At 40.3% G+C, this 144,179-nt stretch overlaps 4 protein-coding genes across 8 annotated transcripts; all 4 read left to right on the top strand.

The window, feature by feature from the left end:
* The first annotated feature begins 41,008 nt into the window (after positions 1-41,008).
* LOC128421128 (palmitoyltransferase ZDHHC12-like) lies at positions 41,009-56,889 on the top strand. Its single transcript, XM_053403449.1, has 6 exons — positions 41,009-41,254; positions 47,026-47,122; positions 50,422-50,574; positions 51,300-51,472; positions 53,300-53,465; positions 56,667-56,889. The coding sequence occupies exons 1-6, from the start codon at positions 41,226-41,228 to the stop codon at positions 56,859-56,861; spliced, it is 813 nt and encodes a 270-aa protein (XP_053259424.1). The 5' UTR covers positions 41,009-41,225; the 3' UTR covers positions 56,862-56,889.
* A 7,531-nt stretch (positions 56,890-64,420) lies between these two features.
* On the top strand, positions 64,421-95,006 carry INTU (inturned planar cell polarity protein). Of its 5 annotated transcripts, none has more exons than XM_053403442.1 (16): positions 64,421-64,844; positions 72,899-73,485; positions 78,535-78,620; positions 79,563-79,766; positions 81,501-81,619; positions 82,046-82,135; positions 82,422-82,499; positions 83,890-84,079; positions 86,126-86,179; positions 87,781-87,843; positions 88,272-88,490; positions 88,836-89,291; positions 90,279-90,376; positions 91,593-91,782; positions 93,538-93,692; positions 94,048-95,006. In XM_053403442.1, the coding sequence occupies exons 1-16, from the start codon at positions 64,756-64,758 to the stop codon at positions 94,157-94,159; spliced, it is 2,790 nt and encodes a 929-aa protein (XP_053259417.1). In that variant the 5' UTR covers positions 64,421-64,755; the 3' UTR covers positions 94,160-95,006. The 5 variants fall into 5 exon arrangements, with proteins under 5 accessions (XP_053259417.1, XP_053259418.1, XP_053259419.1 ...); XM_053403441.1 differs by lacking the exon at positions 64,421-64,844 and adding an exon at positions 68,043-68,249; XM_053403443.1 differs by lacking the exons at positions 64,421-64,844; positions 82,046-82,135 and adding an exon at positions 68,042-68,249.
* A 947-nt stretch (positions 95,007-95,953) lies between these two features.
* SLC25A31 (solute carrier family 25 member 31) lies at positions 95,954-106,511 on the top strand. Its single transcript, XM_053403448.1, has 6 exons — positions 95,954-96,298; positions 99,518-99,645; positions 102,941-103,058; positions 103,470-103,624; positions 104,677-104,802; positions 106,141-106,511. The coding sequence occupies exons 1-6, from the start codon at positions 96,082-96,084 to the stop codon at positions 106,339-106,341; spliced, it is 945 nt and encodes a 314-aa protein (XP_053259423.1). The 5' UTR covers positions 95,954-96,081; the 3' UTR covers positions 106,342-106,511.
* Positions 106,512-115,904: 9,393 nt separating this feature from the next.
* HSPA4L (heat shock protein family A (Hsp70) member 4 like) lies at positions 115,905-143,517 on the top strand. Its single transcript, XM_053403447.1, has 19 exons — positions 115,905-116,011; positions 122,528-122,585; positions 122,706-122,846; positions 123,650-123,772; positions 125,951-126,050; positions 127,002-127,135; positions 128,837-129,081; positions 129,169-129,245; positions 129,965-130,116; positions 130,513-130,619; positions 131,598-131,731; positions 133,663-133,862; positions 136,108-136,209; positions 136,730-136,867; positions 137,164-137,289; positions 139,103-139,210; positions 140,726-140,845; positions 141,476-141,637; positions 142,459-143,517. Exons 1-19 carry the CDS (start codon positions 115,905-115,907, stop codon positions 142,639-142,641), a joined length of 2,517 nt encoding a protein of 838 aa, XP_053259422.1. The 3' UTR covers positions 142,642-143,517.
* The last annotated feature ends 662 nt before the right edge of the window (positions 143,518-144,179 follow it).

Here is a 144,179-nt window from a genome sequence, read left to right as displayed (position 1 = left end):
TGTTCAAGGCTTTGTCTCCACTGGGGCTGTGTACAGTACTATACCCTTGAAGCACATTTGAAGCACATTTTCTCTCTCCCTCAAAGAATTCTAGTTGTTATAGTTTGTCAAGGATTGCTGGGAACTGTAACTCTGTAAGGAGTTGAATTCTTTTAGCAGGGAACTGTGTTTCAATGTGCTTTATAAAGCCTAACACTATGAAGATGTAAGGAGCATAAATATATGTTTTTGTTATTCTGAATCAGAGCCCTGTGTCCGACATGGATGCTATTGTGAAATGTTGGTATGCCACACGCTGTTTTGTTTTGTTTTTTAATTGGAAGCTTATTTTTAAAGCAGATCCCAATATTTCCACTGCATCTTTCAATATTAAATTCATTACTTTAAATGTTAAACTCATGACACCTTTAAATGTTAAACTCATTGTTGTCATCGACAAAAACAAACCCAGCTCTCCATCTGCATGTGGTCCATTTGGAACTATTTCTGGATAAGGAGAATGATAATTTGGATATAATCCATTCTATCTTCTTTCAACCCTGGTATCATCCTTTCACTTTTGGGTCACAATACAAACAGAGGCACAATAACAAGGAGAAATGTACAAAATAAACATTTGTACGTGCATGTCAAGCCACCCTTTGAACGTGGAAAATGTTGTGGTACCAACCAGTGCCAACCTGAATAACTGCCCTGAAAAAATAAAATAAAGTAACAGCAGCAAATAAAAACCAAAAGAAGACCCAGAAGTTGGAAATCTTTTCCAGAATAAAATGAATTCAGCCTGCAACATGAAAAGTTGTGCAAGACATTTTATTTTGAGTTGTTGTTTTATTAAGGAGCATAGTTATGAGACGTAACTTGGGAGGGGGTTGCAAATAATGTCTGACAGGAGTATACAGAAATGGGGGCAGTGAATAGAATCACAGAATCATAGAACTGTAGAACTGGAAGGGACCCTAAGGATTCTCTAGTCCCACCACCTGCAATGTAGGAATAGGCAGTTGTCTCTTTTGGAGATTGAACCTGCATCCTTGGTGTTATCAGCACCATACTCTAACCAACTGAACTATAATAATCCAGGATGGTTCAGCCACAGTTGTGGGTTGCGATATAATTGCATAACTTAATTCTATGTAATTGCACAAACCAGCCAAACTTCTCCCCATGGTAATTATAATGAAGTAAGGAAAGTCTAAAGATGGAGTGATGAAAATTCCACTGACTGAGGGCATAGCTCATTGGTGGTAGACTAAATGGCTTTGTGAGCAGAAGTTCAATCCTTGGCATCTCCAGTTACATGGTCAGGTAGCAGGTGATGGAAGAGACCTCTGCCTGGGATCCAGGTAATACCAGTAAGAGTACACAATACTGGGATTGACAGAGAAATAATCTGACCAAGTATAAAGCAGCTTCCTTTGTGGATATAATCCAGATGTGTGCAATCATTGGTAGAAATTTAAAGAGGGGAACCGTATTCAAGAGCAAACAATCAGATGGTTGTTTTCAGCACAGAACCAAATGCTGTGAACTAGCGCTGCCCACCAACTACAGGAAAGCTAAATTACAGCACAGACATACCCCAAGTGGCACTAATTGCAAACATGTTTCTAAATAGCTCAGTAGTGCTTTTGCCAATAGCTAAGCCATTTCCTTTTGTTACACTTGTTCCTCTAATATTAAATATTTTCATGGAGTAAAGGGATTCTGTGTCTTGATAACAAGCTACAAGCACGATATCCAGAACTAATCTCCATATAAAACCCTAAATAAATAACAATTTCCAAAAGAGAAGACTATGCAGACTAAAAACTTTGTGCAGTATGTCGGACTGCAAGTTTAAAGGACAAGTCAAAGCAAGAAATCAGCACAGAAAGAGTTATATCTCCTTGTGATTTGTGCATGATTGAAATGCGAGTTAACGTTAAGCATCTGTTGTCCTAGAGATTTCTGAGCATTATTCTATCTTCAGTGATGGTGAGGCATTCTTAGTATCAGGAAAAGTATAGAGTTGAGCCAGTGGGAAGGATTGCTGACTCTGTTTTCTATAAACAATAGGGGGAACATGAATTGCTGCAGGCTCTGGTTTCTTTTCTGTCCTTTCATGCAACTCTACAGCTTTTCTCAAATAAATACACTGCCCGCTGCAGAAGAACAGCCAGTTGGCAGTGCTATTTTGAAACCTATCCACCAACTACCTTGTAATCATTTCAATCCAGCTGGAAAGATGGCTATTTCCTTTGGCTACTTCTGAAACGTGACCACTCATACAGCCCTTTAGGGCTCGTCTTGGAAGGCTCGAGCTGTGTCCCACTCTCTGAGGTTCTCCTAGGAGGCACAGCCCATAATTTGTTGAGCTAACTGGACCCCAGCAGGAGTTCGGAGCGGTACTGCCAGCTGAAAGCTAATTAGGGGTAGCTGAGACTGGCAAAGGACTTGACCCAAAGCCAGCACAGAGAGCTCTTGCAAAATAAAAGAATCCAAAATGAAGTAGACTGACTTGGTGATCCCCCAGTCTACAAACATCTGAGATTTTTTGTTTCCTCCACACTGTATTCTATTCTTAACTACCACTTGCTCATTTGCTTGAGATCAGAGGTGGGGAAACTACTGTCCTCCATATGTTGCTAGACAACAGCTTCCATCATCCTTGATCACTGACCATGCTAGCTGGAGCTGATGGGAACTGGAGTCCAACAGTGAAGAGCCACAGGTTCCCCACCCCTGCTTTAGCACAATGACTGTAAGACATGACTTTCTTCTTCTTGCACCCTCTGAGGTTATTTCCTTACCTACAAGGCTCACTGAAGTGCTTTCATTCCCATATGTAGCTCAATGTGTGGTGTATGGAGATTGCTGCACTAGTCTGTAAAAGAAGCAAGTCCTAGTGATTAGACTGAGTAGCTAGCTGGCTTTAGGGCTGCTTCCTTTACTAGGTGATGAGCTGTTGACTTAGTCTTACAGAGACTCCCAGCCTCTGCAAGGGTGGATGACTTGGTAGGTTGGTCCACCTCTGGAGGCCAGTGCCATACTACAAGGTCATAGATAGATAGATAGATAGATAGATAGATAGATAGATAGATAGATGATAGATAGATAGATAGATAGATAGATGATAGATGATAGAACGAAATAAATTGAGCTTCTATTCAGCTGCTTCCAAGCTTCTTCCCATCTCATTCAACGTGAGCTTTAAAATGCCTACCTTGTATATTTCACCTCTTTCTACCATGAACAGCTGCTGAGGCATAATTTATGTACTGCATTTCAGGTGTTCAGAAGTATTTCACTTAGTAATCTGTGCTGATCTCACTAGGCCCTGCTGGCCAAAAAACAGACAACTCACAGACAATATACGGGGAATTTCAACCCAGCGCAGTTAAAGTGGTTTAAATAACAAATATTCATCTGCTAGGCAGGAAAAGCATGGTCAGAAATTACTTGGGACACAATCAATACTAACAATGAAATATAGCAACTGCCTTCCCACTATGGCTTTGATGGGTGTGTGCTTGATTCCCTGTTGGTAGCATTTAAAATATTTCAGTGATGAAGTTACTTTACATCTGCAGCATATCACATTAAATTTGCGTTAATGTTAACATATCAGCTATCGTTTTAAATTACTGCCAAAATACACGTGGCATTTGAGTGGATGGACTTACAAACAAGTCAAGGCAAACAAGACTTTTAGAAAAATTCATTAGAAATATTAACAGTCAAGGTTAACAAAAGAGGCTTTTTGTTCTATTTTAAAAAAGCACCAATGTTTTTTCTCTCCTGACAGCTATATCTTTGGCAAATCTCTTCTTTAAGACAGAAGCTTTCCATGTTTGGTCTCAGTCTGGTAAGTTGCTTTGCCAAGTATGACATCTTCAAAGTAACCAATACACAGAATTATGGAAATGAGGTTATGATTCCAAGCACACTTACTTGTAAGTTACTACCATTGAACGTAAGTCACGGTGCCAAAATAACAGGCCAATCCTCCCCAACCACATGTGTTTCAGAGAGAAATGGTGTGTGCATGTGCATGTAAATGTGTTGAGTCAGTCAACACATGGTGCTAGAAATGCAAGCAAGAAGAAAAGCCATTTGTCTTCATCCTCCCTTCCCAATCCCCTGTTCTATCATAAAAAAGAAAAAGAATTCATATACATGACAAGTCCCATTAATATTCTTGATTGATTGAATTTATAAAATGCCTTCATCTAAAAATCACAATGCAAACAGTTGTTGGTGTTGTTTGATTTGTTAGTTGCTTTATCTGGCCCATGACAACCCAAGGCAACTTACAAACAGTTTAGAATCTAAGGAGTATCTGACTCAAGGTGAAATCCCTGTATATCAGTGTTTCTCCAGCAGTTGTTGGACTACAACTCCCATCATCCCTAGCTAGCAGGACCAGTGGTCAGGGATAATGGGAGTTGTAGTCCAACAACCACTGTAGACTAGATTATGCATTCCGAGCGATGGGGGTACGTTAGTAGACCAGCAGCCATCTTCATAAAACCAGCTTCTGCTGTGAGTGTGCCAGTGAACATATTGCTCACCATTTCTGTGGCACACTTCAAATGTCAGCACTGAACTGAAATTTATCATGTGATAGGACAGGAAAAAGACCCTTACAACTTTCCACTTGTTCTCAACACATTTGTTTGTGTTTCCAGACCATTTCTGGCTCATTTTCTTTTAATAGCTTATATATATATAAATATATGGAAATATATATGTATTTCCATCACTTGAACTCTGAAAACCTGAGTTTATCTTCAAAATACAAGAAAATATGTATTTTCTTCCTTTTCTGCTAAATAATTGCTTCCATATTTTTGGCTCCCTCTGGATGCAATGTCAAATTGTTATGATTATTAGCTGCTGAAAATAAGGAAAGTTTCTTTCCATTAAGCTTCCATGCGGATCCCACCAAATTAGAATAACTTCCTTTTTAATTAAGATTCATATGTACCATTTAACCACTTCATTCAATGAATGTATTTAAAAACAAACGCACACAGACACGAGATTAGCAATGCTACAAAAGACATCTGCTGAGCTTCCAAACACAGTTCTCACAAGAAAATCCGGCATGAATCTAAAAAACATACAAGTGAGAAACTGTCCCAAGAGATGTAAACATAAAGTAGCTGCTACCGCCATGATTCAAATTTTTCTTGTACGTGGAGTGGAAGAAAGTGTTATACGACTGAAACCACAGCTCAAATCCTATCAAAGTGCTACTATTGTTCCGCTGCCTCAGGAGAAAATAATTTCCTGGAACAGAGACTGAACACCGCATCGAGTTATGTAAATAGAACTTCCTGATCTTCAATATTTTTCTGCTTCAGTTTCATCTGTGTCTCTTATTAACATATACATCTTCCATGACTTTTTATAGCTGAAAGAGGCAATAGATGTAGCCCATGGGCCAAATCCAAGCCCAAGGCACTTCTGTGTGTTCAACAGGAGTGCCTTATAATCCAGGGAATCCCAGCTTCAGTTTTTTAAAGTACGTTTCGATTCGTGCTCTGTGTTTATCTAAAATGATTCCCATATGAATCTCTCTGAAACAATTTGAAGCACAGAGTTTGGACCTTTGCCACCAAGAAGCAACCAGTGCCATCCATTCGTAGCCCTTTCCTCTCTGTGCTGACATTTATTTCTTTTTAACCAGAAGCAATGGCAATGTAATGTCCCCTCCAACATTTCTCCAATGAAAATAGGGATGTCCCATTCCATAATGATAATTTTACTATTTATACCCCACACATCTGACTGGGTTGCTCCAGCCACTCTGGGCAGCTTCCAACATATATAAAAACATAATAAAACATTTTTTAAAAAAAATTAAACCCATCCCTATACAGGATTGCCTTTAATATGGCTTGGGCGTCAGATAACTCCATACCCTCCAACATTTCTCCACTGAAAATAGGACATCCTAAGGAAAATTGGGACATTCCAGGATCAAATCAGAAACCGGGATGGCTTCTCTAAATCAGGGACGTCCCTAGAAAATAAGGACACATGGAGGGTCTGTTCCCATGCATGTGCAGCATGTTAAATTGACTGCCACAAAAAACAACAACATGTACTGTACATAGAAGGGCCAGGAGCCAAAGACAAGCAGTGAGGAAAGCAGCCAGAGCACCAAATCTGTGCTATATCCTTTTCTAAATGTCCATACCTTCTATATACAACTTCATATATGGCCCCTATAATTTTGTAATAGTTTGGCAAATATTTTTTAAAAAATCAGAAGAAACTGGAAGACAAATATAGAATTTTTCAACACCCATAATTTCCATTCTGGTCCACTGCCTGGGCCCCCAAAATGAAACTAAAAATGGAATCCTAATGCAGATTTCACTCTTGACTAGCATTAGCTCCTGCCCTCAGATTGACTGCATTTCTGATGTAGCCCTTGGAGCACAAGAAGATGTTTTACATTCTGAGTCATATCCCCAACTGGCACAATTAAAAATTAGGTCAGTGTAGCAACACTTATTAGCATATAAAGGAAAAACGTACTATGGGGATTCTTGAATGCATAAATGCACATCTCCTTTGATGCAGAGAGAAAACCTTGGCTGTCGTCTCCACTACAGTATCTATCTCTCTCTCTCTCTCTCTCTCTCTCTCTCTCTCTCTCTTGCTGTCTAGCTGCCAACTGAGACGCATTCAGCAGTGTGTACCACTAATCACAGCAGGAGAAAAAGAGGCCACCTAACCTCTTAGATGGCAGCACGATAGCACAAGAATAGCCAGATAATTTATGACAAAGGGTTTGCTTCTCACTTGTTCGCTTGCTTGTAGGTACAGAACCACAGTAAGAGAGAAGCACAAAAACAAAGATGGAAACAAATGAGAGGAAAGCAGGGGAGGAATAAACTGACCATATACACTGAAAATTTATGGAAAAACAATTTCCTCTATGGGACAATAGTGAACCCCAGGTTGTACTGTGGCCAGATTTTTTTCCAAGCCATTGTTCCAAAAAAAAAAAAAAAAAGGTTCCGCACTGCTCCTGCATTCACAGACAACACTTTATATTTTCTCCTCAGCTACTCCATTTCCTCTGTGGGTATGTAGTTTTTATTATTCATGATTGCCACCTTTGCTCACTTTATGATGCATCATGTTTTTTGGGAAATTGTTCCCCAACTCACGGTTTGTTGGTGACGTACTATGTTCCCTACATGTGTTTTTTCCACTTGGAAAGTAAGCCATCCACCAGAAAAGATGGCTAAGTGATCTCCCACATTTGCTTTTGGAGGGACAGAAATAATTCCAATGGCGCCTTGCAGGGACGGCAGCTTGAGAAATGTCAGAAATGTCTCATTGCTTTCTAAGAGGAAACTAACAGAAAAGGATAAAATGGAGAGGAAGTCATTGTGGTTTTCCATTGTCCCCAAATGTTTATTTTTCTCCCGCACGGTGCATTTTTAAATTCACAGCTTAAATCTGTGGTCACAGCTGTAGTCACACACAAGGGCATGCACCAAGAATGAATGAATTTTCATCGTATCTTCTCTGCATAATCATGTTATGCTTAGGGCTGCCATGCGTTTAGGGTTTGTCTAAAAATAAAAAGCTCAACTACTTTAGGGGTGTCCTGGTTTTTACTATCTGAAATATGGCAACCGTAGTTATGCTAGTGTACTTTTGCCAGTTCTGTTCTGGCCATAAAGTTTGTGCAATTCTGCATAATCAAACAATAAATGTAGAATCTGTTATTGCATGGAATCCTGAAATCTCAGTGACAGCTACAAAAACAGCAGGTTTCTTCCCCTGTTGCAGAGGTGGGGAATATCTAGCCTCTGGGCTGGGTGTGGCCCTCCATGCCTCTCTGCCTGGCCCTTGGGACTTTCCAGGCCAGATCCCCTCCCTGATCATACTGGTTCAGCTGGACTGCTTCCCAGCCCAGGAGGCTGCAAATGGGACCCCAGTTCTCAGTTAAAGTTTACTTGAATGTCACAGTCTTCTCCAGTTTATGCCAGGGCTAGTTTAGCCTATGACGGTATGTCGGTCCTACGTATTGGATTTGGGGGCATACCAGTTTTTGTAATGAGCAGGTCCAAAGGAGGACAGCAAAGACTTCCGGGACGCCGCGGTCACAGACAAGGAGCGCAAGGCTGCTCTCCGGAGGGGTCTCGAACAACTTGGAGGTCCAGAGGGGTCACGAAGGCTCCGTGAACCCCGAAACCTCAGGAGGATTATTCTGAGGGGCAAACTCCCAGCGAAGCTGTGTGTGCTCGCCTGTGTTATTGTCGTTTAACAGGGCTGGAGCCGCAGCGTGAAAGGGAAGCAATAGACCCCATGTTGTGAAGCCTCAGGCTCCGTGTGAAAAGCGGCGGATCTCCAACAACAGCCGAAAAGCTGGGAAACTGCTACTAAGGATTGCACAGAAAACATCGAAAAAACAACGAAAAATATTCAAGTTAAAGTCAAAGGAAATTTAACGGAAGAACCCAGCTTAAAAGAAATATGTGGTGAAAGGAGAAGGAATCTACTGCTGGCGGTAAGAATAAAATGGAGTATAGCGACAGGCTGGGAGTGGAAAAGTATGAAGGCAAGAAAGTAGCCGCTAAGTGGGTGTGAAGGAAAGACCTCAGACATTAAGTAGAAAGAGTCGGAGGCAAAGTAACAGCGAAATCTCTTAATGGACTAGAAAGAAGGGAAAGAAATTCCTTTGTTGCATCGAGGTCGGAGATTACTATAGCAACGAACGGTGGGGGGTTTATAGTCGGTTCATCGTCTTTCTTTGTTTGTTTGCAACTTTCTTTGTCTGCAACTTCCTGGAGCGCAGCACTTAAGAACAGAACGCAATGCTTTATTTTAAGTTCTGGTGTTAAACATATTTGAATTAAGGATAGAGACCGGCACATACTTAACTTAATAAAAGGTTGGGAAAACTTGAGTGACAACAGAAGGACTGGAGAAGTGAAGAAGCCTCTGAGGAGACTGAGGAGAAAAAGTGAACTGTTTGGGAATACTTGCTTCGTCATCCTCCTCCCTCTGCTTCATCTCCATTTTCCCGTCTTAAAGAGACACACTCCAATTAACAAACAGTATACCCCCCCATAAGACTTTAAAGAATTAATCACGTGTCTTCATATATGCACCAGGCAAAATTCTTAGAACCTGGACGTTGAAGCGTTTCCACATCACCCCTTTCAATACCCTACTAAGCTACCTTCTGTAGTACTTGAGAGACGTTGGCATTGTCATTCACATACCTTGGGCTTCTAATTTGATTTTTTCTATTGGTATTTTGCTTTCTCTTATTGGTTACGATATTCCTGTTGGTGGGGGGATGGGCTATACCTTGTTGAAGAAATATAAGGAAAGCTGGCAGTAACGGGAGAAACTGAGAAAGCTAACAATCTGTGTGGGTGAACCAAAGAAGGAAGAATATAAAATATACAAAATATACAAAATGAAAAAGGGGGTGGGAACGCCGGCTGAAAGAAGGCCATCTAGACAAGAAGAGGGGAAGGAGGGGAAAGAAATTAAAGACTATGATAGTTTGATGGCCGAAATAAGGAAAGAATTTAAAAATAATGAACATTATATAGAGAAAAAACTATTAGAAGTACAAGACACTCTGGACAAGAAATTGGAAAGGGTGGTGGGTGAACTGACAGGAAAAGTTAAAGATATATCAGCAAAAACTAAGGTACTTGAGGATTCAATGAAAAGGGTGCAAAAAGATACGAAAGACAGTAAGAAGGAGGTGGACAGGATTAGAATAGAAATTAAAGAGATAGGAAAGATACAGGAAGAACTGCTGGACAACATGGCTATGACACAGATGAGACAAAGTCAGTCTAATCTGAAATTTAGAGGAATACCGGAGAATCTAAATGAAGACATTAGATCTATAATGGTCAAAGAGTTAGCAATCTGGTTAGATAAGAAGGAAGAAGAGATAAATTACTCTTTAGCAAATATTTTTCGGATAAGATCTAAATCGACTAAAGTTAAAGGGAAAAAATTGCCAGGGGATGTGATAGCCATGTTCAACTCGCTGGACATAAGAAATGAAATATTGAAACAGAACTACAGCAAAAGGTTATATATTGAAGGAAACTCAATTATTATATTTAAACAGATTCCTTTGAGATTTCTTAGAAGGAGAGATGCTTATAAAAAATTAGCTAGTCAGTTGAAGAAAAACGGGGTCCTATATAGATGGGAGTTTCCGGAAGGCATTTCATTCTATTTCAAGGAAAAAAGATTCAAACTGTCAACCACCTCAGAACTGGAAAAATTTGAAAGGAGATACGAGAAGGATTTCGGAAAGATAGTGGGAGGGGGAGGAGACGGAGGAGCGGCAGGGGGAGGGGACGAGGGGGAGGGGTCGGAAGAAGAAGAAAGAGGGGTAAACTTAACAGAAGAAAGAGAAGAAGTAGAGAAAGAAGACAAGGAAAAGTAGTTTGCACACAGATTTTGACAATTTATAAACACTTTATAATAGATGGCTTTAAAAATTCTGACTTGGAACGTGAATGGACTGAACAATAAAAATAAAAGGAATCAGATTGCTCACACGCTATTGAAAAAGAACCTTGACCTAATCTGTCTACAAGAGACTCATGTAATAAATAAACACAGGAGAATCTTGAGTAATAAGAGGTTAGGGATGGATTTTGTGACTGCCGATAAGGTTAAGAAAAGAGGTGTGGTATTATATATAAAAGAAAAATTTGATCCTGAGTTATTGTATAAAGATGATCAAGGGAGAGTGATTGTAGTACAGATGGTGTTTCAAGGAGAAAAAATAATCGTGGTTGGAATATATGCACCTAATGATAAAAAGTCAGCTTTTTTCCTTGAATTAGGTAATAAGTTAATGGAATGGATGGATCACAAAATGATATTAATGGGTGATTTCAATGGTGTGGTTTCACCGAAATTGGACAAGTCAACAAAAAAGGAAGAGACTAAGGAAGGGAAACTACCCCGATCCTTTTTCGAGCTAGTTAACAATATAGGATTAATTGACGCCTGGAGATTCAAAAACCCTACTACAAAACAGTATACGTTCTTCTCAAACTCCAAGCAGAGCTGGGGGAGAATAGATAGTATTTGGATATCGAAGGAATTGATGCAGAATTTAAGCAAATGCGAAATTCTAGCACAAACTATTTCTGATCACAATCCGGTATCTATGGAGATAAAAGGCAAAGATACTAGAATAGGTAGATGGAGAATGAATGAATTTTTATTCAACGACCAAAGAATAGTAACTAAAGCTAAGGAAACAATTGAAGAGTACTTCAAATGGAATTTAAATGGGGAAACAGCTCTAGAGGTAGTGTGGGATGCAGGAAAGGCAGTCATGAGAGGCTTCCTGATCCAGAAAAACAGTCAATTAAGAAAAGAAAAAGAGAAAAAGAAAGAGCAAATTCTAACTGAGATTATGGAAAATGAAAGAAAATTAACTATAAATCCCGGTGATGAGAACGTAAAACAAAACATAAAGATATTACAAGCCAAATTTTCAGTAATAATTAACCAGGAAATTGAATGGAAAATAAAAATGATGAAACAGAAAAATTTCGAATCAGCCAATAGGATAGGGAAATACTTGGCATGGCAAATAAGAGAAAGAAGGAAACAAAACATGATTAGCAAGATAAAGGATGGAGAAAGGATTGTAGAAGAACCAAAAGAAATAAAAAGGACTTTCCAGAAGTACTACAAAGAACTATACAAAAGAGGCAAAGAAACAGATCATGAAATAGACTGCTTTATGCAAGAACATCAGATGCCACAGATCTCAAAAGAAGAAAAAGAGTTACTAGACCAGACTATTACACAAGAAGAGATAAAAAGGGCTATAAAAAGGATGAAAATTGGAAAAGCGCCGGGGCCGGATGGCTTATCGGCTAAGTATTATAAGACATTAAGCGATCAAATATCCCCAATTCTATGCGAAGTGATGAATGGTATCTTAAAAGAGGGGAGGATCCCGAACACCTGGAAGGAAGCATATATTACTTTAATTCCTAAAAAAGAGGTCGATATGTTGGAGCTGAAGAATTATAGACCAATTTCGTTACTAAACAACGATTATAAGTTGTTCGCAGACGTAATGGCAGAAAGATTAAAAAAGGTATTAAATAATAGAATTCATAAAGATCAAACGGGCTTCCTTCCAGGGAGACAATTGAGGGACAATGTAAGAAATGTGATAAATATTATTGAATATCTGGATATGAGAATAGATAAGCAGGCCGCCCTGGTATTTATAGATGCCGAAAAGGCATTTGATAATGTTTCATGGGGGTTCATGAGGAAAAGCTTGGAAATGATGGGGATGGGAGAAAAATTTAGAAAAGGTATCGAAGCAATCTATCATGAACAAAAGGCAAAACTCATAATAAATAATACTATGTCAGAGTCTTTTGATATATTTAAAGGGACTAGGCAAGGTTGTCCTCTGTCTCCTTTATTATTTATAATAGTATTGGAAATATTCAATAAGAGATTAAGGGAAACAACAGAGATTAAAGGAGTCAGAGTAGGAAAGAAGGAACACAAAATAAAAGCTTTTGCCGATGATATTGTATTAACACTGGAAGACCCAAAACACAGTGTAAAAGAAGCTTTAAAAAAATTTGAAGAGTTTGGTGCAGTGTCAGGACTTAAGATCAATAAGAACAAAACTAAAATGTTGGTTAAAAATTTGACAAAGGAAGAAATGTTAGATTTAGAGCAAAGGACGGGACTTATGATAGCTAAGAAAGTGAAATACCTTGGAATGTGGATTACGGTAAAGAACATTAATCTCTATAAAGATAATTATGAGGTCACTTGGAGGAATATTAAGAAAGATCTTGAAATCTGGGGGAGAATGAGGCTATCTTTCTTGGGGAGGATAGCAGTGGTGAAAATGAATGTTCTCCCCAGAATGCTGTTTTTATTCCAAACTATACCCGTACTCAAAGGTTTAAGACAATGTAAAGAATGGCAGAGAGCCCTGGGGAAGTATGTTTGGCAGGGAAAAAGACCACGAATAAAAATGAAAATATTGGTTGATAGAAAGGAAAGAGGGGGCTTTGCTCTACCGGATTTGAGCATATATTATGAAGCGGCATGTCTACTATGGCTAAGAGATTGGATTAGACTGGAAAATAGAGATATATTGGATCTGGAGGGCTTCGATAATAGGTACGGGTGGCACTCGTACCTATGGTACGAAAAGGTGAAGGTGCACAAGGGCTTTCTAAATCACATTTTCAGGGGACCAATATTTCAGGTATGGGAGAGAAATAAAAACTTATTGGAAAGGAAGACCCCCTGGTGGATCTCACCAATAGAGGTGCTAACTATCAAGAAATCTAATATGGAAGAGAAAAATGCCACCTATGAAGATCTCATAAGTAAAACAGAACAAGGTATTAAACTTAGACCGTATGAAGAAATAAAAGACTCACTTACTGGTTGGTTGCAATACCACCAGGTGAATGATTTGCTAAAAGAAGACAAAAAGAAGGCAGGTTTTGAGGATAAAAAATCTAAGTTTAATGTGGAGGTTGTTGAAGGCAAGAGTAAAATACTGTCTAAAATATATGATATACTACTCGAGTGGTATACAAAAGACGAGGAGGTGAAGGAGGCAATGACCAAATGGGCGATAGATTTCGGGTATAATATTGAATTTGAAAGATGGCTGGAATTATGGAATAAAAATATAAAGTTTACAGCGTGTACGGCACTGAGGGAAAACGTATGGAAAATGATATATAGGTGGTACCATACACCGGTGAAATTGGCCAAAATGTATAGATTAAAGAACAAAAGTTGTTGGAAATGTGGTGAGGCGGAGGGCGATCTCTATCATCTATGGTGGTCATGCAATAAAGTGAAAGGTTTTTGGGAACTAATATATAATGAGCTTAAAAAAATTCTTAAATATACATTTCCCAAAAGACCCGAAGCCTTTTTGTTAGGAATTCTGGGTAAAGAAATCAAAAAAGAAGATAAGATAATATTTCTCTATGCCACTACAGCCGCAAGAATTATGTTGGCTCAAAACTGGAAAACGGAAGTTATACCTAATTTAAATGAATGGCAGCTTAAAATGGTAAATTATGCAGAGCTTGCCAGGATAACAGCAAGAATACGAGATCAAGATGAACAGGAATTTCATAAAAACTGGAACAAATATTGGAAATATATTGGAAATAATTTGTAGATGATATTAGCGGGGATGGAGTAACGCTAACAGCAGCTAATATATAAGTTTAAAAACAAAGTACATGATTATAGAATTTTTATTTGATACTTACCAAAAGGGTAGAGGGGAGTCCAAAGGTTTTTTGTTTGTTTGTTTAGGGAAGGGATATAATAAACTATGTAAATGAAAGATATGTACATATATTGTAAGATTTATTAGCATGTTTATTTGTGTACCTTACATTTATAAGAATCTGTTTATTTACAAAAATTTGAATAAAAATGTATTGAGAAAAAAAAAAAGGAGGACAGCAAATACAGCTTTGTCTTACCGTTTCATGACAAGCTGTACCTGACAAAATCCCTTTTTCTGCACAACTTAGCATTTCTTTGAAGGGAATAAAGTAAATAAAAATTCATTTAATCAAATGTTGAAGTTCAGATACTTTTTATAAAATGATCACAGAAACACAGAGCCTAGCAAAGCTTTCACAGAAAAAATCACCTCAGCTTAGTGGTAGAAACATGCTTTGCTGACAGGAGGTCTCAAATTTAGTCCCCAGCATCTGGAAGGTAACACAGCAGGTGCTGACAATGATGAAATTTGGTAATTTTAGAGTCTGGATTTGGTGGGCTTATGTTTGAATGGTGATGTGAATTTCTTCAGTAGCTTCAAAATGTTGCAAGCCATCCAACTGCATTTGGGGGCCCTCTGATGAATGGGGCCCTGTACCTTTGTCACCAAATCCTATGCCAGTGGCAGACCTTGGGATCTGATATTTCAGTGGCACCCTGTGCAATGTCAACATTTGGCATCCCCCACTTATCACTCTCCATTCCAAAGTATAGTTGCAGCATCCCTTGTGGTGCCTCCAAGTCTCCGTGCCAAGCACAATTGAACCAGCTGCGGTCCCATAAAATTACCTCTGCCCACCCTAACAATACCGCTGAGAAAGATCTCTTCCTAAAATGTTGGAAATCTGCTGCTAATCAGGGTAGTCAGTACTGAACTAGATAAAGTTGGTATAAGGATCTCTGCTAAGCACCATTCTCATAGTCCCTAACTTGAAACAAATAGTTCCTGTGGTCAGACCAGCTTTCAAACCGACCTCACTCTATACAGTGGTACCTCAGGTTAAGTACTTAATTCATTCCGGAGGTCCGTTCTTAACCTGAAACAGTACTTAACCTGAAGCACCACTTTAGCTAATGGGACCTCCTGCTGCCACTGCACAATTTCAGTTCTCATCCTGAAGCAAAGTTCTTAACCCGAGGTATTATTTCTGGGTTAGTGGAGTCTGTAACCTGAAGCGTATGTAACCCGAGGTACCACTGTATCTTTATTCCATTTTGCTTTGTTGGCATGATCATTTCTATTTAAACTAGGTCAGAATACAAGATCAAGCCCTTCATGGGTAAATGCAACTGTAGGATCATCAAAACTAAGACAAAAGTAGATGTATAGGACAGCATGACATGAGGAGGTAAGACTGTCACCTATTACAGTACTGGAAATGAAGTAGCAATAAGTTGTAACTGATACAATATGCTGCACTTACTCTGTTTCCAACATTTAACTCCAAAGGTCAGGATTTATTAAGGCTGTGGCGCCTTCCACACTAGCAAAGTTGGAGCAAGTGGAAAGTTACAGATATGTTGCTGCAAATTTGTTGCAAGCTTGAGCTGCTTGAGTGGTGTATTTTTTTAGTAATAATGATGAAGGAAGAACCGGCAGAGAAAGGAATATGGTTTTTACTTAGCCACACGGAATACTTCCAGCATGCAAGAACTGGATATGGAATACTGTTCAGAATCCACAGCTGGCCACAGGTGCCTTTCTTTTTGCAAAGAGAGACAATCTAGGTTTGTTGAGTGTTAAGCCACATGCGGTAACATTATAGGGCCTGGCAACTAGGGTGGAAAATGGTCAACTCAGCACTTGTAGATTTGTGCAAAACAACATTTTCTTATTCCTGGATCCTTCCATATATGGAGCCGCCTCCTCTTGTAAACTATCCCAGTCTTAATGGCAGATTTATCTTCACCATATATGAATACATGCAAAGAAGTGATAGATTTGCACACTGATCTCTTTAGCAAATTAAGCTGAGTGAAATGAATGTCCAGAAGTGTCCCCAACATTCATCACAGATCCTGCCATACCAGACTTATTTTATATATTAAAAAACCACAACCATCTGAGGTAGAGGTTCACCACTATGTGATTTCCCTCTGTCCCCCTCAAGATTTAGATCGTACGTGATTGTGTTTGCGCTGGACCATATATCAGAATATTCTTGAAAACAAAATTCTTGTGCCACATGAACACTGAGTGTAAATATGTGAGTATCCCCACCCCCGGCTCTCATAAGGCCTGTCCTGCACACTGTGAAACTCAAAACATTTACTCAGAAGTAAGGTCAACTGTGTTGAATGGGACTCACTGCCAAACAAGTACACATAGAATTCTAGTGTTAGGGTAGAATTAAGTTAAATCCAGACTTAGGGTGATAAAGCTATGGTTTCCCAGTAGTGATGTATGGAAGTGAGAGCTGGACCATAAAGAAGGCTGATCACCGAAGAATTGATGCTTTTGAATTATGGTGTTGGAGGAGACTCTTGAGAGTCCCATGGACTGCAAGAAGATCAAACCTATCCATTCTGAAGGAAATCAGCCCTGAGTGCTCACTGGAAGGACAGATCGTGAAGCTGAGGCTCCAATACTTTGGCCACCTCATGAGAAGACTCCCCGGAAAAGACCCTGATGTTGGGAAAGATGGAGGGCACAAGGAGAAGGGGACGACATAGGACGAGATGGTTGGATAGTGTTCTCGAAGCTACCAACATGAGTTTGACCAAACTGCGGGAGGCAGTGGAAGACAGGAGTGCCTGGCATGCTCTGGTCCATGGGGTCACGAAGAATCGGACACGACTAAATGACTAAACAACAACAAGACTTAGGGTAAAACCACTGAAATTAATGGGACTTTGTTAAATTATGCTGTAATCCTACCCTTTTTACCTGGGAATAAGGCTCACTGAATTCAACAGGACTTCTGAGTAGACATGTTTAGGATTGTTCTCTTACTAACTTGTGTCTCACTGATTTCAATAGTTCTGCTATAAGAATGACTAATGCCACATTCACATCCTATATCAAAAGCACTCTTTTGCCACTTTAATAGTCATGGATCCCCCCCAAAAAAAAAAAAATTCTGGCAACTGTAGTTTAAGAGTGCTGGGAGCCATAGTTCTGTGAGCAGCTCCTAATTCTTAGCACCCTTAACAAGCCACAGCTCCCAAGATTCTGAAAGTCATAACTAATAAAGTGTTATAAGAATATTTTAAATGTATAGTGTGGATATGGCCTAAATCCGTATCCAATCCCAGGTAGAGCTTTTATGCATAAGCTGCTTTTCTACACAATGTGGCAAACACAAGTTCAGATCTCTGGCGAAGGTGATATCTTGAAAATGGATAAGCCCTGGGCAAAAGAAGGGTTAAGCACACCTCCCTCCCACCTGACGCTTCTCCTTTTCAAACGACTTACTCCCCTGCTGCTTTGCAGCTGTTTGGCAAAAACTTTGGTTCCCAGACTTGCATTTCAGCTGAACGTCTTGTTGCACCCTCTGTTGGGTTTTATCTCTTAAGATCCTTAGGAAGAAATGTCTGAAATGCATGGAGGTACCGTAACTGCACTCTGCAAGTTTGACTCCGTGAAAGAAAGAAAAATCCTCTCCAAAAAAGAAAAAAAAGAAAATGAAAAGCCCTCTCACATCCAAATTTCTAGGCCAGATAGATTTGAGATGGAAAGAAGCCCAGATTTCTTACTGTGCTCGCAGACTAAATTGCACTAAATTATTTCATGCTTCACTACTACTGCATATTATCTGATGTCCTGTGAGTACTGGCCTATTATGCAGCACTGTGAACCCTGGTCTACCATGCTGAGCTTTCTTTGGGGCAGCATTCCAAGAACTGCAGCACAGGTTGGATAATTTATACTTCACTGCCAGAGGGGGAAATGGCACTAGGACATGCTTGTGCGCCAACTCCAGCTGGGCTCACACCTCTTAAACACTCTGAAAAGGGAATAGCGTTTCAAAGTGTCTTGCTGGAGGTTTTTGGTTTTTTTAATAGGGCACAGCCACCTCCTTCGTGAACATGGATCATTTCTGGCCCTTCACAGTGGGTCCTTTCGAATGGTGAACAAATCAGTTCTTGAGATCACATAACCCACACAGCTGTCTCTGCTTAACCGGTGGGCTGGTATGACCATATCCTGATCATGGACCCGGTTCAGAGGCTACCTCCCTCCCAGGACTTCAGCTGCCAGAATTTCACTGATTTTTATTTTTTTTAGGAGGTCAGAGGGCTGCTCATATTCCCTCTTCTGGGCCAAGCAGCTACAGACAGACAAGACTGATATACAGGCTTGATTTACATGCAAATTCACTCTGGCATCTACTCAAGTTTCACAAGCCTGATGCAGCAAACAGCAGTCTGTTCAGGGCACCTTAGGCTGGGAGCTTGCCGAGGCTTGGAAAGCCAGTCAGCCTATCCATGACAACCTCACAACACAACAGTCACTGGTAAGAGAAGTGCACATGCTCATTAGTTACAATAAAATTTAACATTTATATACCACTTTGAAGTGCTCACTGTGCATCACATCAGTTGTGTTGCTGTAATCACTTGCAATTAAATGCTGCAATCCATGGTATTATTCCTATATTTCAGATGCAGAGTAGGGGAATGGAGGAGGGTGGGGCAGTGCCTACAGTGAGTGTGGGCCAAATATAAATCAAGGTTTATTGGTAGATCATGGTGATTTTTAGTAGATTGTTAGGGGGAGAGAATATTTGAAACAGAATTATCTAACCCCTCCACCTGAGGACTTAATCCGACCTCCCCTCCCAAGCGATTTTTTCAGACCTCGCAAGACTTAACCAATTTTAACAGCATCACCACAACTAACTAACACTCTATCTATCTATCTATCTATCCATCTATCCATCTACACACAGAGGGGGGGAGGGGAGAGAGAGAGGCCGACCACTGGACAGGTCAAAGAGGTTTAAACCTATCTGCCCAACTCAGTGCCCAAATGGGAATGCAAACTATCCCATTCCCAGTCATCGCATTAATCATCTGATGGGCAGGGAGAGGGCCATAACCTACCATCTCAACTGGCCTTCAAAGATCAGCAGAAGTTAGTCCTGTGTATCTCATGTGTGTGGCATTTGTGCAAAAAATAATAATAAAGAGGGACATGTGTCAGGGAACTGCCATCTGAGGCGCAGGAGGTGAAAGGGCTCACGGAGGGTGAGAGAGACCATTCAGCTGAGGAGGGAACCAGCAGGGGGAGAAGTGGAGTTCCAAGGGAAAGTGAGTCGGAGGGAGGGCTCAGAGATACTTCAAGCGAGAACAGTGGGGAGGTTTCAGGACCTCCTATAGGGACACCCACTCCTCGCCGGAAACTGTCACGCCGAGAGTCCAGAAGACGCGTTTCCGTTAAGGAGCTTTTATGCTGGAAGAAGTTCCGTAAACGCCCACTGTCCGATTCAACGAGCGACTGATGGAGCCATGCTTAAGGAGCTCCGTCACAGACAGAGGTTTGTGGACTTAGCCAAACTCTGAGGGACTAGGATTTTACGCACAAGCAGCTCACCATCCCATCACAACATGCAATATAATGTTGCAGTGTGCCATGTTCCTGTTCACTGTTCCAGTTAGTCAGGTATACTCTGGGTTTAAGGTTCTTGTTCTGCTATACAGAGCACTGAATTATTCCATATCTGCCTTAAGGACTGCCTGAGCCCTGGTGCCCCAGCTCAGTCACTGAGATCAGAGAGGATGGAGTAGAGTATGAATGTTCAATTAACAGGTTGTCCAGAAGCAACTGCAGTGACAGATAAGGAAGAGAGAGACAGAAGTCAGGGCTTCTGTGATAACTAACACTTGAATTTATCCACAAAACCTTTTGTTTGCATCTCTATGCATAGTCTTTTTTCTGTTTAATGCCAAAGCATCTGCATTCTCCCTCCTTCTTAATCCATTTGCATTAAATCATTTCCTCAAAACTCACAAAAACCAATTTACCCTGTGACATCAACCAAATCTTTACATAGACATGGGACTCTGTGGTCTTGTCTTAAGGGGAAATTGATAACATTTCACAAACTGCAAAATAGCAGGAACCAACTGAAATTTGAAAGAGCAACAAAAACTAGAACCAAAATGGATTCCTGAATTCACTGTACAGAGAAAACTAGCTCATCAGTGAACTAGAGTCCTTCTGTGCGACATAGTAGCTTTCCTCCGCAAGTGGGTTTTCTACATGGACAACATCTTTAGATTAGATTACTACAATGCATTATATGTGGGGCTGCCTCTGAAGATGGATTGGGCCCTCTAACACACTAGGAGTCAGTGCAGCACCATATTAAACAGGATGAAACCCTGCCAATTTCCCTTACGAATACAGGCGCTTTTTATGAAGGTTGCCATAGCATTTGGACTAACACAGCTAGTTGGTAAGCTCTCTGAGGCCAGGCTGCTTTCTCTGTAATGCTCCTCTTTCTCCACAGCAGTTTTTTAAATTATGAAATCTTAATACTCTGTTAAATTGCTTAATAAAAAACCTAATTTATTAACTAGTGTTTTTTAAGCGTCAAGACTTTCACTGAAAGAAAAATATGAACCAGTGTTGGCTGAAGCCGGTGGAGTTTTCCATTTACTTGTATGAATAAACTAGAAATGTTGTATGCTTAACAATTTGAAAAAAGGAAATAATTTTTTAATTTAAAATGATTAATACATACAGAGCAAGGTAAAGAATGGAAAAGAAATGGTTTAAGCCATATGGTGGCTGGAAAAGTTATTTTAAAAGCCTTGGCCTCAAAGCTGCTTGATGACTGAAAACTACCTTTAATTCGCTATGCTATTTAATATTAAGCATCATGTAATTTGCTTTTAGAGTGTAAGGTTTTATATTCAAACCTCCCCCACATTAAAAAAAAAACATCCTTTTTCAATTGTAGAGAACAAATAGGATTCAGATCAACAGAGTTTTCTGCAGGCTGGAAGAGATTGCATGCTTGTTAAATACTTAAGAGGCCACTTCTCATGATAACCTTATCAGTCGCTGAGGCCCTTCTCAATGCACACAATGAATATTGTACTCAGACTCCTCCTGCGTTGCCATACTCACCTCCAAGCATACACAAGGTGGCTAAGCTCCCATTTTTCCAGGGGTTCCCATTACCTATGCACATGTGCTTGTATATATGGGAGCACATTGCAGACAAATATCAGGGAAGGTAGGTTTGTCACCATCCTCCCGTTTGTATGGAAAAGTGCCCTAATGACTTCAGTCTTCAGTCAAGGGACTCATGGCTTGATCAGTGCCTTCCTTGCAATAAGACCCAACAACCAGCAAAAATACAATACAATACAATCTTTATTACGGTCCAGAGACCCAACAAATCATTACAAAGCAATACACAATTCATACAGCCTACCTCCAGGTTAAACAAGCATTTTGTTCAGAATATAGGGATCATTTGTTGCAACCACCGATAAAAACTTTGCCACTGCTAATGTTCTAGCATTTGTCCAGTCTTCCAGTAGGAACCTGACATAGTGAGCCTCTGATTTTCCCAGGAAAGGTACCAGCAAGGGTAGTATCAGTTCAGCCCTGGCTTGCTCATATTCAGCAAAAATAGTATAAGAACATGAACATGGTATGCTCATATCTGCCATATGTGTATCTTACTTTGGAAACCCATCCCAATCAAAACCTGATTTCTTTTGCAGAACAAACATTTAGGGTACCTTCTTGCCTGGGCTGACTTTCAATGGCCATGGGCAGTTTTTGTCGTTGCTGTTGCTGTTATTTTGAGCAAATCGTTATTTGATTGTGAAGCTTCTTCAACAAAAATAATGCAGCTAGCTTTACCCAACCTCTTCCTTCAGTGGGTAACACAAAAACCAGGAGACAACAAACACATTTCTTAATTCTCTGAACATCCAAAAGATCGGTACCAAAAAGTACCTCTGGACTGGATTGAGATGGTAATGATGCACACGTGCTGTTCATCAAAAATCCTTTCCAGTTTTAAAAAGTCAGCTGGTGCTTATGGTTAAATTGCTGCTGTGGTACGAGTCTGTACTTCTTAGCAATTTCCCAAAGGTCAAGTCATGATAATACAAAAATAGAGTAAAGAAAATGATAAGAGAATAAGTACTGCTGTGTTTTATCAGAACAAGGCCCATTTAGTCCAGAATTCTGTCTCCAACAGTGGCCTCTGGGAAGGCTCACAAATTTGGGAATGGGTTAGGCTTGATGCAAAGAAGTTATTCTCTTCTAGCTATAATTGTATAACACACAACAATTAAGTTATAGCATGGAAAATTTGGCTTAACCCAGCAGTGGTCCTAGGTTTTGGATAGAAAGTTCTGATGTGTAATTATCTAATTTGCTCAAACAATTGCTTTCTGGAATAGAAGTAACTGACTTATCCAACTGCGTTCTGGCAAGGCCCAATGCCTTAGTCCACGATTGTTTAGAGTTGAGCCATTCTAATGTTTAGAAGCCCTGCAGAAAATATATTTATCATTCAATGATGGCTTCTGACATTGCTTCATTTTCTGCAAATCACAGTTGAGCTATGTATTCTGTTTAGAGTCACAGACTCCTATGTTTGGCTCTCTTTTGGATGATGTACTAGGAAAAGCCAGGTACCAGATCAGTACAGCTATGAATATGGTTGGTGATATTCTCTAACCCAGAACAAAAGCATCTCCTAGTGGGACAACTAGTGCTTTACCCCAACTCAGTTTACTTAGAAGTAAGTCCCACTTACTTCCTGGTTAGTGTGTAGACAGCTTTAGTGAAGGAAATCTGACTATTCAGGTGGAGCTAAAGCCCTCCAAACCTATCTCAAGACACCCAAGTACAAACCAAACAATATAGACTATGGGGTCAATAGCATCTTCTGGTTGCTTCATGCTTATCGTTTAAGCTGACATTAAACTATAAAGCAATGATTTGTGTGCTTTGCCTTCTGAGGTTGGAGGACACAGAGTTCCAGCTCATAAATGGTGTTCACATTGGGCACAAGGATGAACATGTGCACATTAAGGAACCTTTGTTAGTCGAGTCCATTAACTTCAATAGATCTAGTAGGGCTAGCATTGAATGCCACAATGATGTTGGAGTGATGGCAGCTACTCTTTATTACCAAAACATTGAATTTACAAGGAAGGAACTGCTGGTGAAAGAAGACAAATCTAGTAAATGGAATACATGAGATGCTAACTCATACCTCTTTTGAATCACCAGATCAGTCAGGAGAAGAAATAGTTATTTGGAATTCTCTTAGACTGAGAAGTTTCGCAGGAAGTATTTTCTCATTGCGTATCTTCTGGAAGCTCCACAGACTTTTAAGAACCTTGTCATATTTCCAGAACTTGTCTAAATTTCTCATTAAACTTCCCATTTAACTGAGTAATTCAAGTAGGGTTGAATTTTCATCTCCCTTATCTGGGAGTAAGAAAAGCCTGCAGTCAACAGTCCTCCTTGACTTTGAACAAATCTCTACTCAGCCTGGGATTCTACTCAATATTGTAAGAGCTCGGGGGACTGCTTATTTCACCAACCATATCACTGCATCCTATGCTTTGGTGTGAAGAGTCCTTCTCTTACATTATCCCAGTATTGAAAATTGATCCTCAGCCCCTTCTGGGGAAACTTAAAAGGAGTTTGTAATTTGGCTTTATTTTCTAAAAAGTCTTTCCAAGATTAAACTTGGCAAACATGCTCTTAGTTTTAGATACTTTTCACGTCTGTGGGTGCTTGCGTCATGCTTATACAATTGCACACAGAGAACCACTTGTGTCTCATTATACTGAGTGTACCACCATCTTAATGGAAGACATTCAACTGGATTCCATCTTATTTGTGTTTCAGGTTTGTTTATTTCGGTGCAGGTGGGACTGGGAGGAGGCCACAGCAATAAATCAGGTCAGGCTAGAGTCTACGCCTCACCTCTCAGCATGAGAGATAAAGCAGAAACACAGAGAGGGAGGTGTGGACTTGATGAGGAATCAGAAATATTAGAGAAGCAGAAGAGGGGAGAGAAGGTGGAGAGGAATTGTAAGAGCACATTTCATCCTGCTAGCACAATGAGCAGTTTGTTGGGACAAAGCTAAGTGGGTGGAGCCCTCTAAAGCAGCATCTGAAGAAAAATGAGAGCAGAAAGGGGATCAGGAGGGAGAAACCCTCACACTTTGAACAAATGAGAAGACAACAAGAAAGAGAAATATTGGAGTCAGGGGTTGGGACAAAAAGCCCTACTGGAGAACCTATAACAGGAGACTGGAACATAAGGGAAGTAGGGATAGGACACATCATAAAGGACAAGCCTATGGAAGGAGTCCAATGATGAGAAGTAAGTTTGCATTCTTGTAGCACTGGCCCCCACCCAGTATACTCTGAAGCAAGCATATGCTGGCACTTGGAGGATTCTTGTGGTGAGGGGTGATAAACACAGAGGCCTCATCCACAGTTCTGCTTGTCCCATGCCTAGAAAACATGGGTCTGAGTCCTTCCCCACTTGTCCCATGTTTTCTAGGCATGGGTGCAAGTAGTTTTGCCTCCCCCCCCAAAAAAAACCCTCCTGTTCTTTAGAGATAAAGCAAAACAAAGGAGAATCCACAGAATACCCGGTTGCCATTTGTTCCAAATCAGCACAAAATCACGGGTTTTCCTGGGGTGGGGTGGGAGAAGTCAGGGAAAAATGGAAGTGTGGATAAGCCCAGAGTGAATGCAACAGGGAGTTTTAGGCTCAAGCACCAGCACATCAACAGAAGATCACAAAAAGGCTTTGCAGGGTAGAAGCCATAATGCCACAGTAGCATCTGCATGGCTGCTACTTTGAAAATCATGTCCACTTAGAACATTGAGTTAAATGCGGCTTTGTCCCCCACAAGTGAATAGCACTGATTTCACTGGGTTTCCACAATTATGAATTATGAATGGTCTCATTCGTCCATTGACCACAATCCAATACAGAGCTAGGCACACTTCAGTCCCCTGTGCCATGAATTACCGCTCACAAATTCAGTTCAGAGAAAATTAAGAATCATTAACCATGCACTAAAATTATACAGGTTTCAATGAGGCTTAATCGCACTAACCTCTGGTTTATGACTCGTGTGTTTTAAAAAATCAAGTTGCGCAATGTACACTTTAATGCATGTGATCAAAAAGCTCAGAAAGCCTGTGAATGGAAATAGAATACAGATATCTGTTTGTGTGCTCTTCTTGTAAGACAATGTAAGTCTTCCTGGCAAGGCACAGAGTGTCCCCCAAAGATGAAGAAACTGAGAAGTGTAGGTCAAGGGAAGCTTAAAAAGCCAAGGGCTCAAAAGACACAATAGATGTGCGACAAAATTTATTTATTTTTAATGCTGGGCAGAAGTATTCAGTCCAGGATTGTTGTTTTTTTCAGCACTTTGGGGGATGAGGTGGCAAAAGCCTCTCCAAAGGTTGCACATTCACCCAGCATTCATCCTGATTTGTCTGCAAGTTAGCCATTGGATAACCCACAACTACCAATGCACTTTTCCATCACTTTCCTAACTGCAAGAAATCAGATTCTTTTTTAAAAAATAAAATAAAACATTTCATAAAGTGGCCTTGTTATGCTATGGTTACAGAGTGTTTTAATCTCAATTGCTCAAAATCATTTCCATTGGGCATTCTGGCTCATTTGCAAATGGCAGCAAGTCAGCTGCTTAGAGTGGTCACTTTTCTCAAAATTAAAAACAGGAAGGAAGAAACATCTAGCTCATCAAAGTGTAAGCTCCAACTATCACCCTGTGACTTCCACCACTTCTCTCTGCCCCCCACCCCAGATTAATACATTGTCATTTAACTGTCCAGCAAAAAAATCTGAACAGATGCTCAGTAAAGCTCGGATATAATCTAACCTCCTTGTAAGCTTTGTGCAAGCAAACCAGGTTGAGCACCCTATAAATAAGTCGTCTAGAAGAGCCTGATGTTGTAAAAAAGAAAAAGAAATGAATCATTATAACAGAGTTGTTTTCTTACGAAGGAAGGGGGGGAACCTTAGCTACCTCATCAAATGTAAATCTACTCACCACTTGAAAATATTGCCACTTTCACCCATCCTCTGAAAGTCACCAATATTATCTCCCCATCTTCATAGAAGTTAGTAATTCTCACAAGGGTGTGTGTGTGCAACCCAGTCAGATGGGTGGGGTACAAATAATAAAATTATTATTTTAAAATTATTATATGAAGGGGGTTCTGCCATTTTTTATACTGCCATTTAGTTATATTCTCAAGGCTATTCATGCACAAAAATAAAAAATTATAATTTAAATGCAAAAAAAGGTAAAAGCCATAAAAATGTAAAAACAGCATAAAACCATCAACAGGATTTAAAAAGTGTCTGAGGAGATTTTTGGGGAAATAAAACAGCCTTTGTGTGGAACTGAAAGAACAACAAAGTAGGTATCATCCAGGTAAACCATTCTGGGGACAACTTGTGTTGTTAAATAAATATGGAAATATTTGACATACATATATATCTGCCCTATGAAGAATTATATATAACTTTCCAAGCCCTATATGTTTAGCAACGTAAGATGAATCAACAAAGGCTAACAACTATTGTATTTTGCCCATCATGTAAATGTTTCTTTCTGAAAAGCGCTTAAAGCTCTTAAATACTTAGCTTATATTTTAAACTTTGTTATGTAATACTTTGTCAGGCCAACAATATATAGAGCATGGCTCTTAAGTTGTTACCATGAAGATTTACAAAACATAAAGCAGTTAAAATGTAAATACAAATGAAGGCTCAATGGGCAGCAAAATTATCTTAAGACATGCATATTCTGTAGAGCCAGGAAACATGTTTTTATGTTTTGTAAAATTTTGTTGTAGTGATTGCCTCAACTTTATGGAATTTGATACTTCGGAGTTCTATTATGTATGTAAAGACAATTGTCTTGTGGCTCTTGATAAACAGAGATTCTTAATTAGCTATATTCCTTTGTTGTCTGGTGATTATCTTTTATATTCTCTGCTTGAAATTAGAAGACTAATAAGATTTAATTTTTTAAAAGACTCGTGCTTCTCCTAAAAGGAAACCTCCAGTTGAAGGATTTAAATTACCAGACTGCCCTCTAGTGGTAAACCCTTCTGTTTCTTTCTACTACAAGACGACAAAAAGAGTTTTCTATACCATAATCATCACATGAACTACTGAAAAAGCTAAATCTTTTGAAATGTGCTTTTTCTTTCATAATTTCAGAAAATAACTATTAAGGTGCTATGAAAATACACCATAGCTCAAGTTTCTAGAATGACTTAAAGTCCAAAATTAGTTGCACAGAAAATATATTTTATAGAATCAAATAATAGCAGAGTTGCAAGGGACCATGAGGGCATCTAGAGTGCTCACTGGAAGGACAGATCCTGAAGCTGAGGCTCCAATACTTTGGCCACCTCATGAGAAGAGAAGACTCCCTGGAAAAGACCCTGATGTTGGGAAAGATGGAGGGCACAAGGAGAAGGGGACGACAGAGGACAAGATGGTTGGACAGTGTTCTGGAAGCTACCAGCGTGAGTCTGACCAAACTGTGGGAGGCAACGGAAGACAGAAGTGCCTGGCATGCTCTGGTCCATGGGGTCATGAAGAGTCGGACATGACTAAACAACTAAACAACAACAAGAGGGCTATGCTATGCCTTCATGGTCAGAGGCAGTGATGCTTCTGAATACCAGTTGCTGGAAACTCCAGGGGGCAGAGAATGCTTTTGTGCTTGTATCTTGCTTGTGGGTTTCTGACAGGCATCTGGTAAGACACTGTGAAAACATGGTGTTCAACTAGATGGGTCATTGGCCTGAACCAGCAGACTCTTCTTAAGTTCCAAAGCCAACAGAATTCCTGCTTTGTTAGCATTCAACTTGATGATGAGCTCCAGAGAACTCAGAATAATACTCTCCACCATACTCGGTAGAATTACTCTATTGAGCAGGCTTCTCCAGTGTGAGAAAGCCCATTCCAAGGTAGATTAGTCAACAGTGCTAAGCACTGTTTGAAGGTCAGGGCTCGCCAATCTCTGCCCAGAGCAATCCTCCCAGCTAAATACTCTGTGCAACCCCCTAACAAGACCCATCTATTTTCTCTCAGTCATATGTGGCTATTTTTCAATCTTAGTCATACAAATTTGTAGCCCTGTGCATAGTACCAAGTACATTTCCTTTCTTTTAGCCACATCCTCTCTTCCTTCCCAGCCCCAGCCCCTTTTGAATATTATACCTAGTACACAAAATCACATCTGGGCAGGAGACCCACACATACCTTAGACAGAACAGCTTGGCCTATACAGATTGAAGCACATGCACTATCCTGCTAATGCACAGGAGCTTGTATTCAGGCCCTCTTGGGCTCTCACTAAGATGTACTTGATCTTTCCTTAGTCTGCAAGTAAGGGAAAGTAACTGCAGAAGAAACTCCAAGGATCATGCTGTTTTGCTACTGGAAAACAAAAGCTAAAAAGCAGAAACAAGATGAAAGGTCCATGAGTAAAGCCAGGCTCTAGCCTATATTGCTAATGTAAAGCTTTTCCTACTATAGGATAACTTTCCACAATTCTAAGCCCATTGCACCAAATGTGAAGGTTCATGTGCCCAAAACCAGCAAGAAGCTACAAATGAACTCTCTCCCGGACGAAGGGAAATTCAACCAAAATGTAAAACTGAATCTGACAATAAGGAGGAGCACAGTCTGAAACTTAAACCTTCTAGTCCCGAGTGACATTTCTGGATGAATTATAAACCACTGATTTAATATGTCATCAACTGCCAAGGCTTTGGGGGGGGGAGTGGCGGGATATAAATACCTTCCGGGGGTAATTTGTGTGAAATGGAACAGCTTATTAGGTATTCTTTCATTGAAAAGACATAAACAAGGGTCTCAGCCACATACAAAAAAAAAATCCCCAGGCAAACTTTATGGTCTGATTTCTCAGAAATACACTGGAAGACTAACAGAAAGGCAAGAAATAGGGCATCTCACAATGCTTTGTTTGCATCAATGAAATACAATACAGGACCACGCCCAGCAAATATTTAACCAGAATGCCACAAACCAGCCCAAAGAGAACATTCATATTCCAAGTATAAATAGATTAAGCATAACACCAAACAAGAGTACAACTCCTTCACGTATCTATCTCTCAACTTTTTTATTGGTTCCAAACATTTAATCCCATGCTTGAGACTTACTTCCAGGTAACTGTGTGTGATCTGTCGTTTAACCTACCTTTCTAGTCATCCCTTCCTCTAAGGCAGTGGTTCTCAACATGCGGGTCCCCAGATGTTGTTGGACTACAACTCCCATCATCCCTGAGCTCTGGCCTTGCTAGCTATAGGTGATGGGAGTTGTAGTTCAACAACATCTGGGGACCCACAGGTTGAGAAAGGCTGCTCTAAGGAACCCACAGAAGCATATTTTCCTCTACAGTAGTGACTAACCTGTGGCCTAGCGTTTGCTGTTTGACGTGAAACAGGAAATATCAACCTGCCACTGCTGCTGCCGCCGCCAGCACCACCCACCCTGCCACCTCCATTGCTGTTGGAAAAGCAGCACCAGCATCGGTGCCGATCTGAGGTGAGATCTCACCAATTTCCATTGGCGGAGGAGGTCAAGGGGGGGTGCTGCCTCAGTAGCTTCCAGTGTCTTAGAACAGCCTTGGAGAGTGAACACAGGGCAAGGCTTCTTCTTTCTTTGGCGATCACTCATAGCCGAGTAAGATTGTCTTCCATGAACACGATTTTAACAGTGAGTCCATGAATAACTTGCTCCAAAGAGTCGGAAGTGAATCAAGGCATTTTGAACTTCTGCCTAAGCCCTTCTCTCCTAGGCTTGGCCCCTTTCGGACAACTGCGATCTCTTAAAGGGTCAACTCTCTGGCCTGAAGATGGTGACTTCTCTTGTGCTCCATGACCTCCCGCCTGATGTATTCCTTGCTCTGTCTGGCTGATCTTGCCCTCAAAAGTACAGTCAACCTAATTGCTTATGCCCAAAAAGCATTTGGCTGTGAAACTGCCACTCACTAGTCCAGCATTCCATATAAGAACCTGTTTTATACTTGACAAGCTTTTATGCTGAAAACACTAGCCTCAACAGGCACTGTGTCCACCAAATCAATCACAGTCTACCAGGGCCGTCTTACCCATAGGCCCTAGGGGTGCGGGGCACCCAGGCGCCGGGCTCTCAGGGGCACCAGGTTGAGAGTCCGAGGCCCAAGAGTTGAGTCTAGGGAAGAGCCTGTCCATTGGTTGGAGCGCCACAGAGGGCTCTTCTGCTGCGGACGGCTCTGCACCGTGTGTTCGGGGGCGACCGAGCCAGCGAGATGCTGAGGCGGCCTGCCTGCTCTGCCCTCTTGTGCACCTGAGACTGGGCAACCTGGGGGGGGTCGCCAGGTGGGTGTTTGCACCGCAGCGCTGCATATGCTTCAGACAGCCCTGCAGTCTACCTTTTAATCCAGTGAAACTGAATGTTGAAAGATTCTTCATGCAGTGTGTAGTTAAACTATGGAACTCTCTTCCACAGGAGGAAGTGGTGGCCAAAACTTGGATGGCTTTAAAAGAGAATTAGACAAATTCACAGAGAAGGTTATCAATGGCTACTAGCCATAATGGTTATGCTCTGCCTCCACAGTTGGATGCCAATTGCTGGAAATCACAGGAGAGGAGAGTGTTCTTGTGTTCAGATCCTGCTTGCAGGCTTCCCACAGGCATCTGGTTGGCCACTGTGAGAACAGGATGCTGGACCAGATGGTCCATTAGCCTGACCCACCAGTCTCTTTTTATGTTCTTACATTTCACATATCCTCTAACCTTGAATAGAACAGAGAGAGAGAGAGAAAGAGAGATGTTTCATGAATTTCAAAAATAGAAGCAGAAGCAGAAAAGCTTTGAGGTTTTGATTGTTTACTCCCCTTTTTTCTTGTTTTATGGAAATTAACAAGAACAATTCTCAGATTTATGTTTTCACCAATAGGTGGAGCTAGCTATTCTTCAATCTCCTGCAAAGTAAAATCAGGAAGTTGTGGGAAACCATCAGTTTTCCATATTGTAGAGACATTTATTAGAGAACTTCAGAGCAATAAAATACCAGAGCACTAAGGTGAAACAGGAATAGGTAAGTATATGAGGGTTAAGTTGGACAGTGAGCCCTATTCGGAAACCCTCTTTGCAACCCAAGTATTTAATTAAGACTTGCGTGTCAAAATATATTACATTTTAATGAAATTTCACTCATGAACAGACATTTACTGGTAAGCATCTGTCTTCAGCTTTGTTTTTAAATGGAGGTAGATAACAAATCATCAAGACACATTTGTGTAAAAAGACAATATGAATAATATACTTACCATAATTTATGTGCCAAACAAGTATTCACCATTTATGAAACCCAGGGGGGCCTATTGGTAATGTTTCTTTTGAGTGAAATCCAGGTGGCAGATTTATAACTTTCCTGCTTTATTGAAATAGTTTGGTTAGGAAGGAGAGAAAAATGTGTGGCTTTTGTAGCCGAGGAGGAGAATTAATGAGAGGACGAGATATCTTTATACTGCCTGGTTTTGTTTCACACTCCCTATTTCCAAATGAAGTTCCAGGGGCTGCCTTTCAGGGTTTAGTATCTTTTCATTGAGAGAGCATGGAGAGACGGAAGATTTATTTACAAAGAGGATGTGGCAAAGGTCAAGATAAGGAAGCAGCACTGCACACATCCAATTGCCAAATGGCAACTTGCAGAGCACTCCCAAAATGCTCCAGTTAACTCCCACTATAAATATATATATTTATAGAGTACATGACTGGTGGGTAGAGCACGCATTTCCAGACTGTCATATTCCAGCCAATTCAGGCTGCACAATTAAAACTCACTTGGAGCTCTTGTGAAACACAAACACATTTTCATCCAAACACTGGACTTTTTGAGATAAGGAAAGTGATGGAGAAATGCATAGGGTAACTCTTGCTTGACACAACTTCATCTAATCTCCCCGCAAACAAATCAGGATGGATGCTCATTAAATAGCAGACATCATCTAATCTCTCTGCAGACCAGTCAGGCTGAATGTTCATTAGGCAGGTTGCCTGGAAGCGACCTTACACAAAGTATCAGTGCTGCCCATCTCTTGCATGCAAACGGTAAAGATTGAAACCATATTTCTCTTTGACATATAGAATACACATATACAGTAAGGAAGATGAACAGTAGTCGTGGATCCTTTAACATGCTTAGACAATCTTTCCTGTGATTTATTGCGGAATATGCTTTGTGGTTTTTCAGTCTGATTTGATTTAGTCATGGTTTGTCTCGATGGGTGTTTTTGTCTAGTCTTGTCCCAAACCTCTGACCTGGAATCTATTTTAGCAAGATGAGAGCACTGCAACCCCACAGTCACCTTTGACTGGACTTAACCGTCCGGGGTCCTTTACCTTTTATACATGTTGAAGATAGGTAGAGGTACAATTTAGATCCAGGGTACTCTGTTTGGCATGTTATTCTCTTGGATGCTCGCATATGCCTTCAATTGAAGACACTGTGTACTTTCATTCAAGAAGTGACAACCTGGTACTTCACACTAAGACAAAAGTGGCAGGTCCTCATCCAAGAGATGTTGTTTGCAGATGATGCAGCCTTGAGAGCACACTCCGAGAAAGCTCTACAGAGCCTCATCAACCGTTTTGCCAAAGCCTTCAGGGAGTTCAGCCTTACCACCAGCTGTGTTGATCACATACTTGAGGTGGTAGACAATTTTGTCTAAGCCTCTCCTTCCAGAGGGGAGGGGTTGTGAGCGGGAGATGATTCCTGCGTCATGCAGTGGGCGCTCCGCCCCCTGCTTCAACTCCAGGGCTGGGGCGCCACGTCCCTCCCCGGTTGGGCACCCAATAGGGAAGCTCGGCGGGGGCGTGGCTTGCCATTCAAATGCGGCCGCGCCAACCATCCCCGCCATTGCACACACATTTTCTTTGATTAGCTTTTCCTGAGACTTCGCTATGGACCTCTGGTTGGTCGCCCTGTTTAACCAGGGGGCCTGGTAGGAGTTTTTTCCAATTGGCTAAATTGGCCCGGCCTCTTGGTTTTTTTTCCGCCTACCTCGTAGCAACCGTCACAACTTTCGTGGTATTTGGCGGTTAGGCATTGGAATGTGTTGTTGGTGTTTCGGGGGGCAAGGTGTGGCCATCGCCTTCCCCGACAATTTTGGGTATTCCGCTAAAGGAATCCGCGGTTGTGGATCCTGTCCAATGCCCGTGTGGTGGGGGGCCATGGCACGACCCTCGGTGACATCAGGAGAGAGCCTATAGTTGTATGAGCACTTTGGGTCTGCTTTTGAAAGAGATATGGCCTTTGTTTTGAAGCTCTGATTTGTAACCCGCAATGCGTGAGCCTCCCCCTTTTCTTTTTTTCACACATAGAGTTCAAAGATTTCCTGGAAATAATCCTATAGAGTAATGGCATGGTGTGCATGGTGTTGAAAAGAGGGAAACAGTGAGATGAGGAACACTGTTGGGTTCACCAACAACCACTGGCCCTGATCAGGTAGAAAGCTCCATTCATCTGTTTGTCCAACAACCAGGAGATTTTTAATTGTTTTGCTGTAGTACTGTAGTTAAATGTTCAAGGCCAAGTCTGTATCAGCAACTGAATATACCACTGTGCAAATCCAAAATCCACATACGGAATACAATCGTGATGAAGAAGCTTATTTATTTCTTGAGAAATCAGAAATCAATAATTTTAGTTGAAATTGGTGGATTTCATGTGATTGGATTCAATTTGCAGATCAAGGAAAATGTTCAGCTCTTCAGACTGTGATTATTAATGTTCGCCTTTATTTACTCTGTTTTGTTTTACACTGCTTTGTAACTGCATGAAATGTTTTTAAATTGTGTAATGGTTAAATTATTTGATACTTGGAGGCAGTAATTTATTCCTCTTATATATTTCTGGCATCATTCCATCAATGGTTGCCTTACCATTTTTAGTACTACAGTACAATCTCATTTATCAAAATGGCCTATTTGAAGCATCAGTTTAGATAAATTCTTTACATAATACGCACTGGATTATTCAAGACAGTGTTCTTCAGCATTGGGCCTCTAGACGCTGTTGGACTACAACTCTCATCTTCCCTAGCCAACTTAACATTGTTTGAGGACTCAAACTGAAAAATTTCGGAATGATTTCACATGTAGCACATTTGTTATAGAGAAGTACTCAACTTAAAAGCACTACCTTAGCCTGCACACCTAACTGGCTTCTGTGCCTTCTTCACATCTGACAACCCAAGGCAGCAGTATATTACAGTTTTGCCTGAATTTAATTTTAGCCACTTCCTCATGATACCTATTTGAGTGGTAGCCATGTCTTCCTTTAGGAGGCAAGGGAGAAGCATGCCAAAATGTCTCCTCAGGGCAACATATATTCACTGCCTGAAGAAAAATCTGGAATGTTGAACTGGTTTTTCATTGGTAATAGAATCCAAACTGGAGGAATTTATTACGCCAATATCTCGATGACTTTTATTTAATAGTAAAATATCAATGTGTCTCAATTCCCATCATGAGCAACACCTCTCCGCCACAACCACAGTATCAAGGAGATGGTAAAACATGGGTTTTACATTTAGATTTGAGATTTCCTCTTTACAACTCACAATAATATTTTTTAAATGAAAACTTGCAAAAGCCAACCTTGCTTTCTAAGATATCGCTTACAGTTAAATATTTACTATATTTAGCTTGCAGATGAAAGACCAAGGGTGCAGGAACTACTGTATTCCTTTGGAGTGCAGTGAATGTTTATTACTGACTCTGCTGTCAGAGTAAGTTTCTATACACGTCTTCACAAGGAGTTTACTCTTCCGGTGATTGCATTCAGAGGAGGAGAAATCTGAACCACTAACTGGAAGTCCCTGTAATAGCGATCCCGCTTGGAAGGAAGCCTGAACCCATATATTGCATCTCAGCCGGCTCCAACCACCACCACAGATGTCATAGTGGTTTGTCAGTAGAGACAAGGAAGGAAGGAAGGGTTAGGCTATAAAGAGGAAGAAAGTCTGTGAAAAGAATGTCTGAATAAATATGTATGTGGGTGTAGGCTAATACAAGGCAACTGGGATTGAGTTAAATGTAAAGTAGCTTGCATTTCCCCACTGGCTCTCTGCTTCTAACTACTGCTCACACCACCAGTGACTACATTATACCATCAGTCGTTTCATTACATGCCGGCAAGCAGTGTGCTTTCATCGTAAAGGACAAACACATCTGTTCCAAAAGGGCAAGGGGTCACAGTCAGTACTTTGAGCGGAATTCTATCTCAACGTTTTACTTTCTTTCAGCTTCTCATATCATGCTGTGCCAACGCTATTTAACTCTACTAAGGAATGTCACCAATATGGGTCACCTTTACAGGTGTACTTTGCCTGCCATGTCATGCTTCTCTTTTCTACAGCGATGGCTGGTGTCCATTAGGACTCGTAGGGCACAAGGCAGGGAGGTCAACAGCGGAGGAGTCAGGGACAACGAAAGGAAAAGCCAACCAATTCTAGTTTTGTATTCCTGTACTTATCGCTGCAAGCTGCTCCAACTGGAAGAGAACAAATCTCAAAAGGGAAGATACAGGAAATACCTCACATTCCTTCCTTCCGATTGCTTAGCAACCGTGATTAAGTAGCTAAGTTTCTTTAGCAACAACAGCATCTCCATATCAGCCTAATAAGCCTTGGAACAGGGGTTCCCAAACTGTGGCCTGCCAACTTCATTCCAGTGGTCCACAACATTTCTGTAAAAATAAAATTAAAGATCATGCAAAACCCAGCACAGTGCATTACAATTGCTACAACCAGCAGATAAATCTTTATGTGGTCCTCCAATAACCTGTTTGGGGATCATTACCTTAGAATGCTGCCTCCATTCTTCGTTTTCTAACTTCCTTTATAAATGTCATTTTTTTTTTTTAAGAAAGCTAAGAGTCCAGCCCTTCTGCTGCGGGGGTGGGGTTAGGTAGGTAGGAGATGAAAGTGAAGATGAACTACAAAGCGTTCAAAGTTCTACCCCAAAATGAACTTAATTGACCTTTAGTTTTTTTATAATTATGAGGACTACTTTCAGATGCATTTCAGAGATTTTTGAACTAGTTCATTCTAAGCACTGTTTTGAATTCCCATGTTAGTTCCAACTACTTGACCTGAGAGGATAAACGACTTATTCTCTTATCCCCCGTGTGCATTTAGCAGGAGTGTCAGTGGTCTGGCAATCTTCCCCATAAGGTTCCCATGACTTACAGGTATGTTCAAAGCAGCCATTTTAAACACTACCTTGTCTCACTGAATCAAGTGAGGAAGAAGCCAGTAGGCAATGCTGTGTAACAAATCTTAAAAGGACTTAAAAACTAAGCACTTGTAACATTTGTCTTGCTGTTGAGAAAAATGGTCTCTCATTTCACTGGTTATACTGCAGACCTCAATGCAAACAGGAATGACAAATGTGGCAGTGCAGAGATTACTGTAACTGTCAAACATAACGCAGGTGTCCTTCATAAATGTCAGCTATGTAACAATGGTTCCTAAGAGATTGGAGTTTTACAAACCTGAACGTTCTATAAGCATTCATCATTGAAACAGACGAAGTGTCATCCCTATAGGCCAAAACAATGCCAAGCGTTCTCAACCAGACACGTCCAGCCATCCCCAATTCTAAAATGGAAAACAGAATATTTGTTTTTAAATTATCATGGGAAGTCAAAGCAGAGTCCTACAGACTGGTTTGCAGATTTCAGCCAGAACCTCATTCTTTTTCCTCAGCATTTTCCAAAGGAAAAAGTAATAAAATGAACTATTTCAGAGAAGGAATAAATGCCACGGTTTTCCCTAAGGAAAATTGCTGTATCTTAGCAAGTTATATTAGGGTTCCGCAGTTGGTAGATAGACCTATGCAGACAGATATTAAAATAAATTGGCCAGTAAAATAGTAATCATAACACATTTTTCTCTTCAGTATAATCTTACCACATGGAGCCAATTTCTGTTTAGATGAAGAAACAGTAGGAAGTTTTTGGAACAGCAATATCATACACTGTGAATAAATGTATTTAATTATGATAGATAGGATTATTCATCAGACTGTTCATGGACTTTTACAATATTCATCAGAGTGCTCTGAAATCAGACACATTTCTGTATGTGAGTAATTTGGCATATAATGCTAGTGGCTGCTATGAGGATAGAGTAAGGTTTGGGAAATTAATATATTCAATTTACAAACGACAATACCAAAGACAAGGTTTCATCTGGTAACCATTTAGCAAGTGAATTATTCATCAATGGAGCTTGATTTGAACTTTAAATGTTCAAGTTTCAACAAACTATCATGCTGTTCTTGTGATCAATCATAGTGGGAGGTATAGTTAGCAAAGTGTCATCTCTCCAGCCTGCAAAAACTTAGGCTCTTCAGTTTCTCCAATCTCTGGAGAAAAAGTAGCAGGAAGGTGCTGTATCTGTGTGAGGTTGTCCAATGAGTTTATCCAACCAAGGGTCCCTTTACCATGGTTTATTTTGAACCCAGCTCAGTAGAACTTACCTCAGAGCCTGTTTGGGATACCAGGGTTCAGTCCTGAGTTGGAACATTGGAACATGTTCTTGGACTCCAACTCCCATCAGCCCCAGCCAGTATGGGCAATGCTCCGAAATAATGGATGCTATAGTCCAGACATGTTCAACCGGTCGACCGCGATCAACAGGTAGATCCCTGGGGTGATCCTGGTTGATTGCGGGATTAAATAAAGTGGGCAAGGAATGTCGTGGCCCCTGGCGCTCAGTCCCTCCGCTGCTGGTGCAGCAGCGCAGGTATGGCTGGTAATCGATTTTCTGCATACCCCCCTAAAAGAAGTTTAAGAACGCTGACCCCTCCCCAAAAAAGCTCAACAACTCTGGGCAACCCACCCCACACACACTCATCCTCCTTCCAATGACAATGGGTAGAAGATCACTTCCATTTTTTATATATACTGGGAGTAGATTGCAGTCTCTTGGGAGTTGGGAGTATAGACCATCAATATATAGTAAGCATCACATTGACTATCCCTGACCTAATTTTTTATCCAACTCCTTTTCTAGTTGACACAGAACAGCTATACTCAGTGTTCCACCCTTCTGCCCTCTTCTTTTCCTTTTTTCTTCTATCTTCTATTTTTAGTAACTCCACAGAGGCCCAATGCTGTAACAAGATGCTCATCAAATATGAGAAGCCTCTTTTGTCCACAATGTGGGTTTTTAACCAAACAAATGGATGATGCATCTGTTTTTGAAAACATCCAGGGTTTTTCATTTATATTTTTTTCTCTTTCATTTTGATTATACCAGTGTTCCAGATCATCTTAATATATCACTGGTACAATATTTTGGGAAACACTTGTATCCAAGCAAATATTCGCCAGTTAATGGTAACCTTTTCCATATGCCACACTCACCACAACCCAAGGTCTTGTTTCTTTAATCAGGGGGCTAATTTCCAATTTTGCAACCCACTGGGTGTTGGAAAATTCCCAGGGGTGCCTGCAAATCCCCGGAACTCCAAGCGTCCTCCGGTATGCGCAACCCTGGAAAAGGCATCTCCCCCATTCTCCAGTGTGCTCAGCGACATAAATCAGATGATCTATGCACACTAATCTTCTAGCTTAACACAGCAAGAAGCATGAAACGTCATAGTCTAATCTACTATTTATTTACACACTATGTACAGACAAAGGCATAATGGCATCTGTTCTCTCCAGCTCTCAGAGAACAAACAAAACAAAGTAAAAGCAAAAGTACAGACAACGAAAGAGAAAAGGCTGTCTTCCGTTCCCACAGTCATCTCAGACAGGCATGTGAATTATACCAATCACAAAATGCAGCTTCGAAGGTGTGAAATTGCTATCACTAGGGTGGTAGGGAGACCTGTTTGAAAGAAGACATTATATGAGAAATCATTAGGTGGGGAAAAGTTTACCTCCCAACTACCTGTTCTCCCCCTGCAGATGCCCTCCATCCCTGCTTTAATATTTTTAGATGAACACAAATTTGGCAACCCCCTATTTGCCTCATAATTCCACATCACAATTAGACTAATTTGTTTTATTACTTATTGAAACTGTTATCTCCAAGCAGCGTTATCCAATAGGCATGTGCAGTGCTTAAAAGACTGAGTACACTGCTCCTGCTGACAGAACAGACATCCCAGGTTTGTGCATATCATCATGGTCCTAAACCACAGTTTGGCATGTTGCTCTTGTAGAACTCAACAGAGAGGAGGCCGAGGACAAAGATAGAGTTAGATGGCTCTGACTGTCATTGCCTCTTGCTCCACCTACTGTTTGGTCCTCCCTGCCCTCTGCTCCACCAGTGGGGGTGGGTGGGAGATGTAAGACCCCCTGCAAAAGAACCAAAATCTCAGCCCCCACCCCCCCGCAATGCCCCCTAATAACTTCCCTGCCTAAAACTGCAAAAACAAAGGGTTGTCAAAAAAAAATGACAGACCACAATACATCATTGGTAGACTAGTTTTGCTTGTGCAGACCACATGTATATGAACAAATACATATTTGGTACTAGTGTGTGGTTTAGCTGATATACATAGTAGCAATCTACTTTCTCTGCCTATGAGAGAAATATTACCAGATGTTTTACATTTAAGAAGTTGTTTTAGAAAAACTGAACTCTTTTTAGGGCTCGTCAATACTTCCATTCACCCCACTGCTTTCCCCCAGGAAAACCCATGGTTTAGCACCCATGGCAATTGGGTTTTTCACGGATTGCTGTTTGTTCCAATTTAGCACAAAAGAGCGGGTTTTCCATGGGAAAGTTGTGGGACGAAGGCAAAACCACTCAGACCCTTGCCTAGAAAGCATGGGGCAAGTGAAAAATTGCCTGGATGCATGCTTTCTAGCCCTTATAGATTCTGTTTTACCGAAACCTCACCCTATATAGGTTTTGTTGGAAAATCCGTCTAAAAATATTGCACAAATTTGGGTTGGTAGGCTCTCCAGTCTTGGGAAATCCAAAATGTACCCTTTTCCCAGATTCATACTCACAATACACAGATGTGAATAGCAAGGAAAGGCGAGAGAGAGAGAGAGCTCCCTTTCCCTGGTCTCTGCCACACTGCAGTGCCCTGGAAAAAATTGCACCTGCCATCCATCTTTGAGTTCTGCAGCTATTTAAAGCACAGGAGTTTACTGAGGGTCAGGCGCTGGCAATGTCAATGTATATAGGTAGCTGCACCAAGTGAAATGCAGAAGGAGGTAGGATTCTTCTTTGTGTTAACATCCATGAATCTCTCTTCTTCATCATTCAATATCTGACCATGAGGATAAATCCAGAGAGGTATGGGATAGTGACTTGTGTGTGTACAAAATATTTTAGAATGTGTGTATACTTGTGTTTTTATAATCCATCTTATTGAAAGGTTGATTTGATGAGGAAGAGGAAATTAGTAGAACAGAGGGATGTGGGTGCAGGAAGAGGTGGATACAGAAAACTGTTTATTTTTTCTGTTCATGCAAAAGTTGTCAAGTATCTGCTGAAAGCTTTAATAAGATAACAGAAACAAAAAAAATTGTGCCTGGAAGTATACTAAGTGCTGTACATTACTAAAAACTCACATATGTCAGCCCACAGGCCCGCAGGATCACAATCTCTTATTTTCCATATACACACAATGGAGGATATACAAGCAATTGGTTCTGTGGAACTGAAGCAAGGTAAGAATTAACATGGGAATGCAACCTTTGGATTGCACCCAGGAGCTGAAGCATCAACGACAGCAGAGGAAGTAGCAGCGGCAGCCACTAATCCTGCTCTAACGCCACAGCAGCTTGTCATTCCAGTGGATCTGCTAATGGAGCTACAAACTGCCTGTGTCTCTCAGGAAACCACACATGGAAATGTCCCAGCGAGTCTGGAGGAGGTAAGATACTGACCCAAAATACAAAGCAAATTTAATCAGTTATGTTCCTAAAGTTTCAGGTGTTTCGTATTATGATAGGTGAGAATTAAATGGAGGGTGGGGAGAGAATGGTAATGAAAATTTACAATCAGATGGTTTGTTTTGATTCATGTACCCATGCATGTTCATGGATTCATTATACAAATCAAGTGTCTGGAAATCAAATAGCTTTCTAATTCAGAATTCCCAATGGAAGTTGTAACAGAGCCCTGCAAACAGAGTAGCTATGTGTCTCATTTGGACTTAAACATTGCTGTTTTTCTTTCGTTACAACCTTTATATCATTTGGTTGCATAATGACATTTTCAGAGCAAATGTATATCACAGTCTATTTTAATCTTGAGTACCTAAAAACACCAAGGGTGGCATAACATTTGCAAAACATTTCAGCTTTGGGATTCTGAGCAGTTCAGGCAGCCAGAAGTCCAGATTAAAAAAAGAAGACGACTATCTTCGTATTTGGAGTTGTTGTCATCACCCAGGAAAAAAAACACTGGCTATTACAATGCAATGAAAGTAAGGTAGTTGTCAGGAATGAAATGACTTGCTGTCAGGGTGACTGCTAGGTACTTAAAGGATTCTGGGCAGAGCCCCACAACACACATTTGCATTGATATATAGCATGCCGCTAGGAAAATAAATATGGCTCTCATTAGCACTGCACTTCGCTGCCTACCCAGCCACGTAAAAGCAAATTTAAAACGGGGAAAGAGAAGGGGCAGCAGATCAGAAGACCCTGTGCTACCCACTAACAATACCTTTGTTTGCCCTCATTGGTTTGAACAATTTTGGATATCATACTGCATAGCTTCATTTGAGCCAGGGTTCACCCAGGTTCACCCAGAGTCCAAATAATTATTATAGGGCCAGGTGTCATATATAAGTGCCTTTATACATCTGCATGTATAAATGAGGAGCAAGCAGATCACCAGGGGCTTATCCAGGTCTTGCTCCCTTGTTGACCTTGCCTGTGGTTGGACAACAACTGGGAATACCCTGCTACTGAGGCCTGACCCCTTATAAGAGAACCCAGTTCTTTAGGACAATAAGTGACAATTTGGAGTAGCCTTCCCCATCCTGGGGCCCTCCAGGTGTGTTGGGTGCTGCGCTTAGCAGAGGCTGATGGGAATTGTAGTCCCAAACATCTGGAGAGCACCAGGTTGGGTGAGGCAGAACTGCAGGAGCACAAAGAGAATCAGGATGGAGCAAGCCAGATGCTAGAGAGCTGGAAATAAAGCAAAGCAGGAACTGGGGAGGGGGAAGGAGGGAAGGAGGGAAGCTGGAGCCTAGCAGGCTTGGCTAGAATTTCTCAACTGCTTGTAAACATGTAGCCCAATAGGATGTGTTTCATAAAGCAGATGGCTCTTTGCATTAATATTAAGCCTTAATGTGCTAATTTAAGGTTCTCAGAAACCCTAGACACAAGTCACCTTTCTTTTAACTTCCTCTTGACCCTTTCTCTTGCATGCTTCCTTTAGTTATCCTCTTTTACAAACAAACTTTATTTTCCCTTGATTCGTGTCCAAAAATATTCTGGTTTTGATCTTTGTCAGCAACAAGCAGTTGTCCGTGCGCTCACACACTCACTCCTGTGTTATCTTTTCCATTTTTCTTGGGTTCCCTTATAGCCATTGCACTGTTCTGTGATCAAATAGCTGCACAGAACTCAGGACTCAAAACCACATGTGCTTCCTGCCAAGATGGCATTCAAGCCTGGGTTGGCATTTGCATACCCTCCAACATTTCTCCAATGAAAATAGGACATCCTAAGGAAAAGCGGGACATTCTGGGATCAAATCAGAAACCGGGACGGCTTCTCTAAATCAGGGAAGTCCCTGGAAAATAGGGACACTTGGGTGGTCAGCATTTGTTGGGGCTCATAGTCATCAGTGCCTAGAACAGCAGGGGGAAAGGAACATTACTAAACCTAAACACGTTTATTTAAAACCAAGCTGTACCAAATTCAGTGGTATTCATTCATTCGCTAGCCTAGACCCAGTTTTAAGTACATGCATCATGCATATCTGTGTGAGAAACATTTTCAGAATCTGGCCATAAGATGGGCACTTCCTGCATTTTATGGCCTCCCTCATGGTGAACTCCCTTTCCGGTTAGTATATGGGATTTTTTACAGAGCCTGGTGCCATGCCATCAGGTTCAGTGGGTTCCTGCTTACCAGCCTCAGGTTCAGGGCTCCCCTGATTATCGGCATAAGGCTGAGAGCCAGGTACCCAGACTGGTTCCTAAGCCATTGACACATTGGCTCTGATGGTGTCCTGGTCACTGCTGGACTATGGAATCATAACACTCTGGTTGTTTCAGTTGTAAGTGCTTAGGCTTACTTACAAGCTGAGTTACATTAGGGTGTGGGAAGGAAGGGATTGTGTCAAAGATTCCACAGGAAAAGTGGACTTTATGGAGGTGAGAGAGGTAGCATTCACAGGTGTCTGGGGGTGTCATTCCAACCTATGGGGCAACAAGGTAGAAAGGGTGGAGGCTTTTAAGGGAACAGGGGATCTCCAGATGGCAGAGGGTGGTGGGGCCTTAATTCTTTGAAGGGTAAAAGCAAACCCCCTCCAGCAGTGACCCAGCTCAACAGAGCTACCCCTGCTTCCCTCTGACTAAAAAGATGCTCAGGAGCATATCAAAGAGTCCCTGCAGTGTCCTCCAGCTCCTCAACTGAACAAAAGCTCTGAGCCTCTTCTTATAAACTAAAAAAGCCTGTGTAAACTAGATTATACTCTTCTGGGCACGAAGGGGCCATATATTCCCCTTTCTCATCTCTAAATACAGTGGTACTGACGCTTCAGGTTACAGACTCCGCTAACCCAGAAATAGTACTTCAGGTTAAGAACTTTGCCTCAGGATGAGAACAGAAATTGCGTGGCAACAGCAGGAGGCCCCATTAGCTAAAGTGGTACCTCAGATTAAGAACAGTTTCAGGTTAAGAACGAAAAAAATTTTTCCTTCCAGTAGCACCTTAAAGACCAACTAAGTTAGTTCTTGGTATGAGCTTTCGTGTGCATGCACACTTCTTCAGATACACTGAAACAGAAGTTTCAGAAGTTTGCACACGAAAGCTCATACCAAGAACTAACTTAGTTGGTCTTTAAGGTGCTACTGGAAGGGGAAAAAAATTTTGTTTTGACTATGGCAGACCAACACGGCTACCTTTCTGTAACTAAGGTTAAGAACGAATTAAGTTCTTAACCCGAGGGACCACTGTACTCATGATGGCCAGTGGAAGCCCACCATCATAATACTTCACACACAAAAACCAAGGATTGACTTTAAAGTGAGTAAATTTGTGGTGGTTTTCACGTTTTTCATCATCACAATCCTCTCCCATCCCACAGAAATACCACAGAAATAGAGGACCTTTCTGTTCTTGCGTTTAGCAAAGACTGCTGTGAAATACATAGAAGGTCAGCTTTAAAACAGGTAGCTCAAGCCACAGCGCTTCATGACAATAGTAGAAAAACAGTCCTTCTGCTTAGAATCCCCTTTATACTTGGAATCATTGTTCTTTGCACACAAAAACAATCAACTGGTTGGGGGCTATTAAAAAGTGCCTAGGAATAGGCACTTTCAGCCAAATAGTCTGAAAGCATTACAGCTGTCAGGATTTGGAGGTGGGGGCAGGGGTGTGTTTGACAGGAAATAAAGCTTATGTTGATTTTTTTTTTGGTAAGGTCTAAGAAGAGGCTGAGTGACTGTGCTGAGAATATGAATAGGCAAAGTGGAAGAAAATCCCTCCATTTTCAAAGGAAAAACATAGTGATTATATTTCATTATAATGGCTGTACAACCATAAACTAAGCCATATATTAGTAACAGAGCTGAGCTGTCTTCTCAAGGGCTGGGAGAAAGGAGTGTGCTATAACAGGGAGATTAATCACTGGCAAATATTAAGAGATTATGAGGAGAGATTAAAAGATTAAAGGGAAAGACGAAAGGAACCTAAATCTATATATTGTGTCCAGATGACAATATAAGGGGGGGAATGGTTTTCTGTGCACATAAATCACCTGGCTGTACAAAGTAAGAAGTATTAACTATACATGATTGTATTAAGGACTGTTAAATGGAAATATAAGGAGTCATCATTCATTTATATGTCTGAATGGAGTTTGAACCATGACTAGCCCATTGAGCTCAATGCTGGAAGGTATCATTAGCACCTCTTCTGTTGACTTTGCAAACTTATTTAAAAGGCAGCATGGTTGAGGGTCCCAACTGCAAATGTGAGCTCACCAGTGGTAAGAACATCTTTTAATCTGGGGAGATTGTCCAGTAGGAGGTCAGAGATAGTCCTTACCTTTCTCCATGTTCAGGAGAAGATCTAACAGTCTCCTAACATTAGTCTGAGCCACAGAAACTTTCAGATTCTCCAAAACGACTTCAGACACAAGACTTAATCCCTCCCTAAATTGGGTGAGGGAAAGGATCAGTGTTCAGCACTGATCATGGCTGTCTACTAATGGTGGTCAAAATTTGTATATATTTGGACATGGAAATTAAGAAGGAAAAGCATGTGAGAAACCTTTTCATATAACCATTCATCACATAAAAATGTCAGCCCCAAAAGCAGTCTTTTATATTCACCCTAAGGCAGTCTTTACATACAATTTCCTAATGGGTTTAACCTTCAGGTTAACATATCATGAACATCACATGTACCTATCTATGTGCAATTAGCATACACATGCCAATTTAGCTGTGTGTACACCCATTGGGACACCATAGTTGATCAATAGCTTCCGGGCATGTGTTATTGAATAGATATGTGTCAAAATAGCCACATGTTTTCTTATCACACATGGCATAGTGTAGAAATACAGAAGTGTTATCCATGCACCTGTGCAGCTCCTTGCCATTTGGGGGTTGCCCTTCCTAGTGGACTGTGCAATACAGTCCACCCAATTGCTACATTTTCAAATAGTGTTTTTTTGAAAACCTCACAATATTGCAATGCTGCTCATTCCTTGCTGTCATGGAGTCTATGAAAACACATGGGTGGGAGCCTCAGGCTCAGGAGCCAAATGCTGCTGTGAGTACTTCCTTCCCCATCCCCTGCTTGACCCCGTGTGTCCCAGTCACTTGCTGAGATCTTTTTCCTCCTCCCTGTTGTCCTGCCAGCTCCTGACACTTTTATACATTGACTGAACTGTGGTGCAGTAAGCTCCACAGAGAAGCTGGCTTTTAGAGGGCCTTGCCTTATACTGCAATCAGTTTCCTGTAGGGCTGAGGAGACGAAAGTACCCTGGAAGACTCCTCCTCTGACTCAAAGTAAGGTGGCAAGGCTGTGTTCTCAAGTGAAGATGGGCCTGGCAGCTCTTCCCTCACTGAAGGTTATCCTTCTCTGAGTCCATTGCACAGTGCATGGTCTCTGAGTCATGACAGAAGAGTTTAAACCTCCCCACCTTACCATACCTCACTGTTATTTCATCAGGAGGAAATACTTCATTAGTGCCATTTTTCATTTAAAAAAAAAAGTTTCTAGTTCTTAAGGCATTGACGATATGCATGAAAGTTTGTGCTGCAGTCTCAGGATCCATAAGGATGTCTTACTAAGGTTTTCAGTGATGGGTGTTAAGGTTCCAGGCCCCTTCATGGCTTTATTTATACTAGAGCTTTCTGCTTGTGTAACAGCAGCATTGGACACAACACAATTGCTGTGTGATTGAGATACTGTGACCATTATCATATTTGTCATTGTGTTTTATTTTCAGATCATGGAAGTTTAGCTCTCCTGGTGAATCAAAGGTGGCCGTCCTTTTCTTTTACAGTTGCACATTTCTGTGGGGTTACCCAACTTACCTGTTTTGGGTAAGGCAATCATGGTCTTGTTCAAAATACGGCTCTTCCTTGTGCCCGTTGTATAGAATAATAGTGAAAAGGGAAAGAGTTGCTTTCCATGAAAGCCTTGGTCTCATATGGCAATTAGCCCCACATACACCAATGCTCTCTATTTAAGGGACTGCATTTTCCCTACAAGAAAGGTAGTAAAATAAAGACTCTAATCATTATATAGCTATGGATATAGATAAAGATATAGTTGTATAATTTGTTGAATCAGAATTAGAATTCAATCCTGCAAAGGCTTATTCTTATATCTCATGATGGAGCAAACTATTTTGGTAATGCCGTTGACCTCCTGCTTTCAGACTGGAGAAATATATTAGTAGTAGCATGCTAAGAATTGCATTAGGATGGCCACTTACACATAGCCAAAAAAGAGGAAATGCATCACACACATAATACATCAAGATGAAAGAGGGCACAGATACGCACATCTTATGCAAATGACAGTTTTTATGTATAGATGCAAATTTAGAAATAATTGCTGTAAGTTAAATAGAAATGCATCTCACTATAAATGGGAATATTGTGAATATTGTGATCAGGCGACCTTAATCAGTCTGCTGCCCAGCTTCTAACTGCTGGTGGATAACTACAAGCCCCCTCCCCTGGCTCTCCTTTTTATGTTTCTTTCTTTAAATTGAACTTGGATTTGGCAGCACCACAAACAGAGGACTAGCCTCTGTAAAATAGGACACCTTGCCAACCCAGTTTATATAAAATATCATTGTAATATGGAGTTGGAAGAAGGTAAATTGGTACAGATATAATCCAGGGCTACCAGTATTTCTGGAATATAAAGGTAAGAATTGATATACCAGTACACTCTGATCCTGAAACTGTTATTAAGAACAAATTTCTGTGGAATTACATCCAAGCAACTGCTCTTAACAGTATGATAATGATGCAGTTGATTCATGGTGTGCATCACATCAATGCTGAATAATAATGTACAAATGGTTATTTCAAGCCAATATATGTCTATTATTACTTGGCCAAGATCCCAGATTCTAGGCAATTCCCCTTGGTTTACAGAGAAGAAAGGAACAGACAAAAAGAAATTCTGAAAAGAGTTTATCTCAACTGACTCCATGAAATGCAGCCAATATTAGAAAGTTTATGGTACTTGTTATCTAGTGTGATATCAAACTGTTGCATTCCATTAATATGCTTTTATTTAAATAAATGATAGACATGCCATATCATATGGATATCTGTATCTCACTGACCTGAGAAGGTAGAAGGTTCTGCGTTTTCTGGACTTTAATCTATACAATACAGTACAAATATAATACATTATTCTGTTTATATTCCCTGTTGCTCTTTTTATGAGAGGGAGCTGGCTGGAACTTTTCCCAAAGCTTTAGTGTGCAATCCTTGGCTCAGTTTAAGTCAAAGGCACTTCTGTCATTGACTTCATTGGATCATTGGATCAGGATTGCATCTTTAATTCCTTAATCTGAGCATAATTCTTCAGTCAGCTGGTGGGCGTATTATGGAACAAATGGTAGTATTTTATCTGTGCAGAGCAAAATTGCCAAGCTAAATTGAAAACAAAGATCAGAAATATATTCTAGAACAGTACTTAGCTGTAATTTATTAGCATCTTTCACTTTATTATATTTCATGAAATGAGAAAGGGGAATATCTTTGCATTTAAGTGAATAGATGACTACAGTTGTCACAGGATCAATTTTCAGAGCGGCTTTTACAACCTCTAGGCTTTGATACCTACATTTACAAAATGAAATAATCATATTTTCATGAGAAGTGAAGTTTTAAAACATTTTCTATCCAAGGCAAGGAAAAAAAGAAAAGCAGGAATTCAACAGTAACCTCCCCTTTGTTTGCTTCTCCTCCAACAGTGGTTTCTCTGCCTAATGATTCAAAACGTCTCTGCAAGATGCCTTTCCCTTCACTGTCATTCACGTTATGCATCTCCATAGCTCATTATTGTGGCTATGTATAATTAAACTGACTTTCTGGCATGGCCATACTTCTGGTCCTTACTGTTTAAAGATCTCCACTTCTCTTCTCAACTAAGCAATTGCCTGATTAACATTATTTGAAATCCCAAGATGCTTTTACACTCAGTTTGTAATGATGCCTAAGCAACGATTCATGTAGAAACATGGGAGCCAGTTCCTTGTGTCTGGACCTCATGTTGCTGTGGCAATATCTGTAGAAGGAATAACGTGGAACAGATGGATTACTTATCAGTGGACAATACTGTCCTGGCAAGGAAATATATAATTTGCCCAACCCGTATGGTTCTTTCCTAAAGACTTTAATGGAAAATCTACATGTAAACAGCTCACCCATAGAATCATAGAACCGTAGAGTCGGAAGAGACTCTGGGGATCATGTAGTCCAACCCCCTGCAATGCAGGAAAATATGCAATTCCGTAACATATAAATTGTCACTTTGTGATTTGGAAAACTGATGTGTAGACTAAGCCCTCATTTTGAGGGTGTCTGTATCTCCTATCTACAGGCTCAATGTCAGGAGTTGGCATAGTTGAGCAGCTGCTGGATTCTCTGACCTAGCAAAAGGCCCATTGCAAAGCACCACTCCAAGCACCTCCATCTTTGTTAGGCCATCTGCATATATTTAGACACAAAGCTCCATCATTTAACAACAACAACAACAATTTATTAGTTTCCCCCAGAAGCTAACAGACAGCCAATATGAATCAGGTGCAAGTTACCTCATGCCCTCAAACCCTCACACTGCTTATTTCTCAGAAGCCTGGTGACACAGGAAAACCCACAGCAGGTTTCTTGCCTGTGGCCCACAGAAACCTGAAACTTGGTCACGCCAAGTTGGTTTCCCTTCTTACACATCTCCTTGTGTTATCTCTTCTCAATAAGCTTGCCTACTGTTAGCTCCTTCTGCTTCCTCATACTGCTTGCCTATAATATTCTGTGTCTCTTTCACCTCTCATGTTGAGAAATCTCTCAAGAACTGCTCCTCCGGTTACATCCAATTCTCGTTTCTGTATCCCCAGTTATGGATTTGTCAGTCCCTAACTGTTGAAAGCCACCTTGAGTAGTACATGGACACTAGAAGAGTGGGATAGATAGCAGAGAGGTTGGGGAAAGAGAGATTTCATGTAAACAGTATACATACGTAGGCAGCCAGAGGTCAAGTATATGACTGGTGCTTTTGTACAATGATTTGTATGATGTTTCAGTTTGTGTGCCAGTGTATCAGATTAGTTTTGTGTATCAAAGTGTTAAGACATTTGTCTATTTTCATTGCACAGATTATGCCGTTATCTTTTAATACCCTGTGGAACGCCCATGCTACCTTCCTCCTTGGGAATGCTCTGATGTGGTTCCTCTTCTTAAAAGCTTCTATGATGAACCCAGGTTTGCTTCCTCAACACACTGATGAATATTACCAGGCCATCAGACAGGTATTTCTCTCGTACACCTTTGCATATGCAACCATCTCTCACACATTAGTAATAATTCTCTTTGGCAATAATCACCTCTGGAATTAAACAAATGCTGTTGCTGAATTGAAAGCATCCTTCTTTTGTCATCATTTTTTATACATGCCTAAATGTTGGAGATAAGAAAATTCAATTAATGCAGGCAACTAGCAAAGAAAGGCTTCAGCACTTCTGCACACGTATCTGGGAGAAAGTGCCATTGACTTAACTTCTGAGTAGACAAGTATAGAATTGTGCTGTTTTGGTGACTAATTTTGTTTTCCACTAAGAAGTCATGTTTTATAATATGATCATGGGACATCCCAATAGTATAAAACAATGCAGCTACATACAAATATGAACCGTTCCCAAAGTATTATATGGATTGAATCTTTCTGCCACACTTGCCATCCTCGCCTGTCACACCAGTATGATGTGCCACACCCTTTGAGAACACTGTTTTACATGCTTCCTGCCTTGGAGGGGAGAAATTGCACTTTTTGCTGATGCATTTGCCCTGGAGATGGGTAAACTCATGCAAGTCCACCTTCGATTAGAACATAAAGCATGAACAGCAGTTGAATCACCTGGTTGTCTGAAATGATGCTATTGTCCAAAGCACATATACAAAAGCATTAGGTTAGTTGGTTCTTAAGATTCTGCCATTGCATTTTAGATTCCATCCTGGATATCTTCTTCTTTCTAAGGTGGATTATCTTAATTATTGGGAAGAGGGCAAAATCCTGTTGCCTAGACTATGTCATGTGTGCCACCTTGTGAAACCTCTTCGAGCTAAACATTGTCGTATCATCAATCGTTGTGTGTCTGGCTTTGATCATTATTGTCCTTTTATCTACAACAGCGTGGGATACAGGAACAGGTACAGATGTGCAAAAGAGATTTTTCCTGTAGCATTTAAGATAGCCTTCCGCAACCCATTAGCTTTCAGATGTGTCATCAGTTCCAGCCAGCATTGCCAGCGAGGTGATGGGAGTTGTGACCCACAACAGCTGGAGGGCAACAGGTTTGGGAAAGATGGTTCAAGATATTTTTGCTCGTCTACTTTATAAGTCGTTAGTAACTAAGCGTCCCCCCCCCTTTTCACAACTCCGTCAGATGTTCCACATTTGGAGCATCTCTCATCAGAAACATTAACATGTGACACAATAAGTCTTTGGATCACCACTGTATCTATCAGCCATCTGTGGCCCTACAATCAGCAGGTGGACCCTGTTAGTGTCACCCCACTTGGGGTATGCCCAGCTGGTGGTGACTTGTGTCAGGGCCTCCTCAGTAGTGGCTCCCCATTTGTGAAATTCCCTTTCTAGTGAGCTGCATCAGCCTCCCTCCTTATAAACTTTTTAAGAAAAAAAAATACTTATTGATACATTTTGATGGTTGAAAGTTCTGTCCCTCATACCACTGAAATTACTGTATTAGTTTAAGGGTAGGTTATTGCTTTCAGGAGTTTTAAACTGGTTTTTAGAAAGTTGTTCTTAACTGTTTTTTAGATTTTTTTAATTGTGTTATTTTAGTATTGAAATGTGTGCTGCCCTTTGGAGCATGGCGTGAGATATACATTTAATTAATTGATAAATAAGTCATAAACTTATTTATTTGGCAAAGCCCAAAAATGTGGTACACAAAACAGATTTAAACTGAGGAAATGGTCGTGGCTCCTTCCTCCACCCCATGAATGGGGGAATTGATTTTCTGTAAAGGAGAAAATGGTCGATGCCATACTTAGAAATCCAAGACCAGGTATTTAGTGCAGAAGACCTGACAATTAAGCTCATGTAAAACCCACTGAAGGCCAGTTGATGGCCTATATTATCAACTGCTTGCTTTGCTGTTCATTTTTAATCATATACGCATCCAAGTCACACAGGAGACATTTCCTCAGAGATAAGGTGCTCATAGAAGGCACTACCACAGTTATTTCCCCACATCATCTTTTAAGGGCATATTTATGAAAGGTGAGGGACGCGGGTGGCGCTGTGGGTTAAACCACAGAGCCTAGGACTTGCCAATCAGAAAGGTCGGCAGTTTGAATCCCCGCGGCGGGGTGAGCTCCCGTTGCTCGGTCCCTGCTCCTGCCCACCTAGCAGTTCGAAAGCACGTCAAAGTGCAAGTAGATAAATAGGTACCACTCCGGCGGGAAGGTAAATGGTGTTTCTGTGCGCTGCTCTGGTTCGCCAGAAGCGGCTTAGTCATGCTGGCCACATGACCCAGAAGCTGTACGCCGGCTCCCTCGGCCAGTAAAGCGAGATGAGCACCGCTTTACCTTTACCTTTACCTTTTTATGAAAGGTGACCTTGAACACACTCTGCTACCATTTGAGGTTCTTTTCTGACAGATTTTGTTTTTAATGTGATCCGAATTCATTTTTAAAAAGTGGTGACACAGCAGGAGCCAAGGACTAAACTCACAGAGTAATCAGTACCTCCAGTAAAGAGTACTGTAAAGAGAGTGCAGTTTTGGTTAGCTTCTGCTTCCAGGCTGCCCACGGACATCTGGTTGCCCACTGTGAGAATAGGATGCTGGTTTAGATGGGCCATTGGCTTCATCCTATGGTCTTATGAATTAAATCACCACATCAGCTGCATATGAGAGAGGTTGTTCTAGATACTGGCTGAACTTTGCCAAGGCTTTGTTAGCTTTTTACGTAGTAGAAGCATTGCTTTGTTTCTGTTTTGCTTCATTCTAGGCCCTATTTTGTAGGATTCCTCACTACTATGTGTCTGAACTCTGTTGTTGGAATATACCTATGCTGGAATTGGTTTAATGTAATGGGACGTAGTATTTTCATCGGGATCGGATTTCTCTTTCTGTCCGTCATTGCCACAACATCAGCAATGATGACTTCACTGTGTGTATGTATCATCTTGAATGCATATTTTTTATTAGCAGGCTTTGGGGAGGTCACAAAAATGCTTTTGGCACCACAGGTAGCTATGTGGTCAGTCAATTGTTTTTATTAAAAGGATTTAAAAATTAAAATAAAAAATGGCAACTTTTTAAGGGGTCACCTTTTGGCATCACAACTTCAAAGTAGAGGACTCACAGAAGCCGAAATGTTTGCTTTTTAATGACAAATTGGGGGGAGGGGTCTTCGGGGGCCAGCTATGAGCCGCTGGGTAGCCACTGCTGCCCTCAGAGATGGCAAGGGTAGGATTTTCCCACATAGTCAAAATGAAGCAAAGGCACTGACTCTCTGAGTGGTAAGACAGCACTCGTTCTTATCCCAGACTGCATATTGACAAGTCAAAGGGAAAAGACTGTGTGAACCTGAAACATGTCACAGACAGCATGGTCAGTAGTCAGGAATGATGAGAGTTGTAGCCCAGGGACATCTGGAGGCCCAAGTGCTCCCAATCTCCTGCTTTCGGGTTTCTGCATTCTGCCTGAGGCAATCATTTTAGTATTTCATAGTATTTAGATGCTGGAGTTGCATATTAAAGCTCACCAGCTTTGTTACATAAAGGGCAATCTTCTCTCCCTCAGCCATTCACACAGGATGCTGATGTTAGAAAGATTGTCGCCTAAAAGAGGGAGAGCAATAAGTTACAAAAAACCAGATGAGGTTAATGTGTGTTATATATAGTACTGTAGAGTGGGAACAGCAGCTCACTTTAGATAGAACTGTTAATGCCCTCTAGTGTCTCTTTATTGAAAGCCAGAGAGAAAGAGAAAGTTTGCTCAAATAGGATGCTAAGTAACTGCACTATTTTCGACTGGCTGATTTCAAGTGGGATCATACTGAAAATAAAACAATAGCATGCTTGGTGGGAAATACATTTAATTTGCAAGGGAGTAAGTTTTATCCACTCCCTTTGGATATATGGTCTTTTACTGTTCTGGTATCTGCATATAAGCATATATTAACTTTGTAACATGTACTGAAGAATAATTTATGTTTTGATTTACCACCTGCATAAATAATACAGCTGGCAACAGAAATGATTAAATTGTATGCTTGTATTATTTCTGTTTGGGAGTTTCTACTACCCAATGACAGGATAGTCTGATATCGTGGGATGAACTCTCATAAGAAGAATCATTAACTAAGATTACGGGCAGCAGAATATTTGGTAGTTCACTTACGCTACTATTTGTTCCTTATGGTCCTTGCTTCCTTGAACATGGAAAGCTGCCATATACAAGTCAGACCAGTGACTCCCAGCATCTCCACTAGTTGTGATCCACTTGGCTGGATCTTGAATTTTGGACTTCCACATGCAAAGGACTTCTTCTGCCACTGAGCTAGGGCCTTTCCCAGTGGTCCATTAGGGTGAATGGGGCACTGCCCTACCAAGCTCAGTCTGCCCTTGACCAGCCTGCTTTTCTTACTTCCACCCAGCCCAGGTTTGTGGCACTGCCTGACAGTTGCCTCCTCCTTAGTTTCAGTGCTGCTCTTGTATACCTCCAACATTTTTCTGATGAAAATAGGGATGTCCTATTTTATCACCATCACCATAACAACAATAATTTTTATTTATACCCTGTCCATCTGACTGGGCTTCCCCAGACATTCTGGGCATCTTCCAACATTCCCTACACAGGGTTGCCTTGAGATGTATTCTAAAGATTGTATAGTTACTTATCTCCTTGGCTCAGGGGGTCACATAACTCCATCCCCTCCAACATTTCTCTGATGAAAATAGGGACATCCTAAGGAAAGGCGGGACATTCTGAGATCAAGTCAGAAACCAGGATGCCTTCTTTAAATCTGGAACTGTCCCTGGAAAAGAGTCTGCTCTTGTAGAACTGCGGAGGGAGGAGGATGGGGACAAAACTAGAATTAGATGGTTCTACTGTCATTGGCTCTGGCACCACCTGCTGCTGGTCTTCCTACCAGTCCAAATAGGCACTAACCACTGCTGGCCTTTCTCCAAACAGCCAGTCACAAAACTGATGGTAGAGTTAGCAGAGATAAAACCAAGACCTTCTAGATTTGTATCCTGCTGCCCAGTATGATAAGCAACTGGTCTTGGGCTGCTACTATACTAACAGGAAAAGGACAAACACATTTTGTTTATGTTTGAATACATCACCCACAGTCATAAGAACTAGAATGTAGAGATGATTCCAACAGACTAGACTAGGAATGGGGATTCTGTGGCCCTCCAGATACTGCTAGAATACAACTCCCACCATTCCTGACAATTAACCATGCTGGCTGGAGCTGATGGGAGTTGGGAGTCCAACAGCATCTGGAGGGCCACAAGTAGTAGTAGACGGCACAGAGGGATGGCGGCACTGCTTATGTGACCTCCCTCTGCCCAAGTTGCTGCTGTATACCAGGGTGGAGAGGCAACAGAGTGGTGAGGTTGGCCAGGCAAGCACACCAGCAGTCAATCTGGTGGTCCTACCACCATGTTTGCACTGTGTTGGCCTCGCCTTCCCCACCCCCTTCCCTTTTCCCCCTCTCTGTTCTAGTGTGCAGCCGTGTGTGCCATCCACTACCAGCCACAGGTTTCCCACTGCTGAGTTAGACCATAGTTTCCTGTGAACTGAATTTAGAGCTTTGGCTGCTATTATGATCCTGCCTGACACTCTCACTTGTCTACTTTTGATAGATGATTTACTGTTTTTCTAGTGTCCCAAACTGGCTTGTGCAGAACTTGTCAGATTGTCCCTGTATCTATTGCTGGGACATTTAGCCTAGTCCATATTTAAGTATAGCTTTGCTCTGCTTTCTCAGTTCAGTGACCATTGAAATAATCTATATTGTTTCTTGGTGTATACACAACCTTTCTGTCAAGGACTCTTCTTGGCAGTAAACTAACAACTGTTATATGTGTTGGTAAACTCAAATTCTTCAGCTGCTATCCTTTCTCCATTACACCAAAACACCCAAGAGTCTATTGCCTCTGGTCTCCACAGTTTAATTGCAGGTGTTACATACAAGTCAGACATTTATTATAATGATGAATTATTTCACAAAGTTCAGCTGGTCAGCTTGTAGTGTAATGAATCTTAGTTGCAGTACGGTGTCCTCTGCTGCAACAGCAGCAGTGCAAACAGTTTATATGTAAAGCTGAAAGTCAACTCTATGTGTTTCACTTCTAAAGGTTTATATGGCGGCAGTCAACTTAACTACTGCAGAATGTCTCAAAACAACGAAGTATGCATATCTCCTGGACCATCAAGGGAAGTTCTTCAATCCATTCGATCGAGGAATTATACTAAACTTTATGGAATTCCTTCACATCATCAAGCCTCTAACAGAGGAGGAACTGAACAAAGCAGATCTGACTTTGGTATAAAGACTATAGAAGAGTCATGTACTCTATAATATACATCACTTTATCAGTAAAACTGGCGGCATGTAGTGCATGGTTTTGAGCATGGCCTCTCCCTAGGGAAAAGAAATGTCTTGACAGAAACCTTTGCACGTGCATGGAATGTGACAGCCCTTTGAACATGTACAGATTGTGAGTATATGTATGGAGTAAATGGACCTTTCTCCTTAAGTGCAGGATATGACCTTAAGCACAGCACAGCAACACATTTATTGGTTCATTTTAAAAATTGCATATTTCAGTCATTGTTCCCACCCACCCACAATTCAAGAGAAAGGGCAATAAATTATCATTGTACAATACACATTTCATTTTCAAACACTATTAATCACTCTGCACATTTCATTCTGCCTTATTCAGTATTAAATATATGCATAGCCTATTATCCATTCTAAGATGCTGATGGAGTTACAACAAAGCTAACATAGAATATAAAATTTCCCCAGCAGTTCTTAACTCAAAATCTAAATACTGTATTACACTGCAGTTTTGTATTTCTATTCAACACTAGATGGTGCTGGCTTACTTTTTTTTACTATGAAGCTGACTTAGAATGTCTTAATAGAGTAAATGTTCAAACACAACAGAACTGGGTGAATTTCAAGTTCAGATTTTGCACTTTTGCACCCTTCCCCCTTATGCTGGCAGGCATGCTGTTATATCCTGCAGAAATGTAATAAAATAGCACCCCGTTGCTGACTCTGTGACTTAGTGACCCTAAGCCTGCATGTTCAAGACTCAACAAATATAATTCTTCTCGGTGTCAAAGGTTAAAAGATTTGCAAGAAATATTTGTGAGGGTTCGTTTTCACTTGCTTGAAGCTTTCTTCTATTTCATTCCAATGAACTTTTCTGTAGCTGGGGGATATATAAACATATGCATAAAAAAATAAAAAGCACTTTTCCTCCTTCAATCTGTTCACCATGTTATTTTAGATTGGTCTTTTTTGTTCTGGATTTTATATTCTGTACATATTTCTCAGACATTTCAGCAATTTCCACACGGGCACTGCTTCTGACAACTGAATCCCAGCTATGTCCAGGAAATTCCAGACATATGGCAACCCTATTTTAACATGGTATCTTCCATAAACACTGTCCAACCATCTCAAATCATATTCAGTTAACATGCTGGATGTGGGCAGGGCTTTGCCCTTGGCCTACAAACACATAAAGGTAAAGGTACCCCTGACCATTAGGTCCAGTTGCAGACGACTCTGGGGTTGCGCGCTCATCTCACTCTATAGGCCGAGGGAGCCGGCATTTGTCTACGGACAGCTTCCGGGTCATGTGGCCAGCATGACTAAGCCACTTCTGGCGAAACCGGAGCAGCGTACGGAAATGCTGTTTACCTTCCCACCAGAGTGGTACCTATTTATCTACTTGCACTTTGACATGCTTTCAAGGTGGGCAGGAGCCGGGACCAAACAATGGGAGCTCACCCCGTCATGGGGATTCGAACCACCGACCTTCCAATTGGCAAGCCCTAGGCTCTGTGGTTTAGACCACAGCGCCACCCGCATTTACATATACGCCTATAAAAAGCTATAAATAAAAGAGACAGTTCCCTGCCCCATGGAGCTGACAACCTGGACAGTGGGAGAAGAAGAGAGAGCAGGGAAGGAGACACAGGAGCAACAAATAATACAGAGGAGAAGAAGTCAGAAAATCACAGGCCATGAGGGAAGAATGCTTAGCTCCAAGCTTACATGCCTTGGCCACTGTAAAAATAGGGTTTTGCTGAAAAGATACGGTGTGAGGAGGGATTTAAAGGAAGACAGAGACATACCATCATATTTGCTCTTGGACAGTGTCCCAGGCCCACTGGGCAACAAAAGAGGTTGGACTCATATAACTCTGGGGAAATTATACAGGCACAGACCCATTTATTTATTTATTTATTTATTTATGTATGCATGCATGCATGCATGCATGCATGCATTCCACTTTTTAAACCACCATTTGTCCAAGCAGGATCCCAGGCTAGTTAACAAAATGCTGTTTGTTGTTGTTTAGTCGTTTAGTCGTGTCCAACTCTTCGTGACCCCATGGACCAGAGCACGCCAGGCACTCCTGTCTTCCACTGCCTCCCGCAGTTTGGTCAAACTCATGCTGGTAGCTTCGAGAACACTGTCCAACCATCTCGTCCTCTGTCGTCCCCTTCTCCTTGTGCCCTCCATATTTCCCAACATCAGAGTCTTTTCCAGGTAGTCTTCTCTTCTCATGAGGTGGCCAAAGTATTGGAGCCTCAGCTTCATCTGTCCTTCCAGTGAGCACTCAGGGCTGATTTCCTTCAGAATGGAGAGGTTTGATCTTCTTGCAGTCCATGGGACTCTCAAGAGCCTCCTCCAACACCATAATTCAAAAGCATCAATATAATTCAAAAGCATCAATAAAATGCTGTTTAAAACATGACAATTGCAAGATGCCTCCAATAAAACATGATTTAAATAAAACCTCCATCAAATTTGAGCTAAAAATTATTGCATACTATGAAATCAGCAGCATTCAGTAATTGTTCTAGGACCCCGAGCAGTCAATTTCCTCCTCTCTTTTATGCTGTCTCCATTATCTTAACATAAACAGCTTTTGGTGAAGCTATTTCTGGTTTTTAATGAAACTGCTCTTGAGCAATATTTAAGTTCGGTCTTTTGTAAGAGAGTACTCAATTTTGGTGTCTACAGGAAACATCTGTGATACAGATCTGTGGGGAAAGGTACTGGCAAACTTCTTCTAATCCTTCTCAACCATAGCAAATCCCTTAAGTTTGTTTTTTGTCGTGAGCCCTGAGACGTTGCCAAGTGGAGTGGCAGGCTGAGACACATGAGGTGGGAGGAAAAGGGGATGACATTGTGGTGAGCTGAGGCAGGGAAATAAAGGCTGGAGGAGGCAGGTACTCCCTTCTCCCAGGATACGGCTGCTCTGGATGAGAAAGCAGGACTCCAATTTCCCCTCTTCCTTCCCAGAGAGGGAAGCAATAGAATCCAGGATAGGGGATCATTCAACCGCTAGGGGTGGAGGAAGCAGAATCAGGACAGGAGACACAGCGTGGTCACCCAGGACCCAGCAACACTCCCATTGCTGGGGACAGATTCATCCTCCCTGATGTAGTGAGCATCTACATGCTCAGCAATCTTGCAAGGCACAAGAGTCTTGCAAGTAAGCTTGCCTTGCCTGTATTTAAAAGCTTGGTGGGCAGGTGGGCCAACCCGTTAGGACAACTCTGTTGCTTCAGCACAGTTCTGAACTCCTTGCCCCAGTCTCCATAAACTTGAACTGCTGGTTCTAGCCCAGATAGTCTTGACTTTCCTGCCATCTAGCCTGAGCCTAAAGGCTGCTGTGACCCACTACCTGTTGCTGAGCTACATTGCCTCAGTAAAGATCTCATGTTGCTCTCAATTAAGAGCCTATTTTGTAATGACTGGAGTGGGAGCCAGATGAGTTTTAGCAGTTGAGGGTTGGTATATGTGGCTCTGCCATTAGGCACAGGGAGGTCGCTGCCCCAAACAGCTGGTTTTGGGTTTCATGGAAGGGCAGCAAATTGTTAGATATTTAATTAAGTTGTATTTTTACTGTCAGGGAGGGCAATAGATACTTGCAGGATTTTCTGCCTTAGGTGGCAAAATAATTTGATCAATCTTGGGTCCTATGCACCCAAATTTGCTTTGTTTTGCCATGTTTTGTTTTGTTTTGGAGGGGAAGTACCATTTGCTATTCCAACTCAGGTAGCAAACTATCTTGAGCCTGCCTTGAATATATTTGGGTACCTTCACTTGACCCTGAAAGTATCTTCAAACCTTTCTCATATCACACATCTGCATCTGCAAATAAAAGTCAGCTTCGGATAGAAAACAGACCCTTTTACTGTGAAATGTACCAAAACAGAATAAGTTTCACATTCACACTACAAACAGAGACAACAAAGATTTTAAATGTCATGTGTGAAAACCTCTTAGCAGCTAATGTAATGACCATCAGCCATTCTGGTGGTGGCTGGTGGGAAGTGTTCTCCCACAACATCTGGAGGTCAACACACTGACTACTCCTGTCTTAGACCTTATATCATCCTAGACGTTCTGGAGAAGATGATGAGGCCATGGCAAAGAAAATGTTATGAGCCATTTCTTCTCAAATACGCATTGGTGTTTTGATAGCAAAATGGTGGCCTGCTGCAAGGTAAATCTACAAAGCAAGAATCTACAAAATTATTCCATTTTCAAGTGGTTGATTGGGGTTTTAAAGCATTTGTAAATGGAATATATTTATAGCTTGCTTTATACAAAGTTAGCATGATCAGATGTGTTGGCTGAATTCTAGTCATGTCTATTCCAAAGTAAGTCTTGCTGAGTTAAAAGTATTTCACCTGCTTAAACAGCCAATATTGTGTGACTGTTTTATGAGTGATTCTCTAAATAAAAATGTTTCAGGTTGTAGACTCTCTGGGAGAAATTAAGCAGAGGTCCTGCTGTTTCTTACCGGCTGAGTGCTCTAATTGCAACTTGAGCCAATTTCACATGTCTGAGTATTGCAGTTGCAAGCATTGCAAAGTCAATACTCTTTTCTAAGAAATATGTGTTGAGGGGTTAAATTAATTTTATTTCTGTAACTAAAACATAAAAAGAAACATTGTCAGTTAACATTAACAATAAAAACACTCACATGATCTTGACTTAAGCATGTAAATTAATATAAGAAATCCATACGTAATAATCAGTATTCAAACTAGATTGATGATTGTAAGCTATACATTCAAACATAGAACATATCTTTGTGGGGTTTGTCTAATAAATTTATTAAGGGATTTATTAAGGTTAACAGAGCAACTTTACACACACACACACACACGCACGCACACAAGCAAATTACATTCAATAGAAAGGATGGGTTGTAATTTTACAAAAGAACAGCAACTGTCAAAACAGCAGATGTTGTTGTTGTTTAGTCGTTCAGTCGTGTCCGACTCTTCGTGACCCCACGGACCAGAGAACGCCAGGCACTTCTGTCCTCCACCGCCTCCTGCAATTTGGTCAGACTCATGTTTGTATCTTCGAGAACACTGTCCAACCATCTCATCCTCTGTCATCCCATATTAAAAACAGCAGATAAAGCTGCATAAATCTAATTCCATCCAAATTAAGAAGTTATTAAAAGGCCTGGGACATTAAAAAGGTTTATTATGACACTGAAAACTAAGTAAGTACTAGGTGATATTTTCTGGAAAGAGTAGTCTACCGCTAAGAAGGCCCTGGCTGTTCTTCCTACCTGCCTCTCCTCAACTGGTGGGGTCACCTAGAGGAGACAGTCTGAATATACAGGTATGTTGATGTGGAGGCAAGACATTATCTAGTGACTTTATTCCAACCCATTCAAGACTTTAAAAGTGAGCATCAGAACCTTCTGAACAAGAGATAGTCCACTGCTCAGGGAACATTGAATCACACACACATGCAAATGGTGGGACAAATTTCAGGGCCCACTGCTGTTGCCATTGGGCTGTCAGTGGCATTACTACAGCTGATGAGGCCTTCTTGGGTAGTGCTGGTGCTGATGGGAGCTGTAGGTCCACATGGTGTGCAAGTCCTGCCTGGTTTCATTAACATGGCAGTGCCAGCCAGCTGATATACTTGGTCCATGGGCTGCACCACTTGTCTGTCCTTTACTGATCTGATCACAAATATGCCCCACTCTTTCTGTTGTAAAAGTATGCAATGATGAAATATTTGCAGCGCAAATGCAATGATGAAATATTTGCAGAAGGAATGCCTACCAGATGGGTGGGGTAGACATAAATTGTTGTTGTTGTTGTTGTTAATTACCTCAGTTGGTCTGAGTGAATGGATGGGGACAGGGTAAGGGGCAGATCCACAGCATGGAGAAAAAGGGAATTAGATAAGGTCAACCTAGAATCCACTGTCATTGTATGCAAGTACTTTACCCCTTGAGTTAATTCATACTACACTATACCCTCAAAAATAAATACCCTAGCTTGTGGAAACTTTCTACTAATCTCATTATCTCTGGTATGTAAAAACACACCCTCTTACACTTAAGCAAACTCCTCTTATTTCACCTATATGAGGTGGAGTACTGGACGTGGGTGGCGCTGTGGTCTAAACTACTGAGCCTAGGGCTTGCCGATCAGAAGGTTGGCGGTTTGAATCCCCACAGCGGGGTCAGCTCCCGTTGCTCGGTCCCAGCTCCTGCCAACCTAGCAGTTCGAAAGCATGTCAAAGTGCAAGTAGATAAATAGGTACCACTCCAGCGGGAAGGTAAACAGCGTTTCCGTGCGCTGCTCTGGTTTTGCCAGAAGCGGCTTAGTCATGCTGGCCACATGACCCGGAAAAACTGTCTGCGGATAAACGTCGGCTCCCTCGGCCAGTAAAGCAAGATAAGCGCCGCAACCTACCCCAGTGTTGTTCACAGCTGGACTTAACTGCCAGTGGTCCTTTACCTTTACCTTTTTACTGCCTGTACAAAATTTTATGGTGATTTTCTTTGCAAAACCTTTTGGCCAAATATATTTCCATGTTGCTTCCTGAAATGACCCGCAGTCATTTTTCTCCAGTGGCATTTGCAGCTGTTTCCTGAATATGAGGTTAACTGGAGTGTGTTTGATAATTGTTGATTTTTTATTTTTATTTTGGTGTCTACAAAAACACCTAAGGCTGTGTGCCGGGGGTTTTTATGTGAACAAATTCTCAACAGTCATATTCCCCCAACCCTGTGTGTATCAAGAGAAGTCCAGTTGTCAGCTGTTTCACAATCAGGTGCAAAGGACTGCGTAATGTTAATATTATATGATATTTCTTACCCTTTTCCTCTCAGAAATCAGATACCCATCTCAGCAAGTGTACATTTGGTACTGAATAAAAATACAGTAAAGAGTGAAGGCTCCCCCCCCCAAAAAAAAAAATCCTGGGAAATATAGTTTGCTAAGCTATCGTTTGTATCATTTCCCAGGGTGGTTAATCAATCCATCTTCCCAGGAAACTCTGGGAATTTTAGCTCTGGAAGAGAAATAGGGGTTCACCTAACAACTCTGAGCACCCTTAACAAACTACAGTTTCCAGGATTCTTTAGAGGAAGTCATGTCTGTTTAAAGTAGTACGATGCTGCTTCAAGTGTATAGCGCAGATGGCAGCTATATTTTCACTATGGAGTAAATCAATTTTGCTTAAACCACTTGTAATGCTGTTTTCTGTGTTGCATCAACACCCTTCAGAAACAAAGCACACAAATATCACAAGAGAGCTCATATTTTTGGCATCCTGAGATTAAGCACGTTTATTCAGAACCAAGTGTGTGTCACTGAGCTCTATGGGACTGACGCCCGGCTAAGTTTGCATAAAATTGCAGCTTTTTCGTGTCTCGATTTTAAAATGTCACGAGCCCTGCCTAATTTTCAGAGTTTGAGGGGACTTTAAGACCCAGGAGAATAAAAGAGGAGGAGGGAGGGCGGACAGGCGTCCCACCTGCTCTGCTAAACTAGAGCAGCAAACCGCGAAGTTTCATCTGCAGAAGTAGTTTGCTGTTGCAACGGCAGGTTAGGGCTCTCTCCCGGTTGCAGCTGGCCATGGGAAGAAGGTGGGGAAGTGAGATCTTCGAAGGAGGTGGAGATCGCCGGGTGCTACAGACGCCAGAGATTGGGAAGTAAGTTGCTTCCTTCCATCTCCCGGACGCAAAGGGCTGCTAGCAGCTTGGTAGGTTTCGACGACCCATCTCTCCTCTTCTGCGCTGTTTACCTTGTCTGAAGTCGAGGAGCGGTTTTGCAAGATTGTGCATGAATCCCGATGGACTCTGCAAACGTGGCTTTGCACCCCGGCAATGAGGAGGAAAAGGCGCCGTCTCTTTCCGCAGCATGTTCCGCGTTAGCAAGCGCAGAATCCCCAGACCTGTCACCAGGAACCTGGAGGATCTGGATTCCGTTCAGAGCATCCTGCTGCACAGGTCAGTGTGAACCATTGTGAACTAAGGGTATGGGGAGCCGGGAGCCCTCCAGATGTTGCTGAACTCAAGCTCCCATCTTCCCAAGCCAGCATGGTCACAGGCATGGCCAAACTTGGCTCTCCAGATGTTTTGGGACTACCATCCCCATATCCCTGACCACCGGTCCTGTTAGCTAGGGATGATGGGGGTTGTAGTCCCAAAACAGCTGGAGGGCCAAATTTGGCCATCCCTGTCTCAAGGGTGATGAGAGCTTGGAGTTCAACAACATCTGGAGTGCACACTGATTCCCCATCCTTAGTTAATGCTTCTCCTTGGAATGTGATATGTGTTACAATTTTTTTTCTCCTCTCTGATGATGATAATAATAATTTATACCCTGCCCATCTGGCTGGGTTTCCCTAGCCACTCTGGGCGGCTCCCAACAGAACATTAAAAACACAATCAAACATTAAAAACTTCCCTAAATAGGGTTGCCTTCACTTTCTTTCCTACACACAGCTGGGGTTACATGCATCACACACACCCTCATACACCTCTTTCTAATTATTTTATTTTTTCCCATCGTTTCCATGTGGAAAATTCTCAGTGTCATAATTCTGCATATAGAAGAGGAGTCTGTGATATATCATAAGGTGCACCCTTAGCTTTCATAGGGCACTGGCCAAGTCTGATAGGCCTTAATGTTGCCCTTATGCCTGCCAACACACAAATACTTGTGACTATGGTAATGATCTTTATTAAGATACATATAGTACTTAAAATTGTCGGCTTAGATGAAGTCGTCCCCCCATACACACTCTTTCTGAGAGAGTTGGGGAAAGCGTGGTGATTACTGTAAATCAAAATCATGGGGTGCTTAATTGCAAGTGAATGATGTAACTATTTTAATGCATGGATTTAGCTTTTATATCCTTTGAGTTTAAATGTTTTGTGTCTATATCAACCTATTTTTCAGCAGCTAGACATCTGTACTGAATGAGCATATATATCTTTATTTTACTTACTGAGAAAGCATCATTTAACAGATTATTAATTCTTCTGAAGGTAAACATAGTTGACTCTTTTTGTAGAGAGAGGAACTGTTTTCTTTTCCTCCATCTACTTCATACACAAAATTAAACATTGTAAAAATACTTATCCATCCACACTTTATTGGTGTAATGTTGCTGTAGGTCATAGGTAGTCAACATGGTCCCATGTTACTAGACTGCATCTCCCATCAACTTTGGCCAGTCTGTTCAATGGTCAAGAGTGATTGTAACATCTGGAGGGCACCATGTTGTCTGCCTCTTCTGTAGCCTCAGTAAATATAATTTCTGTGTCAAGGATAATTGCTTCTTTACCACAGTTTAGTTTTTCTGTAGTATAGTACACTTTATCAAATGCAGAAACAAAAGATAAGTGGGAGTAGTATTCACTCTGTTGATTAAGGTATGCACATCACTTTGTCTCCATGACTGAGATGGCAAATGGTAGTGTTGTAAGAACCTGCCTTTAATTCCTAGTCTAGACGGAATAGAAAATAACAACAAAAAAGACTTTAAAATACTGTAGGACATCTCCAGTGAGCTTTACTTACAGACTGTGCAATAAAGAAATAATCTCTTGCTGTTTTCATATAACTTAATTTATAGACCCTGGTGCTGGACATACTGCGGAGGAGCAGACGGTAGCCTCTGTGTAACAGGAGACTTAATGTTGCTTATACAAGTAGCAGTTCAGCATGGCTACTCCTATTGCTTAACATAACCACAAGAAATTAAAGCCAAGAATAGCAGTTGTTAAAATTACACGTTGTTTCTCCATTTCTTCACTGATGAGTTACAATCTACATTTACTCCTTTTGAGATTTATCCAAGAAACTGACGATTGGAACACTCTTTTTAATGTTTAGAAAATAAAGTGTGCTTTCTTCTTAGAAATGTGCTTAGTTCAAAAGAGGGACTTATTTCTAAGTAAGTAAGTATAGGTGTAGGCTGTAAGCCCCAACTGTAGCATACAGGAGAGGAACGGGATAAATATTTACTAGTCAAAACATTGGCTGTGCATCTCTAGTACAAAAAAATGAGAATAGCACCTAAAATGAAAAACTGAAATGGCACCCAGTGACTGCTACGAGCTAGCAGTTTTTGGAGGAACTAACTGCATGACAGGCAATTCCTCTATAAACTGCTGACAAATAACATCTGACTTCATATTATATACATCTCTCCCCATTGAAGTTATGCTTGGATCTTCCTCTGCTTTCAAGCTGGAGAGGGAACGTTTCCTGCCCATCATCCAGACTTATGAAGTGCCTCAGATAAGAATGCAACTAAAAAGTTTCCAAGACTTGCAGCCTTAAGAGCTCAGTCCTAGGCATGTTTGACCAGAGAGTTAAATGGCACTTACGTTCTAGTGAACACAACCGTGAACTCACTTACTAGGGAGTAAGCCCACTGAACGCATTGGAATTTGCATTTGAATAAGCATGCGTAGGATTGTAGGGCAATGATCCATAGCACATTCTACCTAGGAATAAGTCCCACTGAATTTACATGTGAGCAAGGATTTGCACGTGCGCAGGATTGCGCTGCAGGGCACCCAAACGCACTTTATCTAAGAGGGGAAAAACCCGTTGAACCCAGTTGAATTCATTTGTCAGTAGTCAAAACAAAAAAATTTTTTCCTTCCAGTAGCACCTTAAAGACCAACTAAGTTAGTTCTTGGTATGAGCTTTCGTGTGCATGCACACTTCTTCAGATACACAGTGTGCATGCACACGAAAGCTCATACCAAGAACTAACTTAGTTGGTCTTTAAGGTGCTACTGGAAGGGGAAAAAAATTTGTTTTGACTATGGCAGACCAACACGGCTACCTATCTGTCATTTGTCAGTAGATTGCGTTGCAAGGCTACAGTCCTCGCACCTTACCTGGGAGCAGGTAAAGTGCGAGGACTGTAGCCTTGCAACGCAATCTACTGACAAATGACCTGGGAGCAGCTAAAGTGGGCTGTACCTGGCCCACTGAACCGAGTGGGCGCTAGATCATTAAGCAGGGCGACGAATGAAAAGGGGATATATAAAAGAGAACGTTTCCTGTTGGCATCCAGAGCGGAGAAATCTTTGCAACAAGGAGAGTTTGGGCTCAGGGAGCTTCCTAGGTTGCCATGGTTTCCGCAGCCTGCGCCAATCGGCGAGCCGCTTGTGGATCACGTGCTGCGCCTCGGGCTTCCGGAGTTCGCTGTCATGGCGGCGGGCTGCTGCAGGTCTTCCTGAGGGGAAGCTTCCTCCGGACGCCATGGACAAAGCGTCGCCGTTGCCCTTTGAGGTTCCTCGAGAACCGCAGCAGCCTGAGGAATGCGAAGGCCGCGTCTCGCCTGGCAGCGGAAGCTCCTGCTCTGCGTCTCTGTCCAGCGGCTCCGAGTAAGGAAGAGAAGGGGGTGGACACAGCCTTTCTCAACCTGTGAGTCCCCAGATGTTGAACTACAACTCCCATCAGCCCGAGCTAGCAAGGCCAGAACTCAGGGATGATGGGAGTTGTAGTCCAACAACATCTGGGGGCCCACAGGTTGAGAACCGCTGGAGGGGGGGCGCTGTGTAATTGGGGCCTCCTGCTGCTGCTATTCCAGCGTTTTCTGTTTCTTACTTCCAAATGCTGGGATTTAGGCTGTTTTTTTATTTTAAAAAATCTGTCCATATGTTATACTTTGCTACTCCGAAAATACCGAGATTACTTCCACCCCAACCTCCCCTCAATCGTCGCATCAGATAATAGAATTGTGGAGTTGAAAGGAACTCACGAGGGTCTTCTAGTCCAACCCCATGCAATGTAGGAATCTTTGGCCCAGCTTGGGACTTGAACCCACAACCCTAAGATTAAGATCCTCATGCTCTGCTGACTGAGCTTTTCCAAACTGCAGAACTAGGATCTTTGATGATGGATGGATGTACCTGCTTACAATCGCAGAGCCCCTCCTCTCTAAACAGCAGTAACCTTCCTGTCTCTTCATTTGGACACTCTTCATGCCTCCTAGTGCTATGTACACACTGTACATTTAAAGCACCTTACTTCCCCCAGAGAATCCTGGGAACTGGCTCTATTTCAGTCTCTATATCAAACTTTATTTTGGCCAGCGTAAGATAAAACATACAGATAAACTGGGAACTGTAGTTTACCCACCACAAAGCCACAATTCCCAGCACCCTTAACAAACTGCAGTTCCCACAATTCTTTGAAGAAAATGATTTTTGGATTTTGTGGTGTATACATGAACTATATTGGAATGGGAAAGATGGGAATTTCTCACCTTTGTTGATTCTTGGCTAGGTTTACTGAAAAGAGGGCTGTTGATTGTTCAGTTGCCCTGGGCAAGAAATTCAGATATTCCTCCCTTTGGGGTGTAAGTATAAAATGTAAGCCTTCACTCATTAGCCCTGTTTTTGCATTTGTTCTACCGAAGTTGTAGCATCTGTGGTTTACATGCCCTCTCTCTGTTCATCTTCAGCCTCAAGCCCTTCAGGAGCTAGGTAATCGGGGTGCTGTTATTTCATAGAAGTTTAGATATTTGTGACTTTATATTTTATATTTCAATATCTATGGAACTCCTTGCCACTTTAGAATTCTTCAGTGTATCCCTTTTTTGCTACCACCAATTACTTCAGAATGCTTTTAAATCCATCTAATAGCTTGGTATCATAGGCTTAAGCATGAGATTGATACCGACACTGGAAATAGGATGAACTGTTAACTAAAATTATTCATCAAATGAATATTTTGTATGTAAGGGAATACTGATATTTACATTGGGGTCATACTTGTATTGGACAATTTCTAAGGACTCAAGAGCCACTATTGCTGACACCAGCTTCTAAGTGGTTTTACCGCAAGCTAAATTCCCTCAACCTTCACCTCAGCCAAATTAACTCAGTTAGGTCCTGATACTAGGTACGATCTGCATCTTACTCCGAAGCTCCTCCAGTTGTACTTCTCATTGCTTGGACCATTTAGCTGGTTTTAAAAACCGACTTGTGCAACCTTATTTTGGTAAAAATATTTGAATAGAGCTTCTGATCGAAACCAGAGATGAATAGTGTTAATATACAGCTCTCTGCTGTCCCCTTTAGCATTCTCTGTTTTTTACCTAAGCCTCCCTCCTCATCTGACTCCCATCACAGACAGTTTCACTGTCAAGAACCTCTAGCCTACTGGAGTCTATTTTTCCAAGACCAATCACAATGAATTTACCTGACCCAGACCCTGTCTATAAATACCTTCTCTCCACTTTCAGAACCTGTTACTAAGCAGCTACCACTGAACAGGTTTGCCAAACATAGCAGCACAAGGCCTTGAACTCTGGCACCAACAGAGGTCAAAGAAATATTAAAGCACAAACACAGACTACCAGACACACACTCAGTATTTCTATACACACAGCTACCCTGATGCTGCAAAGCAGTTTTTGCACCTCATTCAGACAAGTACTAGTACTAGTAATGCTTGCAATTTTAGCCGCCTCTCCTGGGTTAGAGCATGGTGATTTATTTGTATTCAACCTGTAAAGTGTCTGAGACAGGGGAAGAGTAGGAAAGTGCAACAGGAATTTTTTTTAGCCATTTTGCTCTTCTTTCTTTTTGCACCTTTGGCCCACAAACCATTTTCCCCATCACAATTCATATAAATTCAATCTCCCTTTATTTGCCTTAATGCATACAGCTCTTCCAGCAGCAGTGCTAGACCCCAGGGTTTTTAGCATATAGAGTGTGTAACAGAAGTCTGGCTTTCTCAGAAGCAATGTGCACATTTAAATAGTGCTATTACCTTCCAACCTGTTCCTTCTCTCAATCACGTAGAAAAACCCTTTCTTTGTCTTGTGATTTTTTCCATTCAGAGTAGGATTTTAATTGCTATCAGGTCCCTCCCATCCTTTCCTGGTAATCTGACATGCTCTTGCTCTTAAAAATAAAAAAGCATCCTAATGCATCTGAAGTTTTCTATCTGGTTTTAGTGACAGAACACAGATTATAAGCTCTTAAATTCCAGTACCTCTTTATTGGTAACATTTTAAACCACATAATTTGTACAGATGTTTTAGTTGCTGACTCTTAATAAAATCAAACGAGTCGTAGGATAATGCAATAAGTTGTAGGTTGCAAGGAAATATGAAACTTGATTTTGTGCTCAGATCAGTACCATATACCACTAACTACGTCAAAATCAGAAATGTAAGACTTGGAAGGGAGCTGGTAGAATAGGCCTTGGTTTATAGTACGGTCCTAACCATGTCTGCTGAAAATTGGCTTATTGAATTTCCTGGGATTTACTCCCAGTTAAGTGGGGTTGGGATTGCAGCCTTAATTTCCTAATTATGTACAAATCATAGAGTTGTATTCAACTAACCCATACTCAGTCATGATTTCAATGGATCTGTGCTGCGTATGAGTTATTTGGATATAACCCTTAATTTGCAAGTCTGCACTTAAAAAAAATGCAGGACCTAATATGTACTAGAAGCTGTTTTGAGAAGTTAAATCAAATTTGACCATAAAGGCTGCCTCCACCATTTTCTTGAAATTATAGTATCAATCTTCTGTTGGGATCAAACAGACCCCCTGGTCATAGTATGCTATTGCTAGGCCTGTCTGAGTGGTGTCTGTCTGACAAAAAAATTGTGCTTGCCAGATGGCCATATTGTACCAACCAACCTACCCCTGCTCCATCTTGATCACTTTCCATGTTGACAAGTGATCAGTTTCGGTACTTTAGATAGGCACCCATTCAACTTAATTGGGTAAGCTATGAGTAGCAACATTTTAAGAACTGTCTGGTAACCCTGCTGTGTCCCATGAAGCAAGCACATAGTAAGAGAGACAGTTCTGTAGTACTGGTTGAAGAAAGTGGGAATGGTGTCCAATACATTAGGGAGAAAAAGATCAGTCCATGAAGGAGCACAAGCAGAAAGATCCTGTGTTGTTGTGATGCAGCGTTAGCAAATAGCTGGGCAGGTTAGTGTTTTGCTTCATACCTATTTTATAGTGGACTGTAGACATAGGGAGACAACTGAAGGTCAGAGTGTCAGTAACATCCTTTCTGAAATAATGGGGTTAAGAGTGATGGAGTTGTATACTCCATCTCACACCCACATATCTGGCCACATCCTGCTAAACCATGGGCTCGTCCACTCCCTTCTCTACCTGCTGGGGAAATGACTTTTGGTTTCCTTTAAACACGGCTGCTTGTTGAGTCTGAACCGAAGGTGATCATTTTAACACTAACATAGTTTTAAAACAAGCCAGTGTCAAACCATCGTTTCTGAAGCTGGCTTCTTGAAAATAAGCATTGGATAAACCACGATCCCCAGTTGTATGTATTTAAAGGAAGTCAAAAGTAAAAATTTCCAAAGTCTTTGTTCTAGCCACACAGGATATAAGAGGAGGCAATGAACAAGCCCAAGGCTTCCTGCAGTTCATAAATATTGTACTAATCCATTATTTAGCATTAGATGCAAACTGTGCCACTGTAATTCACTTGCAGGGAATCTGCATTAGTATTTCTAAATTGCTTAACTAATAAAAAACAAGTTTAAAAACGCAAAAGTAGCTTCCTTGGTTTGCTTTTATCAGTCTTAAGTGTCAAATGGAGAACATTTTGAGATGTAACAACAGAAAATTTCTCTAATGTAGGCCAGCAATATAGTTTTAATTTGCATGCTGCTCATAATGCCACAGCAAATACTTTTCTTTCCATGTGCTTAGACTGAACTGGAGATGGGGCAGGTTGCCTTGTCCTTTTAATCAAAATGAGACCTCTCACTTGTAAATGTATGGTTGCTTATTGAGGCATGGATGTGAAAAGAATGCTTCAGTAATGTTGGTTTCTATGATAGATGCTTTCGCCGCGTCTGAATAGTAGGTCTCCGTTGAATGCAGCTGCTTTAGACTGAGGTCTGTGGTTCATCCCATCCCCCTCCTTGTAAGTGCTTTTATGTTACTAGCTCCTGAGGGCTGCAAAATTAAGCACATTGTAAGTCATTCTGTCTTCACTGTCATTCTAATACTGCCCTTGTATTTCACAGTGACCTTGAACCTGAATGGTTAGATAGTGTACAGAAAAATGGAGAATTATTCTATCTAGAGCTGAGTGAAGATGAGGAAGAAACTCTCCTTCCGGACACCTCTCTGGATATGCCTGTGGTGAACCGTGTCAGGTTTTGTGAAAATGAAGCTGAGGTTATTCGTGAGCGATCTCAAAAAGATAGAAAGAGTGAACACAGACTGGAAAAGTTCACTAAAATATTAAAATATAAAAGGTTTTTATCAAAACATACTAGTAAGAAGATGTCAAGTGACAAATGCGATGTTCGTGCCTCTGGCCCAGCATCCATACTGAAACACCATTCTGGTCAGAGGGTGGAGGATGTGGCCCAGCAATGGTACAAAGATGTCTGCCTTTATGTAAATCCGAAGAGGCTATCAAATGCTGAGAGAGGAGAGCAGTTCAAGCTTCTGGAATCATTAATAGGGATTATCCATCAATCTCCATGGAGAAAAACTGAAAAACATAATCACAGTATTGAATCTAGAAGTACCAATGAAGAGAAACTCGTAGTACATGGTTTGATACCAGGCAGCTCAGCAATAAAGTCTGGTCACATCTTGATTGGTAAGTGTCACAATGTATGCAATTCTGGCCATGCAACCCAGTATTGTGGGAGGTGAAAGGGTTACTTATTTCAGTCCAAGTGACAACTTTTTAATTGGTTGGCATGGTCATGGTCTTGCCATGGATCGAGGAATCTAATAGACTTGTCCCTGCGGCATGTGCAGGCGGCAACCATATTGTGCAAGGATTCTGTTACTGGCCCCCATGCGCATTGGCAGAGCAGGTATAAGCGCACCCCAAACTGCCCTCTTCCAGGTCTAAAAGGACCTGCGGGTCGGCAATCATGTGTCAACTGGACACACCTAAAATGGTTGTTGCCTGTATAGTAATAGCAGTAAGTATTAGGGAGTCGGTCACAGTTTGAATATTTTCCCTAATTTCAATGTAAAACATCTCCAGTAGAATATCTCTCTGGGTTCCAATATTATTTTTCTTCCTTGAGCAAGCGTGTTGTTGTAGCTTTCAAGCACACATACTCATCCAGTAAACACTGTTCCTTTAAAAAGAATTACATGCAAACACGCACAATGTTAAGGTTTCCTTTTGTGTACGTATCCTTTTAATTCCTTGAATGGCACTTCTGCTTTTGGCTATACTGGTATTATGTAATACCTAATCTCATTAATATTAGCAGAAATGAAATGCATTATGAACGCTACTGAGTGATTATGAACTTTACATTTATGGAAGGTTCATTTAGGCAAATGGCAACTTGGGAAAATGGCAACGAAGAATTAAAACTATTTTTTGTTCAAAAGCATATTAGCATTGAACAAAAGCAGTATCCCAAGCTACCAACTGCTATTTTATATTATGTTCTGTTTTTCTTTCTATCATACTTCAGTCGTTTGGCTTTGAACTGGTAAGTGAGCTGCATCTTCTGCCAACTCATATCCAGATATATAATTTCCTTATAAAGTACTTTAAAATTATAGATGTGCAGTGAACACTGGGTACTTTTAGATCTAAATGTGGCATACAGCAAAATGTGTATGTTACAAATTTTGTTATAGTTGGCAGAAATAACTTGTAATTAAGCACAAATGCATTGCTTTTTAGTCAAATATCTTGATCAAATTTTGCTTTTTTGGCAAAAGAAATATGTTAGTGTAGTGTATTTAGAACTAGAAAAGTTTTTAACGAACTGTACATCTTGCTTTTAAAATGAACACTTAGCTTTAATTTTAAGAAACTGATGTGATTGCAAAGTTTTATAAAAACAAGCAAACATACAAAAACCCCACTTACTTTGAAACTTTAAATTCTCTACCATGTTGTTTCAGGAATAAGTCGGAATAGGACCTGAGTGGAATCCAAAAATGGAAGTAGGCATGGATACGTAGGAGAAAATCATGCAACCAGATGGTGTTTTGTTTTGTGTGTTTCCACAGCAGTTGTCACTGCCAAAGAAACAAGCTGTTTGTTAAACTGGACAGCTTAAAGGTGATATTATGCTGTATGCCCAGGCTTCCTCAACCTCAGCCCTCCAGATGTTTTGAGACTACAATTCCCATCCCTAACACTGGTCCTGCTAGCTAGGGATCATGGGAATTGTAGGCCAAAAAACATATGGAGGGCCGAGGTTAAGGAAGCCTGCTGTATGTCTCTGTGCTAAAACTCTTAAAAGAACAGCAATCCTGCCTGACCTACCAGCAAAACAGATACCCTTGTAATGATACAGGGTCCATAATAAAATAGCTATGAACATAATGAAAGTTGGTCTACTATGGGTAAAGAGTTAGCCTGGACCAGTAATCTAGCATAGTGTTTGCTGGGAAATGGCAACACTTCATTGCATTTGCCATCTCGCTAACTGGGGTTCTGCCAATAAATCCTTTCGTGTATTTGTAACCGGAATTATTCAATTTCTTTATTTTTGTTTCTTTCGTCCCTTATCTGAACGGTAGGTTAAACTATATTTCCTGGCCTTGATGCAGCTAAAGTCAGTTGTGGTTGTGTTCCGCTGAAAGCAACGGGACTTACTCAGAACTAACCTTAGCTGGATCAGGGCCTACATCATTCTCATTTATTGCCTCCATACAGCTTTCAAAGATGGGCTAGGCAAGGCTTTCTCGAGACTATTCAGTGAACCTCGTGGAAGTCATTCCCTAACCACAATGTGACATTGACTAATTACAACATTGATACATGGAAATCTGTGTATTTGTTTAGCCATCTTTAGTAAGAATATTTGGTAGCTATCATCATAACTGGTAAGATTTGTTAGCATATAAAGTAGCACTGTAGAATTCATGTCAACCAACATCTAAACCGTTTTTTATTATAGAATCGCTTCACCTCAAATGTGCCCACTTGGCTGCTTCAGTCTGTGGGTTGCCACACAGTAGTTCCACACTTAAGAAATCATTCTTTTAGTGTAGCAGCACCTACACTTAAGAACCCTCTGTCTGCTGACACCAGATAGGCACTTTGGCGTATTCTTTTTGGTGCTGGCTTAAAACATTTTTGTTTAGGCCAGCATATCCAAACACACTGATGTTGAAATGTTTTCAGTTTCTTTGTTGATTTTAATTGTTTTTGAATGTTTCCAATTGCTTGTTTTTATTTATAATTTTAATATTTTTCATAAACCACTTAGAGCTTTTGTTACTATCAAGCAGTGTATGTGTTTTGTTAAATAAATACAAATAAGTAAATTTTGAGAAGACCGCTATTTAAGACAGCTGTCTGAAATCTGCATGGCATATTTCTGTTGTGCACCTTATATATGAATCTATTTCTGTACCTTATTAAAGGGACATGGGAGTGCCCTTTTACTTAAGTAAGAAAAACAATTATAAGCCTTAAAATTCGTGAGCTTGGCATATGTGGGCTATCTGCTGAGGTCCATGAAAGTGCCCGATTTCAAATTGATCTGGTTTTTTAAAAATGCCACAGGTGCAGCTGATTTTAAAGTACTGAAAATTGATATTTCGTTCTCCCTTTTTCTGATTTCTGTGTCATCCCCGCCCCCGCCCCCATTTTTAAGAAAACTATTGAGGTTCTTTATTCAGGCTTTATTTGTGATCTAAAAACTAGTTTTAAATCATTGCCGATACAGTGCGAAGCAGATAAGTATTCTTGCTTGCCCAGCTTTCTTTCAATGAGCTTATGCTAGTGCAGGCCTATACTTTGGCTAACTTCTAAAGCATGCCAAGGAATTCTGAACTCATTTTTTCACTTTTTGTTTATTGCCTGCCATCCAACATTCCCCCCCCCCCATTATTTTTTCTGTATTCCAAGTAAGACACCTGGCATATTAACCAGGTGGGTAAAGAGGCTTGGAGTTACAAGAGCCTTAACAAGAGGCGAGATTGTGAGTTTTCAGTGAAAATTGGCATCCCTTACAACTTCTGTCATCATGACATTTTTGAGCAGCTTACTCCTGCAATGCATTATTATGAAGGAATTGCCTAAAGAAAAGGTAATAACAGTGATACTCTGGTGGCTAGATTTTAGGTATTCAGTTTCTATCCAGCCACAATGGAAAATTTTAATGTTACAGCTGCAGGAGCAAAATAAATAAAAATGGAATCCCACAGCTGAGTACAGGAAACTTTATTTCCGTATTTTTTCCTCTCTAGTTTTAGTTTGATTAATTAGTGGTAATTTCTCTTCAGGGAATCTTTTTTGGGTGGGGAGGTGCTGTGGACAGGGGTAACAATTTAGGTTAGTGGTAACAAAATTGACATGGTTCAAGCTGATGAACCATGGTTTGTCTGGCATAGAAGCCAATCAGAGATGTAAGAGAGGAGAGCCCACAGCAGTCAGAAGGCTTTTTCCAAAAGAAAGTTTAGAAAAGCAAGGTGATGTCATATTGGCCACTTGGCACTGATACTCACTATTGATTTATATAATGCATTTTTATCCTGCTCATCAACCAAAAATGATTCCTAGAGCGGCTTACAAATTTCATTAATAATAATAATTTATTATTTATACCCCGCCATTCTGGCTGGGTTTCCCCAGCCATTCTAGGCGGCTCCCAACAGAATTAATGATAATAAAAATTTAAAAAATGATAAAACATCAGACATTAAAAACTTCCCTAAACAGGGCTGATTAGACTCAGATTTATAATCTAAAAAGACATGGCAGTAAAGGGAAACGGTTTGGAGGAGATGAGTGGGGGGAAGCAGACTCAAACTTAAAAGTTTTTTCAGTTGTAATGGCTGACTGAAATGGAAAAAATTCAAGGAGAGAAGGCTCAAGAAGTTGCTGGTCTTTCTACAGAGAAGGTGAAGAGGTTCTGCAGTCCCAACTCTCTTTCCCTCCTATATTAGTCTTTGACTAATGAAATAATCTATTGCCTTTTAAACTGTGGGGTGGTGTTCTGTTTATGGTGGTGCAGAAATTTTATCATCGTCATTGTCTAATGGAATGGCTGCTGATGAGGGAGAAGCCTGACAGAGCTAATCTTCCAGCAAACCCAGGGAGACACTCTACAATCCCATCTCTCTCCCTTCCAGCGTGTTTTTTTGGGAGGGCCAGGCTGTCTGATTTGAATTTAGTAGAAATAGATGTGTGCCTGCTGGGCAAATAGAGAAATGCAAAAGTTGAGCTGGATGCTGTCTCAAGGAGAAACTTGCTGTCGCCATATAGCAACTTGCTTGATGCTGAGAAACCTAGAATTGGTACATTCAAACATGGCAGTGCTCTTCCTTTTCAGTTGTGTTAGCACACATACTATTCTGAAGAATTCCTCTGTTGCTTCCAGTGATGACTGTGTAATTAGATTAGGAATGTGATTGACAGATGAATTCAAGAGTCAGTCAGACTTCTATATAAACTTCTGCTAAGCAGGCAGAATAAGAAAATGTTATTTGAGGGGAACCGGAAGTTGTTGTTTTTTACACTGGGCCTTCCAAGAATTACTTTACACTGGGGTGGGAAACCTTCGGCCTGTGGGCCAAATTAACCCTCAGTGTTCAGTAGTAGCTTAACCAATTCTTAACAGAAAAGCTTCTGTGCCGTACTTTCTTATCAAAAAGTGTGTTCTTTTCTTGTTCTGCAGCTATTTTAATCTTATTTTTTTGTTTCAACTTGCAGGAGATGTTCTTGTCGCAGTAAATGATGTTGATGTAAACTCTGAAAATATAGAAAGGGTTTTGTCTTGTATTCCTGGTCCTATGCAGGTATACTATACTCAGTTTTTAAAAAATTAGTGTTCTAAGAAAAACATACAAACTTGAAGTCTGTGTTTTTACATGTAATTTATACAAGTACATTTCTCTATAAAATGCAGCCTCCCCTCAAAATATATCCCCTTGTTTCGGAGTGTGGGGGAGTTGCGGGGGGGGGGAGAGAAGCATGTAATTCCACCCCAAGGGCAAAGTCATACTTGGAATAGACCATTGAAATCAATAGACATAAATCCATTGATTTCAATCTGTCTAACTAACATTCACCCCTTGTCTTTTGCCCTTGGATAAGAGATGGTACTATGCCTGAACTTGTTAGTTAAAACTAATGTTAAACATTGGATGGTATCCAATGAAAATCTAGTTCACTGGCTGCTTTTAGCCAGACTCAGAGTTGCTGTAGTTACTGCAGTATGCTGGCATTTGAACAGGAACGGGCAATTTTGTTTAGTGAATTCCCTGTCCATTTATTAGTAGAGCATTGATTTGCATGTTGCTCAAACATTCCAGATAAAACCTTTCATAGCAGATGGCTGCTATGAATTAAATTCTTCCTGCATTTCTAAAGCTATTGGATAGTATTCAATAGAAATATTGTATTGCTTCTCACATAGGTTTCCCAAAATGCTGTATTATATTTCGCTTGTTCCTCATGTACTGAACAAGCTGAGCCAAAAGAGAAGCAGGATCACTGAAAGCAAACCTCTGGAGAGCTTTAACTTGGATGCTTTGCAATTGAAATTAATTCTTATACTGTAGCAGAAATTGACTATTTTTCAGGCTAATGCTAAAAACTTCTGAATAAGCCAAACACTTGTACTGTATTGTGAAACCTGCTCACTTGTCACACTTTGGAATTAAGTTCAAAAGCAGTTTAAAGAACTGGTCTTCACCTAGCAGGTACAAGCTGTTAAATTATTTTAACTCTTACAATAGGTGAAGCTTACCTTTGAAACAACATTCTTTGAGTCAAAAGATGCATCCCAACAAAGATGTAAGCAGACGCAATCTTCCATGAATAACCTGCTCAAAGTGTTGTGGAGAGACCATTACAATGACCCACAGTTCTCTATCCAAAGTATACCACATATTATTATGTACCTCTCACTCAAACTGGATTCTGATACATCTAAGGATGAGGTATGTATTCTTAACATAAAGAATTTTGAAACCCATTACTAATACTGAACTACAGTAGTAGCAATAAAGAAATATAATACTCAGAACCGTGTGTGAATTTCTGCTGTGGTTTTTTTAAAAATAGCAACTTTTTAGTGCTGTGAAAAAAATGTTTTAAAATGTTTTAGCAGGGGCAACTGAAACCTTGTACCCAGGGAAACTGCTGAAGGAAATTAATCTGCAATGAAATCACTGTTGCAGCAAGCTTTAATCTCTTGTCTTGCACTATTAATATGAATGTTACATGCCATTGTTTCAGCTTGGTGTACCTGAGCTTGCTTCATCTTTATATGATGATGTGTGTGCCTTAACAGAGCAAGTGCTGCCCACACCATTAGAATTTTAGTGCTCATCTAAACCAAGGACTTGGGCTTCATAAGCTCTTTCTGGTATGCAAATTCTGAAGTTTTCATAAGATAGCTCCCGATTTAATACCATGAATTTGAATGAGTTTCATAGAGGCTACGGTTTTTTGTTTACCACAGAGCAGCAGACTATTATCTCCTTTCCCTGAGAAAAGACACTCTTCAACAAAGGGTGCTTTTTTAGAGTCCAGTTCTTGGAGACTCTTTCAGCTGCACAGTTCTATGTCAAGAATTCCATTCAGTGCTCTCATAATGCCCAAGCTCTGTTGATTGGAGGAAAAGTACATTACATTAGAAACAACCAAAATTAAAACGTAATTTATTTACTGTCAAACTAGTTAATAGAACGCTGCTCTGTTTAGAAAAAAAACGCTGCATTTACAACTACAACTTCTTTTCTTTTATTAAGTCCATTATCCCTAGCTTTTGTACCCGTTAAACCCCCAAGACTTCTTTCAGTTTGTTTTGAAGATGCCTAATCTGGTGCAGCAATACGTGTTAGACCTTACCAACACTTAATATTTAGAAACGAAGCTGCTGCTAAGTTCTTTGTTTTGCATTTTCTTTTCTTTCCCTGGGAAAGAGTATAGATATTTCATAGATGAACCTTGTAAAAGTATTTTTGTTCAATAAAAAGGAATAAGGTTTTTTCCTCCATTTTGTGCAGTGCGATAAAAAGACAAGCCCATCCCCCCCCCTTGTTGAGACAGATTGATGCATAATAATATCCTTGTTAGTTGGGCATTTTGAAGACAGATAATTAAACTCAATGAAAGTGGCACAGACTTGCCAGTTCTCTCAGTTGTGAGATTGAAGGTCCTTTTTAATAGTTTGAAAAGAAAAATTTCTCAACAGGGGTTTTGGTACTGCCTAGAAAGAAAAAGGGAAAGAGCCTCCAGGACACAGTTAAATTAGTTAAGAATAATAATTAAGGTTGCAATTCTAAACGAGCTTACTAGGACACAGTGGGACTAACTTCCAAGTAAATATGCCTAAGATTGACTTTTAAATTGAGTCTTGTTTTAAAAGGTTTAGATAATTATGCAATGGTATCCTGAAACAGGTGACATCATATTTCAGTTTATTTCAGACTAGAGTTGAATATCACCCACAAAATTAAGCATTACAACTCATACATACAGTAATTGTAGTTGTAAGAAAACAAAATAGAACTATCTATTGATAGTATATGCTTTTCACAAAGATACTTTTAAAGCAACATTATCTGCAGTTTTTCATGTAGGAGATGGGGGGGCTGCTAAAACCTGCTAAAATATAATTCATCAATAATCCTTTCTTAACTGATACATAAACTGGCATTTTTTGGCAGCAAGAAATTCTTTACCAATATCCCATATCAGAAGCTTCCCAAAAAATGAAAAGCGTAAGAGGAATATTTCTTACGCTGTGTGACATACTGGAAAACATGACAGGAACACATATAATCAGGTAAGAGTCCTTTATTTCCTTCCTTTTTCCCTCCTTTGCCTTGTGGGCACAAATTTTATAGATATACTAGTTTCACATCAATAGTGTTTAACTGTCTCAGATAAATTATGCTGCTTGTGAAATTTGCAAATAAAGAAATAATAAAACATTGACTGAAAAAATAAATTATATAACTTGGTAGCCAAAAACATCCACATTACCAATCAGGAAAAAGAAACTTGAATTGTTATTGGTGATGATAGAGTTCACCTCCCTCTATCCAACCTTCCTCCTAATTATAAGCTCAAAATCACAGAATTAACCATTTTACTATGTAGCCACTATGGTCAGCTAATCAGAGTTATGGAGCAAGGTATTCTAGCCTATATATTTCTTTATAAGCTGCTTTCATGATAAATTGTTCCCTTGTGTGCTGATGTTTTGTAGTTCATCAATGTTTTTATGTGGAAAACTGATCCATGTCGCTTACTGGAAGGAATCGGATAATCTCCTTGTAATTGGCCTTCCGGCTGAAAGGTAAATTTGTGAGATATTTTTCCTAAGTGACATTTTTAAATGGTGGTGGTGGTAATGTCTAAAATAAGCCACTAGCTCTCTTATATTGTTGCTGGATAATGTAGTTTCTGACATTATGTAACAGCTGGTAATCCTAAATTCAGAACTAGCATTCAATTACTTTCAGTGACATTTAGTTTCAACTAATTAACTTTTCCTGGATTGTGCTCATTTTGTCATTCAGCTGTATCTGTATTCATTGTATTATGTTAGCACAATTCTTAGAGGAGTTGTTTTGGTTTTACAGTGTCCCTCTCTCTCAGCTAAGGAACATGATTGCAGATGTTGTCCGGACTTTGAAATTTATGTATGGCTCTCTGGACAGGTAAAATACTCCTAAATATACACTATTTTGTAATTACTAATCCTTTTGCAAATTTGGGATTTGGATATGATGTTGTGTTGCTTGAAACCTGATTTCAGGAGAATTTTCATTTGGATCACAAATCCCTGTCCCTTTATTTGCAAACTTGCAGTTCCAAAATGATTTGCCTTGAAGCGGCATAGTGAGAAACTCAATTTCAAAGCTTTATTGTGTACAGAACTAGCTGGGCAGTTTCAGGCTATGTGTAATTTATGTGTTTCTTTGACATAATTTGCTAAAGGTTATCCTACTTAATTTCTCAGTGACAGAATGAATTTTGTGTTCTGAGCATCATAACTTACTCATATTTCACTTTACTTTCCAGATGCCACTTAATAATAATAATCATAAACTGGAATGAAAGACATTCCGTGCTTGTTTAAGTTCTTGCATATGCCCTGTGACATTGTTTGAACTTTCTTTGAACAGTACGTCCCCATTGCATAGCTTAAACTTCATTTGAATGTTTCACTATGTGGCCTAGGGAGATGCTCTTAGAGAAACACAAGTCCCAAAGTCGTTTGGATGCTGTAACCATAGAAAAGCTGCTGCAGGGGGTGAGGCCAAAGGAGTGTACATTTTTCATATATTAGCTAGTAAAAATCACCTGCTTCTGGGCTCGAGGATTATATTTTCAACCAGGTGCTCTTCCAAGCTTAACTCCCTCCTACCCTAGGCAGGTATCATAGATGTGCAGAACTTGTTGTATGGTTCTTTGGATCACAGTCAATGTCTAAAACATTGTAAAATATGTTCCCCAGTAAAATTTTAGAAAACATTTTATTCACTTCTTATATTTCAACTATTAATATACCTCTTAATTGTCAAACTTCCTTAAGTGGTATTTTTTCCTATTAAACATTGTGTGTCATTGTCTTTAAAGATTTATTTTTAGTTGTAATTTAAGCGTTTTACATGAAGGCTAAAATAATGTGTGTGAAATGCTGAAATGTGCATAACTGAAATTTCCTCCAGTTCCTTTCCTTTTTATACCATTTGAATCTCATGCTCTAAACAGCATAGTTAATGGTTTGCCATGAATGCCCCAATCCCATCCACTTTTCTCCTTGCTGTATATTATATATTTATATATTATATATTATATATTATATATTATATATTTATTAATATTATATATTTAAGTTAGAGTTTTATCATGACATGCAAACAACGCTATTGAAGCTCAAATAGCATGAAAGGGGAAATTATGGTTTGCTGTCTTGTGCTTCCTTCTGCCTTCCAGAAAGTTAAGTCAAATTGTGGTATCCTGCCATAAAACAATTTCTGCTGTGCACACAGGTTATGGAAGGACATTTCTTGTTGTTCTAAATTTTGCTTTATGTTTGTTCAGTGCTTTTTGTCACGTAGGAAATGTATCTCGGTTGGATCACTTTTTCAACCTGTTCTTCCAGCAAGCCCTGCACCCTGCCAGACTCAGCTCATGTACCAGTCCTAGTTCTCAACACTATGATAACTGCAGTGCATTGCTTTTGTACAACTTTCCAGGAGTGCGGTGGTTGTGCCTTCCACAAGAAATTAAGGTAACCCTGACCACAGCTTTTTAGAGAATTATTAACAGATGAGAACCCAAGGTTGAAGAACCCAAGGTGCATAGAGAAATCTTCATATATTACACATATTAAAAGGCATAACTCTTGCCTAAAACAGTGTGTTCTCACTCTCAGGCTCAAATTGAGTGGGGGGTAAGAGGGGGCACGTGCCTTCGACAGATGATTAGGGGAGTGGCAAAACAGCATCTTAGTATGACAAACCCACAGCATGGGAGATAAGAGGAGAGAGGAGCAGCAGCTGAAGCACAAGCTCATTCATTCCTTATGGTCCAGCCAGGTTCTGCTTATTATAAGATGTGGGTGGTTGTCCACCCACCTTCTCTAATAAGCACAAGCCAGCCAGAATGTAAGGGATCACTCACTGAGCATGTACACCTTTCTCTTGCACAACTCATCAGCTTAACTCCTCCTCTTTTACATTCCTGCTGGACCAGCAAGAACGTAAAGGAGAAATCAGGCCCTGATGTGGTGTGCCTGACTATAGCCCACCCACCTCTTCTCATAAGTGGAACAGTTTTGCTTATTAGAAGAGGTGGGTGGCCATAGAAAGGCCTGCCCCCTCACCCGCCCCAGGAAGAGGAAGGTAAGAATTCGGAACATGAACGTAAGGCTTCCTTTTTGCAGCAGCAGGGGAGGGACTAAGGCTCCTGCTGCTGCCACTGAGAGAAGGAACCCTACAGAAGACACACAGGGGAGAAATACTTTGTCCCTCTCATTGTGTGCCTCCCCCCCCCAGCAACCAAGAGAAGGAAGTTCATGAAGCCTTGCTTCTCTCAGTGGCAGCAGGGGGACACAAACCTGCATAAGAGAGAGTGGCAGGGCAGACTTTTGCCTACTTTAGCAAAACTTTTAGATCAGGCACACTTCATTCTCACAGCCTAGCATAGTGTATGTATGAATTTCAGTAGTAAATCCAAGATTTAAAGGGCAGCTCTAAAGAAATGTGTAGCTCAAAAGATATTTGGGCTTGTATTTCTGAATACTTAGCCCTGTGAAGTTAATGCATTAATAATAATTTAAAAGGTCACTATGCACAACTCAGTTCCCATAATATTGTCTGTTAAAAGCATACCCCTTCTCTAGTTTTTGGAGTGATACAATTGTAGTGCGAAGTTTTATATTTTTGATAGATTCAGTTAAAAGAGTAATTTTGCCTTAAAAGTTACTTATCCCATTATTAAGCGGAAGGCTAGCAGCAGTTTCAAAACAAAAAACAAAAAAACCCCCACAAACAGAGAAAAATTGATTGCCTACATGGGACAGGAAGTGTTTTCAGTTGGAGATTAGGAAGAACAGAGAAACTAACTATTTGAACACCAACTGTGTAGCTGGCAATTCTGGCAGCACTGGTTTAAACCTAATTTTTCTCACTGAGATATCTTGTTCACATACTCTGCAGGAAGTGCTTTCTTACAAATTAAGCTCTTTTCACTGTGGAACATATTTTTGGCTGGTACCTTATGGAATGATTATGAAGATCTATAAATAAAAGGTTTTCTTAATGAAACTTACTGTAACACACTAGATCCTGAAGTGTGCAAGTTTAACACTTCTTGGGTGAAACAATGGTAATGTGTGAGAATGTTTTGGAAAATTTCCATAGAGACAAAAACTAAATCCTGAGTGAAAAACATTTTTTCTAATAACTCAGCTGGATACTAAAGCTTTGCCAGATTTCAAGGGAACTTCATGCCTTGTTTTAATCCATGAAAATAGAGAGATTGGCATGTCTATTATATTAAACAGTGGGTTTAGGAGACTGAGAGAGAATATTTTTCTTTCATTTCTGAAGGGGGAAGTATGCAACCACTGGGTGCTTTTCTTTCGACCCTGATTATAGCAATCTACAAGAGTTTGGAACCTGATTTTGCTCTGGTTCTGAAATGCCATATGCATCTGTTGGTGACTCTGTGTACTGTGTACTATTGTCTCAGTACTGAGAGATGCCAAGGAGGCTTCGTCATTATTTGGAATAAATTTAATGCTTTAATGTTTTCATTTGCTAATGTTTTTCAGGTAGAAATTGATACAGCTCTGAGTGAGTTGGAGGCGGCAGACTTTGCAGAACTAGTAAGGAACCTTTTTTTTCTTTTTACACACTCTTTAGCCACAGTCAGGGGCACTGCTGGAAGCCCACTGAAACCCCTGTCACAGCAGGAAGACTCTGCCTGAGATCTGTGGCCCCATGGCCTAGCTCATGGGTAGGCAAACTAAGGCCCAGGGGCCAGATCCGGCCCAGTCGCCGTCTAAATCCGGCCTGCGGATGGTCCAGGAATCAGCGTGTTTTTACATGAGTTGAATGTGTCCTTTTATTTAAAATGCATCTCTGGGTTATTTGTGGGGCCTGCCTGGTGTTTTTACATGAGTAGAATGTGTGCTTTTATTTAAAATGCATCTCTGGGTTATTTGTGGGGCATAGGGATTCGTTCATTTTTTCCCCTTCAAAATATAGTCCAGCCCCCCCACAAGGTCTGAGGGACAGTGGACCGGCCCCTGCTGAAAAAGTTTGCTGACCCCTGGCCTAGCTGTTCCTTCTTGTGGCTTTCTTCCTCTGACTCAGGAGCATCAGCCACCTCCCATTTGTTCCCTTTCCTCTGGGCCCCAACCTGACTTCAAGGTAGAGAGAAAAGCAGGGAAGCAATGGCTTCTGCTTTTCCTCACTGTCATTGCCTTTGAGAGAGGGTGAAATGCAAGGGCAGCCAGAGCCAGTGCTTGCTTGTCTCTACCTTTGGACACCAATGAGATTTGATGACAGCTAGCCAATATTGGATCCACTGAGGGAAGGTGGGGAGAGGCTCTGTTGTGGGATGCAGTGAAGTATATCTATGTTTACATATCTGTAAGTCATTATAAACAGTACAGAAAAAAGAAAATATAATTTTAAAAACTGAGGATTATTACAACTATCTGTTGTACAATGGTTGCAGCAGAATATATTACTAGTAAATAGTATGTGCCTGTGCTACATATACTGACAGAAGCTGAGTGTACATGCTGTAATCATTGTGATACGTTCTTTTGAGCTCTAGACATATTTTATTATTTCTCTCTAATAATAAAGTATTGCAGTTTCTCCAGGAAACTTTAAAACTTGCTTCAGGGAACTTGAAGGTGCCAAAAAGTGATTGAGTTATTCTGAAGTAAATGTAATATGTGATTAATACTCATTTTAATTAAAGTAGATCTCATTTAGTAAACTGTAAATATGTACATCTGAGGCATAAAGAAAACAATTATTCTAGCTCTTTCACTCACTTTCTCCCCTTCTGGCTTTTATTCTAAACATGATTTCACAAGTTTTCAAGAAATACTATACATATGAAAGGCTATGCTGTTTTGCTGTTTGTGCTGGAAGAAGTCCCTCTAGTGGCAAGAGCTGCAACTTTGAAAGCAAAAGAACTCTGTTCTGACAAAGATAGCTTTTGAAAATGAATCTAAATTGATTGATTATATTAATTATAATCAGCTTGACAAAATAACTGGTAATTTTGTGGCAAATTAGAACTTCTAAAAAGAAGTTTCAAACTTCTTCAGTGTCTATGCATCACTACTGGAAGACATCTGCTGGCCATTTAAAGAAAGTATCCTGAGGAATTAAAGTACTGTGTTGTATAATGCTCAAATTGCCTAGCTGAAATCTGAAATGGTGCCTTAATTGTTTTGTTTTACAGTCGGAAGATTACTATGACATGAGACGACAGTATACAATTTTGGGCTCATGTCTCTTCTACAAGGTAAGACATCGAACCCTTACCAACATACAGTCCCTGGGATTCTTTGGGGGAAATCATTTGCTTTGAATGTATGGTATGCAATGCAGCCTAAGTCCACGGAAGTGGGAATAATTCGGTATGAAAAGGCAAAACTTTATACTAGACCTCCAAGTCTCAGAGTTTTTATGAATCAATGACTTCATCTTTTCAAAGTTCACCTTTGCAGCCTTTGGGGTTAGAGGTTTTGTCTTTAAATATATTGAAAGCTGGGTTTCTTGGGAATCCAGTGGATTCATTGCTTGGTTACAGGCAATGTGGCAACATTCCCTGGTTGCTATGATTTCTTTCGCAAATAAAACCAAACCCTTGCAGGCAGAAAACTCTTTGAATAAAGAAACTGGTTATACATGATATCTTGAATCTGTGCTGTCTCTTTGTTTTTAATTCAGGGATATTTAATTAGTAATCACTTGCCAAAGGAGGATTTAATTGATATTGCATTATATAGCAGGCATTATTGCCTCTTGCCCTTGGCAGCAGAACAGCGCATTGGTCAGTTAGTAGTATGGCGTGAAGTGTTTCCACAACATCATCTTCAGCCATGTGAAGCATCTTCTGAAGGGTATGAAGAACCCAAAGCAAGATACTTTTTACTCATAGTTGGTCTGGTAAGTTGGGGGGGGTTGGTACATTTGCAGCTGTTTTTCTGTTAAAATGCATGCTCTAATGAGCACGTGCTAAAGTTCCATATATGTCATTTATGAGCATTTCCTTTCTGCTCAAGTTATTTGAAATATATTTTGTGTCAGGTCAACAAAGGAGGTCCTGCTTCAAGTAACCCACAACACATGCACACATACTCCACTGACTGGGGTATTGACATGATATAATACCTTCTCAGTTGCAGTACTATACCACTAGAAAAGTTTGGTTGCCACCATCCCTGTCATCGTAAATCACGTTATGAAAAATGGCATCCCACTAACAAACATATTCTTCCCTTTTTCTTTCAGAGGCACTTTATGTTGAGTGTCTTGTTGGAAGCAGGAGGTTGTGCTTCCAAGGCCATTGGAAATCCGGGGCCAGATTGCATATATGTGGATCAGGTCAAAGCAACTATCCTTCAGTTGGATGGACTAGATCTCAGCATAGATGAGAGTTTGGAATCACCCTCCACTCCGCTGCTATCCTGTGTAGATTGGTTCCTCCCTGCATCGCGGGACAAACTGGAAAGCTTGACCAGCTTGTCTTTTCTCAACAAACTGCAGTACACAGCAGGCACTCCCGCAAGTAAAAAAGTGCCATTTAGTGATTCTTCCTTAAGGACACGTAAGCCTAGTCCCTTAAGAAATAGTGGGATGCCTGACAATGATAGCAACAGCCCTGAAGCAGGAAGTGGGAACCTTAATACAAATCCTGTGCAACTGAAAGGTCCTGGACGACTTGATGGAAGTAATAGTCTGTTTACGGTAATGCTCTTTCTTTCCCTAAATTTCTTAAAATTATGTTTCCCACATAGTGATGTGTTGGCACAAACAGCGAAAGCAAGCTGAAGGAGTACTTCCTGAGTGTAAGGGGAGGATGTGGTTCATGTCCATGATGTAGCTTCCCAGTCTTACTTCCTTTGGGTTAACTCCTAAATCATTTTCCATCCATAAGCACAGCTTGAAGAAGTGAGAGTTGCCAAAAATGAGTTATGTATATGGGTGTGCCATGTATTCTAATGGGAAGGTTTTTGTCATAGTTGTATAACCCTGTTTCAAGGGTGCTTTGCGTGCCGTCATTGCAAGATGAGGTTACCAAAGTGTTCCTCTCTCTTGCCAGTATTCAATAAATACCCAGCTGAGTTCCTTTTTCTTTCACATGGCTTCCCCCCAGCACCTATACTACAAAGTTTTTTTCACACTACTTAACCAAAAGTATGTGTAAAATAATACACATTTGGTAGTACAGTACTTCTAAATTCCAAACTAAACAACAAGAATCAAGCATGATATTTTAATTCTGATTGGCATCGAAACAGTTTAGTCTGATCTGCATAATTTATTAAAACTGCATAATACGTCTTTGTGCTGAAAGCTATGGGTTGTATGCAACTAAATTATACTTAGACGCTTTGAAATCGGTGAACACACATTAGTCTTGTCCATTATTTCTTTGGGTTTACTCAAAGTATGACTTCATTGGCTACAGCCTTCCACCTCTCCAATAAAGAGCACAAAACAATTTGTAACAGAAGATTTGTTCAAGTTGGTTTTGAAAAACAATTACATTTTTGAAAATAACAGTAAATCTTTCAAAAATAATGTAGCATGTCGCTTGATAGCTCAGCATAGGATCAGAAAGCATGTGAATTACTGAACTAGCTTAATATTTTTAATAACAGCCTTGGTACTTGTATGTTAAAATCTGAATCACACACCTACTATGAGCTTTTAATTCTGCTTGTTTTTCAGATCGCCAAAAAGAAGAATATTCTTCCAAATCCTTTTAATTTAGGAACCCTCAAAAAGAACCTTACAGATAAGGAAGCTGAACTGTATAATGTTATGAAGTAAGGTGTTACTAACTTTTGTTCTTTAGCTTCTGACTACATTAATATTTTTTGTGTGGATGTATGCAAATAAAAAAATAAGGCTGGTGTGCCAGTTATTAGACTGCCTATTGGAAAGTGGTCAGTTTTTGAAGCTGTGAATGTCCTTGTGTGGCTGGTAGCCTATCTTTACATTAAGGTGTACAGCCATTGGATAGCCAGTGTGCTATTGTGAGTGTACACACTTTTCCTTAGAATGAATTGCCACTAACCATGTCCCTCCACACAGGAAACGTCCCCATGCTTTCTTCACCTTCCCCACTTAAGCTATGTGGGGCAGCAGGAAGAGCTCTTTGCTAGGCTTTCCTTGGGAATCTGGTATAAAAACACGAGCTTTTCACTAGTGTGCATATTTTTTGTGTGCAAACCATTGCAGTATTTCATTACATTTGTTTAGGATTGAATCTGACAAAAAAAAAACCCCACGCAAAATATTTGTTAATTGTTACTGGTACAGGTTTCTTGCTGTTGTTTCTTATAAACTCTTGCTTTAAATAACTGTTTGACTAATCCTTTTGCGCTAAGCCCAGGTCCCTGTACTTTTGCTGGGGCAACTTTTTATGCTTGGTGTGGCAGATTGTGAAGAGTAGATCTTGCTGTCATCTCGTGCTTGGGCATGGTCCATAATGGACTATACTTAGGAGTGGCCTTGCTGAGAAGTAAGAGGGACTTTGAGGGTCTGGATACAAAGGTCGGCCCAACATTAATAATGACAGGTAGAATAAACAGCTGATTTCATCTCCTGTCTTAAGCCACTCTTCCTCCACGGACAATCCAACCAAAAAGCTGGTTGTTTCTACTGTCAGCAGGTAGACTATCAGCAAAATTGAAGTTTCCCTGCTTAATCTGACCAAATTCCTTGAAACTGTAAGGAATAAAATTGTGACCCTGCTACAAGTTGGTTCAAATGCCAAATCCTACCAAAAAAATCTAACTTAATTTCAGCTAAACAGAATAGCTTGGAATCTTAAGAGAAATCACCAGCTTCTTAGGACAGAACATACATGACTATTTCAATAAAGCACTATGTTCACAATTAATTGGTATAGAAACAAGCCACACCCTAGGAAAATTTCTTACTATGTTGCAGCTGATGGGTTTGCTTTGCACAGTAGGATTTGTGTTCTTAATTGTAAAAAGGTGATGGTTGATTAACTATTTTCTTTTGCTTTTGAAGGTTGACATCTGGTCCTGAAAACACTCTCTTCCACTATATTTCTCTTGAAACAATGCATGGAATTTTTATCACTCCAACACATGCTGAAGTCGCACAGCTGAGTGGAACTATCCATCCCCAGCTCATTAAGAATTTCCATCGCTGTTGCCTTTCCATCCGTTCCATTTTTCAACAAACTATGACAAGTGAAGTATGCATCATTATCGTTAATTATGGGGAAACTCTTGTTCCTAACAAGGGAATACCTAGCTACTCACAAGTAAGCCCTACTGAATTCAATGGGACTTTCTCCCAGATAAGTGAGTATAGGATTGCAGCATAACTCTTTTCTCTTAAAATGGGGATAAATTCACTTTTTAAAATAAATTTAACTTCTTAACTGCATTACTATGACAAAATTAACTGTTTATTAATGAAATATGATCTCAATTTAAATCATGGTAGAGCCAGACTTTGTGGAGTTTATAAAGTCTGTACTGCCAAGTAATTCACTCTGTCTCATTCAGATATGACAACAAACCATGGTTTCTTGTTACAGTAATGAGCTGTAGCAAGTATTGGGCTTACACACACCTTTCTACAGTTCATAAGTACAAGGAGAGGATGGAAGGAAGAGAGGGGAGCACTAAGTCTGGAGCGTGCCATGGCATGTCCTTGTATCAAAAAACTATAGTATTTGTGTTAGGTTGAGACACAGAATTTAAGCTCCCTGGAAAGATTGATTCTACCATTCATGAAATCAAGAGAGGATTTGGTTATTGTGGTCTGATTTTACACCTGAACCAGGCTGCTGCATTGTCAACTTTCTTTAGCACAATGGTCAGTACTATGTATGAAAATTAAATCTGTTTTACTATATGTGTTTTTAATCTCAAATTTGATACATGTGATTATGTAAAAAATAGACATGTGCTTACATAATGTTTTAATGTAACACAGATAAAACCTTTTTTGGTATAAGCTGAGGGCCGAACAAAGTGGATAAAATGTGATTTAAGTGAATTCTTTCAACTGCTAACTCTAATAAGAAAATCCAGCTGAGAAGTATATGTAATGATCATTTTCTTCAGTATATATATCTCCTTAGCTGTGGCACCATGCCTAGTTTTATTCTTTATGTCTGCAGCAAAGTCGCTTTGGAAGCAAACATTCAACTTCGAAGAGAAATCAGAGTAATGTTATATCTCCTGAGTATGAAAATTTCTTTTCAATTCTAGCTGTAGCTGAGTAGACAGCTATTTCTTGGTTCATACATCACATTAAACCATAGTTTAAAACAAATTATGATTTAATGTGAAGACACATTGTGCTGATGCATGCTGCTGAAATGTACTGCACTGCCAGGAAACAAGCCAGAATCTGGATTTTTGTAATGTCTGAATCCAGCATGGTTGGGCTTTTTTTCAGCCGGAACTTGCCAGAACTCAGTTCCGGCACTTCACAAGTAGGTGCCATTGCCATTATAAGAGAACAAGGGAAGTGGTAATGGTGAGTTCTGGCACCTCTTTTTATAGAAAAATAGTGCTGAGCATGGTTGCTCTCTTCAAACAATCCATGAACAGTAACCAAGGTCTGTTCTTGTCTTAATGCTTATAGTTTGTTTGGAGAGAAACGAACAATGAGCCCACATTCAGACAGCACAAAAAGCCAGACTCTGGTTTGTTTCGTGACATTGCAACATTAGCACTTTTCAGGAGTGTGCACCAAGTACACTGTATGGTCACATTAACCCTTAGTTAAAAACAAACTATGGTTGAATTTGATGTGTGACTTCAGCCAGTGTGGACAGCTATTTATCAAAAGGTGTAAAAACGTCCTGTCATAACATTTCAGAAAATATTTGATCTATGTTTTATAACAGACAGTGAAAGCAAGGTTCCTATTCCTTGCTCATAATGCTAATTCAAATTTCATTGCCCATTTACTTTCTTGTTTTTCATTACAGACTAAAAAGACTGCAGGTAATAGAAGTTCAGACCGCAGAAAAGCAAATTCTGGCCTACATCAAGTGAAAGAACATGGGGTGTTGTTTGAATGTTCTCCTGACAACTGGACGGACCAAAAGAAACCTCCACCAACTATAATGTACTGGGTTGTGGGGTAAGTGAGCAATAATATACCCTTTTTTCTGTTTTATGGACTGCCCAAATCCTCAAAACTTCTGTTTTCCAAAGTTTGTAATTCAGCATCTTTTACATGGGTGGTCTTAGTCACTTCCCTAATACAGCTAACTATTTTTAACTTTTGTACCACAAAGGATGAAAACGTAGCAGAGGATCAATTCAGTGTGCATAAATATACCTAGCAAAGAACATTTTGAAAGCTCAGCACGTACTGCTGTATAGTTATTCCATTTTTAGTTCTTTATTAAACCCTTACAAAAGCACAGACTGTTTTTAGAATAGCCTAAAGATCTTGTTCTGACACAAAGTTTTTTTTTGTTTGTTTTTTACAGGAGACTCTTCATAGATCCCAAGCCTCGGGAGTTTTATGTCTGTTTTCATGACTCAGTTACAGAGGTTGCTGTTGAACTGGCTTTTAAGCTATCTTTTGGCTTAGCTCTGTAAATTTGTTTAGCTATACATCATAAACCTTCCAACACACTTAAGTCACACAAATAGGAATTACATTATGGTTTTGTCCTGGATGCTCTTTGAAGTGTTCCTCTAAAATAATCTCGATGAATAACTTTTCAAATGTTTATAATAATACATGGATGTCATCAACAGTATTCTGAGTTGACTGACTTTTCAAATTACTTGTTTAAAAAAAACCTAAGCAAGTGGTTATTTTCTCTTTACTGCCTTGCAACAAATTTTGCACATAAGCACTGTGATCAAGAAGGGTCTGTACATGTGAACCATATGTAGATCTGTATTCTCAGAGCTGAGTTTCTTTCTTGCAAGGTTTAAAAGCTCAAAACATGTTACACTTTCCTCAGGTTAAAAATGCAGTTGCGCAGGGGCAGCGATCTGTGGGGCACTTTGTGCAAATGTGAACAGCCGTAAAGAACTCAGTTTCACACACACACACTTCTGGACTTCAACTAAGGGAGTGTAATGTTTAATATATTACACAGGGTACAGAATTCTAAACATGCTATGGAATGTATTAAAGATCAGTGGGGGTGAAAGAAACCCCTGAACGTTTTCTGATTTTTATCTTACACAGGGGGTGGGGGGGAGGGTTGAGAGGAAAAAGACTACCTTACATTAAAGGGCTATAATATTTTATACAGTAAATGATGTTATGTATAATTATGTGAATGAATAAACATTACTTGTTATAAAGTAACATTACCCTTATTGCAGATGCTCTGGGGCAAACATCAGAAGGAAATAACCATTTTGTTTTCAAAAACTTTGTATAAACTTTTTTATTTTATTTTTTTACAATAAAGACATATTTGCAGAACGTGTCCCATGTATTTTTATATTCTCTGATGGGACTGTATACAACATTTCACAAGCAGCAGGCAGGTCACACAACCAGCATTTCCACTTCCCCATAAGCTCCCTATATGCACAAAAGCCTCTGCAGAGGGTTAAGGGCATCTACTTAAATGTGGGCTGATCTTATGGGGCTGGCAGAAGAATCTTGCACCATTCACACAAGATTCCCCGTTACTGCATTCATTCTTAATGTTTACTAATTATTGCATAACTTCACCGGAAACTTCACTTCTCTTACTGCATATCTCCCAGGCCAGGGATGGAGAACCTGTGGCCTTTTAAAACATACTGGATTATCGTTCCCATTAGCCCCACTCATAATCAACAATTGGGGATGATAGGAACTCTAGTCTGAGGTTTCCCATCTTTGCCTTAGGTAATCTTAACAGCTTTGTGGGTTGCTTGGTCATAATTCTCCAAAATAATAAAAATAAGGACACTGTGGCCTCTTAACTTTTGTACCACTAAATTTTGGACGCTGAATTATTGTTGCACAACTCCAGAACCCACAACACTGCTGAAAGTCTCTTCTAAGAAATGCAACAAGAAATGCTGAATTAAGTGGGGAGTGATTGAGTCAGGCCCTAGAGTAACGGTGCTGCTGCCTTTGAAAGCCAGTCTGAAATATTTTAGTCCTAAAATGAATTTAGTCCGAAAATGGTTGGAGAAACTGCATTCGGAGGAGCCCATCATTGTGATTCGGGCAATGTCCCTCTCCCGGTGCTTGCTTTGCTGGTTTCTAGGCCCTTGCTAGCAGAGGTTCCTATTCCTTGCTCATAATGCTAGGCCCTTCCTAACCTCCATCTTCAGGAGGCCCAGAATCTTCTTGGAGAAGGGATGCCCAGGAAGAGAGGCTCTTGTGATTGGGCGCTGCTGGGTCATGTGGCTTGAGAATGCATGCTTCTGATCCGGTTGGGGGAGGGGGACTCCATTGGCTCTTCCTGAGCAGTGGCAGTTAGAAGTGTTGCCTGGTGCTGGGGCATGCCACTTGGGGCTTCCATTTCCACCCAAACCCCTGTGCCCACCCAGTCGACAACATGCTGGCCGCAGAGGGGCAGCAGTTTTTCGACCCTGTCTCTTTCGGGAAAGACCTCATGATAGGTGGGGTGGCGGCAGCTATTTCCAAGACGGCAGTAGCGCCCATTGAGCGCGTGAAACTGCTGCTGCAGGTCCAGGCCTCGTCCAAGCAGATCCGGGCTGACCAGCAGTACAAAGGCATGGTGGACTGTTTTGTGCGCATCCCTCGGGAGCAAGGTACGTCTTCCCCAAAGAACAGGCCCTCCTTGAAGGGTTGGCGTGGTGTGAGAGCCACAAACGTTTGCCCCTTGTTTAAATCATGCCTCAACTGTGAACAAAATAAGTGGCAATTCTGTTGTGCCAAGCCCCCTCACCAGCTGCAATAAGAGGCTAATAATTCTGGCCTACCTTTTGAGGTGGTTGTAAAGATTGTGGGGAAATGTGCTATTAAGTTCTCTGACTACCTAGCACAAAACAAGTACTTATTACTAATACTCTGAATAGAGAGTGAGTGTGTGTGTTTTCTCCAAGGCAATATTCCAGCTTTTACATGTTTCCAATCTTTCCTTAATGGCTGTGTGCTTCCAATGAGGCCTAACTTCCATATTCCTATATTGTTTTCATTCCGACCAAACAGTTGCACACTCCAGAGTACATAATGCATAATATCCTTTTTACGTCCTTTCTCCCCCATTGTACAACTCCTATCACCTTCCTGGCTGCTTCCACCACACCAGGTTTCCCTAATTCATACTGACCTATCTACACATGCAAAATTAATACAACATGCTCACATTTCAGCTAACAGGGAATATATTCACCCAGCAAGCAAGGATTTCTTCTGTAATATATACTCCTACTTCTCTAAGCAACAGAAATACAAGACTCCCACTGCACCACACGTGCAGCCTGATCCTAGATACGTCTGCTTGGAGCTAAGCCCCACCGAGTTCAGTGGGACTTACTCCCAGGCCATTGCGTAGGATAGAAACTTAATTTGACTTCCTGGAATAATAGCTGAAGATCTCATAGATGGTTATCTTTCTCCAAATAATTATTATAAGATTGTACACTGACCTGTGCCATGTATTTTTGTGCAGCTACTCTATTTATGGTGAATTCTAAGGGTGTTTTGTACAAAGGTTCATATTTTTAAATTATAATTGTCAGTGTAAGCAGCTCTGTATGTTTATGGATTCCTATTACAGTGCTGATTTGATTAGGAAAGTAGCAAATCTAAAACTACAAGTCCACTAAACAACTTGTTCCAAGTACCTCCATATACCTTTAATTCAATAGGCATGGAATCTATTTCCTTGCTGTGTGTATGCAGTGTTAATGTGCACTAAATTTGTAGTTTAGCATGCCTTCAGTGTCTGTTTTACCAGCAAAATATTTAGCCTGGCTTATTTGGAGCCCACATCATGAAACAAAGATTCTGAGCATTTTAGCTGCAGTTCTAAACCACTTTTATTAAGAAATGTTTTACTGAACTCCGCAGGACATACCAGACCAACCTGTGTAGAACTAGACTGCTAGTGTTTGGGTAGTAAGGTGAAATAGGACAATACAAATGTGTTCTCCCTAAATGTGAAGTGAGCTTTTGGACCTAGTAAAGGAATATGTATCTTGAAGATATTTCAAAACAATCGGCAGTTCTTACCATGGCTTGATGACTCTCAAACTGTGATACCTTTGTGCATTTAACTTGAAACATTTGGTTCCCGTTTTAGAATTATTTTACATGATAGAAGATGTTCTTCTGAGAATGAATGCCTTCGTTTAAACACTGCAGATTGAAGGTTGTCATATTAAATGTTGGGCGCAAGCTAAAATTTGTTCTATAAGTTGAATGAAATATGGATTAACAACTGCTCAGACTTTTATTTTCCATGTCATTCAGTTACATAACTTTAATAAAATATGAACACAAAAATGAACATAATTATCTACTATTCTTCATCAAATGTTGAAAGTATGCCCTTCATTTATGGTCTGCCAAGCTACTGAATAAAATGCCCTGCTTGCTCTTATTGGCAAAAACATTAGTTTAAACTTTTTTCATAACTATCTTTTGCACTCCTGTCTTGACAGCCACTGATCTTGGAAGCAATACTTTCCTTATCACTTTAAATTTAAATACTTGCGTCCTGCAGTGTAAGCCCTCTCCTTACAACTTGTACTGAACTGCAGTGGTCACAACAGTAAAGATCTTTCATCGTACTGAATGTTTGCAGAGCCTTGTTTTCCATCAGAATATATAGAGTGCCCGTTACTGATTGCCATTATTTACCTTGGTGCCTGCAGGTGCAACACTTTTCCATCCTTTGACTACTTTTTGTCTTGAACAGATCTTACTTGCACGTTAAACTCATTTTCCACTGATCTAAACTCATCCTGTAAAATTGCCCTCTTTGACCTAACCAAGATTCTCAGATCTTTCCAATAATTCTTCCTCCCTCCTTCTCCCTTCCAGTTAACTGGTGCCCACAAGCTTTCGTATTGTTTGGCTTCATGCTCCTTTTCAGCTCTCTTTACATTCCTGCAGTGAGACCTTGGCTTCTGGGGTCCTCAACATTTCCATTTGTCCCTTTGTTTGACTTTTCCTGTTCTCAAATGCTGCTCTTTTTATGTGGTATTTCCTCTTGAAATACATATGTAGTTTAATCCAGGTCTGCCTATCTCCCTTTCTTTTGCCTCTTCAGATCTTCCTCAAAGCCTAGTTTTGCCTTCACTTTCCCCAGCTCTCAGCAAAACTCTTCCTCCAAAATAATTCCTTTTGTTGATCTAGTTTTCACTTAGTAAGGCACTAATACACTGCATCACCTGAGTCTTAGCAAGATCACCTGAGCCTGAACAGCACAGTGGTCAGAATGTCTAAAATAATTATCGTTTGGCTAATTCTGGTTATTTAAAATTTATGCATGTATGCCTCCAATGTACTGCAAAACCAAGTCCACCACTCCTTATTAAAATGGGTTTAGCACCCCCTCTGGTGGTGAAAACATAACCTAAAAAACAGCTGTACAGTACTATCTTACTAAGACTAGGTTATATATTTGATGGCAATCAAACACACAGATTTAGCATGCTTTACCATCACAGTGTGCTTTCTATTTCCTGCTGTTTATTTGCTAACTCTGGCTCTTTAAAGGATTAATAGCATCCAGTTTACTGCTATCGATGATCTGAGCTTCCGTTTTTTCCAGGGTTTGCATCTCTCTCTGCTTTTTTAAAAATCAGTACTGAGACAGTTGTACATAATTATAGGGGAGCTAGATTTGAGGTGAAATAATTGGATGATCAGTGAATATTGAACTCTTTATGGATTCACTTATTCCACAAGTACCATTTCAAGCATATGAATAGGTCCAAGTTCAGTAGACATAAACATGTAGTTATGCAACAGAAACAATTTAAGATCATGTCAACTGTACATTTTTTAATCTTCTGTAGGATTTGCCAGCTTCTGGCGTGGCAATCTTGCCAATGTTATCCGGTACTTCCCAACTCAAGCCCTAAACTTTGCTTTTAAGGACAAATACAAGCAGATTTTCATGGCTGGAGTGGATAAAGATAAACAGGTAAATGTGGTCTAACATTTTGTTTATTGCTGATGTGTCCAAAACCATTTTGCTTGGTCCAAACATGAAGAAATTGGGGTATCCTTTTGAATTATTAATAGTATACAGTATATTTCAATAGGTGGTGTATAAAAGAGGCATTGGGATTTGTATTTAAGAAAAAATTCTAATGAATATGAGTAATTGCGTGAACAACATTAATCCCCATCATATGTGACAAGTGGAACTTGCAATAAAATGTTCAGGGTTACTGCCAACCCTTTTCCAGGATACTTCATTCCTTCTCTCCTCCCTGCAAGTAGGCCAGTGCCCCAAAGTTACTGTGCATGCTCAGTCCTCATTGGGATATTTTAGGGCTACATCTTAGAGTTTTTACTGTGATTTTTGTTTTTGTACTTCTGCAAACCTTGGAGTTCACTGAAGCCTGCTGATACCTCCTCTTGTTTGTGAATGGTGCTATTTGAGCAATGCAAGTCTGTACTCTGAAGAATGAGCTTATTGGTGTAGGATGTTTCTACTTGAAGCTCAGTATCATGCTATTTACAAAGACATTCTTTATCTGAATTAGGCCTTTAAAAAAAAAAGTCCAGCTGGTACTTTAAGCCAAAATGAAAAAAGCAATTGCTGTTAGTAAGTAGAGCAAGCAATCCTCCCACTGATTCCTGGAGCTCTCCAAACCTGTTCGACTTGACCAGTCGCATGGTATGCAGAGGCGTAAAGCAGCAGTTTCGAAATGGTTTTCTCTTAATAGCACTGATGGTACTGACTGTTCCCCAGCTATGCTTTTTTGATCTGTAAAGGTAGATGCATGTACTTTCAAAGGACACCATCAGAGTGCAGAGCTGCCTCCTTCGAAAGGAATACTGAAAAGGCAGTCTTTAAGGGCAGGTTTACACATCACTGTTGTTCATCACTCTGTGACTGCAGCATAACATGAAAATTTGTGCATGTGAAAGTGCCATTGCAAATCAAGCTCTATAAGTATATCTTCCAAAAAAAGAAAAATCAGTGGAGACAGTTCACACATTCAGCAACAGGACTAGTTCAGATATTTGTTTGAGCTGTTGTCCCCCCCCAAAAAAAACCCCCACTCATGGGCAGTAATGTGTGAGGCCGTGATTTCAGCATCAAAGTAAAATGTGAGGTGACATTTTACTTTACACAGAATTTTTAGGCACTGTTGCAGCTGTGGAAATTACCGCTGTCTGTTTCTGATTCATATCGTTCCCATGTGCATGGGAGTATTTCTTATGGAGCAAAATAAATGTGTGAATTAATCCCAAGTGATGGGGATTTTGTGAATCAGCTTCAAGAGGGGACCCAACCCTACTTGATCCGCTTCCCTGGCTACGCCTCCCCAGTTGCGATAGATACTTTAAACTGAGGTTTGGTAGGAACCTCAAGGTTTGCGACTTGGAGAGGCAGTCCAGGAGTCACGTAGGATCGAGAGGGGTTCATGCGGTCATGCTAAGGGCGCCCTCCATTTGATGTGGAGAGCGGTCATTGGGAATCAGCCCTAACGATCCACAGTTTGAGAAGGGGGATCAAACAACATACAATCACCTCAGCAACACAAAAAGGCTGTTATAGGCCATATACTATACTATACAGTGGTATCTCGGGTTACATACGCTTCAGGTTACATACGCTTCAGGTTACAGACTCCGTTAACCCAGAAATAGTGCTTCAGGTTAAGAACTTTGCTTCAAGATGAGAACAGAAATTGTGCTCCGGCAGCGCGGCAGCAGCAGGAGGCCCCATTGGCTAAAGTGCTGCTTCAGTTTAAGAACAGTTTCAGGTTAAGTACGGACCTCCGGAACAAATTAAGTACTTAACCCGAGGTACCACTGTATATGTATTTTGGGGACATCTTTTATTGCTATGTAATCTTTGTTTGATACTGTAATGGGATCTTTAAGGGATTTTTTTCTAACAAGCTGGTTCATTTTCTTTCCTCCCAGTGCCTTCTGCATTGCCAGAAACTTACTGTCTAAAGCACCTGGTACTATTTCATGCTTAATGACAAGTACTCTGCATTTGGATTTAATACCTTGCATTGCATGCTCATTTTCTGTCAGTATTCATATGTAAGCCATTTCACTTTTAAAGCTCTTACTCTGAAAGAACATGAAATACATCTTGACATACTTTGTGATATAAATGCTCCAAAGGGTAAAAGTCTTTTTGATTTTTTATATTATCATACTGTTATATTTTCAAATAAATAGTTTCAACAATGTGTGTCTTGAATATTGAAGTTCCCATCTAGCTTAAGTTAGTTGTGTGTAATAACTCCCACTGAAACTGTAAAGTTGTAAATGCCAGTACCAAAAGATTCTGGGTCATATTTAACTAAGTTAAGGGTAGACCTGTTTAAATTAGGCCCATAAATTTTAATAGGTCTACTCTGATAAAACTCAGTTGACTACCACTCAACCTTCCCCCAAAATGTAAAGAAACAAAAAAAAATCTTCTACACAACCTTTAACCTAGTTATTCAAAAATAACTTGTGGCACCATAAATACTAAATATTCTATTATGACAGAAGCCTTTGTGGACCACAGTCTACTTCATCAGATACATGAAGTGTTATCCTGAGTTACATATGTGTGTATAAATAGATACACACACACATGGGGAAGGGGAGAAGGTAAACAATGTGGTCACAGGTAAATGAAATGCAGTAAGTACAGTGACAGTGATAATTGCATAATTTAATCTGGTCATTCATACAACAGTTGAGGGTAACACAGACATCCTGGCGTTGGCAAACCAGTTATCATGAGTGTAATAATTAAAAAAAACAACTTTGTCCTGCTTCAGACTACAGGTTTGAGACTACACTGAACCTCTTGACGAATTCACTGGTTTCATCTTTCTGCCTCCCTTTGAAGTTCCTTTGTTACTCAATTTTCATGGCACAATTTGTGTTGGGATGGATTTTGTGAAAGAGCCTCAGGTTGTCTAAAATTTGTTTTACACACAAGCCAAGTTTCGCCACCAAGTCTTGAGTTTGGTGCGCCCTTTGCAACGCAAGTTGTGGATTTTCTCATGGGAATTTGCAAGAGGAAACTCCATCTTGAATTCCCTCAACTAAAATGTTGCCGTCAAATCGTAAGTTCCATAGAACACTGTTGATTTATTCAAGCGTCACCATTGGGAATGCAAAAACCCCCAGTAATTTCAGGCTTATGTCATCGCACCATAGCTTCAGGTATTTGTAAAAAATAATAATAATAAAATGGAGGATTGTTACAAACCTTGTTTTTGAACTAAGCAGTTTTTCCTTTTCAGTTCGGGAGGTGGTTTGTTTCAAATCTGGCTTCTGGTGGAGCAGCTGGAGCAACTTCATTGTGTGTGGTATATCCATTAGACTTTGCACGGACCCGGTTAGGTGCTGACATTGGAAAAGGTAAGAGCTTCATCTTCATATTTTAAGGGTTGTGCGCTGAGACTGGCAGTTTGTGTTTCTGCCTTCTTTGTGGTGGTGCCGCAGTTTATGGAGCTTCCTTCCTAGAAATATGCATTTGTTCCCTCCATTACCATCATTTTGATGTAACCTGGGGGGGGGGGGTTCAACCCAACTGTTTAGTATGTGATGGGTAGTAGGTTTTCAGCAGCTGAAAATTGTTGTATTTATTTTGAAAAATGTTTTTCATGATATTTTACCTGTTGTATGGCTCCTTATATGGCTCCCTGGGCTCCTTTGGGAAGAAGGACCAGATAAAAAAATGAATTAATAGTAATAGTTCCCCTGTTCATTGTGGTGAATTCTTAGAGCTAAAGTGCTCCCCTAGTTTTGTTATTTCTTCTTTCATTTTAGGTATGGAAGAGCGACAGTTCAAAGGCCTTGCTGACTGTATTGGTAAAATTGCAAAAAAAGATGGCATTACCGGCCTATATCAAGGATTTGGTGTTTCAGTACAGGGGATCATTGTATATCGGGCATCCTATTTTGGATGTTATGACACCATAAAAGTAAGTTTTCTGCTCAAACTCACCCTTTCCCATTAAAAGAAAAGGATTATTTGCCACCTTTATTATGGATGCATTTTACAGTATTTATCCTATCAGCTAAGATATTATTAATCCTATTGCAGAAACACAGAGCTAAGATAAAAGACATGCCCAGTTTGGTTTGTATTCCTTTAGTTTGTTATTATTTTATAAATTTAATAAATCTACTACATGATCCAGAGGAGCTCTGTGGTTACCTAATGATTTATGATAACACTTGTTTTAAAGCTAATTATTTCTGCACATTTATTCGTCCCAATTTGCTAATTGGTTCCTGAAGCCCAAAGGTCTGATGCAAAATGATGCTCCTTTGCTCACAATGGCTGCCCTGTTGATTTAAAATGAGAAAGCAAGTTGACTGTTAAATTGGGCAGCACTTACGATCAAGATCTCAGTGTATTCATTGGACATGGGGATGCTCATATGATGGATAAAACATTTATACTATTTAGTTAATTATGTGCCTCACAGATGAATCCTGTGCATTTTTATTTAGAAGTACCGTAAATCTCTTGTGATTTCCTGCTACAGAAACAGCTTTTAAGCTCTAAGGGATGCTAACCAGGCTCCTGGACAGTCTCGTTCGGACTGCGAGAGATCTTGCAGGAGCCTCCCAGAGCCCGCATGAGACTTTCCCAAAGCCCAGTAAGCAAGTCTGAGAGCCTAAAAGCTCTCTGTCTTGTGTGTCTTTAATTTGTGTGATATCAGCTGGCCAGCTGCAAAGCGTGTAAAGCTGCAATCGCACAAGTTAAATGTGCTTAAGTTGCAATCTTAATATATGTTATTTGCCCGCTCCCCCAAAAAAATCATTTGGCTTGTTTGCCATGTGTAAAGCATAAAACAAAAGGAGAAAAGAATATGTTTCCAGTTACACTGACCATGTAAAATAATCCATTCAAAATACAATGCACATAGGAAATTCTGAAGCAATATAATGATTTGACAACATCTGTTTTTCCATTTAGATTCTCAAGATACCCCAGTGAATTCTTATTTCTCTTTTCTCTTCTTAGGGAATGTTGCCAAATCCAAAAGAAACACCATTTGTCGTATCTTTTGCAATAGCTCAAGCTGTGACTGTATTTTCTGGCATACTGTCATACCCCTTTGACACTGTCAGAAGACGCATGATGATGCAGGTAAACGACATATACTTGCTAGTGTCTAAGCGTAGGAGGCCTATCTAGAAGGGCAACTGGGGTAGAGTCCTGGGGGAAATTCTAGGAGTGGAAATATTAAAAATTTCAAAGCTACACTCTTCTCCTGTCCCCCACTGACATCCTTCAATTTGCATTTGCAGAGGCTCCTGCAGCCATTTTTATCAATCGGCTAATTGCACAGCATAGCATATCACATATAACAAGTGCTATCACCAGGTATCTCCCAGGTGTGTGGGGGGGAGCATTTCCCTGGGTATTTGGACCCTACATTCTGACCCTACATTTTGACCACAGATTTGTGTGGTTGCCCAGCTGGCTAGTCAGAAACACGTATTTGCCTGTTGATGTGCTGAGCAAACCAGGTGATTTTCCTTTTTCATGATTTAATTTCAAAGCAGCAGTGTGTGTCTCTGTGTTAAGAGAAATACATTTATTTTATTCTTTTCCTGTTGGGGGTAAGGGGGATGTAACCATCCTGTTGTCGCCCTGTGGTGCAAAGAATGCAAGCTCTGTCGTGTGCTTTCTTGAAGGTCTGCTGTGTATTTCAGCAATATGGGTCTGCCTGACAGCTGTTTTATTTGCAAAATGAGAAACAACTTATGTAATTTTATGTAATCTTCCTTCTGGATTTTTTTTTTCAACATTAGAGACTTTTGAAAAGGAAGTATGCCCATTTGGAAGCAAGAGAAATTAATTTTTTATATCTTACAGATTTATATGGAATACTATTTGACTGTCTCAATATAAATATCTATCTTAAAAAATAGATTAAGAAAATTAAATTCTCCAGTGTAAACATTTTGATGCAAACACATTTTTTAAAATATCTATCAAAAAAACCATATTACCAACTTTGGGGAAATCTAAACACTTCTAGATTGGTACTTGTCGATGTTGGTGATGGGGGTGGAGAACCATGTGAAGTTCAGCGAAAAGGCAGTGAAGAACAATGTTCCAAAAATATGCTTCAGACATTATCCAAGAATCAGCATGCTTCAAAACACCCTGAGGAATGACATGACCTTGTTTAAATCTGAAGCTTAAAAGAAACATCACAAGAAGATCACAGACTTGCTAAATTTAGCTGCAGAGAACTACATCAGGGAAGCATTTACTCATTAAGGTTCTTATATTGAAACAGAGATAAAATTAGTGAGAGGTGTTTCTAGACTTATAATTGCAAAAATGCCTAATACTATATATCAGACCCTAGACTGAAAATTATAAAAATACCAAATGCCAGATTAGACCCTTGCCACATAGTAAGCATGTACATTTTCCAATCATCTGACTTTGTTTAAAATTATTTTAACACAGAGTGGAGAGGCTGAACGTCAGTACAAAGGAACCATTGACTGCTTTTTCAAGATATACAACCAGGAAGGATTAAATGCCTTTTTTCGGGGAGCCTTTTCAAATGTACTTCGTGGGACAGGCGGTGCCTTGGTGTTGGTCCTATATGACAAAATTAAGGAGTTTCTTAATATTGATCCATCAATAGGCCGATCATCTGACTAAAGTCACTGATAATAGTCACCTGTCCCTACTGTTAAAAATGTCATTCATTATTATATGATGAGTACTGTAAGAACAATCAAAAGTTTTGCATGGGTCTGCTAATCATTTACACTAATGATTTGAAGGCAGCTAAAGCGTGATTTGTTTCCTTTCATAAAGAGTTGAATTTACTTGTTTTTGTGTGTGTGCATTTCAAATGCCTGGCTTTCATTTTTTCACTTGTATTTGTTGTGTCACTCATTTTCACTACCAAGTCAAAACCAAGGTTGCTGCTATTTTCATCTAACAATTGGGCAACTTATAGTGACAAAACCCTGTTGAGTTCATGAATGAGCTGAGGTTGGAGCCTAGATTTCCAAGAGGCAAGGTCAGCACCAGTCGCTAGAGAGCATTGGGGAACATGCAGCCCTCCAGATGTCCAAATTTTCTTCAGCCTAAACCAGCATGTCCAATGATCAGAGATAATAGGAGTTGTAGTCCCACAACATTTGGAGGGCCACTATCCATGCACCAGATTTTAGATTTTTTTAATTAGTGCAATCAGAAATGAGGTGCTTTCCTGACAAGACACACATCCGTCTGTTTTTATGAGGCAGTTTAATATCCACAGCCATCAAGGTAGCAGAGCTCTTGCAAAAGTTGTCATTTTCAAATCTTTAACTCCGCACTAATCCCTTCCAAGTTAATAGAATTGCTCTGGTGTAAATTACAGAAATGTGGAGGAAAGCAAATGGCTATGAATAGATGTAGCTTATGGTACTTACTAGACAGCTTGCTTGCATACGTATTTATAGCACTTCTATCCGGCCTTTTGCCAAATAGCCTTAAGGCGGCTAACAATGTGAAGTAGTAAAATGCAATAAACATAACAACAAGAGATAGCTAACTAAAACAGCAGATAAAACAATAGAGAGGGTAATTAGAAACTCAGATAAAGACAACATAAACAGAAGTGAGAATAAACTATGAGTCATTAAAGGCACAAAGAACATGACAAACTTCATCTGACACTTAAAAGATTACAAAGAAGGTGCCAGGAAGATATGCCTGAGAAGGGAGTTGCCCTTCTCTCCAGTAGCCACATGCCTACTGTGGTTGGGCCCCCAAAAGAAGGGCCTGAGAAAAAGATCTTTCTGGTTCATGTGGAAGAAGACCGTCCTTTAGATATCCCTGCCACGGAGTATAAAAAGCAAAAACAGCACTTTGAATCGAGCCCATAAACAAGCAAAATGGGAGCCAGTGAAAAATCTATTCATACTGAAGTGATGTATCCTTAGCAGCTAGCTTCAGTAAATAGTCTAGAGATGGCATTCTGCACCAGTTGAAGCTTCCATGGTGCTTTTCAGAGGCAGCTTTACAAGTGGTGCGTTACAGTATTGTAACCCGGGTGTTACCAGTCTGAGAAGGAAAGGCCAGAGAACATTAGAGAACATGCCTGGAAGAATTTGAGAAAGAGTTGAAAGCTACTATCATTTAGTCATGCCCAAGAAAACGACATTGATTTGCCCAGCTTGATATGTAACCCTGACCAACCGTGGGGATATACAAAACAACATTTGACCATTAAGTCAATGTGAAATCGAGGCTGGTTGGGTTCCCACTCCTTCACCAAATCAAATATAAAAAAGCACTCAGGGTTGCCAGCTGAATGGCTGACTTCCACCACCTTGAAATAGAAAATTAAGGAAGGGAAAAAAATCTTCTCATTCAACAGATGGTGGGAGTGTGTTAATTCTTATACTACTAGCCAACAAGCTTGCAGGAGAATTCTTTCCCCTGGTGTATTCCTTTCACGCTTGCAGAATAAACCTGCGGCGATAACAGATGCTCAGTTGGCAGCACCCTGAAAGCGTGTTTCAGAGAGGACAAAACTACAGTCATTTCAGTATGCCACGTTTCCATATGCCTACTTTCAGAGGAAGCCCAAAAGAGGTCTTGGAAGATGGGGTTTAGGTGATGGCACTCTCATTCCTCCTGGAAATAATTATTTCCTGTTCCATAGTTTAGAAAACCACAAGGTTCTTTGACATGAAAGGTGGTAGAACTGCAGAAGAATCTAGCAGAGCAGAGGTTCTCAAAGTTTCTACCCTCCAGGACACACTTGAGAGGGGTGGAAATTATTGGAACCCACTAAGTTGCAAAATGGCAAGGAAAGGGTGGATCCAAATAGTGTTGGGTAGAGGAGGAGTTTGGCATAAGCAGCAGCTGTGGATATCAATTTCTGTTGATAATTAATCCCTCTTTGTAAATTGCTAATTTTGGCAAAGTTTCATAACTAATTTTTCCTCAGGCATTAGCCCTGATTGTAGTGTGACACGCTCATTTTAGGGACACCTTACTCATATAATGACTCTATCTGGACAAAGCTTTTTATTCTGTATCCCCTGTGGCTTTCAAAAGTATTTTTACACATCTATAATTTCTTTCCCCCTTTTCTTTTCACTCTCAATTTGTACCTTATTTCTCCATACCCAGATTGTCAATTCCTTTAATCTCTCTGTCCTTCCTCCTATAGCAGCTTTACACTATTAACAATTCCACACACACACTATTTCCTTTAGCACATCCTATGGCCCTTTCCCTTCAGAGGAAGCAAGCACCTCCCTTCACCCCTCCCAAATTCACCAACAACCTTTGCTCAGTATGTGGGGAGTTGCTGATGCTGGCTTCAGTTCAACCCAAAACTATGGCATGACCAGAGGGCTGGTTGAGTGTGTGAGGAAGCTCTGGGTAGGCTATGGCATGAGGATCAGTTGTGGGCCCTGGTCCACCATTTAAGAATCTGGACGCCTGGATTCCCTTCTCCTCTGAAAAAGCCCCCCCCCCCCTTTATGGACCTTGGAAAGTGTTTCTTACATTTTTTTAAATCTCATGTAAACCATAACAGTTCAGTGGCAACCTTTATAGGACGTTGGAGAAGAGAAGGAACCACAAAATATGAAAGCAGCAGTAATACGTTGATGCAATAGCATGACCACCATTAAGGGCAAAAGGTCCAGAAATTCAACAGGATGGTTACCATGGCAACACACCAAAAGCCTACTTGTTTTCCTTGGGAATGAATTGCATATGAGCCTACAAGGTGTTATGTTCAGTGGTTTGTTTTTCATAAGCACTGCTACTCAGTTGTGGCTCTTAAGGGAGGCATAATGTTTGGAACTGAATATGCTGGTAAAATGATTTACAGACTGCTGCACAGGGATGAGGTTGCAAGGCACATTATATCTATAGTCTTCCCTAGTGAAGCCCTCAGAAAGGCAGCTTTTCTCACAGAATAGGCTGTATTTGTCAAGAGATAAGAACATTTGTTTTTCTGTGCAGTTCTAGGGCAGCATTTAAAGGCGCTTTCTCGTTAACAGTGTAGATTTTCCTACTTTAGAAGAGGAGAACGCAATTTCATTTACTTGTGCATTTATAACATTATATTGGTAACTTTTTAAAAAGTGTATGTATAAGTGTAAATGTTGTTGGCATCCGTATGTCTCAAGAGACAATGAAGTGCACCTCCAGCCGTGAAATCAAACCTCTGTGTTAGCAGTACCAAAGTGACCTTGAGGTGCAAGCCTGGGCAGTGTGTATGGAGGCCCTGGGATGCCAAGACAATAAGACCCCCATCTTGGCCTCACTGATGTGGTTTAAAGGAAAGCAGAGCAATGCATTTGGCACCAGCTGGGCTGCAGGAGTTGCCAGAAGACGACATAGAAGGCGCTATCCAACAGTCTTAGGGACTTCACTCCAATTTAGTGTTTTCTTCTCCTGAGATATTCTGCAAGGCAGCAGAGGTTTAAGATCAAAGTTTTCCTTCTCTTAGATGGGCTACCCTCCCAGGTTAATGAACCCCATCTGTCCCTCACTTATCTCTGCAGCACAGGCAGAAACTGTCTTTGTCATTGGACCCACTATTGGTCTCATCTGCTCAATCTTCTGGAGATTGCCGCATGCAGAGGGAAGTTCCTAATTTATCCAGGGTTTGAGACCCATCGGCTACCCTCCCTTGGTTTAGATTAGCCAGCCAATCTAAGCCATTCTCAGGGTGTGGCAACTGCCGCACACTGACGGCTTCTAGGAGCCACTGCTGAGAGCTGAATGCAGGGTGGAGACCAAAGGTGGACAAATTATCCCAGATGTATCTCCCACCAGAGGTACTACGCCTTCTTTAACACCCCATGTACCCCATGTGTAAATACACAATTACAGTGGTGCCCCGGGTTACAGACGCTTCAAGTCACAGATGTTTCAGGTTACAGACTCTGCTAACCCAGGAATAGTACCTCGGGTTAAGAACTTTGCTTCAGGATGAGAACAGAAATTGCACTGCAGCAACAGGAGGCCCCATTAGCTAAAGTGGTACCTCAGGTTAAGAACAGTTTCAGGTTAAGAACGGACTTCCAGAACAAATTAAATTCTTAGCCCGAGGTACCACTGTAGTATATATGACCAAGTAATCTGTATTTCCAGGACTGTCGTGGGAAAATCGGGACACTTGAAGGGTATGTGACCAGCCTGCACAGTACATGGGCAGGAAGTGCCTGATGGAGCTGGGATGAAATTAACTCTGCTTCACAGCAATCCCACTGAGGAAGTTTGATGGAATGGCTGCACTAGATGACAGCTGAAGGGGAAGAAGCCTGATGGTGCTGGCCTATGTCGGTAGTGAAACAGTGGTATTTCACTATAGACTATAAAAAGAGGGGGTTGGATCAAGGAAACCAATAGGAAGAAAACTGATACTTGGCTAATTCTTCATGACTCCTCCCATTGAAATCAACTAGAAACTCTCAAGCAGGCAGGACCCACTTACCAGTATACTTCCAATTAGCACCGGAAAGGACATTTGCTAAAATAAGACTTGTGAATAAACATGACAGAAATACCTTTGTCATGGATAAGAGCATTAAGTGCTGCATTGAACCTCCATTTTCATTCAGTTTCCACCTGATTATGAAGAAGCAATGCCTCAACTGTTGTAAAAAGAGTTCTGGTCTGTGAGCAACCTGGTGCAACAAATATTATCACCAAAAATGTATCTAGAAAATGACAAATACAAGTAAGATACCCAGTTACCTATGATGGTCCCTAAAGCAATGCTTTTGGGGAAACTATCAGCATCATGTAGCTGCCCCTCCCAACATGACATTTTGTGGTGAGCTTAGCCTCCTTATTCCCTTCCTGGCACTTCTCATACACATCTATAAATCTGTAAACACTGCATTTTAATTTTATTCAGTGCAGCAACACTTAGAGGCCACTTTAGTTCATTGACATATGTATCAGAAAAGGGAAAATAATGATTTAATGATGGAAATCTAGTGACTACTCCTTTAATCACCTCTTGATTTCAGGCCTGATCATTCAGTATTCAGTTTGCAATGCAGTGCAGTGCAGGTAACTGCTACAAGATAGTACTGGAAGTAAAACCTGTTCCTTTGATGCAGAGGGCATGTTTTACAGAAATCCCTCTGACACATGCCCTGACTAGTAATCTCTGCTTTGCTAGATCACCGGGTGTGGAAATTTCTTCTCTCTCTCTCTCTCTCTCTCTCTAGTTTACATTTTTAATTGTTTTCTTCACAATAGATTTCTATGACATACTTACTTGTGACATACTCTGGATGACACAAGAGCATTTGAGTAATGCAGATTGTTCTGAGACCACATTGAATTTCTGGGTCTGCAAGACGCTTCAAGTGCTCTAGAGTGTCACTACCCTAGGCACTCTTTGAGCGTAATAGTAAATTAAAATGGCAGCTCCACTTCCAGGTCCCTCTTTGAGTGTTGCTGCACCACCACTGCCAGGTGCACCACCTTTGCCCCCACGACAAAGGGCGCCTGGGGTGTGCTGACGTCACACACGCACGCCCCGTGGCATGGATGCTGCTGAGTAGAACTTGGGGGGCAGCCCCTTCACTGAAAATTTGTGGGTGCCTGGGCCCCAACAGCCCCACATAGATGGCGCCTATGACCATTCCCAAGTGAGCCCGACATGGCCCACCAGTGTAAGAGAAGCATAGCTGTCAAGCGTCCCTTATTTGGCGGGACAGTCCCTTATCCCAGCACCATGTCCCGCTGCTGTCCCTCATTGATGATGTCCCTTAAATAAGCTACTGAAGGTAATGGGGCCCTTTCTATGTCCAGCTGTGCTTTGTCAACAACAAATTGTTGCTGTTTTTTTGTGTTGAATATATGCTATATGGTAATTTATAGGACCTAATAGGTATCTAAAGCCATTTGCACGCAACAAAATATGTATTTTAACAAAGTAATTGTTGATCTCTTCTTTTGGCTGCTGACCCCTTATTTTTGAAGCTGCTGGTCCCTTATTTTCAAATCTGTAAGTTGACAGCTATGAAGAGAAGGCCCAGCAGAGGGCATTTGCCCAGACCTCCAAAAAACACTTATTTTTAGTCAGAGTTGGCAGAGCTGGGCTAGATTGCCCAATAGTCTGACTCAATAGAATGCAGCTTCATTACATTCACATATTGTAATTGTCAGCACTGTGTGAAGGGCCTGGGGATGGGCAGGTGATTTTTTTTTATAAAGTAAATTAAATACATAGTCCATCAGTTACAAATGAGAGTAGGGTTTGTGTGTGCATAGAGCAATTGCCAGGTGTGATTCTGGCCTGAATAGCTGTAAAAGGGGCAAGAGCTTGTCTGGTCCTGCTGTCAGGAAGAGACCATGCTGTGATTAATCAAGGCATGTGTGGGGAACCTTTGGCCCTCCAGATGGTGTTGAACTACAACCCCCATATATCCCCAATGGCCAGGGATGATGGAAGTTGTGGCTCAGTAACATCTGGAGGGCCAAAGGTTCCCCATACCTGAATTAGGGAAACCATAATAAGCAAATACTTCTGCTGCTATGACAGCAGTGAACCTTGAACATTCCTTATTCTGCATTCCTTTGGCTGCTTACCTAACAGTGTGGAAGATTCTAAAGGGTGTGGAATCAATAGAACAAAACTGCCCTCAACCTCTAAGTGATGTGGGATTCAGGTCTCCTTGATCAGAAGAGTGCTATGCAAAGTCCTGAAGTAATAACATATAGACAAGGAAGGTGATGACTGAAATAAAACTACAGCTGAAATACCTTTCTGGTTTGCCCATTGTAAAGGTTATTTCCCCCCACCTGCAAAGGGAGTCTAGTTCATGAGGCAGTGATACACTGTGTGTGTCAGAATGTTACCATGTTTCATGTCACAATGGTATGACATCTTCCCCAAAACACATCACAGAAGTTTTTGATAAGATCTGTAAGATTTCTGTGCGATCTTTGCTGCTCATGTATTGAGGATGGGGGTTGAGTGTCAACAAACAAGACATGAATTGATTGGATAATCTATTAATTTTTATTATTGTCCAATTAATTTTTACTATCAGCCAGGTGTTTTTTATAACAAAACATTTGTATAGCCTCTTATCATTGGAATTTAGTTTTCATTAATATCTAGCAGTGCTGGTGCATGTAGTGAGTTCAGGTTACATGTAGAAATTAACTCATCACTGAGAATCAGGGCAATGTGCTTTTTCTGTAGTGCGAAGATGTTCGTTTTTATACCGTTCTTCTTAAAATACATTGTTGGCCCTTTTTTAAAAAAAGTGATTTTATTGTAAATATGTAGCAAAATACATAACAATAAAAAACAGTAATAAAAACGTGTTTCCCCTTCCCCCTTTCTTGTATTACCTTTTTATTGAAATACAGATACTTCCTTCCATTGCCTTGCAACATATTTATGCTGTTTAATAATGGGAAAACCCTTTCATGTCTTCAGATTTACAACAAGAAGAATAATATATAACACCCACATGAAATAAGATCTGCTTAGCTATGTCAATCTGTGTAATTACAGAAAATGATAAGGTAATAAGCAGTCATGGTTTAATCTGATAAATGACTCATTGAGCTTAAAAATCTTCAAGGACTTATATCACAGTTGTCCTGTTGAAATTTCCAGGACTACTCTAGGGTGGAGACTTACAGTCATAGGGTGTGAACACATTTCCATTTACTGTGGCTCCAGTGCACTCCCAACACTGGATTTTTAAGCCAGGTTCACATGATGTTGGACCCAATCCATCTGTATCCTGCAGCTTTTGGAGAAATGCTCCTCTTCCATACGCGTTTTCCTCAAACGAGCTTCAGTGTTTTTTGAAAATGGAAGCCACAATTGGTGTGAACAGCTCAGGATACGTGCACACAAATAATGGCACCTGCTGGAAAGCTTCACTGACGGGTGTTCAGAGCAGGAAAAGCAATAATTGGGTGAAGACACACCCAGCCGGCTGTGGTGTGAACAGAAGAAGGAGGAAGTAAATTGGAAACGCAGTAGTGGGAAATAACTTCACAGTGTTTCAAGCAGAACTGCATATAAAAAAGAAGTCCAGGAAGCTGGACTGGATATAAGGGCAATGGTGGAGCACCATCCCACCCAACCTAACAAACCAACCTTCATTGTTATCCCCTGACAAGGGAGAGCAGGGGAGACCAGCTGCCCCCCCCCCCCGATCGACAAAAAATATTGAAAAGCATTGAAAGTACTCAATTAACTGAGGTTCTGCCCCCCCCCACCAAAGCCTGCCCCCCCATAATGTCCTATTTTGGGGGGTATATTTACCCATGATTTCTCAATAAAAGCTCAACAACCTTGGAATCCTAGCTATGCCCATGTTCCCTGAAGTTAACTGTTTTTTCATAGAAACCTCATCCATGCCACTCCATAAATGTTTCTGGTCAAGAGTAAATTGTAGGCCAAAGGCTTCACACCATAATGTATACTTTGCAGAGCAACTGCCACCTCCACCCCGTCGCCCAACTAACAACCATGTTTCCCAAGATGCAAAACTTAATTATTACTACTGTGTAAGTAATATATATTTTGGACAATAGGAACACTTAACATCTGTTTGCTTATGCAATACGACTGAGTTGTAGTGTTTCTCTTAATTTTTTTCCCTTTTACTATTATTTGCTCATCAGGCGCCTGGGAGCCCCATTTTAATAATTAACCAATCTGGATTTTCAATTCGTTGCTTAATTTATTTCTGCATAACAATATCTAGGGCTGCTGGGCCGGCCTCTGTCATGTTAGGCCCCTCCCAGAAATACTTTCCTCAAAGTCACATGTTCCTGCCGCGCGACCAAACCACCTTAGCAGCAGCAGCAGTACTGACATCTGGCCGCAAGATGGCGACCGAGGCCATCGCGCCCCCCCCCTCCCCGCGCGCGCTCTCTCTCTCTCCGCTGCTCACCTTGCCCCCTTTCCAGATCTTTCTCGAACTCGGGGAGGCTTTGCCGGAGAGGCTGTGCGGAAAGAGCCGAATGCCGCAGCCGGAGTTTCGCGGCGTCCCCGCTTGGCGGCCTCTGGCGCGCGTGGGCGCGCGTGCGCAGAGGCGAGGAAGTGCCGGTTGGTGGCTGTTGCTCCGCAGTGAGTGAGCGAGCGAGCGAGGAACCGCGTCGCAGCAACAGCCGCAGCCGACAGCAGCGCCCGCCCGACGAGGCACCGCCGCCACAGCAGCGGGCAAGCGGGGGGAGGAAGAAAGGGGACCACACCCGGCGCAGCCATGTCTGTGGTGGGCATCGACCTGGGCTTCCAGAACTGCTACATCGCGGTGGCGAGGAGCGGCGGCATCGAGACCATCGCCAACGAATACAGCGACCGCTGCACCCCGTGAGTAACCGGCCTTCTCGCCGCCGCCGCCTCCGGCCTCCCAACCGTCATTTGGTCTTAGGCCCCGAGAAGGAAAGCGGCCCCCCTCCAACTACTGCTCCCGGCACGCTCTCCCCCCCCCCCGCCCCAGATAACTACCGGCTTCCTCACCTTACGCAGCAACTACCGGCCGTCTCTCCACCGCATAATGAGCTTCGAATGAGAAACGGCCGGGCGCCGGTGTCTCTCCTCTCTCTCCTTCAGCCGCTGCCCGCGACGGCCGGGCGCCTTCATTTTCATTCATGTACCCCTTGCTCTCTTCGCCACACCCCCGTCCTTTTAATTTTCCCCCTCTCCTCCCCCCTCCCAAGGATTGATTGCATTCATCTCGCTTAAATTGGTGACGCTCCGCACCCCCGATTCTCCGCAAGAGAACGGTCTGGGGGTTGTTGTTTTTTACCTCCCTCGGAAATTAATCACTATGATGACAGGTCTGGATCTCCTTCAGCCTTTAAGGGCTTGGAACCCACTTTTAGCCTCAACCTATCATAGGGACTGTGGACCCTCTTCCTACTTACTGTTTTAGAAACCGTGCTGGGGGGGGGGGTCTTTTGCCTTCTCATCGTCCTTCTGAATATTACTTCTCTTTGAAAATAATCCCCCTCTCCATTTTTTTAAATGGTAGAAGTATTGGTGTGCAACTGGAGTCTTAGATCACAACCCCGTGGTTGAAACCCTGTGTCTTGCAGGTTACAGCATCAAATAATCCCGAGGGAATTATTTCGTGCATTACTCAGTGTTCTGTTCTTTTCATGAGCTCTTCACTATACGACTTAATTAAGTTTGGACAGGGGGGAAAGAATAAAGCATTTTCCTACTTGGTAAATAACCCCAGATGGTTGGACAGTGTTCTCGAAGCTACCAACATGAGTTTGACCAAACTCCGGGAGGCAGTGGAAGACAGGAGTGTCTGGCATGCTTTGGTCCATGGGGTCACAAAGAGTCGGACACGACTAAACGACAACAAAAATAACCCCAAGATTTCAATGTTGACACAATCTTTCCAGAAGCTTGAAAGGTGGCTATAATACTTTACATGAACAAAATAAAATACTCAGTTTAGGGGTACTTCTGATTGTAGCAATGTGCAACATTTACAGTCCACCCTCTGAATTCACCATATTGGAGTTGTGTGGATAAAAAGGAAAGGCAGGATAGAAGGGATAAACGTTGACGCAGCTCTTCTTCTCTTTTTACACCCCACACCCTTCTGTCTGACCTGTTACTACTTGTTCAGTTGCCTCACCTGGATGTAGGGCATGGAAGGTGATGTCAGTGAATAGTTGGTGTGCTGTACGTATAATAACAGAGTATGCAAGAGTAGGTGGAGATTCCTCATTCTCCCTTGTTTCCATGGGTTACAGCAAGAAATGGTAAATGAGCAGTATCTCTGTGTAGTTATTCTAGCACAAACTAGGGATTCACATAACAAAAAGCAGGGGATCTGTAATTGCTGGCTTTCTGTCTCTTTGAAAAGCAAGCTTATTGCTAGGAAAGCTTATAACTATTCATTAATCACTTAAATATAGCATAAATGTAGTGAGGATGTGAAAACATGATTATAGGAAAGGTTAGAATGTTCATGCAAGAACTTTTTTGTTGGATCAGACCAAAAGTTCAGTATTTGAACGCTCACAGCCAGGTCACAAAGATATTTCTTTTCAGCATTTTGCTTCTTTGAGATACTGCCTCTGAAACAGATGGGATGGGATTGGAATAATGGGAAAGCAAAAGTAATAAGGGATGGACATGAGTAAAAGCAGTTATATTAGGGTCCTGTTTGCAAACAGTGCTAAATTATAGTTGAGCAATTACTGGGGAGAACCTTGGCTTGCAGGCCCTGGGTTTATGCACTCCAAACCCTTCTCTCTCCTCCTTCACAGCTGCTGTTGAAGCATACTAGGACCATAAAGCATTGTTTGCTCCTGAATTGTTTAAAAAATCTAAAATTTAAATGATTCCGTTTGTTTTAAAATGCCCGTCAGTTCCAGTCTCTTGGTGGTGTCTGTTCTGGAGAAGTAGGGAGCATGTGAGCCCAAAGTTTGCTCAGGCTTGTTTTCATAGTGCTAAACTATGGATTAGCATTGCATTTATACCTAGACTTCATTGCTGTTGAGGATAAAAGCTAAAGGTTAAGGAATAGCTTTACTTTTCGATAAGTATATTACATGGCTACTAGAAAGGTTTCACAGAAAATTTACCATATTTTTTTAATGACAGTTACAAGAAATAATGTATGGGGACAAATGCTGAAGAGTCCCTCTCTTCTCTCCCTCTCCCCATCTAATACTTTTCTGTGAACCGCCTTGAAACCTCTGGGTATAGGGCGGTATATAAATTTAATAAATAATAATAATACTGAGGTAGCTTAGTTATCAGATGAAAAACATAAGAACCTGCTGGATCAGGCCTGTGGCAGGTCTAGTCCAGCATCCCATTCTTGCAGTGATTCCCAGCAACTGGTATTCAGGGGTATACTTCTTCTGGCAGTGAAAGTAGAACAGCCATCATGGCTAGCAGCCATTGATAGCCATATCTTCCATGAATTTGTCTGATTTTCTTTTAAAGCCATCCAACTTGGTGGTCATCACTACTTCTTGGAGGAACATATTCCATACTTTAGTTATGAGTTCTGTGAATAATTTATTCTTCCCTTAGTCTGTCTTAAATCCTTCAACATTCACCTTCATTGGATTACCCATCGCTTCTGATGTTAATGAAAGAAGGAGAAAAACCTTTCTTTCTCCACTTCCCCCACACCATGCATAATTTTATAAACTTCTATCATGTCTCCTCTTAGCTTTTCTCTAAACTTGTTGTCATTTAGTTATGTCCTACTCTTCGTGACTCCGTGGACCTGAGCACGCCAGGCACTCCTGTCTTCCACTGCCTCCCACAGTTTGGTTCTCTAAACTAAAAAGCCCCAAATATTGTAATATTTCCTCACTGGGAAGTTGATATATTCCCTTGATCAATTTGGTTGCCCTTTTCTGACCCTTTTTGCTGCCAGTTCAGACCCCATGAATGCATATGTGAAATTCATTTATTTTTGCCCCAGTGTGCATCACTTTACAATTGTGTACATTGACCTGCATTTGCTGTTTTACTACCCATTAATTCAGTTTGGAGAGATCCTTTTGGAGCTCTTCTCGGTCCTTTTTTGTTTTAATCTCCCTGAACAATTTACAGTGGTGCCTCGCAAGACGAACGCCTTGCAAAACGAAAAACTCGCAAGACGAAAGAGTTTTCCGTTTTTGAGGCGTTCTGCAAGACGAATTTCCCTATGGGCTTGCTTCGCAAGAAGAAAGCCCATAGGGAAATCTCCGGGGACCTCTTTTAAATGCTGGCGGTGGGGAGCAAAGCCTTTCGCCCCCCGCCGGCCTTCAGAAGAGGTCCAGGAAGGCCGGCGGGGGCCGAAAGGCTTTGCTCCCCACCGCCAGCATTTTAAAAGCGGTCCGGGATAGCAGGGCTTTCCCGCTATCCCGGACCGCTTTTAAAATGCTGGCCATCGGGAGCAAAGACTTTCGCCCACCGCCAGCCTTCAGAAGAGGTCCTGGGCCTCTTCTGAAAGCCGGCGGGGGGCAAAAGTCTTTGCTCCCCCCCCCCGCCTGCCTTCCCGGGACAGCGGAGACTTCTCTGCTGTCCCGGGGCGATCTTAAAATGCTGGCGGGCGGCAGCGAAGCCTTCGCTGCCGACCCCCAGCATTTTAAAAGCCCCGGGACAGCGGAGACTTCTCTGCTGTCCCGGGGCGATCTTAAAATGCTGGCGGGGGGCAGCGAAGCATTCGCTGCCGACCCCCAGCATTTTAAAAGCCCCCGGGACAGCGGAGACTTTTCCGCTGTCCCGGGGCGATCTTAAAATGCTGGCGGGGGGCAGCAAAGCATTCCTATGGGAAACGGTGCTTCGCAAGACGAAAAACTCGCAAGAAGAAAAAACTTGCGGAACGAATTAATTTCGTCTTGCGAGGCACCACTGTAGTTAGCAAACCTGACTACCACACTACTCTAAATAATTCATGAGCAAGTTAAAAAACACAGGTCTCAATACAGATTCTTGGGGAATGACACTTTCTACATTCCTTCATTGGCAGAGCTGTCCATTTATTCCCATTCTTTCCTTCCTGTTTCTTAACCAATACCCACTCTTCAAACTTTTGTATGTAAAGGACTTGCTAGATGCAGCTATTCAAGGCTGTTGGAATTCTAGCCAAGGAGAGCACCAAAATAAGTTTTATTGTTGGAACCATTAAAGAAACAGATCTCTCATGCTATGAAGTTTCCAAGCTCTCTTAAATAGCTCTTGTAAAATCATAATTTAAACTTAACAGTGTAAGTACCATGGTGGGAAGCTCATGATCTGGGTTGCCCTAGTAGAATGGGAGAACCCAGCTCCTGGAGATAAAATTTAGCCAATCTCTGCTTATATCCTAAGAATCCTAGTCCACTAAATTGATAATACAAAATGAGCTTCCATAATCTTGGGAAACATGCCTGATCAAAAGATAATTGAAGTGGGGTATTCCTAAGCTAACTCAAAATGCCATGTTTTCTATTTCGAGCCTTATGCAGTTCATTGAGGTCAAAGAAGCCCAAAATTTTCTGATTTGTATTAGACCTGATGATGTAGTCTAGCTCCTGGAGAACATACAGTTATTGGTATTCTGCATCTCGACCTTAGGTTTCCTAAAATTTAGCACTTTGGCCTTTTCATAGTTATACAAACATTCAATGAGCTACTCTAAAGAAGAAAGTCCCAAATGATGTATCGGATCTTTTTAGTATAAGGCTGGTTTTGGATGTTTAGGTTTTATGGCTTCATTCTTGTTGTGACACTTGGAATTACAGAAGTAAGATACTGTTTGCAATTGCTGTTTTGAAGCTGCATTGGAAGGCTTGGTAGTGCTGAAAACTGGGAATGCTCTTCACAAGGAAGTAACCCTGTAAAAATCTGCTCCTAAAACTCCCTATCATTTGAGGATTTGAAAATTGTGAAGGAGGATGATTACCTGCACAAATAATCAATGTATGTAAAATGAAGTTGCTGTTGATTGATGCATCCCATGGTGCAGTACATCCAGTGAACCAAAAAACTGTAATAAACAAGATATTTGTAATTTCCCAGTCATTTGAATGCTTTGGGAGGAAGGGTGGGATAGAAATATAATAAATGGAAATAATAAACAATGATTTCAGGACCTCATTTGCACCAACTTTAAAGTGGTCAAGAGTTTTAAAAACCCTTATTATAAATCTTACAATGATCATACATATAGGATAAGAATAATGACTTCTGCTCTTTAGGCTGATAAGGAGCTGTAAATTAACTAGGCATGAATTGATTAGGAAGTGCTTAACAGGCAGTATTGGGGCATATATATCTGAGACTATAATTATTCTTAGTAATGGGCAGCAAGAAAACAATAACTGTGGAAAATAATATGTACAAGTTTTTTTTTAAAAAATTTAAATCATGCCATGCAATATGCAAGCAAAATGTACTGGGGCAAAGACTGTCTCTAATTTCCCATCCCACATTGCTGAAAAACTACTGTCTGCAATTAAAACAAGAATTACCGTATTTTTTGCACCATAACACTCACTTTTTTCCTCCTAGAAAGTAAGGGGAAATGTCTGTGCGTGTTATGGAGGGAATGCCTACGGGTGGCATACCTACGGATTTTCCTCCTCTAAAAACTACGTGCGTGTTATGGTCGGGTGCGTGTTATAGAGCGAAAAATACGGTAGCTTTGGGTCGCACACCAGGGGGTATCCATGTTCTTGGCTATGAAGTGCAACTGGGCCTCTTTGAAAAAATGGAGGGTGGTGCATCACTCCATGTGGAAAAAATGAAAAAAGGCTAAGGCTGGAATTAGTCAGTCTTGGGCATATACTTACTTTTCTGGCTGAAGAAAGTCAATATATACAACAGAACTGAGGCAGTCGTTAACTAACATTATACTTCAGGCAAATGTGTACTTCAAACTAACAGTATTACCCAGTTCCTTTGTTTGTGACATCTCCAAAGGAGCTGTGTTTTTGTTAGAAAAAGATGTAAATTTGACAATCTTACTAGAATGCATTACATAGAATTCTCCATATGTTAGCTCACCAATTTCTGAGATAGATTCTTGAGATTAAGACCATCTGTCCTTTTAAGGATGGATGAATAAAGCAAGTTGGCTGAATTTGAATACATGTGGAGAGTGTCAAGATGATAGTTCAAGGTTCTGCTTTGCAAATTATGCTAATGGTTGAGTTTTTGAGATGCAGGTGTGAGTTCAGTCTGTTTGTGTGATTGCTATTTGTTCTAGTACCACAGTGGTTTACTTGGATGGTTTTGCTACTAAAATAACTAATGACACAACTTTAATCGTGTGTGATGGAAAGAAAATCTGATTGTTTCAGAAATAAGTCTCCCCAACTGACTGTTTATTCTTTTCTGGACTCATTTGAAAATTGAATATCTTTTATATTTCAGAGCTTGTATATCACTAGGAGCTAAAGCCCGGACTATTGGAAATGCAGCAAAGAGCCAGGTAAACGTTAAATTATTAGTACTTTAGTGAAAGCTGTTGTCATTCCAAGCAGCAGTTCTTGATTCTCATGAGAATTTATAAACATTGGAAATTAGTAATGGCAATTTTATACTTCAACAGATTATCACAAATATTAAGAATACATTGCATGGGTTCAAAAAACTGCATGGGAGAGCATTTGATGATCCTTTTATAAAAGCTGAAAGAGCCAAACTGCCCTATGAGCTTCAGAAGTTGCCTAATGGGAGTGTTGGAGTAAAGGTGAGTATTCCAGCCCGTCTTGCAATATCTACATTTAAACTGTTAATATTTATGGTGTTTTGTGCATCCTATCAAATGATCCCTTCAGTTTGACTTGCCAGAATGTTTAATGCCAAAACAGGGCAGTGTTGATGATTTGATGAGATAGATCTGAATATTTGCAGACGGTATAACGGAGATACTGAATCTGCTCACGTAAACCTGTCTGTGCATCTTTGGAGGCACTCCTCAAATGGGAGATGAGGCAGATGGCAACTGGAAGAGGGCCTTTCTGATTGTTGTGTGTCACCTGTGGAATATTTCCCTAAGGAACCTTTCCTAATGCCTACTTTAAGATCCTCTTGGCAGCAAAGAAAGACAATTTTTTTGCCCCTTTCTGTATCATTATTCTAAAGTAAACTTATCTGTGGTTTTTGTTCTTTTGTTTTATTTATTTAAAATGTTCTGTGTGTGTGTGAACACTGTAAGTGTATATATCTTTAACACTGTAAGTCAGAATTCCCATATTGTAATTGGTTGTCGATTCCTGTTCAGTGTACATTTAGTCTCATCTGCCTAATGAATGTACCTTCATGACATGTTAGTCACATGCATGATTTACCTTTAGGTATGCATACAAAATATCTTGAGTGGATATCTGATACGTCCATGGGCATTTTATATTGTAGTTCAGAGGGTTATTAAATGTTATGGCAATATTTTGGAAGATTGCATTAAACATTTATTGGAAACACATTATGATAAAATGTAACACTTCTGGGGCACTGTGTGCTTTAATGGATACTGTTTTCCTTTTGTTGCAGGTACGATACTTGGATGAGGAGAGACCCTTTGCAATTGAACAGGTTACAGGCATGCTCTTGGTTAAGCTTAAAGATACGTCAGAAAGTGCACTTAAGAAACCTGTAGCAGATTGTGTAATTTCAGTAAGTTGGCATTTTATGACTTTAATGTGCTTAACATCAATTGTGTTGTATTCTATTGGGGAATATCAAAATGAAACATGTTGCTTAAAAGGAAACATAAATATTCTAAGATGGTTATGCTTTGCAGAATATTTACCATAATTTCTCTGAGTTTTTCCAGCTGGTAACACTTATAGAAATGTGAGCAACAGAAGTCCTTTCATTTACTGTTGTACCCAGTGCTGTAAAATCTTTTCAAAGACAGGCTTCAGGTAAAGTTGAAGGTTGACCTACTTAGTTTTACTGTGTTCTCTATGAACAAGGATGCAAGAGGGAGAGACTAGCTCGGTGGTAAGTCACATGTTGCAATCTTAGAAACCTTGGGCAGCCTGAGTAGCTAATACTTAACTTGGTAGACAGACAGATCTGGTTCACACAAAATGATACACCATGGTTTGGTTAACCAGTGTGATTTGTTTGAATATGTGAGCCCAGCCCAGCAGACTAACTATGGTTTCTTTTCTGTCAACAAACCATACTGTGAAGCCATTGGGTTTTTTTCTCTTGGTTTTAGAACCATGGCTTGTTTTAACAATGATGGACCCAGCAGCCTCGCTTAAACTTTGGGTTTTTTTAACCATTCCACTCCAGATGCTCTCTGATAAAAGGGCTCAAGGCAAGAACAGCTAGAAAACAAGTCAAGCTTTGGAGAAACAAGCTGTTGCTTGTTTGCTCATCTGCAAGATGATTCCTGAGTTGTTGAATAAATTGTGGCTTAGCATTAAGTGTAAATGAAGCCAATATCTGACATGGTGCAAGGCTGCATCCTCTTTTCAATGGGAAAGGAGTCCAGGTTCAGGGAGTCAAGTTAACCAGCCTTTGATATTGAAGAAGCATCAAAATGCATGGACAGGAAGTAGTTTTAGTGTGACAGATTGATAGAAGCTGTACTTTTTTGTTTAGTAAATTGGTACCCACTAGAATCAAGTATTTCATGCAGCTTTGGATAAAAAGTAAGAAATCCGAATTCAACCCAGGAACCAAGCTTTTAGAATCTGACTGGAAGCATGCATTTTGGTATGTGTACATGATATTACCTTTCATAATATACCACTTCTGCAAATATCACTATTAGATTACAACACTCTTGTCACTTTGTGTTATATTTGACTAGAAAGAACGTAAAGGAATGTATAGGCTAACATTAAAGGCTTGATTTTTTGTTGTTGTCAAATGAGCCTCACCAACTGGGAAAACGACCAACAACACTCCTGTAGATGTTCTCAATGATCAAGCTGGGATGTAAGGGTTCAGGCAGTCCCTGAGCTACTCTGGACCTAATTTGTAAATTAACAAAATAACCTTGAACTTGGCTTGGTAGTAATTTTTATTTTGAATCTAGATTGAGTTTGAACAGAAATATTAAACAAACTTGATCCCTTTAATAAATTTCCACGCATAGTCATAACATAACACCAGCATGAGCACCATCAAAAAGACTTCTATCCAGCACTTTGCTGCCATTATTCTCTTCTCTTGTCACTCCTTCTGTGGCTCTCTTTCTTAAGTCCTTACTTTTTCTGCCCATTCCATGTCCCTTCTATCAAAGCCCTTCACATCCTTGTTCGTCCCTCTATATTTCTCCATTTTAATATCCTGATGCACCTCTGACTGTTTTCTTTACTCTTTAAGCTCCATCGCCCTCTGTGGTCCAAAGGACTCTTCCTTCCTCAGCTCTTTATACCTTGAACTGCTTCCCAAACACCTCAGTTAAGCTACCTTGAAATTCAAAGCCCATATTTCATTAGGCTTTTGGCACACACCAAATGTCCCTATACCCTAAACCTGAGTATATGCAACTGAAATACCAGTAAATGGATATTATTTCCCTATTTACACTTATTGTCTTGTCCTTCTTTTGTCTCCCTTGTGCTGGACTATGGATAAGTTTTTCAGGATAAGGATCAGTCTTCCTGTACTTACTAATGCTGAAAACCTAAAAACTGCAGTGATTTCAGCATGTCTACTTAACTGGAATGTGAATTGAACTATTTAAGTACTATGCATTAATAGACTTATATCTGCTTAAATGGAGTATTTTTGAGTTTTACAGTGCAATAAGATGTTTGGAATATGCCTTGTGTGAAATTATTAGCAAAAAAGGAATGCAGTGAAGCTAATAAAACATTTTTTCAACAGATCCCAAGTTTCTTTACTGATGCTGAAAGAAGGTCAGTAATGGCTGCTGCGCAAGTAGCAGGTTTAAACTGCCTGAGGTTAATGAATGAAACTACAGCAGGTAAACTTGTGGCTTTGATTATTACTATATAGCATACAGCTTAGTTTAGAATCAAATTTACATTGAGTGTCAAGATGTATACCAGAGCAATTGCTGAAATGATGCACTATATCATGACCCCCTAGGGGAGCCTGTTTACAGGTAAACTACTCTATAGTAGAGGTGGGAGATTAAGGCAATGTATATGCAAATCCATCATAGTTTTTAATCTTACTCTGAGGTGTCTCATTTATCTCCTTACACGTTTTTAATCAAAACATTTTGAAGATGAGTGTTTAAAATGTCACTTCTTCATGATGGCTTTTAATTTGGCAGTATCCAAAATGCCACTTAAATACTTACATGTACTTTTGGATAGATCTTGATACACAAAACTTTCTAAGTTGTTACAGTTACCATCATAAAGCTATTGATGACACATTCCGTCTGTTTTAATAATAATAGCTAGACAAAATTGCTGATCATGTGTGGATTCTGGCTTCATTGGTTACCTAGCCTTTTGATTCCAGCAGGACATTGGAATATAGGAGCATACACTGAATCGTTTGCTCTTTCTGTCTTTCCATGTTTTAAATCAAGTGCAAAACACCATAATTGGATAATTCAGACACCAATTGTATTTAGATATAAAATGGTTTGGATCTTATCCATTGCTGTTCTGCTAGCACAACAGATACCTGCTTGCACAATGAAGCTTTCCCCTCCTCTGTCCAAAGGTTTGGCGGACCCTCCAGATAAGATTTTGAGGGTATGCTGGGAGCAGGAAACAGAACTCCACACAAATAACACTGAATACAGTCCCTTTATTCTAATGCAAGTAAAGCAGAATTCTTGGAAGAGCCTGAAGATATATAATGCCTTTTTAGTTTATTCATGATTCTATAATGTATTTCATAATAGTATTCTAATGCTACTTAAATTTCACAAAATTTATTCTTTACTATCTTGCAGTTGCACTGGCCTATGGAATTTATAAACAGGATCTACCAACCCCAGAGGAGAGACCAAGGAATGTGGTTTTTGTTGATATGGGACACTCTGCATACCAAATTTCTGTTTGTGCTTTTAACAAAGGAAAATTAAAGGTAAAATATTGAATTGACATGTGATTCAGAAAAGTAAAGAAGCATAGGAAATTATCACAGTTACCAGTAATTCATATGCTATAATGGGCTGCTGCAAATCAGTGTCTGGTACTGTGACCATTCCTTTAGATCAGGCAATCCTTTCTGAAATTCATATAAAGAAATATGATTTGCCTACTACTTCATCCTAACCTAGTTTTTTTGTTATTGTGGGATGACAATAACAAAAACTTCTTTTCTGAAGGAGGCTATATAACATTTTTTCCAAAATCCTGTCCTTAGTACCAGTGCATCAGGATATAAACCATCTACTCATCCTCGTATTATTTTGTGGCAGTCAAAACATGTCCATCCCCTCTTATTCAGGTGCAAATGTTGGTTTTGAATCCTATCATACCACATTGGCAGGGGCAGGGAGGGAAAGCTATCCATGCCATAAACTTTGCCAACACTTGCTCAGACTCCAAACACTGCTGACATGTGACTCCCAACAGATTACCCACATAGGAATGCAGCCCTAGATTAAAATACTTTTACCACCCTGCTTTAGAGGGTTGGTATCTAACTTGAATGCATTTCACTCTTTATGTAGCTGAATAAGTTGTCCCTAGCTTATAAATAGTTAAGTGTATTAGTAAACATTTTAGACATTAAAATGCTTGTATTTCCCATTAGAGTAACAAGCATCTTCAAAACTTCCTAGAAAATAAGTGAGCCAAAAGCAGTTTGACATGTCAATATATTGGGCAAAATCCAGCATAATGCAAGTCAACTTTCACTTATGCACAGGACTTCTCTCCTGTTCCCTCACACCCTCCTTAAATTTTAGGAATGCACAGGAGGCTACAGGGACAGGGAAAAGGTGAAGTCCCATTGCATAAACCATAAGTCCATTCCATAACCACACAGAGACACCATTTATCTCTTATTACTGCAGCTTTTTGGCAGAGGATGGTGAAGACTAAATCTTAAAGCCACAAAGAGATTCATACATGTTTGATCCAACTTTCACGAAGGCAGCAGAAGCTGAAATATCACCTATCTGTTTCTTTATCCATGGATACCAATTGTTTGGTTTAAGAGGTTTAGAAGCAAATCGTAGCTTTAATCTCTGCCATCTTTGCAAAACAATTAACATTTTTTGGACTGCTACTAAAAGATGTTTATAGTAAGCATTGCATTAAACTTACTGCACAATACTAACTTCCTGGGAGGCATAAAATTAACATGTTTGGCACCTCCTAAGATATTTATTCAACTGGGTCTTTGCTGGTCATTGAACCCAAGCCTTTGAGAATTGTCTGGCTACTGTGGTTCTTGCTGTTTTTACTGTATGCATTAGATTTTAATGGACTGTTTTTATTGTATTGGTATTTACGGACTGTATCCAATGCTGCAGCTCCAGTTGTGCAACAGACTGCTCTGTAACAGAACTTCCTCTCCTGTACCTTCCATCCCCACCCCACAATCAGAACCAGCTCCAGAGGGTTGGGGGGCCCTTTGGAGCAGATTTGGGGTTACACAGAGGGAACAGAGGGAATAGAAGTCACATTGTGCAAGAAGAACTTCACTCACACAGCGTTTGATGCAACTCATGTGTTTTAAACTGCCCTAAAGTGTGGTGGTATGAAGGACAGTATTAAAAAGTGTTAAATAACGTACTTTCCTTACCACTATCATGCTGCATCTTTAACTTCACAGGTACTGGCTGCTACATTTGACCCATTTTTGGGTGGTAGAAACTTTGATGAGGCTTTGGTAGATTACTTCTGCGAAGAGTTCAGATCAAAGTATAAACTAAACGTGAAGGACAATCCTCGAGCACTGCTGCGTCTGTATCAGGAATGTGAAAAACTGAAGAAGCTTATGAGTGCCAATGCCTCTGATCTTCCCATGAACATAGAATGCTTCATGAATGACATTGATGTCTCTAGTAAGATGAACAGGTAGTGTGTTCAGTTTTGTATAAGGCTTAAATAAAAAAGTAGTCATTTCTGTCCATAATACTTAATGGTTTCCTCCCTTTTAAACAGGGCTCAGTTTGAACAGTTGTGTGCATCGCTTCTGGCCAGAGTAGAACCTCCTTTGAGAGCAGTGATGGAACAAGCAAGTAAGTGAAAATTGCTCCAGCTTATTATGAATACCTGTCTTCTGCTTGTCTTCAAGCTAAAGTTCTTGTTTGTCAGTCTGACCAGTATTTATTATTACATTATTTATTTTTAAAATTTATATACTACTAGAGTGTTCCTGGCATTGGGCAATCAGGACAGATTAGGGATTCTGCTGGGTTACTGCCCACCTTGCTGCCCAGCAGTCTCCCTGCCTGAACTGACAGCTGGTTTCAGAGGTGATGTTGAAGACCCCCAGATTTCTGGTTTTGGGGGACTTCAACATCCATGCCAATCTGACTGACTGGGGTGGCTCAGGACTTCATGGCTGCCATGATGACAATGGGGCTGTCCCAACATGTCATTGGCCCAACACATGTGAGGTGATGGGAGAGGTAGGGGCAAACATTGTGGGACAAGGTTTGTCAAAGGGATGGGAGGTTGAAGGGGTTTGGATTAGATGTAAAGGGAGGGGGTGGCAGTGTGGGGTAGGTAGGCTGGGTTGGCAAGCAATGTGAGCAGCAGTGGCAATCCCTAATAAAGAAATATTTGCTGCAGTCATGTATACAGTCATGGCGTGGAGTCCCAGTTTTAACAGCAAAAGGGACACATCGTTCCTCTCCCTAAGTACTTTCCCCCCAGGCACAGAGTTCCAGTATAAAAACTGCAGTATCTTCTCCTCAAACTATGGAAGCAAATTGTCTGCTTATGTGTCTACTAGAACTGCAGCGTGAAGATATTTACAGTATAGAAATAGTAGGTGGAGCAACTCGAATTCCAGCAGTGAAGGAGCAGATTAGCAAATTTTTCTGCAAGGAGATAAGTACCACACTTAATGCTGATGAAGCTGTTGCAAGAGGCTGTGCGTTGCAGGTATGTTTACTTAACAATATTTCATTAGCAATACTACTTAATATTTCTGGGATTGGTAATTTGGCCTCAATGAGACATGCTATAATTATAGTGGGATTTGGACCAGGCCATCATAGTGAAAATTGCAAGGCACTGGTATAATGCCATATTTTAATTGTTCACACTATTTTTTTGTAGTAATTTCCATTTTGAGTATACTTTTTATTGGGGAAGAGAGTTGCCATTCTTTCTCTTCTTGTTCTTTGCATATCCTTTTTGTGCTGGTGGCTAGTGTAACAGGTCTTCATGAAAATCATTACTTTGTGAAATTAAATGTATGTTGCTGGTCATAAAGCCAGACACAAAGCAAATATGTAAGAATCACAAGACTTAGTGATATTTTATCTTTTTTCCTAGTGTGCAATTCTTTCTCCAGCATTTAAAGTCCGTGAGTTTTCCATCACAGATGTTGTTCCGTACTCAATTACTCTGAGGTGGCAGTCATCTTATGAGGAGGGGACAGGGTAAGAATTTGAGCAATGTTCCAAATCGATAGTGTGTCAAAGGGTCAGTAAATAGATGAGTTAGATTTGCTATTTATAATACAGGGAAATTTCTAAAAATGTGCATTGGATGTAAGCAAAGCAGAGATACACAATCACTTTGACATAGACATTCCCATGAAGAGCTTTTCTTTCTTCCTGTTTTGCTTGATAACATGGTCTTGTGTCCTTTCATAGTAAGCTAGATAGTTAACACATGCTGGAAAACATTTGTGTGACCTATGCTATACAGATAACTAGGGATCTTTTTAACCTCCAGCTCTCTAGGGAAGGAAACTAGGACAGGAGCACATCATGCAGATTCATTTGCGATGTTCACCTTGGCAAGCATTCCTCTCTCTTGTAGTGTGAGCACCTCTGAAACTCATGATGACATAAAGAGCCATCCCCTAGCTTTATTCTTGTGAGATGTATTCATAGTGGGGAAGAGGAGCACGGGGAAATGCAGCCATGCTGGGCATCAGAGGTACTTGGAGCACCCCTGAAGCTTAACATCACTGGGAAGAGAGCACCCCAAGCTCTTTTCTTCTTGATTCCAAACTCAGGAGGAGAATTGGGACTTGTCCTTAACCTTGTGCTGGACTTTGGAGTTGTACCACAAGCATCTCCAAATCTCACTATGATACCTGAGATGAGATCCTGCACCTCTTAGGTAAAGTTAGTAGTGACAACAAATTTTGGGCAGCTACCAAGGACTTTCTTATAACATCTGCTCCTCTTTCTTTCCACAAACTCTCTTAATATACAGGAGAACTGGGAAAAGGATGTAGTTGAATTATAGAGTCAACACATGCAAATAAAAATGCCTGCAAATAAAAATACCTGCACCTCCGAAACTCATGAATGAAACTCTGAAATGTCTGATATTTTATTGTTGTTGTAACTTATATAGTGTACAAACTTTCGTATGGTGTATAAAGAATATTTTATTTTTTGTAGTGAATGTGAAGTGTTCTGCAAAAACCACGCTGCTCCATTCTCAAAAGTTATTACTTTCCACAAGAAGGAGCCTTTTGAGCTGGAAGCATTTTACACCCATCCACATGACATTCCTTATCCTGATACAAGAATAGGTAACATGTTTCTTTACTTCTTGAGCATGGCATTACAGTATGTTCTAACTTTGAAAAGGAACCATTGTTTCAATACTCAAATACTAGTGTAACAAAATTAAGAAATGGTTAGTCTCAGAATCAGTCTTTGAATCCGCTCATGTACAGTGCTTTCACAGTGGTGCCCCGCAAGACGAACGCCTCGCAAGACGGAAAACCCGCTAGACGAAAGGGTTTTCCGTTTTGGAGGCGCTTCGCAAAACGAATTTCCCTATGGGGTTGCTTCGCAAGACGAAAAAATCTTGCGTCCCCCCGCGGGTTTTTTTCGCTTTTTTCGCCCTTTTCCTAAGCCGCTAAGCCGCTTATCAGCTGTTCCGCTGATAAGCCGCTTAACAGCTGATCGCGAAAAGCCGCTTGACAGTTGTAGCGCTAATCCGCTAAGCTGTCAATGGGCTTGCTTCGCAAAACGAAAAAACCGCTAGACGAAGAGAATCGCGGAACGGATTCTTTTCGTCTAGCGAGGCACCACTGCATTTACACTTTGTCCTTGAATATATTTAATGTTTAGCTTTTCTGCTTCAATTACTTAAGACTGTATTTCTCTCCCTTTGAATCCAGACCTCTGTATTTAAAGAACTACGTAACAATCCTCAGTCATGCTGGCCACATGACCTGGAAAAACTGTCTGCGGACAAACACCGGCTCTCTTGGCCTGTAAAGTGAGATGAGCGCCGCAACCCCAAAGTTGTCTGCGACTGGACTTAACTGTCAGGGGTCCTTTACCTTTTTTTAGTAGTTGTCAAAGCAGAGGCACAACACTGTCATTTGCAAGGCAGAAGCCACTTAAAATGCAGTTTGGCCTCCATTGACTGCTTCCATTCAATATTAATATGTTCTGGCTTGGCTGTGTAAAGCAGTGGAGTGGCACATCCTTAAGGCTATCAAGCCATGCAGCTGTTTCCCTCCTTTCTTCTAATTTTGCTGGTAGAGGTTATAATTTGCTTCTGGGCCATTTTGACTTCTCCCTGTATCTGTAAGTGTTCTGCTTCTCTGGCATATCTTCCTTGGTGTATTTCCTTTTTCCTAGCAATCGTTGAGTATTCCAGTCTGGGATGAAGCTACAATTGGGAGCTGAAACCTCCCTTTCTTACCTACATGGGCTCATTGCTTTTAGATTAAACAATCATAGTGGTACCTTGATATTATTTTAAATTAAAGCTTTTCTTTTCTACAGTGTAGTTGCATAAGTTCAGAAGGTCAGTTCCTGTCAGGAGTATGTGATGACTGACTCATCTGCCTCAGGGCACAGTAACAGACAGTACTTCGTGGTCTTTTTGTATGCCTAGGCAGATCAACATTTGAGCTCTTAGGAGCTTACCAGGAAGGCAGGGACTTATGCACCTCTGTGCATGTGCCCTGAAGGCTAGGACAGGCCTCTGCATAGCTCAGGAAGTTTCCAAATGTTGATCTGTGCAGAAACAGAACCAGTACATACAGAGCCAGAACCCATTTCAAGAGCAAAAGTCCTTTAGCTTGAGTCAAATGTCACTCAATGTGTTTATAATCCCACAGTAATTTAATTAGATTGTGAGCACTGGCAAAATAGATCTTCTGGTTCGAGTTTGTAGAATATTGAAATGTTAAATAGCGCACATCACATTACAATGCACATTGCTGGTGAGTCCACTCTGTCTACTGTGCCATCTTCTTTTCAGCTGTAGATTTGTTTCAAGAGTTTATCTTGTCCTTGTTGGGGACAGAAGCAATATAGGTGCCTCTGATCAGAGGCAGCCTTCATAAAGCATCTTTATGAACAGGTTGTAATCTAGGAGTTGCTAGTTGCTAACATTTACTTTTTTAAAATGTGTAAATAAATGTAAGTAATCATGAGGGCTTAGCATAAAAAAACAAGTCTACAAGCCAATGTCCAATGTCTGCTTTGTATTGTTCAGGTCATTTTGTTATTCAGAACGTTGGACCCCAACATGATGGTGACAATTCAAAAGTGAAAGTGAAAGTTCGAGTTAATGTCCATGGAATCTTCAGTGTGGCTAATGCATCTGTGATAGAGAAGCAACATGCAGAAGGTGATCCAAGCGATATTGCTATGGACACAGAATTGCCTTGCAAGAATCCAAGCAAAGAGGAGCTGGTATGTTAAACTATGAAATCCTCTCACAACTACAAGTAGAACATAATTTTTACTAAAACTTTATTTTTTAATGATCTACTGAAAAATCTACTTGCTTAAGTATCCCCTTAGCTTTTAGTAATATTTAAGTTATGTAAGTTCCTGTCCCCTTGAAGTTTTCTTTGTCCACCATTAACTACGTTTCCGACTTCTCCTGATCCTTTTCTGGTATCCATACTTGTTCATAAAGCTGCAGTTTGTAATTGTCATTGTAGGCAGTTCACCTGCACTAATACAAGTTGCTTTCAGTAGCTCTATTTTTTATTTTCCTTTTACCAAAATACATGATTCCTCTAATAAAACAGGAGTGAAAATACACACACACACACAAACACAAACACACATATGCATATATAAACTTGATAACCCAGCTGTGCACACGAATACTCACTTTGGATTAAACTTCAGTTTCTGCAAATAGCTTCCCATTTATAAATTTTTGCAGTGCCTCCTTGGCTTGCAATGTTTAAAATTTCATTCTGGAAGTTTTTAAACATTTTACTAAAACAAATTCTTACTGAAGGTGAGCAGTCGATGCTTGTGTTTGTCTGTCTTTGAGGCATACAAGTAACCTGAATATCTGCTAAACCTGGTTTTTAAAATTTTAAATGTCCTGAATACTAAGTAGAAAAATGCTCTTCTCAATAAAAAGTAACCATTTTTAATGTCTAAGTCTTGTTTTCTGTGCTGTACCAACTAATTATCTTCTGTTTCTACTATGATGCATATCAGCAATTAGCTTTCATAATTGAGGATGACTTCCTTGACTCTGAGGATGAGGTTTGTTTATATACGTAGCATTCAGTTTGCTTTAAGATAGCAAAGATACTTTCCCCTCAGTTTGTTCCTTTTCTGAGAAAAGTGGGACATAAATGAAAGAAATCTTTTCAGAAAAGGAAGTTCTTAAGTACTTGGCAATAGCTATGCATTTCGGAATTAAAATACTACCAGTCTTGGTTTTAATATTGTGATATTTACATCTTAATATTCTATAAGATAATTCAATATCTTTAGCAAAAAATACTTCTCACCTAGTGGTTGGTTAACTGCTTCAAAACTAATGATTAAATGAAGCATGCTATTGGTGCCAGTGTAGACACTCAAAACTAGTAAACGGTATAAAAATACTTGTCTAAATTTCTTATTTACTGAAATCTCATATACAGGATGAATGCTCTGCTATCCCTGAGTTCTTATCCTTCTGTATCCCTCTGTGACTCCTTGTTGTATTAGTTTGCTAGGTTTGGGGCCTATACCGTAGGTTCTTTCCACCATCTGTTTCTTGCTGTACTCCTGCTTACCACTATAGCTGAGTTTAAATCTTCCCATTTTTCTACTCAGCTTTTTATTTTTGTAAGCTAGAGGAAGTCCCTAGTTGCAATGCTGTTTTTTTCTATATTATATTTTTGGGCTTCTTTGATATATTGTGACAGTGTATGTCAAAAGAATCAGATTACTTCTAAACTGTCACTAATGTTGTATTTATAAGATAGATAGGCATTTGGCTGAGCAGTTTAAACCTCTTTACACTGGCCTTGGAGAGGAGAAAGAAGTTGGATTGGGTGAAGGTGCCAAATGGCCAGGCAGAAACCAGCAGAAAGCCCTGAAATGGGAGGGGACTGAGTTGGCCTGGGATTCATTGGTTTCCAGGCTGGTTCCACTCCTGTCATGTGGCTGCATCAGGCTCAATCCAGACCAGATTGCCTCATCATCTCAAGATTTATACAGAGATCCCCCTGTCCCCTTCTTCTGTCACATCCAGCAATGCGGATGCAGTGGTGGCCCTGCTAGTTAGTGTGTTAAACCCCACTGAGCAACGACCAGAATCTAATAGAATATGAAAGGATTCAGGACCCATAGTTCTGAAAAGTTTTGTCTTCATTTGGGGTTAATCAACTCCATCCTCTTGTCCTCTTTCATTTGTTTTCCAGTATTGTGGGAGTAATCTAATTGCCACCATTTAGAATTTCATGATCTAGAATATGTTTTCCTTGCCTTTATCATGTTGAAGGAAACAAGGCTTGAGAAGCCTTAAACATTATGCTAAGAGTAACAGTTATGTGCTTCAAGTAAACAAGCACTAGTTAAGTAAAGTGCTTTTTTTACTGATACATCTTGTCTGATTGCACAAAGCTGCTATGTAGATGACTAGAGTACACCTTCCTGTAAAGTTTAGTGTGGAGGTAAAACTTTTCTTTTTTTATAGGCTAAAATGCAGGTTGATCAAGATGATGGCAATCACAAGAACCAACATGAGCAGCATAATCAAGGCGATGAGGAAGTTGATCATATAAGCTGTGAAGGAAAGGTCAGTATGAAATAGCAAAGATAAGTTTGAGGACCTCAAATCTTAGAATAGGAATGGCTCTTGTCCAAAACTGCTAAGAAGTTGATGGGGAAATACCCTTGTACTATTGTGTGATCAGTCCGCAATAACTTACTTAAATATAGCCATGAGTTTTGCTATCTAGGCATTAAACACTCATTCATGCGCTAATGGGCTTCAAGTGCATCCTGTGACACAGAGAATTAAGATAGCCTTACACACCCTCAATAGAAACTGATGCAGTAGCTCTTCTTTGGTGGTTAATCTAAAGCGCTTCTAAGAGGATTTTCTATTTAAGCATTGCTTGAACTAGCTTCCTTGCTTGACTTAAGTGTCATCCAAAAAATCCTGCAGCATCTGCAGATGCTAAACAGTAATATTATCCTTCTGTGGATCTTTCATCTTAAAATTGTATTGCGTCAAATCTTTATATGACACGTTTTTGTACACTGGGTTCAAATATTCTGAATGTTGACATATATTTCAATGTGTAATTCTGCAGACTGCTTCAGGAGACAAGATTGACACAGCTCAGTCTGGCAAAACTAAAGCAAAGATCAAGAGTATTGATCTACCTATCCAGGTTAACCTATACAGACAGGTGGGACAGGATGTTATTAACTGCTACATTGAAAATGAGGTAAGGATACAGAGTTATTCCATGTCTGTAAAGCAGATGTCTCAATTCTAGATTAAATAAAAGAATTAGAAGAAACTGAGTTATAATAGTAAATCTATTACAGTTAAGTGATGGAATATTGTATTTTTTTTATTCATAAGTTTACCAAGTTTAGAGTACATGACACTGTGGTTGTTCAGTTCAACAGATTCCAGAGTCTGAAGAGGTTTGTTGTGGAAGATTCCCAAAAACATATTTGAAAAAAATAACATCTCTGTACTTGTCAAGATTTAAAATGACTTAAAATTTTCTTACAGGGGAAGATGGTAATGCAAGACAAGCTGGAGAAGGAGAAAAATGATGCCAAAAATGCTGTTGAAGAGTATGTGTATGATCTAAGAGACAAGCTCTGTGGTGTCTATGAAAAATTCATCACTGAAGATGTAAGAATCATTGTGCATTTATAACATGAGGAATCTGTTTAATTGGCAAATCATACTGAAAGAAAAGGAGGGTAGCTGATGTCGGAAAAGTGCAGTGTGCCTTAAATCACAGCTGCACTATAGCATTGAATTCACCCTACTGTATTTTCATTAAACAGCACATATAACAAAATGAAAAGTTTTTGAAGGCATAAGTCTTTGTCACATTGGAGAGTTCTGGCGATTAGTCTGGCATAGGTCTTGCAGAGCTCTTGAAGATCTTTGCCTTCACCTCTTTAAATCAGCATTTTACTTGCATTTTTGAAGTTCTAATACAGGATTGTAATGTTTAAACTGGTCCCATAAGTTAATTCTTAAAATTGATTTTGGAGTTATATTATATTAGAATATTTAAAATTCCCACTGTTACAAGACTTTATGTTTTGAGAAATCCATTTTGCATAAAAGTAGTAACATAATGAATATACACAATGCTAATCAAACAGGGCAACTTGAATGAATAAAATAGCAGGCAAATGAAATTTGTAATTTTAACAGGAACCGTACCCAGATTCCTATGCATGCTGAAGCATGTATGTTTATTGTTTTCACTGCTTTCAGTTTTTTCTTATATTCTAAGTAATGTAAGGGAAGTTCCTATTATCACATCATATCATAAAATATATACAAACATTAATATATACAAATATTCTAATAATCATTTCCAGGTAAAACATTGAATTTGAATATAACATTTAAGTCATACGAAGTATGCTTTAGGAAGAAACGTCAATCAAATACTTAGTGGACTATTGGAGAAAAACTTTCAATATTTGTACAGCATATTCTAAAGTTAACATGGCATACTTTAGAGTAGCAGAAACTGATTTTTTAGTTGACTACAGTAATTAGTTAAAAGAAAGATGATTTGATGTATTGATTCAGTGTAAATACATTTGCATATTACCTAAAACAAATGTTCCTTTTTGAAATTTGAGGGAAAGTGTGAAGTAATAAAGAATCAATAAACGTATCTTTCATTTTTAGAGAAAAGCCACATGTCATTTTCGCTTCCAGTTCTTTTATAATAACATACAAGCTCAAAATATATGGGTGTGCTTTTAACTTTCAATCCTATCAATTTAAAATAGTTTCTGAGCTATATGCATTTCAGCTACAGCTTCAGAATTTCATCCCCCCCCCCCATTTTGTTGACTTTCCTGCATTTCCTATTGCTACATTTGTCACAAATCACTTGATGAATATATATTGGAATGGGGGAAAATAAATTAGTGTGGCTTTCTGCATGACTATAGATTTAAATGTACTACATTTTAACTACAGCAACACTAAAATAAATTAGCAGGGTATTTCAGAGAGAAGCTTAAATGCAATTATAGCCTTCATGCATTGCTTGACTAATTAACCATTAGACTTAATTTACTTAGCTTTACCTTGTCCTGTCATTCAGGCTGTGGCTGAGTCACACAGATTGTTAAATGTTTATGCAGAAATTATGAGGGGTAAAGCAAGGACACGATACCCTTAGAATAATTGTAACAAAACTAAATTTCTACTAGCTGTTTCTATACCTTAGCATAATGCATGGGACCCAGTTAGCATTCCAGTTTAGTTTTTAATACCATTATAGCTGAAGCGCTGAAACTATTTCCCCCTTTTCTGTAAAATTCTGTAAAACTCAATTTCCTATAACACATTATTGTTACAGTGTCAGTATTGGATATCAGTGTTTGTAGCTGAATGCATTTTTACACAGACAGCTTCTGTTTTCACTCATTCAAAATGGCAAGGCTTTTTGTACTACTTTTTCTAGGATTCAAGAAAGATAACTTTAATGTTGGAGGACACAGAAAACTGGCTTTATGAAGATGGAGAAGACCAACCAAAACATGTATATGTGGAAAAACTTCAGGAAATGAAAGTAAGACCTGTATTTTAAGAAGTGTAATAATTGAATGTCGTAGATATGTGGACTAGTAGCTTTGCTGTCTTAAAGCCACTGAAATTTGACCAGAGACAGCAAGAGATTCAAGATGTCACAAGAGCATTAATTAAAGTTGATTAAATGGACTAGTTGAAAGTACTATAGCTTCAGACTGACTTTGAGTACTGATATCAGCATTTTCTTCAGTATACCTCCCAGTAAAAGAACTAAGCCTGTACTTGTACCTGTACACTTGTAGAAAAATATATTATACCTTCCTGCCAACCCAAGTACCTTATGGTGACTGACTATAAAATTAAAATTAATTAAAAAAACAACCAGGTAGTTAGTCCTTCATGGGTTGAGGCTTACACCCAGCCTGTTGTTTGTTGTGACTCCTGGTAGAAGATGCAAGAAGAACCAGGGAACCAGAGGCACAAAGTTATTTGCAAGTCTCCCTACCAGCCCCCAAAAAACCTTGGCTAGAGATCAGGATCTGCTTGGACTGAAACCAGCCTTGATTCCCAGTGTGGACATAATGCTAAACCAGTGGTTGTTTCTCCTGCACCAGGAAAGGAGCAGAGTGGCTCTGATAAGGTGGCTTATGGTTTACCATGACATTGAAACTGAGTTTTCATTTGCCTCCTAAAACAGTAGCCTTCCAAAATAAAATCATCTTCAAGGACCAGTGAAAAACATTGAGAGAGGGGACCAGCTGCACTTTACAATGCAAGATGTTCCATAATCTCAGTACAGCAATAGAAAATGCCCCCTTTCAAGTTCTGTCCAGCTATGCCTTCACCTAGGCAGGACTTGTATTACTCCCTCACTGAGCAAGACTTTCTCATCTGTGGTGCTGATAATGTGTGTCACAGCTACTTATTGATGATTAATTTCATTTTCTCTGCATTTGTCTCCTACACTTCCAAACCAAGGTTGTTGAGGGGAAATTATAGTTGGGGATATACTAGCTCTGGATTTCTTGTATCGAGCATTAGCTGGAATTTGATGGTCTCTAACTTCATGAATTGGTTCCAGACCTGCTGTTCTAGGAACAGAAAGCCGCCTCTTGTTCACAGAAGTGAGTCTGATCCAGCAGAGGCTCCCACTCTACTAGGCACTCCTGCAAGCAGTAGGGAGGGGTTTGCACCTCCTGTGCTGTTTGAGAGGGCCTTGAACTCTGGAGCAGATTGTGGAGGGAAATAGCATATCCCCTTCCACCCACAAGAGCAGTCAGGTTGTAGAGCTTGGCTCTGCAACTCTGGATTCAACCCTTTGATTCTAAATACAGTAGAGAAGAGAGGCTTGCTAATGCTGGTATGTGAGCCACTTTTCTGTTTCCCCAGCAAAGTAACTAGTTCATTTGCTTCCCTAGATTGCCATTCTTTTTTCCTGTAGGTTTACAAGGAATTCTGCTTAATAGTTCCAAAAATATGCTACCTTTATTCATGCTTTCTCCAGTTTTTAGGGAATACTTTTTAAATACCTCAACTTCTGCTTCTTCTGTTGTAGAAATTTGGCGGTCCTATTCATGATAGATACATGGAACATGAAGAGAGGCCTAAAGCATTAAATGATTTGGGAAAGAAACTCCAGCTGCTTATGAAAGCTGTAGAAGGATACAAAAATAAGGTAGGTCCATAAGATTTACAGGATAGTTCTAATAGTACTGTATTGAACTCCTGTATAACTTACCTAATCTACAAATTATTTGTCAACAAAATATTTTGAAAGTGGGTAAAATGTGTCTCCTTTAAACAGAAACAAATATGTCTTCTTTTTCATCTTGTAGTGTCTTGTTTTTTTTCTTTAATATCCTTAACATACTATATTCACAATTAAACATTTCTTCTGTGGTATGTAACAATTGATAATATATTTTATGTCTAAGCTTTGTCCATCAGTAAATAAGATGGAGTCACTTTTCACAAATTGTATTTCCAAACCTAGAGTTCCTTTTAATATATAATTACTCAAGTTTGCAAAATTGTGCTGTTTGGAAAAGACCGTAGCATAGAGAAGAGATGCAGAACTCCTGGCTCATAGATTGGATGTGGCCCATGAATATGGTATTCTGATTTTTCTGATTTGCTTGCTGATAGCAAATCATGATTTATCAGTTCACACATCATACGTAACCATAGTTATGCTTCCTTAATAATAGTCTGGAATGACTTCAGAAATGAGCGTATGTATTCATTACCTTTCTGAATTCTGAATTTAAATAACTTACCAATAATTACAAAATTTTTCCTCCTCTAGGATGAAAAATATGATCACATTGATCCTGTTGATATGGAAAAAGTTGAAAAGTATACCAGTGAAGCAATGAATTGGTTGAACTCAAAAATGAATGCACAGAACAGGCTGAGTCTCACCCAGGATCCTCTTGTGAAAGTGGCAGAAATAACAGCGAAATCTAAGGTAAATGTGAAATTTCTGTGAATGAAATGGGATTAATATAAATATGGATAGACCAAGAAATAAATGAATATTCCAAATAATAGAAGGGGATAACAAACATTTCTGTTAACGTTAATAAAAAGGATATCAGTAGTACAGTTACTCTTTAGCATCTATACACGGTGAGCTCCATCTACCATAACTGTTAATGTGACCCATCTGTAGACACAGGGCTTTGAATCACAGTGTCTCAGTATGGTGACACCAAAAATCAGCTAAAGCTTTGATTGATGCAGAAGAATTTGGCTTGGATCTTAAAGTTTCACTCCATCAATGGAAGGAGCATCTGTTGTTTTTCTTACACTAAATGTGCATAAAGGGTATATAGGTGTTTTTGTGTATGTCTGTGCGCATGCCTGCATATATTGCAGGTAAAACCATATATCTGTTTTGAAAACCCTGTGTTCTGATATTTGGCAACAATTTAGATTGATTGAAAATGTGCAGTAGATTTTGACTAGCAATGGATAATTTCTGTCTCTGGATAAGCAAGAAGCAATTTCCTATGTGTGCCATTTAGCATACTTCACAGAAAGCTTGATGATTCAACAATTGGAGCAGATAATAATGTAGCGAAGAAGATTTGTAGCAGTTTCCATTATCTGAAGGCTCTTCAAGCTGATTTGTAAACAGTTGCTTAATACCAGAATCTTTCAGTCATGGGCAGATCTTTAGTGAAATAATTACCCCCAGGTATACCTCCCAAATACCACATCATAATCCATTACATTTGTATTTTTTGCCAGCTTACCATATTTTCCCCCTCTTCATTTTAATAACAGGAACTGGACAGTTTATGTAACCCTATTATTTACAAGCCTAAGCCCAAGGCAGAGCCACTGTCTGAAGATCAGTCAAAATCTAGTGAACACAATGGACCAATGAATGGACAGAGTGGTGCTGACACAAAATCAGAGGACAGTTGCCAGCAGCCTAAATCATCTGAAGAAATGGATGTGGACTAAGTTTTGCATTTCTTTCAGTCCATTAAAAGCAGTGCAAGTAATCAGAGGGTCCATCTTTCTTTTATGTCTGATTCACACTACAGATGTTCAGTTAGTCAACTTTCTGTCCTTTGTTCTTTGCAGTAGGTTTGAAAGTGTTTTTCTATTTGAGTGCATTCCCATTGTTCATTCCATGATACCGCTTATGTGGAGCGTTAGTTGAATGTAGATTGTAAAAGTCAGTTTAAGCTTTCCCGATATATTTTATATCAAATAGGCAGAATTGCTATATAAATGACAACAATCTACCTTATTTAAAGCTTTTATTGTGGGTAAGCCTCTGCTCCTTTATTCAGGAAAGGCCACTGTATTGCACTACTGATGCTGAAGTCTAGATCTCTGCATCTTTATTTTGGAAGATATTGGATTTGATGTGGCTTAAATATTGCCACTTGAAGCACTGACCTTTTTCTAGTTGTTGTACTGTTCTAATTTAAATATTAAAATAGAGGTTAGCTGGCAAATTAGTTAATCTTGTTGATGTACCATGAAAACTGTAAGAACCTTGTAGACAAAACATCCAAGGCTTGAAAGGAGCTCATACCAGCAGCATTCTTTGTCATAAGCCTTAGCAACATGACTCAAAATAAAGCTCATGGTCTCTGTGTACACACAGTCCTATATATCATATTCTGTGTTGATACTGAGGACACTGTTTAAAGTTGTAATAGCATGAAACGTTAGTGAAAGTTTGAAGGCCATAACTGGGGACTCACTCATGTTTTCATTTCTCTTAATTACCTCCAGACTTGCTAATTTAGCTTAATTTTGAATGCTGCCTATGCATGTTCTTTAAATATGTCCTCCTCAGAATTAAAAGTGGAAAATTCACACACATTAACTGGTAATTGATCTCTGTCAGTGTTCCTTACTGAAATACTTCTACCATTTCTCTTGGCCAAATTATCTTCTATTTTTGTTTCTGTGTTTAGAAAAGGAACACAACAAAAGTCACAAAATCTGTCAGCAATGGTCCCAAGCATCCTTTGGCATCCATAAAAAACTCAGCCCAAAGATACATTCATGCAACTAATGTTCCAAATTTGCATTACTTTAAACTTGATTCTACCATTACAGTTTTAAGCCTAAAAATTAATCAAAGGAGATAATAAATCAACTACCTTGAAATATGAGCAAATTGGGGTCAAAAGAACTCGTAATGAACAGACATCCTTCATGAGTAACCCAGTTTTTGGCTTAAATATGTTGCCTTTGTTACATTAGCAGAGTTTTGCTTCTCTTTTTCCACAACTACTATGCAAGTTCTATTACAGTTTGTTTCAAGTTATTCAGTCATTTCTTACAGTTTTTTGTGCACCGGGTTCCATGCAGGAAGGTTCTCCACTCTGTTTTGTATTTTTCCCCAAATCTCAGATTTTAACAGATTAGTGAGTATTGTAGGCAGAATTTCTTTTAGTTGTGCAATGTACAATATCTCCATAATGTTACTAAATGTTTTACCATTCTCTAGGGTTTCTGTAGTACTAATCCAAAGTGAT

The sequence above is a fragment of the Podarcis raffonei genome, chromosome 9, assembly GCF_027172205.1.
Source record: "Podarcis raffonei isolate rPodRaf1 chromosome 9, rPodRaf1.pri, whole genome shotgun sequence".
Classification (NCBI taxonomy): domain Eukaryota; kingdom Metazoa; phylum Chordata; class Lepidosauria; order Squamata; family Lacertidae; genus Podarcis; species Podarcis raffonei.
This window is presented reverse-complemented; position numbering and strand designations above follow the sequence as displayed.

What these genes read in the sequence shown, in the direction of transcription:
- LOC128421128 (XM_053403449.1), top strand. Translation starts at nt 41,226, where the DNA reads ATGGAAATGTCCCAGCGAGTCTGGAGGAG. An exon ending in AGCGTGGGATACAGGAACAG is followed by an intron (nt 51,473 to 53,299) that starts GTACAGATGTGC and finishes GCTTCATTCTAG; the next exon opens with GCCCTATTTTGTAGGATTCC. An exon ending in CAATGATGACTTCACTGTGT is followed by an intron (nt 53,466 to 56,666) that starts GTATGTATCATC and finishes TCACTTCTAAAG; the next exon opens with GTTTATATGGCGGCAGTCAA.
- INTU (XM_053403441.1), top strand. Translation starts at nt 68,125, where the DNA reads ATGGACAAAGCGTCGCCGTTGCCCTTTGAGGTTCCTCGAGAACCGCAG. An exon ending in TCTCTGTCCAGCGGCTCCGA is followed by an intron (nt 68,250 to 72,898) that starts GTAAGGAAGAGA and finishes TGTATTTCACAG; the next exon opens with TGACCTTGAACCTGAATGGT. An exon ending in TTTTACTCATAGTTGGTCTG is followed by an intron (nt 88,491 to 88,835) that starts GTAAGTTGGGGG and finishes TTTTTCTTTCAG; the next exon opens with AGGCACTTTATGTTGAGTGT.
- SLC25A31 (XM_053403448.1), top strand. Translation starts at nt 96,082, where the DNA reads ATGCTGGCCGCAGAGGGGCAGCAGTTTTTCGACCCTGTCTCTTTCGGG. An exon ending in GATGTTATGACACCATAAAA is followed by an intron (nt 103,625 to 104,676) that starts GTAAGTTTTCTG and finishes TTCTCTTCTTAG; the next exon opens with GGAATGTTGCCAAATCCAAA. An exon ending in GAAGACGCATGATGATGCAG is followed by an intron (nt 104,803 to 106,140) that starts GTAAACGACATA and finishes ATTTTAACACAG; the next exon opens with AGTGGAGAGGCTGAACGTCA.
- HSPA4L (XM_053403447.1), top strand. Translation starts at nt 115,905, where the DNA reads ATGTCTGTGGTGGGCATCGACCTGGGCTTCCAGAACTGCTACATCGCG. An exon ending in TAGCAGATTGTGTAATTTCA is followed by an intron (nt 123,773 to 125,950) that starts GTAAGTTGGCAT and finishes TTTTTTCAACAG; the next exon opens with ATCCCAAGTTTCTTTACTGA. An exon ending in AAAAATTCATCACTGAAGAT is followed by an intron (nt 137,290 to 139,102) that starts GTAAGAATCATT and finishes TACTTTTTCTAG; the next exon opens with GATTCAAGAAAGATAACTTT.